Here is a 115,270-nt window from a genome sequence, read left to right as displayed (position 1 = left end):
GGTCGGTTCAGCTGCATTGATCACGGTCGTATCCAGTTCGTGTGATACTGGAGGCTGTTCAATCACCGCATCAGGAGACGAAGGAGGCACAACTGCAGGAACAATACTCGCATTTTCGAGCGGCTTACCCCCCGGCCCGACCAAAGTCCTGTGTTCTTGCTCCTCTTGAAGATCAAATATTTCTTCTCCAGCTTGGATGACAAGATAAGCATCCTTCGCCTGCAGCACAGTAGATTTACACTTTTCAGCATAAGCATTTGCGGTCGCTACCTTCTTCTTCAGGTCGCCCACCTCATGCCTTAGCCCAACCGCCTCATTAACAGCTGATGTCTTCTCCAACGACAGTGTTACCAGTTTGGTCTTCAAAGAATCCAGTTCTTTCTTCTCAGACTGCTGCACCTCTCGCAGAGTCGAGAACTCGTCCCTCAGCGACTCGACCTCCGTCTTCTCCAGTTCAGTGAACTGAGCGGCCATCTTCAGCTTCTGGTATCCAGCAATCAGCTGTGATAACTCGCACAGGATATCACGTTAACATCAAACAACAGCATATAACACAATAAAGTAGACAAGTAATAGCATAAAAGTTACTCACCATGCACATCGCCTTATCCATCCCCCTCATATTTGACTCCAGCTCCATCGCATCCGGGTCTTTCCGATCACCGTCCAGCGTCATCGCCTCCAGCAAACAAGCAGCTATGGGTGCGGACTTGTAGCTACAATCCGACCTCCTCACATAGCGCTTCTTCCCAGTCACTTCATCTACATACATCAAGTTGTGCTCCAGCTCATCTTTCCCAGCACTGGAGTGCCCCTTACCAGTCTCTTTCATACCAACCTTCCCCTTCATCTTGCCAGAAGTATCTCCAACAACCCTAGTCGGAGCGACATCCTGAGCATCCTCACCCAGAACGGTGAAGTCGGGCATCGGCCTCGTTTCGAACTATGAGCCGCCCTTCCCCCAGTTCTCCCTTCACCACCCGCCAATGCGGTCTCACCTACCCTTGCAACCTTGGAAGGTCGAGACTCTGGGTCGTTACCCTTCCTCATCGACAAGCAAGGTTCAGGGATTTCAAAGAGAGAGTCCTCCAAATCGAACCGGCGGCCCGTCCTCGACCACCTGCACTCCAGACGCACTCAAGACCCTCCGGTGGTCGCTTCACCCCAGCATGACCGCGGTTCTTATCTTCCCTAGTCACCAGATCACTCCTACGCTTTTCCATCACAGGCTTCCTTAACGTTCTCCTGCTCACCTTACCCCGCGCCCTCCTCTTTTGCACCTCCCTCTTCTCCCTAATCGTAGGTCCTCCACGTTCTTTAAAAAAATGTGTGATTTCCAGAAGCTTCGCTTGTTTCTCAGCTCGAGTCAACCTAGCGAACTTCTCAATCACTTGTCGGCTCGTCTCTTTTCTAGGGGGATATCTGCACAGACAACAAAACAGTAATATCAGTACAAGCTCAATTAACGCAAGATCAATATGCTCAAAGAGCGTACTGGTACCCACCAGTAAAGTCGCATATTTTATTTTCCACACTGAACCCTCTAGCACAATAGTTTCTAACAAGCCGAAACTGTCTTTTATCCCAAGACTCGTTGCTCACACCATCCAGAATGCTCGACAGCTTAGCTCGGGTTTGCAAGCTAAAATTAAGCGACCGAGATCGCTTTAGTGAGTAATGCTCAATAATATCAGCAACCTCGATCCGGTATTCACCACTTGCGTTCAGCAGGTCAAACACCTTGAACAACCGCCACGTGTTGCCTTTTCCACAGCGGTTCAAGAACTCACAGACCAGCTTCGAGAATGGTATCGTCATATGCGCCCTCAGCTGGCCCTCACAGACGATAACCCCATAGTTCGGTGGGGTATACCTATTGCTAAAGACTAGAGCATTCTGACTGGGCTCATGGATCTCCAGACCACTTACGGTTATCCCATATTTTTTCCTTAAATAGGGGAATGCCCTCAAAGCGTCCGTCCGTCGCCGGCCTTTAGGCGGCAGCCCGGATGCCGACCCTCCCTCGGCGACACAGAAGTGCTCGCCCCGGCACCCACACGCCAGGTCGAGCCTCATCTTCCCCACTTCCAGCCTCCTTAAGTGCTTTATCTTCATCGCCACCCTCACTCACTCCACACACCGACTCATCTTTCTCTTCTTTCTCACCATCCCAACCAAGAGAAACTTCGCGAACCTCATGAGATCACGTATCATCTGAGTCAGGCATCTCCCCTTTCGCCCTAACAATTCTAGCCACTAGTAACTAAGCAAATGTCCTAACAACTCTAGGGCAAAGATTAAGCACGAAGCAAGAAGCAGGAGTTCAACAATGGCAGAAAACTAACCTGAAGCTTGTTGCGGTACTGAATTATTTTCTACAAGGCGAAGCAGCAAAGTGATGTTTCAAAAATTGCAAGCGTAATCTTTGAACAACCGCCCCTCCAGTTTCCAAGGCATCATGATTACACCCTAGCCCTAACCGCACACGACTTCCAACAAGTTGTCCTATCTTTTCAAATCCCGAAAAAATGGGGCGACACGTTTCTCTGCAACTGCTCAGATCATCTCACGTGTCAAACATCTACGCCTACCAGCTCACAGGAGAACACAAGTCGTTCTCTTTAACTCGTCAGGTATTTCCAACTCTAACATGCTCCGCACACACTACTATTTTCTCTCAGCAAGTCGCTTCCATGACCGGCACGCCCTACTGAGAGGGGGCTGTGTAAGGGAGTGATATCCTCCTTCAGGAATATCAGGCGCGTACTCAACATGACAGAAATACCACACCGACCTGTGGAACCGTTAAGGTCACAAGCTAAGAGAACGCTTCCTCGGCCGCGGTTCACGCCAAAGCATCGCGAACCAAGCTATAATGTGACTCAGCTTATCTTCTAGAAGTAATCATGAACAGAGATGCACATGCACAACTCACTGCCACCAGCTACTGACCACTGCCGCAAGCTACTTGCCCAGACCACTAATCCCCATCATCACAGCAGACCTATAAAGACAGTTCTCGCACGCCTCCTTAATCTATACCACACATTTGTGGTGCACTTTATACGTGGTGGGCGAGGATTCACTCTCAACATCTATAAATTCCCCGCTTATGAATTACGCCAGACCTGATTCTTCTCTCCCCTCATAATCGAGAGCAAGATACGTATGCAGTTTGCTCTCAAGCCGAACTCGGTCCCAATAATAATCCATCCCAGTTCTTTTTCAACTGTGTATGTAAAGGGAAACTAAAACGCTCCTTTACAAAATTGATTCGTTCAAACTATTGGAACTGAGATCTAATTCATTCAAACTTGAGAAGGACCCAAAATCTGTAGGAATTGAACCAATGAACGAGTTGGATGAAAGATCAAGGTTTCTCATATTTTTTATCTGGTACAACCAATCAGGCAAAGACCCGTTGAGTTGATTGTTTGACAAATAAACACTCTCCAGATTATATATGATCAATGGAGATAACGAGTTTTCTGAATTTTTGATCGCTTTCCTTTCAAAGTTGTTGGTGGACAAGTCTATTATTTTTAGCTGGTTTAGATTCTTTAGTTCATCTAGAATTGGGCCGTTAGAACTGAGTTGGTTAGTGGAAAGATCGAGTACTTAAAGTGAAGTCATGTTCAATATAACCTTAGGGAGTGAACCTTCTAACCAATTGGTGCTAAGATCAAGGACGACTAGAGATGTAAGGTTTTCCGGTGTAAGTGGAATCTCAGTTAATCCGCAACCAGCCAAGCGTAACTCCAATAATGAGGGAAGTAAACTAGTCGCTCTGGAAGATTTAGATATGACAAGATTTAATCTACTCATATTAAGGTGTTGTAAAGAAAACAGATTGGTAACCCACTGCAAATTGTATAAATTCAGAGTAGGAATGAAATAAGATGATACTCAAATGAGAAAATGATTATTTAATTTACTTAATTATTCATTACAATGTGTTTCCTATTTATACAAAACTACAAAACTGTTACAATCAGTTACAAACTAAAAATGAGCTGTCATTCTATTACAAAGTTTGTTTTAGAATTCTGATATGTCCTTGCTTGACCAGTCTTTATGTTGATTTCAGTCGAGTGCTCTTCAGATGCGTTATTACCCCCCTTCAAGCTAAAAGGAGATGGAATCACAGAAAACTTGGATAATAGCATATTGAACCTCTGTGTAGATAGACCCTTGGTAAAGAGATCAGCTAGCTGATCTTTGGTGCATAAGTGTTGTAAATCCACAACCTTGTTAATGACAAGTTCCCTAATGTAATGATAATCTATTTCCACATGCTTTGTTCTAGCATGAAAAATAGGATTACTGGCTAAAGCAATTGCAGAAATATTGTCACAATGAATTAAAGGAGGATGAGATAGAGAAATATGTAAGTCCTTTAAGAGTATACAAATCCAATAAAGTTCTGCAGCAGTTTGAGCTAGAGAACGATACTCTACTTCAGTGCTTGAACGAGCTACTATGTGTTGCTTTTTTGTAGACCAAAAGAGAAGGTTGTTACCTAGAAATACACATAGTCTAGTGACTGATCTTCTGTCTATAGGACAAGCAGCCCAATTAGCATCTGTGTATGCATGTACACTGAAGTTTCCTTTGGTAAACCATACTCCATAGCTTATAGTACCCTTCAAATATCTTATAATCCTTTTGACTGCTACAAGATGTGATACTCTTAGACAATGCATGAATTGACACACCAAGTTACAATAAAAGAAATGGCAGGTCTTGTCCAAGTTAAGTATTGCAATGCACCCACTAGAGATCTATAAGCACTAGGATCTGACAAGAGTTCCCCTGAATGTGAATCTAATCTGCAACTAAATGAAATAGGTGTAGGCGCTGGCTTTGCATTAACCATGTTTGCTTTTTGCAGTAGATCATATGTGTACTTAGTCTAACATAAGAAAATCCCTCTATTACTCCTCTGAACTTCTAGGCCCAAGAAATAATGAAGAAGACCTAAGTCCTTTATTGCTAAAATTGAACTGAGTTGAGATATAACATCTGAATAGATTGCTTTTGAACTTCCTGTAATCAAGATGTCATCTACATATACCAGAATGTAGGTGACTGACTTTGAGTCTCTCTTTATAAATAAAGAGTGATAAGCTTCAAAAGTAGTAAAACCAATGGACAATAAAGCTTGAAAAAGTTCTTCATACCAAGCACGAGGTGCTTGTTTGAGGCCATAAATAGACTTTAACAGCTTACACACATAATGAGGCTTGGTAGGATCAACAAATCCTTGTGGCTGTTTCATAAATACTTGTTCCTTCAAGTGGCCATGTAAAAAGGCATTTGATACATCCAGTTGCCTTATCTCCCAATCATAATGTACAACAATAGAAAGAATTAATCTGATGGTTGTTGGCTTTGCCACAGGGCTGAAAGTTTGTAAATAATCCACTCCATATTGCTGATTGAACCTTTTGGCTACTAGTCTTGCTTTATGTTTGTCAATAGTACCATTTGCCTTTGTTTTGAGTTTAAAACCCCATTTGTTATCCACTAAATTTTGAGATGGAGATGGTGGAACAAAAATCCAAGTATTATTCTTGAGTAAAGCATTGAACTCATTGACCATTGCATCTTTCCAGTTTGAAACTTTAATAGCTTGTGAAAAGCAAGTAGGAGTTGGAGGAAGTGAAAATAAGGTTGTTTGAAGAGCATGAGGTAATGGATGTTTAAAAGTTTGAAGAGCTTTAGGTTTGAAAATGCCATGTTTGGCTCTTGTTTGCATGGTGTGTGTGTTAGAAATGGAAGGAATTTGGTCAGTGGAAGGATTGGAAGTGTCATGACTTTCAGAAGTTGAATTAGAATTATGAGAAATAGATGTATCATAATTTTCAAATGTTGATACAGAGTTATGAATGAAAAGTTGTGGCGCAAAAGTAGAATTTAAAGTAACTTGTCTTGTAATGGAAGATGGAAAACTGGAAGTAGAATGGGGATTTAAAGATTTAAAAGGAAACTCAGTTTCATTGAATATGACATGCCTTGAGATGTAATCTCTACCAGAATTAATATGAATACATCTATAACCCTTATGATTTAGAGAATAACCTATGAACACACAAGATTTAGACCTTAATTCCAACTTATTGGAAGTGTAGGGTTTTAACCAGGGGTAACAACTGCATCCAAATATTTTAAGCATAGAGTAGTTGGGTTTTCTGTGAAAAAGTTTCTCCCATGGTGAAATAAAGTTCAAGGAAGATGAAAGTAATCTGTTTATGAGATATACTGTTGTAGAGAAAAGATCAACCCAATATTTTGTAGGAATGAAGGATTGTGAAATCAGAGTTCTAGACATGTCTAAAATGTGTCTATGTTCCCTTTCCACCACTCCATTTTGTTCTGGAGTGTGAGGACAAGTGAACTGATGAGAAATACCAGAAACATACAAAAAAAAAATCAAATTTATCACTAACAAATTCCCCTCCATTGTTAGTTCTAACTATTTTGATTTTGTAGGATAAGAAGTTTTTAATAAATAATTTGAAAGATTGGAAGACATGATAGAATTGAGATTTTGGTTGTAAGGGAAAGAACCAACAGTATTTAGTGTAATCATTCACAATAGTAGCAAAAAATCTATTTTCGCTAACAGAAATAATAGGAGATGGACCCCATAAATTCATATGAAGTAACTATAATGGAATAGTAGATTTACAGGTTGACAAAGTAAAAGGAAGTTTTGTTATTTTGCCTATAGCACAATCAGTACAAAAGGACTTCTTTGAATTTAAATGAACATCAATGCATTTTTCTTGAATGAGTTTGTGTAAGATAAGAGCAGCAGGATGACCAAGTCGACCATGCCATGTAGAACTTGAGGCTTTATTTGACAAAAATGCAGTAGGAGAAGATAGGCATTAACTTGAGAAATGCAGAGGATATAATCCATTCTCAGTTTGTCCTTGAAAAAGCATCTTCCCCAATGCCATGTCCTTGACAAAAAAAACATTGGGAGTAAAAATCAAAACACAGTTGTTATCATAAACAAATTTGTGGACACTAAGCAAGTTGTGTTTGATATGAGGGACATGCAATATGTTTCTAAGATGAAATTTATGAGTAGAATTTGAAACATTGAATATAGTAGAACCAGTGTGTAAGATGGGCAAACCTTGTCCATTGCCAACTAGCACCTTATCAGATCCTTTATAATCAGTGTGAGTAGCTAGATTATTGATATTAGCAGTAAGATTATTAGAAGCTCCAGTATCAGCATACCAGCAAGAGTTATTTGGCTGCTGAGATGTTGAGGCTTGATTGGATGTATTAAAACCAGAAAATTTAGCTTCATAGTACTGTGAGTCATTACTCTAATCAGCAGAACCAATGTCATTGAAGCTAGCTAACAAAGCAAGTTTTGCAGGTGGAATCCTTCCAACATAACTGTGATTCATTCTATTGTGAAAATCTAAGGCAATATGGCCAAACTTGTTACATATTTGGCATTGTGGTCTTGAAGATCCTCCATTGTTGTATCCTAAATTCTTGTAATTAGTACCACTGTTATTAAAACTACCACCATTTCCAGAATTGTAACCTTGATAACCATTTCCAGAATTGTTATAGTCATTTCCAGAATTGGTATGACTTGAAGACTGTCCTTGATTATAACTTTGATAATTGTTTCCTCTTCCTCTATAATATCCATTTCATCTGCCATTAGGATTTCCTCTTCCACCATTTCTACCAAAACCTCTATTTGAACCATAAGCACCTCTATTTGAAATATTGAAGGCTGCAAAAGCTTGATGTATTTGTTATGTATTAAGTATTCCTTTATTTCTCTGTTTAATGGTAAGTTCCTCATTTAAAAGTAAACCATGTAATTCTTTAGGTTGAACTGGATCATTAACAGACCTTGTACGGATTGATGTAGTGAAGGAATGATAATCTGTAGGTAGCCCTCTTAAAGTGTGATAAATAAGATCACCATCACCAATAGGAGAGCCAGATGCAGCTAAATTATCAGATATCATTTTAATCTTCTACAGATATTTAGCCATAGTTGAATCACCTTTCTGAATTTCTTGTAACTGTGATTTCAACTGTATAACATGTGCTACTGAAATCTTACCCAACCTCTTTTCTAAAGTTAACCATAATTCCCTTGAAGTAGATACTCCAACAACATAAGGAATTAATTCTTCTGACAATGTTGCATTAATCCATATTAAGAGCATTTGATCGCTTCTAACCCATACTACATATTAAGGATTAACAACAGTTGAATAGATTTCATCATTATTCATAAGAAACTTGGGTGGACAAATATTAGTACCTTCAATAAAACCCATCAGATCATGTGTTTTGAGAAGTGGTAGAAAGACTTGCTTCCACATCAAGTAATTGTCACGTTTGAGCTTTAAAGGGATCATATTTGAGATGTTCAGAAAGGAGAAAGAGGTGTTCATTGGTGGAACTACCATTGGAGCGTTAAAGCTTGTGAAGTTGTAGTTCTGATTTTGATTTGTAGATTGAAGACCATTGATTGCACTAAAATCTTGATAATAACCTTGATTTTGCATAAAGAATGATTGAGGAACCTAATTTTGTTGTGAGAATTGAGCGAAAGTTGCTTGAATTGAACCAGTATCATGGAAGGCATTACTACGTTCTTGATTTGAAACATTTGGTGAAACATTTGCTGGAATAGAAGCTGCAGCATTGAAATTGTTGACTTGATTTGCCGAAAAGATAGCAGCGACATTGATTTGAAGATTAACTTGATGTTGATCATTGATTTGATCTTCACTTCGATTGATTTGAGGAGTGATTTGATTTTCAACTCCATTAATGGTTGAATTAGGGTTTAAAGAAGGTAGATTAGTTTGATTTGTTCTCGTCATTGAGAATGATCAAAGAAAGAAGATGAACTGATGAATTTGATGAGGATTGAATGAATTTTGATTGATCTCAAACTTGATTGTTGGATCGATTTGCACCATGAGATGAGAAAATGCTCTGATACCAAAGTAAGATGAATACTCAAATGAGAAAATAATTATTTAATTTACTTAATTATTTATTACAATGTGTTTCCTATTTATACAAAACTACAAAACTGTTACAATCAGTTACAAACTGAAAATGAGCTGTCATTCTATTACAGAGTTTGTTTTAGAATTCTGATGTGTCCTTGCTTGACCAGTCTTTATGTTGACTTCAGTCGAGTGCTCTTCATATGTGTTATTAGAATGTTACCAAAATTAGCGATGGGAATAGAGAGATCTAGAGAGTGTAGTGCTGACAGGTTTCCAAGTTGATGGGGAACAATTCCTCCAAACCATGCATAAGAGATCGAGGTTCAAATACTTCAATTCTTTAAATGATCCAAAAAAACATTGGGATTTCGATTCCTGAAAAGTTGTTCCAACTCAAGTCCAAGTAATTCAAGTAGCTTCAATATTTCGAATTTGGAACTCCTTGCTATTCAAGTAGTTTCAATACATATGAATTTCACTTTATTAGGCAATCTCACAAAATTTCAATCAAACTTCTATTATTAAACAATAAAATGAAGTTGAAGGGTTTTATCAAAGGTGAGTTCTTTTTTTTTAATGGAGAGCGTTATAAGAAATTTGGTTGAGTGATCAATATAATATTAATATATAATAGTTCTACATATTTACAAATATTTTTCAGAATAATTAATATAGCAACACTCGTTCGTAGATAATCTTTGAAGATTCTACATAATGAGTCATGCATAATTTAAAAAATAATTAATGGGAAATCGAGAACTGGATAATCTTCGATGATCCCTGTAACGCCCATATTTAAAATACGTATTTATTAATTAATTAATTAATTAATTTAATTATTTATTTAAAATTCGCTGGATTGGATTTGGGATATGTGGGACTGATTTATGGGACGGAGTCTATGTTGGGCTTAGGTTTCAAACCCAGGTATATATACATATTTTTTCTAGAGAATAGGGTTTTGAGATAAAAATAAAATAAAAATGGAGGCGGAGATAAAAAGCTTGATTGCTAGAGCGTTGGAGCGCGACGATTCGGACGATGAGGGATTCGTTGAGTTTTTAATACAGGTGAGTAGTTACGTTTTTCTTTTTCATCAAAACTAGAGTTTTACGTCTATGAATAAAAACCTTTACTGTCGAGTGCTTCCGATCAGTTTTTATTCTACTTATTTATGTCTGTCGATATCTTTTAGTTTTATTGAAACTGTTGAAATTCTTTACTGAACTGTTGGAACTCGGAAGAGGTCGGTAATGGCGGCGCAAGCCAAACCAACGTTTGTTCTGTATATTGTTGTGTTGGTTGATTAAGGGTGGATGTTTGGTCGATTGAGTGTTGGGTATGTTGAAGTGGTGTTTGGGTGGGTGCTGTTGCAGGTGGAAGAAGGCGTCAATGGCGTCGCCTGTCCGGACCCTTTTTGGATTTGAACCCTTGTCTTTATGATGTTTACTTTGTTGATTTGAGGTTGGTTATTGATGTTGGAATGAGGGTCGAATGGGTGCTGGCGAAGATTGGAGAAGAAACATTAATGGCGCCCAGATAAAATCGCTCAGTTTAAAATCGCCCAGTTTATGACTGGAAATGTATTATTTGAATTGTGTTATGTTTTGATTGTTGGTTGGGTGATGTTGCGGGTTAGTGGGGGCGGTCGAAGCTTGTAGAAGTCATCAATGGAGGTCGCGAATTTTAGATCTCGTTTGATGAAGAGTTTTGGATTTAATGTATTGAGGTTTTTGGTTTTGTTAAAGTTGTAGGGGTTTTTATGGGGATTAAAATCGGTGGGTTAAGAGGGGAGGACGAGTGGTGGCTGATTTGGTGGCTGGTGGAGGGAGCTGGTGGTAGGTGATGGAGAAGACGACCTGTTGGTCGATTTGGGCTTGGGCTTTGGGCCAAAGCCTTTTGGTTTTGTTAGTTGGGCCGGAACTAAATCAGTTTGGTTTGGGTCAGTTCTATTAGTTTGTTGTTGGGCCGGACCACCTTAGTTTCCTTTGGGCGGTTTAGGTTCAGTTCTGTGGGCCGAACTAATTAAAGTTTTGGGCCAGTTTAAGTTTCATTTTTGTTGGCTTGGGCCGAAACCTATTAGTATTCTTTGGGCCGGTTTCTAATTTCATGTGAGTGGTCCTTCCTTCCCCCAATTGGGTCAGGTTGAATAAATAAGTTGGTTTTAGACTTTTGGACTTGGGCCAAAACTAACTAATGTTTTCTTTGGGTCAGTTTCTAAGTTGGTTTTGGGGCCGGTTCATATAACTTAATATAGATAAAAAAAAATGAGGTCTTTAAATATTTAGATTTTTGGGCTTTGACTGTAGACTGTGGACTGTTTAATTGTGCTACGTTTTATGTTGTAAATTGTATGGACAAATCAAATGATAGAATGTTGTGGAAGCCTATATAAACTTGGTTGTCATTATCTAAGACCGATGTGACGTTGATATTTTGTATTTTTGACACGTGACAAGAGTGAAATTTTAGGAGATATAATATTCCTAAAACGCTATAAAAATGTTATGCGATACGTTTGGAGTAATTGTGACATTATATGATATGTTGAGATATATATATTAAATGCAATATTTTTTTGGAGAAATAAATGTAAACACTCAATTATTTTATCTATGAGATGCTACTATGAGGTAGTATAGTATTTGTGGATATTTTCCCACGAGATTGTGGCTTAGTTCAATAATATATTGGCACGTGAAAGAATGAAAGTTGTTATAAAATATATTGAGACATTTCTAAATATTGTGGCTTAGTGCAATAATGTATTTGGCATGCACGTGATAAAGTGAAATTATTATGAGACATGAATGTCTGACACTTGAATAAATTACGTAACGAAAATCCTAGAACCTAGCTACCACAACTCATGTAATTTGCCTTTGTGATGGGCGTATGTGATATGATTGGCCATTCTGGCATTTCAGTGAATCTGAATGGCCCTTCGGGCATAAGTAATTTGATTGGCCCTTCTAGCGTTTCAGTGAATTTGAATGGCCCTTCTGGCGTAGCCGAATAGTGGCTTGATTATTCCGTTCGCAAAATTAGAACGAGATGCGCGATATTTTATGCCGTATAATGGCAGTACTCACATAATGACAGTCGTGTGAGGGTTACCTGTTATGCGATATCCCGCTTAGGGTAACTACACACGGAGTGGTGCATTATGTGAGGGGAGGCATGTCGATATACATGTTCGGCGTTGGGTAGCAATTGTGGTAACCAGGGAAACTAGGTAAGACATAGATACGACGTGATTTTAGGGATACGCAAAGAAAGCCTTAAATAATATAATTATGGTAATATGTTGGTTAATGATATATTTTTAGATATATGATTGTATATAGTTTTGCAAAATGGTGGGTCAAAATAATTACTGGTGCAGAGACGACCCACTCTGTAATTGAGCATGAAATATGGTAAGTATAGAATATGGTTGGCTGGTTATTAGTTTAGTTAGAACCTAAGACTCCTCGGTGGAGGAACTAAATGTCCTTGTATTATTATTGGGAAGCTAAGGCGCCTCAGTGGAGGAACTACCTGCCATAATTATTGTCTTAAGGATGTTATATTATTCGTTGGAAGATATGGCGTCTCGGTGGAGGAACTAATTGCCTTCTCTATTGTGTAAATATATGTATAAGTATATGTTGTATTTTAGGGCTACTCACACCAGCATTGTTTATAATGCTGACCCAATTTGCATGTTTGCTTATCGGGTGTGTTCATTAAATGAACATAATTGATAAGTCTTGGCAGGATTAATGCTGAAGAAGGTTGGTTGCTGCTTGTGGTTTGCGTTAGCGTTGCATTCATGATATGTTTTGTTTTCCCTTAAGGTGTAATAGATTTTAGTGAAGACAATGTTGTTTTATATTTTCAGTTGTAATTATAACTAAAGAGGATTGAAAAGGAGATTTGTAACTTAATCAGATTTGTGAATTTTTGTAATAAAGAAGACTTTTTGTTTATTTGAAATTTTTATTGGTTTTTAATTATCCGCATATTTAAACTGATTTTTGGGTTTTTGGAAGTTGAGAGTGTATCACACCTCGAAAATCGAAAAGTCGGGAACAAATATTGTTTTTCCGAATTCTGTCGAAATTCGGAGTGTGACAATCCCATATAGTAAATCAAGCATAATTTACTTTTTATGTCATGTTTGCAATGACACTACAGATGGATTAGTAGAAGTTGGTATTACACACCACATTGGATAATTAAAAGGAAATCGGAAACTGGATTCAAATATATAACTGAGCTCAAAGAGTAATTAACGGGAAATCGGAAACTTTATACAAATGCAATAAATTAAACTCATAAAGTAATTAACTAGAAATCATAAACTGGGTGCAATTGTATTAAACTAACGTCAGATAATAACTAACGGGAAATTAGAAATTGGATGTAAATCCTTAAAAAATATTTAACGGGAAATCGGAAACGGTATGCAAATACATCAAACAAACCTCAGATAATAATTAATGGGAAACTAGAAACTCGATGCAAATGCATTGAACTAAACTCAAAAAATAATTAACAGAAAATCAAAAACCGAATGCAACTGCATTGAACTAACCTCATAGAATAATTTGTGGGAAATCGGAAACTAAATGCAAATGCATTGAAATAATCTCAAAGAATAATTAACGGGAAATCAGAAACCGGATATAATTGCATCGAACTAACCTCAAAGCATAAATAATCAGAAACTAGATGCAGATATATTGAACTAACCTTCAAGAGTTATTAACGGAAAATCGGAAACTGGATCCAAATGCAATGAACTAATCTCAAAGACTAATTAACTAAACATTGAAAAATGGATGAAACTGCAATGAACTAACCTAAATGAATAATTAACGGAAAATTATAAATTTGATATAACTGCATTGAACTAATCTCAAAAAATAATTAACGAGAAATCGAAAACTTGATGCAAATGCATTGAACTAACCTCAAAGAACAATTAATATAAAATCAGAAATTAGATGCAACTGCATTGACTTAACCTCAAAGAATAATTAACGGAAAACCAAAAATTGGATGCAACTGCATTAAACTAAAATTAGAGATTAACTAATGGGAAATCAAAAATTGGATGCAAATGCATTGAAATAACCTCAAAAAATAGTTAACTGAAAATTGGAAGTCGGATGTAACTGCATCGCACTGACCTCAAAATATAAATGTTCGCTTTTTTAGCCTTCTCACATGAGTAACTACGAGTAATTAGGAACCCAAAATGAAAGTGAGTTTATAAAAGAAGACTTTTACATGTATGCAAACTGTATAGAAATTGTAAACTATCGAACTAATCTAGAAAAACAATTAACGTGAAATCAGAAACTAGATGCAGATGTATTGAACTAACCTCAAAAAGTAATTAACGGGAGATTGGAACCTTGATACAAATGCAATGAACTAATCTCAAATACTAATTAACGAAACATCGAAAACTGGATGCAATTGTATTGAATTAACCTTAATGAATAACTAACGGGAAATCATAAAGTGGATACAATTACACTGAACTAACCTCAAATAATAATTAACGGAAAATTGAAAACTTGATGCAACTGCATTGAACTAACATCAAAGAATAATTAATGAGAATTTGGAAACTTGATGCAACGTGCTACATTAAACTAACCTCAAAGAATAATTAATGGAAAATCATAAACTTGATGCAAATGCATTGAACTAATAACCCTAACATGTACATATTTGTATTATATGTAGGGGGAATAAATATCTCAACAAATATAGTTTTGCATCTTAAGTAGTATTTATCATAATTCTTTTATTGTAATTGGGAATATCTTGCTATTCAAGTAGCTTCAATATTATCTTCACCACATTAGGCATTCTCACAAAACTTCTATTGTTAAACCTAACAATAAAAAAAAAAGTCGATGAGTTTTATCAAGGTTTAATGCTTCATTTTTATAGAGAGTGGTGTAAGAAATTTGAATGAGTAATTAATATAATTTTCATATCTCATAGCTATGCACAGTTGCTAATATTTTTTAGAATAATTTAATATAACGGCACCCGTTCGTAGGACACGTTCATGTGATAAATCTTTTCAAGTGAGAGTAGTGTATTCTTTTAGGATATAGAAACAATCAATTTGTTTTAGTGATTTGTACACATTAGTACGTAAACTGAGCGGCGATGATTTACCGCTAAATCACCATAAATCTAATAAAACTATTATACAAGCTAGATCGAGTTTAAGATAATTTCAAATTATAAATTAATATCCTAAACCACAAATGAATAGACTATCTCAAATTTGATCCCTTAGTTTAAATCTAATCTGTACCATATTAACGTTAACATTTTCGGTTTATTTTCAATAAAAATATATTCTGTTTCGAAAATTTGTATGAGACATTTTGTAAAACGTTTTCAACACACAAAATATTTAATATATCCGGGCATACAAAATCTAGTTAATAGACTGCAAAAGTTCTAGTATTATACGGACTTCAATTGAGAAAATTACAAGCTAGACTTGGTTCTGGGATTAAAATCCGTCATTACCATGGCCCAAAACAAATTAATCACTGAGTTTTGGGTTGAATCCATCAATCAGACCCAAGTATATTATATTAGATAACCCAAACTTAGTCGAGAACCTCTCTATTTTCTTCAACCAAAAAACAGAGTTCTATCTTAAAAAAAAAAATGATGATGACGAGCTTGGTCATAAAACAAATAATTCACAACCCCCCTTTCCTAAAATCAATAGCAATAATATTTCAAACAACATCCTTAAATTTCCGCGTCAGTGACGACGCTGCATTTCGTATTACGCCAACTCACCGTTATATTAGTTCGGGTAGAATCCGATGCATGGCCGCGTCAGATTCTGGGGATAAGAAATTTTCATCTCGATTAGCACAAGTGCAACAACTAATTCATGAAGCTGAAGAAAGATCCCTCTCTGCTGTCAATGAACCTCCTACCCCTAAAATCGCTTTAGGTAATTATTTAAGTAATTGTTTTTGGTCTTTTACAGTAATAATAAACCGAAACATCATTTCTTTTTGCAGAACATGTTTCGGTTAGTTTTGCAAGGAGTGGTGGCCCTGGTGGTCAGAATGTCAATAAAGGTACTTTGACTTTTAATTCCTCTGTTTGTTTTTTTCTTCTTAGAAAATTTGCTCACTTATTATACTTGGTGTTACAGTGAATACGAAGGTGGACATGCGGTTCAACGTTAAGAAAGCATATTGGTTAAGCGATAGAATCAGGGAGAGAATTCTGCAACTGGTTAGTTAATAGATTATTTCTAGCAAAAGTAGTTCTTTAATTTTTAATTTTAGCATGCAATCCAGGAACTCAAGAAGTTGTATAAGAAGCGAGAATCTGTTAAGTTTTTGTGATATGGCCATGATGTTATGATTGTAGATAATGTACTCTGTTTGGACACATTTTTGTATTCCACTTGAGACATGCAGACCAACCAGTTTTAGCGTCTTGCTGATACCTGTACATCCCTGAGCCTATTGGTGGTGGTGGTAGTATAACACTCGTCAGAGAATCTTATGATGCTTAGCTAGGTCCTAAATACTTTTATGTGAGAAGAGAAAAGAAATCAGGAATCACCATTTACAAGTTTTATTGGATTTGACTTTGTTTTAGCTACAAAGTAATATCTATCAATGTAGTCACAAAACTTTTAATTGATTCCTTTTTTATAAACAGGAAAAAAATAGGATCAACAAAGATGGGGAGATTGTCATATCTTCTACAAAGACAAGAACCCAGAAGTTATCTTCTATCCTCTTTTCATTTTTGTTACCCATTCTTCTTGCTGCCTAAGTATATGATCTCATTAGATTTTCTTTTTCAGGGGTAACATTGAAGATGCTCTGGGAAAACTGCAGGTAGCTCACTCGATTACCTTTAAATATATCATGTGTACTGAGAAAAAAAAACTAAGGGGACTTCCAGTCAAAATCTCAAAACGGTAAAACCAACAGGTGTTAGGATATAATATCAAAGCTTCTTGCACTATTACCAAAAATATTAGAATACTCTTTACAGTTGTGATTTTTTTTAATGGTTTAGAGTTAATTTCAGTATAATAATTAAAGGTAATGATTTAAGATGATTTTCAGCATAAATAGACCAAATAGGCAAACACTACTGGTTTTATTTCACAAATGACTTACATATGATGCCTCAATTTGGTTACTTTGTTGATATTGTGATTACACTTACATCTACTTCTTGTGATACTTTTTGTTATAACTAAACAAATGGGACAGGCAATTATAGATGCTGCTTCTTATGTTCCGCCACCACCTTCAGAAGAGCAGAAGAAAAAAATAGCTAAAATGTAAGAATCATACTTTTGTATGTTTTTGGCCTTTGGCTTTCATATTGTATTTACATCAGTGGAACCTTTCTACTATCTTAGAATAAAAGAAGAAATTGGTGTGCCTACTGTTAAGTGTTAATCAAGAAAGGAATCTCTTAAGTACTTACTGTTGGCTCTCTTCCTGCTACTGCAGGGCAGCAATTGGTGAGCAAAAGAGGCTGCAAAGCAAGAAGGCTCTTTCGCACAAGAAGGCCATTAGAAGAACCAGAGATAGTTATGACTGACCATTAAAAAAGTTTGGGCTATTGAGGTGTTTTTCTGAATACAGTTCTATATTTTGCATTTTAAACCATTTTATACCTGAGAATGGTTGTTTAGTTTGGTCTTCTTAACAAAGTTTCTTCTTTATCTCTTAGCTGGAAGTATCCCAGGAAAGTAAAATTAATCAAAGCAGCTGGGAAGACCATCTGGAAAACGTTATTTTTACTGATACAGCAGTTTTACGCAGTATGAAATTAAATACTAGACCGTTGTTATTTCCATTTAAAGGACTGTTCCTGATTAGCTCTGAACATATACCATCCGAATGCAAATATACTTCAAGGGTTCTGACTTGAGAGTCAGTGAAATAAATAGCCATACATTTCAGATATTGGGTGCAGTAGGCCAGACATTGTGGAGGTGACATCTTCAGACGCACAAATCTAAAAGCATCCAACTTCAAACACGAAGAGTGAAAGTGTGTACAATGACCTGATCTTGTGAAAGGAAGAAAAGATGGTATGGGACCTCTTATTAAACACCTCTTATGGAAGGTCAGTAGCAATGTAAACTGACCAATAAAAAGTTACTGTTAGTTTCCTAGACTATAACTGGCTATATGTGTTATAAACTTGAAGTAAAATGTTAAAGTATTCATATGAGCGGTTTGTATTTTTTTACCTTGGTAATGTTGGTTTGTATTTTTTTACCTTGGTAATGTTCTTCACTAGATAGTATTATGAATCATAGAATGTTGTCTTATCTCTTGTTAGCAGATAGGTTTCAACACAGAACAACATGGCATGGTCTTTTTTCTATGACTACGGTTCCTTGTGAGAAGAGTGCTTTCTATTTTTCACAATTACCTATGGGCTTGTCTTTGAAGATTATAAGAACTTCATATATTTCCTGATTAATGTCGTGGTAATTGTTTCTTTCCTTTCTTCGTGTTTGCATAAACACTCTTTTTCTGGCATGGTTATTTGATGATTCATTGTTGCGATCTTCCATATAAAATGACAGCGTACCTCATACATGATACATGGTCGATAAGGTGTCAAATATGATTCATTTTTCTTATAGGTTCTAGTCAGCCATAAGCAACTTAACGTACAATCTGAAACCAGCCTATTTAATATTTGACATGTATGCTTGGCCAAAAAGAGTGGATGGAGTTTTCTTTGCGTCGAAGTAGGTCGTTAATCATAATACAGGTGATACGAATCATAATCATAATCCGAATATTGTTGCCAATACGTACAAATTCATTTTTCCCTCCCTGTCAGGAGTTTAGATGGAGAGATCCGTGGCCACAGCCTGAAGACCTACTATATCTGATAGTTAAAATTTGCTCGTCTTTTTTAGATAAAAACCCAAAGCAGTCTTGCTTGCTCAATCAGGTAAATCGGTCTATATATCACCTTACAATCCAAAATTCTTTATCTTTTTTGTCACCATCAGGTGGTTTTGAAAAACCAACAACTTGATAACACAATTCACACTGCATGCATCTTAATTTCCTTGCATTTCCATGTAACCTGAAATCCTGAATATGGAAAATCTCCTAATATAGGTCTCTAACTACAAGACATTGTAATGTTAACCCTGTCCGTTTCTTAACTGATATTTGCGTCCTGTAATGTGCAGACATCATGGTTGACCCAAAAGAATTATAGAGATGAAAGGTTTTCTTATGTGTTTCTAGAATGTCTAGTATTCCACGTCTCAAATCTCAATCACTTAAAGTTAAAATTCAAGTCTGAGTATTTGCATGGAATGTCATTCTTTCTTTTCAGTTTAACTTAGCGATCAATCTCCACATAAACGCCAACCTAGCCTAAAAAACAAAAGAGTTTCCAATTAACATGCTTGGAAACGTTCATGAAACCTGATGGAAAGACCCCGGGGCTGCTAAATGTCTTAGAAGTGCTATCAGGGCTAAAGCTTAATTCCTAATCCAATTAGCTTTTAGACTTCCAAATCCCGCGTGTACTTCCTGAAAATTATTTGAGCGCAGAGATGTAAGTGAAGTTGTTTGGCACTTTGACTTGGACAAGAAACTGAAAAGTGCCATGGAAGGATAAGAATAACAGATCAGGCATCTTATAAATAAAGGACCTTGTCTAAAGAAAGTTTGGTTTATTTATCTCAAACAATTTAATATAGCGTGGGCATAAATGCTTCTATAATCAAATTTGATTCCTAACGTGGTTGATAATCATATATACAATGATTCCGATCCTAAGCTAATAAAACAGGTTCTATCAACATTTTTCTCAAAGTCAGCACAATTGTTTATGCTGTAATCTCTATTAAGGTTATTTTTTAACTGTTGCAGCTCGTATCTGTCAAAGTTTTCCTCTATTAAAAAAAATTAGGAGTCATCTTCTAAGAGACTGCAAGGAAATCTGATTGCGAGGCTAGATATTCATTTCTTTACTTCTAAGAAGTTGTTAGAAATAACTACTAATTCGCTTGAAGGCGTAGTTTGCACTCTTTTCTGGTAATCTCTATATGAAGCCAAACCAAATTAAATTTCTAAGAAGTACACCACACCCCTGGTTCAATCACTGAAAAGTGTTGTTAGATTGCACGACGAAGTTGCGTTTCTTGAGAAGGATATCTAATAAGAAAGAGCTACATTTAGTTTGGCTTTTCACTGTAAAATTATCTAATACACCGATTTAATCTGACATTATGTGGTTATTTGAAAATCGATGATCATGCAGAACATCTCATGCTACAGTGATTCTAAAGTCATTTCTCATTGAAAAATTTACAGATGATCAAAGAAAAAGGTTTCTTTACATAGAAAAAACGATACATTTAAAAACATTACCAACCACTAAATCATCTTCGATAGACATGTTCCTCGCCGGACAGCTGATCAATATGTCTAACCCATCGGCTTGTAGCTTTTCCTGGACTCAAACTACCACCACTAGTGGCCACATATGCAATCTCCAATCCCTTCCCAACAGGAAGATAAGCAGATCGCACAATGCGTGACCGACTACCCATAACGGTTCGCCATCTGAAAGTCGAATAAGTTCTTGGGCTTGAATTTTTGCAAACCAAAACTGCGCCGCGGTGGCTTAATTTAGCAATACTAAGAATCCTAGCAAAGTCCTTGAGCCTACAATCGACTACTAAAAAATCTATACCTACCAAGTCACCCATTACTTCTTCAACCTCTCCGACTATAACCTCTGGAGACATATCACAAGCATTACGCATGGCTTCCGTGTAATCCAATCTTGTTTGTTCATCAGGGACTACACACACATGTCTTCCACATGTATGACGACTCGCTACAGCTAGGCCAACGCTTGTTGTGACCGCACCACCATGGTACCACGTCTCGACGATTAACTGTGGCTTCCATCCACCAGCCATGGCTGAAATAAGCTCAGCTACACTGGATTCTTCGAAAACCTCACACTGAATAGACATCATGAAAAAGAAAAATGTTAAACACTGTCAATTTAGTTGAAATACGTCCCATTGGACTAAAAAAAAAAATTAGCTTGTAAACACCCATATTTAACATCCCTTCTTAATTCTAGTACTGACCGGTCTCCAATATTGGATATGCGTCGCATCCCCTACTACGCAAATTCTGGGGTTCTGCGGTCGACATATCCCATACTAAATGAGCCTCTTCACCGACGTACACAAACGTAAGCGCCGAGGCTCAAACTTATAAGAATACTCTCTTACCAAATAATGGTAGAAACCTACCAAAAGTTCATTGCATTAGATGTCAAAATTCTATTCTATGTATGCAATCTTGGGCTAGAATTTAAAGTACTACTTACATATTTAACGGTATCGATGTAGGCTTTGGACGCAGTTTCAGGACACCAAACCAACTTCATCTCTTCCTCTGGATTTCTTCTTCCTGTTGTTGTTTAAATTGTTGGGTTGCTTGTTTTCTTGGTCTTTAAGCTAAATGTGGTTTGGAAAGTGATTGGGTATTGATTTTATAGTGACAGAAAATGAAGGAAAGAGAGTGTACAGTTTTCTTTGAAACCGTTGACATTTGGCCACCACAATCCAACGTGTGGATTTAGCATACAAATAGATCAGACTGAAAAAATCTTATTTTGGTAAAAAATAGACTGAATATTTTGAATAACACAAAATCCACCTGGTTAGGTAATACACTAAATTTTGAGAATTTGCAAGCCAACACGGTTACCTGACTTCCCAATAATATATCCAAAATGTACATTCACATTACAATATACCAGAGATGGTACCTCAATTTCTTCTTTGTTTTTTAGGCAATTCTAAAAGCAATGACCAAAATATCATCGATATTTCTAAAATATCCTATAGGGATATATTGTGATATATCGAATAGATATATTGATACATTTTGTATCCGATATATATTAGATTTTATGATATATCAATATATATAGACCGATATATACTATATATCCGATATAGATATTGATTTTGTTAATTTTGACTAATTTTTTACCAATTTTTATTCATATATTAATGATATTTTCGATCAATGATATTTTTGATATTTTCTGATATATCAATATACAAAATAAAATTTTGACCGGTCAACAAAAAAATATATATCCACCGATATATCAATATATCCAATATATATTGATTTTTAAAGATTTTTAGGAAGTCATATCGTCCAACATCCAAATATTTGGCCTTGCCTAAAAGTAGCCTTTTTATTTGCACAACACATACATAGAGGCATATACCATAATTAGGAACGATGATCAACAGTTTTTTTTTTTTTTTTGGTTAAGATTTAATCTTTTATTAGATCGAACGTACTTTACATAATCCTAAGACATCATAAAGAACTTGCATATGTACAACCATTGGCGGCTGATGCCACCACACGCATTTGAAAGGTGGAAGGAAAGACAGTCTCGAAAGGTGTCCAGTGAAAAAGTGTACAGATTGATTGTCGTGACAAACGAAAAGTTCTTTACTTGATCCACAGCATGCGATGCCGTATGCCTGCAAAGACCATTTGCTTCCGATAAACCCAATCAAGTGCACTTCTTGGAAGTTACTCAACACTATCTTAATCGATAAATAATTCGAGCTAGTAAACCAATGACGGTGCAAGTTCTCATCCTTTAAAACCTTATATAGCAATTGAGAATCTGTTTCTACCTCCACCTTCATATATCCAAATTTCACCACAATTTGAAGTCCATATAATAGAGCTACAAATTCAGCCTCATTCTTTGGTTCGCGAAGAAAATTGGTATCGAAGCTCCCATTATAAAACGACCAGATAATCCCCGAGGGATACATCCTCCCCATGCATGTCCCGGATTCCCAATCGAAGCCCCATCGTATTGATTTAACCACGCCTTCATTGGGTGGAAACCATTTAATATAAACAAGCATTTTTCCTTATGCTTCCTCGACGGAACATGACTTCCATAACCATCGTATGTGTTTCAAAGGCTCTGGCGATGTATCGAGATGGATGTAGACGCTTACCTTGAAACCTTGAATCATTTCTCGCGATCCAATAATCCACAAAACCCCAACAAAATAGCGAAGATCAAGATTTTCCCGTTTTGCATTGTCCTTATGTATTTTAATAAACTCAGTAACTGGTCCTTAAAACTGCCAACATTCATATTCCTCTGATCCACGAGGCCACTAAAATTTGTTCCACACCAAATAGCTCTAGAAAAGGAACACTCAAAGAAAACATGAGTTTGAGATTCAGGAAAGCTGTCACACATGGTGCATTCTGGATAAACTTGAAAATGATGAGATGCCAAAATATCCGCTGTTGGGATGACACCTTGCAAGCATTGCCATAAGAAAAATCTTTGTTTGAATGAGACTTTCATCTTCCAAACCTGTTTATAAAGATTGTTATCCCGATCCAAAGTATCTGTTGCTGTAATCAACTAAATGCAACCATCATATGCAGACTTCACCGAGTATTCGCCATTATCCTCCCATTTCCAGATCAAAGTATCCTTCTCATTTGGTGTTAAAGGTATGGAAACAATTCTCTCCACATATTCTACAGGCCAAAATTCATTTAACCGCTCCCAATCCCATGTATTAGTATCCATGTCAATGAAGTCAAAAACAAAGTGAAAAGGACAATCAAGTGGTTTCGAGTAATTTCGTGCAATTCCTCGAATGTGGAATCCATTTTTCCTCCCATGCCTTAATAGAAGTACCATTCCCCACTTCGCATTTAACCAAAGATTGATAATTTTTCGTGGTGTCACGCGATCCTCTTCCACATAACTCGATGAAGTAGATTTGACTTCCGCCTTCAAGAAACCGGAGTTGTGAAAGTACCTCCTTGTTTCATTTGATGAGCCCATAATGATGTTGGATTCAGAAGATCCCATCCTTTCTTTGCTAATAAAACATAATTTTGTAACTGCAGTTCCTTGATTCCCAGCCCTCCATTATTCTTTGACATACATGCTAACTTCCACGGGAAATAATGTAGTTTCCTTGTCTCTGGTGTATGGCCCCATAAAAAAGATCTTCTGATAATCTCCATTCGATCCAGTATCTGTGCAGGTAAAATTGTACAGGACATCATATGAGTAGGCAGCGAAGATAAAACAGAATTTACCAGAGTGAGTCAGCCTGCCTTAGATAAACAATTAGCTTTCCATCCGGCCAGTTTCCTTTGAAATCTTTCCAGAATAGGACTAAACCTGTGAACTCTACCCTTCCCTGTTAAATTTGGCACTCCCAAGTACATTGGCAGGACAGAAGTAGACGGCATCATGAAACTTTTTCTCAAAAAGTAAACAAACCTTCTATGCAATTTGGGGTGATGAATTATTTGCGACTTGGTTCTATTGATAGTATGACCTGAAACTTTACAATACTCCGTTAGCAGATTGTTCAAATGATGCTGCTCTTCAAATCCACACTTACCCAGTACTAAAAGATCATCAGCATACATTAAGTGAGATACCGGCTGAGAAAATCTCCCCAACTTGCAACCATGTATAAGCCCTTCTCTATTCATTTTCAAGAAATTCAAAGACAGTAGCTCTGAACATAAAATAAAAAGGTAGGGCGAAAGGGGATCACCCTGTCTTAGTCCTCTGGATGGCTTAAAAAAACCATGTGCAACACCATTTAGTAACACAGAGTAAGAAACATTTTGAACACAAAACATTATCTTGTTAATCCAGTCCACTGGAAACTCAAACTTGGTTAGCATCACCCTCAGAAAACTCCATTCAATTTTATCATAAACTTTTACGATATCAATCTTCGAGCAAAATATTTAACTTTTCTATTCCCATGCCCTCTTATCTTATGATAAAATTCATTTGCAAGCAAAACATTGTCATGAATACTTCTCTTGGGTAAGAAGGCAGTCTGAAAAGGACCAATAATTCTTTGCAGGATAGGTCTTAGTCGATTGACAATAATCTTATAAATGATTTTGTAAATCACATTTGTCAAACTGATTGGCCGAAAATGTTCATCCTGATCTATGTAGCTAATTTGGCATGCAATGCCCAGTGGGTAGTTGCGAGTGTTTGTGGATACAATGTAGACTGGATCTATATGCAATACATGCATGCGGTCGCACATTGAGATTCTACATTGTAATCAACACTTGCAGCTGCTGTTCGTGAGCAAAAAAGGGTTTATTTTCTCTAGGTTGTGGATTACTGTTTTATGATAACTACAAAATGATCGATACATGAAAGTGTAACGTGGATAATTTTTCAGCTATTTGTGCTGCAAAACATACCTTATTCCCAAATAAGATGGTTTCAAAATTTTATTTAACCATAATTAAACTTGCCACTTGGTGCACATTTTGGTAAGGAGTAGTTCCAAAATTAAATTGAGGATTCAGAAACTGCCAAAGCACTACATCTTTTTTCGCTGTCAATGAAAATATGTGTGATTACGAGAACAGCAGAAATTGAGGGTTCCAAAGGTTCTTAGTAAGTCAAGGTTGATATGAAACTTTAGTTGTCAGAGGCATTTCCAAGGAGCTTGAGATAATTAATGTCGTGGCATATATTGGCATAAGGATTAAGGCTCTATTAATGGTGTTATTGTTTCGATATGGGAAAAAGAAGCCAAGAGTGCTGCCAGACAACATTTTTAACTTGTATTGACTGAGGGCACGAGGTCATTTGCTAAAAGACAAGTTATGGTGAGGGATAGAACCACTCCGCAATGCAGGTGACTATTTCCCCCCCTCCCTTATCACCACCACTTCAGCACTTATTCACCCTATTTTTACCAAATCGGTGAAAACCAAGGTGAAGATGTGCAATGCAGAGATGTGCAATGCAGAGATGAATAAAATATTTCGGGCAGGATGTTAGATTCCATCTGGAGGTTTTTGATTGAGACGGAATGTAACATCCCGTCTGGTTACTCAATATGAACAGACGCGAACAGGCTCCATTTTCATTTTCTTCCCAGCCTCCATTGCGATTTTCAAGCCTCCATTAATAACCTTTTATCACAAATAACCATTCCTAATGACTTCTCCACCCCCCCAATGCATCCCCACCAACCTCCCCACACGAAGAGCGTAGTATATGGTTTGGAAGTTTTAAAATTTTCAAAAAAAAGGGCAAAAAAGGTTCGTCGTCGCGAACGCAAAATATGGGCGAGGAGGACGAAATTGAACTTGGGTTCAATTTTCCACCGCGTTGTGAAATCGAGGAACACCACCATTAGCGTCAACTTCGGTCCGACACGTAGCCAATCGAGTGGCGGAGTCTCAAGTAAGTTTTAGAATTTTTTTATGTTAATTATTATTATTTATGGTAGTTTATATCAAGTTTATTGTTGTGTAATTAGTTTGAATTTGTCACATTGTTTGAAAAAAAAATTAGTTGTAATTATATCGTATTGCGTGTTGGTTGAATGTAGGAAGTACACCTATGGAAAGTGCATTGTGCACTTTCAAATGTTGTGTCGTGGTGGCGTTGTATGAAGTCAAAAACGGATCCTAATTTTATCACGGTTACCAATATTATAGCCGCCACACCATTTGGGAATTTTTTGAATTCTAATTTGGGACAAAATGATCAAGTGTTGTTGTTTGGGATAGTTGAGCGGTGGTGGCAAACTACCCACACATTTCATTTCTCATGGGGTGAGTTTGGGATTACCCCTCTTGATTTCACAATGCTCACGAGTATCCCAATTGGTTATGGAGATGTCGTTCCCTTTGATGATAGTTTAGAGGTTTTTACTACGGCGATGAGTTTCTTTGAAGGTTTTGATTTGGATATGAAAATGATGAGGAATACGGGTTTTTGAGATTATCGGCTGAGTAGTTTAAGAGAGGAGCTATAAATATGAGTTGGTTTACTTCGAGATATTTGAATATACCTAAGGAGAAGCCGAAAGACTATCATATTGGTGAGGAGTCGATCCACGAGTATGTACATGTCTTCCTCTTCTACTTTGTTGGCACGGTATTATTTGGATATACTGATAGTTATTTATGTATCGGGTGAATGGCCGCTGTCTCAGACGTAGAGAGGATGTGGGATTATGACTTACCGCTGGCTAGACCTCGCAGTTGAGATGAAAGCCGCTAAAGGCAATTTGTGCGGCTTTGTTTGGATTATACCGGTAAGTCTTATTTATTAAGTTATTGTGTCATTTCATTTATTTATCTAATTGTTAATATTGACATGTTTATGTTGATATTGATATTGTATTTATTCTATTGATTTAGTATTAGTGGTACGAACATTTTCGTGTGATGCATCCTGTGTTGAAGAGGTTGGAAGAGGATGAGACTCATGACCTGATCCCACGTATTCAAGCATGGGGTTTCATCGTAGGTAGAGGGGGATCTATCGCATAATATTCACAACACTCGTCAGCAGATTGAGCTTTTAGGAGCTATCCGCATTGAGTGGCAACCCTGGGCCGAGTCCTTCATATTTCAGACCCCTTATGCGGATATTCCAGATGTTCCCGAGAACACTGAGTACCGTAGACTATCCTATATGTGTCATAGAGCAAGGTTTCTTTCTCAACGGCAAATGATACTTGTAGGGTCAGTAATTGCATGGTACCTTGGGGACAGATGTTGGCGGCAAGTATCTGGAGAGATTGTTATACCTTACCCACCACCAATAGATATGACAGCCTCTGATATTCTTCCTGCTGCTCTTTCACACTATAGAGCAAACCTAAATGATTGGCCAGACGCATCAGCTTTCATTTTTACAGGAGACTATGACTTGTATTGGAAGAGGGTTGGTCAAGGTCTTTTGCTAGGTGCGTTATACCGGGGCACCAATTTTGAAGGGGTTACTTCTGAAACATTGAGGCCCGACATTCATTTCCCAGAAAGAGTGGAGTTGCCACAGTCACAGCCCAGGGTGTTTCATGATATTCACATGCCGCAAAGAACTCCACAGATATTTGATGAGGATGACCTTTGGCACTAGAGCATGATTACTTCTCAAGGGCAAGATATGAGCATACCTATTCCACCAGTAGATGTCGCAGTGGTAGCAGATTTGTCAATAGAGTTTGAGCAGTTAGCCGAGGTTAGTTTTGAATTTATTCATGATTTATTATTATTATTATTCACTATAACCCCTAACATGCATTTGTTTTGTTAAACAGGATGAAGTAAGGTCGGAGCTCCTTAACTACAGCTCTCTCAGTTATGTTATGCGTGCGTCCTTCATGGAGTCCTCTCGTCGCAGTTTTGAGTGCTTACAAGAAGAGCGGAATCGAACTTTGCAGTTTCAGAGACGTGTGCAAAAGTTGGAGAATGCTGCAAGTGCCACACCTCAAGCTCAACCTCAACCAGAGAGGCGACAACGACGTAGGGGGGAGAGCTCTTCGACCGAACCTTCTCATAGGGGGAGGAGGTCTCAGTAGATATTTTTTTGTAGTTTGTAATAACTGTGCGCCATTACTTGTCTTATGGCGTTTGGGATTGTTGTTTGTAACGACTATTGATTTAGCAGGTTGTTTTTTTTTTATGAGTTTTGGATATGAATATGTCATTAAACAAAGGAGGTTATGTCCAAAAAAATTCAAAAATTATAAGTTAGTTTTTTTACCGAGTTTCTGTGTTAGACTTGGGTGTTGTTTATGATTGTTGTTTGTCTTATTTATAATTTCCAAAGTATATTAGCAGGTTGTGGATATGAATATGTCAATAAAACAAATGAGGTTATGGCAAAAAAAATTCAGAAAATTATAAGTTTGTATGTTTCCAAAAATTTCACATTCGTTTAACTCATTTCACTCGTTCCAACAGTTCGTAGGTTAGGCTAGACCTCGCATTTAACTCATTTCCTATGTCTTGGTTGAAACAGAAAATTTTGATGGAATATCACTCATTTTTGCAGGTGGTTTGGTCCTAACAGGTTCTGACAGGAATAGTGTATAGTGTAGACCAAGACGGAATGTAACATCCCGTCTGATAGTTTTAGACCGAGACGGGATGTAACATCTCGTCCCGTCTCGTTCATGGTTCCTTCCCACTGCGCCTTTTACTATTCCATACATTGGATTTCTGAATGGTGGGCCATAAATTGGAATTATTGAGGATACATTTGGATAGACATTTGGATACAATGTTGCCACTTGGAGAGTGAAAAAAAAATCTGATAAAATGCGTCGTCAATTGAAGAGTGGACCAAAATCGAACTATCACATGTGACCTTATGACATATGACCTTACCTTTCATATTTCATTTTACTCTTCTTTCTTTTAGATCAAACAAACAAACAGCCATTTTCTTCCCCACAACCAAGCTAAAAATAGAAAAAATGTCAAGAGAAGAAAGAATTGCATTTAACCAAAGGTTATGGGGAGGATCTAGTAGTAATAGTTCGTCTTCTAGTTTTACCAGGTCGTCTTCTGGTACTTTCGCTGAAGATGACTACATGGAAAGAGTAAGAGATGAGCATAATGATATGATGAGGCGAAGGAGGAGGAAGATGTTGCAGTTATTATCCACTGCTGGGGCATTAATGACTCAAGCAGCCATTGAACTTGAAGATGTGGATACAGACAAACGCGGTGGATCTATGAAGGGCAGAGAGTACACGTTTAGAGATAGTGGTGATTTCAGTAAACAAAAGATAATGAGGGATTACTTCACAACACCGTGTAGGTGGCCTCCTCATAAGTTTAGATGAAGGTACAAGATGACAAGAGAGTTTTTTATGTATATGTTGAAAACTGTTGCATCATTCGACGATTACTTTAAAGACGAGGTGGATGGATTGGGTCGGCAAGCAATTTCTGGGTTACAGAAGGGACTAGCTGTAGTCGCACAATTAGCAACTGGTTGTTCTTCTGATTCAATGGATGAGTATTTACAAATTGGAGATTCCACAACAAATGTATCTATGAAGCGTTGGTGCAATGCAATAATCACAGCATTTGAGAAAGAGTACTTGAGATGACCAACTGAGGCAGACACTACTAGGATTTTAGCTGAAAATGCAGCAAGGGGTTTTCCAGGAATGCTTGGATCAATCGATTGTATGCATTGGGTGTGGAAGAATTGTCCAAGTGGATGGGCTGGAACACATGTAGGGTACAAGAAGGAACCAACTTTGGTACTTGAAGCCGTTGCAGACAAACACTGTTGGATCTGGCATTGCTTCTTCGGATTACCAGGTTCGCATAATGACATTAATGTGCTTCATCGTTATCATGTTTTTGAATCATTAGAGCAAGGTGAGGCTCCTGCTGTTGCATTTAATGTGAATGGTAATGACTACGATATGGGATATTATCTTGCTGATGGTATTTACCCAAAATGGGGGACATTTGTTCAAGCCATTCGTTTACCAAGAAATAAGCATGAAAAGATCTTTACTCAATGTCAAGAAGTTGCAAGAAAGGATGTTGAGAGGACGTTTGGAGTTTTGCAGGCACGATGGCATATTGTTAAGGCTTCTGCGCGTTGTTATAGTGTTGTTGTTCTTGGAGACATAATGAAGGCATGCATTATAATGCATAATATGATTGTTGAGAATAAACGTGAAAGTGGAGTTTGGAATTGGAAAGGTCAGAAGAAAGAAACAATACCTGATCTCTTTCAGGAAGAGGATGGTTTTCATTTTGTCTATCAGATAATTGAAGCAAGAAATAAGATCAGAAATGAAGTTACACATACTAATCTTCAAAAGGACTTAGTTGAGCATGTTTTTAATTGGACTGGCATTGAAGAAACAGCAGATCCGATACCAATTTATGATCCAAATTGGTCGGATCCAGATGAGGGAGAAGAAGGCGAAAATTAAAATGGAAATGAAAGTGTATTTCCTATGTATTCCCTATGTATTTCCTATGTATTTCTTAACGTGAACTATAAAGTTCCAAAGTATTTCCTATGTATTTCCTAACGTGAACTATTAAGTTCCAACGTATTTCCTATGTATTTCCTATGTAATTCCAATAAGTTCTTATGTGTTTAATGAGTTGTATTTTTATCTCACTGTTTTTAATTGTATTTATATGAAAATAATTATAATGGAAAGAACATACATAGTGCATTAATTAAAATCAACAGTGATATAAAAATACATAGTTCATTAATTAAAAATACATAGTGCATTAATTAAAAAGACAGTGAAATTAAAATACATAGTGCTGTAATTAAAATAAAATACTAGATATTACATACGCTTAGTTAGAGCTAGAACCACCTCTAGCCCTTGCCCATTCAGCACGTATTTCAACTTGTTGTTGCTCGATTAAAAAGTAGTATTGGGATGGAGGACACTTGTATCGGTCGCTAAAATCTTAGCTTCATATTGCATCTTTAGAAGCCATTTTTTTCCAATTGAACTTGATTTTTTTCCATTTAAATCCGATTTTTTTCTTCTCTTGCCATCACAATTCTTTGACCATATGCAAGTTCCATTTCCCTAAGTTCTAAGCATTTTTGTATTTCATTTGCATCCTGTGAAAATGTATCCTCTAAACGTGTAAAATAACCCTCCAACATACCAACTGATTTTTCTTGGTTCCTCTTGGACTTGGCTTTCTTCGATCCAAGAGGGCGCTCTATTTCTTGAGGACCCTCTATTTCTTGAGAACCCTCCAATTCAACTCCACCAACACTTGGTGAATTAGAAGTTGAATCTTCACAATTATTTTTGCGACCTTTTCCCTTTGTGGGGCGGCTTGACCTTGCCTCAAAAACGTTACTCCACTTTGGATTATCCTTGAGTATAACATAACAATGATCAAGTGAAAAAGCCGTTTTTTCTTGTAGTTGGTACGTCATTCTTGCCTCGAACAACTGAAAAATAAAATAGAAATAATTAGACTAAAATAATCACTAAAATAAGACTAAGATAATTAAACTAAGATAATAATTAGACTAAAACTAAAATGGAAATAATTAATACACTAAGATAATTAGACTAAGACGGAAATAATTAGACTAAGACTAAGATAATCAATAAATTCCAAATTGACAACGTTGTAATTACCCGGCTTTGTATTGTTGTACCACTTGCATGTCGAGCCTCCACCGCATTCACAATTGCCACGAACTTGTTCATCATTTTTTAAATATATTTCCATCTACCACTAATTGAATCGGAAGACCTATCCGACCCACGTGCTTGATTGAACTCGTTTGTTATATGATTCCAAAATCCTTTTGCATTTTGGAAAGCACCAACAATGGAGTCTTCACTAATTTTTATCCAAGCAAGACATAGAGTTGATCTTCGGACATGTTAAAGTGAGTTTTTGCTTTTGCTTGAGTGCTACCACTTGCTTGAGATGCTTGAGTTGATGCCATTTGATATTTTGTTTTTTTGAAGAACTGATTTTAAGGAAGAAGAAATATGATATATGATTGTTGGAAGTGTGAGTTGTAATGAAAGAAATGTTATATATATACCAAAGTTTTTTATTTTGACCGTTCTGACTTTCTGACCGTTGGTGAACTAGCCGTTAGGTCTCCGGACGGGATGTTTGATTCCGTCTGAAAAAAAAAAAAATATAGCGAGACGGGATGTTGAATTCCGTCTGGTGAGTTTTGTAATCCAGACGGAATCCAACATCCCGTCCGAAGTTAACAAGTCAGCCACTATCTCGGTGATGAGTTTCACCTTGAAATCAACTGGGAAAAATATTCACCAAATAATCACCTCTGCATTGCAGAGCAGTTTTTGGCCAAAGCTGGTGACTATAGTCACGAACCCCTTGAAACCCCCTGCATTGCAAATGCTCTTAGAGCATTCCCAATACAAGTCAAAATAATTCCTCCCTTATCACCTCCACGTAGGCACTTATTCACCCTCTTTTCACCAAAACGGTGAAAAGCAAGGTGAAGCTGTGCAATGCAAAGGTGAAAAAAAAAATCTCGGACGGGATGTTGGATTCCGTCTGAAGGCTTTTTGATCAAAACGGAATGTAACTTCCCGTCCGGTATTTTGTCTGAAGTTAAAAAAACCCGAAAAACAAATAAAAAAAACACGCAAGACGGAATGAAACATTCAGTCCGAAAAAAAAATCGAAAAAAACACACGAAACAGAATCCAACATCCCATCCGAAGTTAACAATAAGTACGTAACTAAAACTTCAAATACAAAATGAATTTAAATCTATTTTTTTGTAGATATGATATACTCAATATTAAGATCATTTCTACAAAATTTCAACTCATTTGGAAACCTCTAACATTGGCAAAAAAACAATTACAAAAATTCAATATTTCTGGATCGTTAGATTTATTTTTAAAAGATGACAACAATTTTTACATATGTACTTATTTTAACTGAAATTTTAAAAAACAATGTTAGATGTTAAGGTTCATGAAACATCTAAAACACAAATAAAAGTTGAGTGTTTATCGATACAACCAATTACCTTAACAAAAAAAAAAAAAAAAAAAAAAAAGTGTTTTGTTAGAAATTAAACCGATTTAGAGAGAGCACCACACTAATATAACACCAACTTAACATGTATTGAATCATTGAGAGAATGAGATAGAGAGAATTCTTATTCATTTTTTGAGGTAAAACTAAATGGGAGGAGGTTACCTTTATATACAACTAGGTAACCTCCTTTCTAAGATAAGGGATTAACATGATAAACAGTAAGATAGAGGATGATCAGGATAAACATCAAGATAGAAGGTTATCAGGATAAATACCAAGATAGAGGATTATCGATAACACATATCAATGGTGGGCATCCATATAAGCCCATGGATTTCATAACACTCCCCGGATGTCCACCATTCTTGTGGAAATTATGGTGGATGCATCTTTTGTAGCATTCTTCGGATGCTCTATAACTATCCAATGACGGTTGCCTCATTAAAACCTTGCTAAGGAAAACCCAAAGGGGAAAAAACCAAAGCTAAGGAAAAAAGAGTACAACATTACTCGTAATCATTGTGACTTGCTTAATAATGCCTCCTCGTTAAAACCTTTTACTAGGAAAACCCGAAGTGGGATAAAACCTAGATAAGGAAAAAAGAGTACAAAGCATATGTCCCGGGACACATTCTTCGTGATGCTCCCCTGCTCAATTACTCCCTCTGATAAAGACAAGTCTTAATCTGCTTCTATTACTTGCTCGACCTTAATCTGCTTCTTCTTCTTAATCTGATGAGTGTAAAAGAATTTTGGCGCAATGTGTTTTGTCCTGTTTCCTTTTATAAATCCTTCTTGAATCTGGACTATACAAGCTGCATTATCCTCATAAATAATGTTGGGAACACCTGTTATAGAAGGTAATTAACAAGAACTACGAATATGCCCAATTAATAACCTTAGCCATACACATTCATGACTAGCTTCATGAAGAGCTAAAATTTCAGAGTGGTCAGAGGAAGTTGCCACTAAAGTTTGTTTAGTGCAATGCCAACAAATAACAACATTACCACTAAGAAATACATACCTGTTTGGGAGTGACCCTTCTGAGGGTCAGATAGATAACCAAAGACTGCATAGCCAACTAGATCATAGTCATTAGTGGAACCATAAGAATAAAATAGTTTCATACCAGTTATTCCATAAAAATATCTCAATATGTGTTTGACATCATTCCAGTGTCTTTTAGTAGGCGCTTAGCTGTACTAGCTGGCTAACAAATATACAGAAAAAGAAATGTCCGGTCTAGTGCATTGTGCTAGATACATTAATGCACCAATTGCACTCAAGTATGGTACTTCAGTACCCAAAACTTCTTCATTTTCTTCTTTGGGGCGATATGGGTCTTTCTCTATATTCAGTGACCGAACGACCATTGGGGTACTTAATGGATGTGCCTTGTCCATATGAAAATATTTCAAAACATTCTCGGTGTAATTAGTCTAGTGGACTAATACACCACTAGAACTTCTCTCAATCTGCAAGCCGAGACAAAGTCTTGTTTCCCCAAGGTCTTTCATCTCAAATTCCTTCTTTAGGTATTGAGCAGTTATCTCGAGCTCTTCCGGAGTTCCAATCAAATTTATGTCATTCACATAAGTGGCTAGTATTTCAAATCCATTTAAGGATTTCTTTATGAAGACACATGGGCAAATTTCATTGTTTGCATACCCTTCCTTAGACAAATATTCACTAAGACGATTGTACCACAATCTTCCGGATTGTTTCAAACCATACAATAAATGTCTTAGTTTAATTGAAGTACGCATCCTGATTTTGCTTCAACCAAACCAAATCCTTCAGGGATTTTCATGTAAATATATTTGTCTATGTCCCCATACAAGTAGTCAGTCACTACATTCATGAGTATGATTCTTCATAATCAATCCCAGGTTTCTGCAGAAAACCTTGTGCCACAAGACGTGTCTTATATCGAGAAATTTCATTTTTCTCGTTTCGTTTTCGAACAAACACCCATTTGTAACCTACAGGGTTAACACCTTTTGGGGTTTGTACTATAGGTCCAAATACACCACGTTTATTGAAAGAGTTTAATTATGCTTGAATAGCAAATTCCAGATTGGCCAATCTTTCATTTGTCGACAAAATGTACACGTGGTTCATTTATTTTCATCATTGTCCTTTGATGTTCCAATAGCTATACCATAGCTAAATATGTCATCCATGACAAGTGCTTTCCTATCCCACAATTCACCAACATGCATGGAATATTGAGATCGATCTCTTTATTTTTCAGGTACTGTGCCTCCATGGGCAACCATATATAGGCATTTCGAATTTGGATATTTGCACATTATTTGTTTATGGAGCTCCAGCCATTACCTTGCTATTAATTGGACAAGATGGTTTCTCAGTTCTCCTCTCCTAGGAGCTTTGGATCCTATAGGTCTACCACGCTTTTAGCGTATAGTAGATTCATTTGTCGCCATGTTTGGACCCGTCCAAATGGAACATCAATTAAACGCCGGCACATTCATGGTTACTTTTACCATATCATTAAATGCTTAGGCATTTTCTTTGCAACCGCTTGCAAGTGTATCATTCTCCTTATCTCTTAATGAGACAGAGGACGGATCCAAGTTGCTTCAACGTTCCTTAGAGCAACCATTGCTCTTCTCCCCCTAACGAAGGGAATACTATCTCATTAAATTGACAATTATGTAATACAGACTGTCTAAGTGAGCTTCTGGCTTCCAACGTTAGATATAATACACAATGTCTTTCTCATTTATGGGTATAGTCGACCAGACATATATCCATAATACTTTTCTCTATTTATATATCCATACATTTCAACATAAAGCAAAATAAATTTGTAAAGATTGATACTAGTGCAAGTATATTAAGAAAAATAAAATTGGAGATTCATAATAAGGAATTTCAAAATATTAATGATAATCAAGGCCTAGACATTCCATGAAGAGAACACAATATTAACTGTAAACGTTCCATGAACTGGTAATAAAAGTATAATTAACTAAATAAATCATTCCAATTATGAAAGTTTGCTCATCAAACTTGCCCATTGCCCATTGTTAGAAATTAAACCGATTTAGAGAGAGCACCACACTAATATAACACCAACTTAACATGTATTGAATCATTGAGAGAATGAGATAGAGAGAATTCTTATTCATTTTTTGAGGTAAAACTAAATGGGAGGAGGTTACTTTTATATACAACTAGGTAACCTCCTTTCTAAGATAAGGGATTAACATGATAAACAGTAAGATAGAGGATGATCAGGATAAACATCAAGATAGAAGGTTATCAGGATAAATACCAAGATAGAGGATTATCAGGATAACACATATTAATGGTGGGCATCCATATAAGCCCATGGATTTCATAACATGTTTAGCATATATGAGATGCAAAAATTGCCAGGTTGAAAAATTAAATTCGATGTGGTTACTAGTCATTATCCCATCTTATACGTTGGTTCAATGTAGATTGACACGCCAAACTTGTGAGACTGGTTTAAGTGTTTAACAACCCACATTGCCGAGTTGCTGAGTTTGAAACATAAACGGCTTTAAGCATTTTATCTTACTTTTCAGTTATGTTTTCCAATTTTTCATGTTCTGCGTCAGTGGCACTCAGTGCCTCACTTGGTTTGGTCTTTTTTGAATTCCTTTATTTTCTAGAGCATTTATTACATCGTTTTATTGGCTCTTAAGCATGTTACAAGGTGGGTCCTGAAATATAGTTCTGATGTTAAAGAAGTTCTCAACTGAGGAGGAGTGGAGGACTACTATTAGCGTAAGGAATGTCATAAACATATTCGTGTCCAATGGGTTATCTGCTATGAGGAAACAAAAAATATCAAGTACCAAAGGTTTTTTTTTTTTTCGATAAACTGATCCATTGAGACATTGAGTATCACTTATCAGGTGTTTTTTAAAAAAAAAAAAAATTAATTCATCGAGTGCCTTAAAAACGGGGTGTGTGACTGTGTGTTGTCATCATTGTAAATTTGAAAAATAAGCATCCAAAGGTTTTTTTTTTTTTTTTTTTATAAAGTTAAGGATTGGGCAGACCCTAACCTGGATTAATTAAAATCTAGTGTACCTACAACCATTCGCATTCTCCTGAATTATTACAGCTAGTTTCTTCTCCAAAGAGCCTATATGACAAGCTATACTTATATCTTCACAAATTTTACAATAAAATATCTAGTGAAACTCATTTTGTGTGCCTTTATTGCTTACAAGATATTCAAGCAATATCATAGAGCATCTTCTGTCCCATTGACGATATTCACCGCCCTTTCTGAATTAGAATTTATCTGTAAGGAAAAGATTCCCATTCGAAAGGTTAATTGGTTAGTTTAAGTCAACTGAGCCATGTGATTAGAAAGATATTTATCATTCAATCCAAGTTAAAAGTATGTTAGTGAACGACAGTGATTAGTGATAAACTGATAATGACTGAATAAGAGTGAAAAATATTGATTTTAACTTTAAAATACCAACTTGAAATGATTTATTATAAGACTAAATGAACTGTCACTTATCAGAGAAGGAATCATCATGCTATTGATAAGCACCAAAATTAAACTTTTGTACGTGGAAAGCCTAAGTTATTGCGTAATATGATAAAATATACAAAATTAACAACGCGTGAGCTCAGCAAATTAACACAACTTGAGTTTTGAGTTTCGTTAATTAGGGTTAGATGGATTCAAAATGTATAAATTATATTTTGTTAGTTGGGTTGCAAGTTGCACACTTGCATAGTCTTATAGCCGCAGTGTCGCACTTATGATGTCGAAGTGTCGAACCAACCCCTAGGCACTAGGGCTGGCAATGTTGGCTTTAATATAATCTAAATATCTAATTATATACTGTTAATATATACCAAGTCAAAACACTTTCTCTAACTCACAGTTTAACTAGCCATGTTACGAAATGTTGTTCAATGCATTTAGAGATTCGATAACTCGATCAGGTCAAAAGAAGAACTGGGCTAATTATAATGTGCTTATGTTTAATTGTTCACTAATATATATATATATATAGTCTAGTTGTGCAACAAAACCAGGGCCTCGATTGCTCGTCTGTCTTTAACATTGACCCACCAGAAAGTCAACTTTAGCCATCGATATAGACAGTGACTTTTAGGGGTTGATCAGAAGATCACAGATAGTTTCAATTTCTCAGTCTGAGACATGTATTCTTACAGGAAGCCTTTTTTTTTTGCTAAACTTCTTCCAGAAAGCCTTGAAAATGTTTTTTTTCCAGAAAGCCTTCATAGTTGTTTTTACTTGTTATGTTGAATCTGAATATATGGCAAGTACTTCGAAGTTTGAATTGAACTCTCAATGCATGTTCTGTTTTTAGACTTCAGTCAGAATTCAGAATCCCAGTACTGTTTCTCTGAGGTCTAAACATAGATTTGTTAAGGAGTTAATTTGTCAGTATGTCTTGTGATATGTCAGTAATAATGTATAATATTCACACATTCATTTTCTTCACAAATTTAGCCCATCTTTATAGCCCTACTCCAAGTTGTATTCTTCAATAGTAGTAAGACCAACGACTTATCAGAAAAAGAAAAAGATACCCAACTTAAGTACCAACCACTAGCTATAACTTATCAAGTATCCCTTATAAAGTCAGCTGCCTGAACTCAAATGCAAGCATGATTGTGTGCACTGTGAGGCACATCCTATCAAGCAAACACGTGATGTGCACATAGTCCATATACAACAACTCCACCCGCTCAACTCCAGACATACGAATACTCGTCAAGCTGAATTACAAATACATTTGTCAAAGTATCAATTATTCGATCGACATCAAATCAGCATCGATGACTCGTCACTCGATTTCATCTCGTGATATTATCACGTGCCACTCTCATCATTCCTATTATTAGTATTGAGTCTTTACCTGCCATAATATTCAAATTAGTACCATCATTACAACCTTAGCCACACTTTCACCATCATTACACCATTAATCCTACTCTCCCTCTATACCAGCTCAAATAATAGTCTAGTGCCCAGAGTCACGACACACATGCAACTAGTGAGGGCGTATTGCTCATCCTAACATCACACATGTCCATACCACTACACGTGTCCTACCAGTTGTTTGTTTACAAACCCCTATAAAGCCAACTCTATAATACGTTGGTTTGATTCTAGTCTCACTCACACAGTGTTAGATACTTAGGCATCTTCTTACTCATGAAGAACAATCACTTCCATCAACCAAAACCATCTCCTTTCTTCATCTAAATCAGAGCTAAGTCATAAATACTTAGTATGATGTCCTGTTAATCCTCCGGGATAAAAATAGACATTTACATTTGGCGCGTGTCTATGGTAGCTAGATTTCTTAAAAATCTGATAACTCACACATTTCTCTTTTCCAGTGATCTACATCCTCCTCCACTCAAGCTTCAAAAATAGACGTTGATCTACCTCCCCCACCCACCACCGCTGAACTTGTAGCTTAACTACGATCACTCCAAGAGCAATATGATGTATTCAGAGCCACACATCCTGATCCCCCAGTTAATGGTTTTGAAGCGGAAAACCGCGGTGAACCTGCTCACATCCTAATCATCACTGAAGCTGCTACCGCAACAGCAGTACAACTAACACCTCTTCATCATCATCAAAATACATGGAAGCAAATACATGTCTCAAGCTATCCTCCAAACACTATAGAAATTCAATGACTCTCCACTCACCAAAGAAATTCAAGAAGCAATTGCACCACTGCATTTCCAACAACCAGATTTCTTGATGTACGATGGTTCCACTTGTCCTTTCAAACACATCAAATACTTTCTGCAACGCTTGACTATGTACACTCACTTGGACGGGCTGTTATGCCGTCTCTTCCCATGTACCTTCAAAGATCTACCTCCCCCACCCACCACCGCTGAACTTGTAGCTTAACTACGATCACTCCAAGAGCAATATGATGTATTCAGAGCCACACATCCTGATCCCCCAGTTAATGGTTTTGAAGCGGAAAACCGCGGTGAACCTGCTCACATCCTAATCATCACTGAAGCTGCTACCGCAACAGCAGTACAACACCTCTTCATCATCATCAAAATACATGGAAGCAAATACATGTCTCAAGCTATCCTCCAAACACTATAGAAATTCAATGACTCTCCACTCACCAAAGAAATTCAAGAAACAATTGCACCACTGCATTTCCAACAACCAGATTTCTTGATGTACGATGGTTCCACTTGTCCTTTCAAACACATCAAATACTTTCTGCAACGCTTGACTATGTACACTCACTTGGACGGGCTGTTATGCCGTCTCTTCCCATGTACCTTCAAAGGACCCGCCCTCAAATGGTTTTTTGACCTACCTACTACTTCCATCACCAATTTCTACTTTTTCAAAACCATCTTTGCGCAATAGTTATTTCACAATCGAGCCAAACAATTAACCATGGCTACCATCTTCAAGACTCATCAGTGACACTCTGAAACACTCGAGTTATACCTTCAACGCTTCCAAAAAATTGTTTTGTCACTCATCCATACTATCCCCGAGTTGGTCATCATCATTGCCTTCCGAAACGGTCTCATGCCCACTTCTAGCCTCAGTCGATCACTGTTGAGAGGCGACCCTACCACACTAGGCGACTTGTACAAAAAAGTGGACAAGTACATCAAAGAAGAAAGCGGACTCGGAGCACTTGCTGAAAGAAACAAACTAGTCGCAGCAACATTCACTCAAGATCCACCCCACGAAGGCCCCGAGAACTCGATCATGAACCTATCATCAACCACACCAAAATGTTGCACCCCAACACCCGATCTCAACCTCGTGTGTTCACACCTCTAAATCGATCCTTGTCCTAGATCTACAATTGCATCAAGAACACCAGATGGTTCAAACTTGAGATCCGACAAATTAAAGAACTCCCTGATTGTGTTTACTATAAGTTTCATGACATTCGCTCTCATCCCACCGACCGTTGTCGCAGTCTAAGAAATTATATCCAAAGACTTGATCGACCATGACAAGTTAGGTGACTTTGTTGACTATCCGCAAGACCCACTTCATCGACTCTTACTGGCAGATCGCAACCGCTCCTGTTCACTAAACAATCGTAGAAACCTTGCTCCCGTCCGTCGTCGTACTCGTTCACCAAGAAGACAACCCTCACCACCGCTAGCTCCATAACACAATCATAATCAACTTCCCGCCCCCGCAGTTAACTAGGAAGACGATAGAGTCATCCACACCATCACCCAAGCTGACGAACCCACAACAGAATATTCACATCGCGACAAGCGTCGTCAGATTAGTGATAAGAATCATTGCTTCAACCTTACCCATACCAGAGCTTCAGTCATCCCCTCCATCAAAGGCCTCAGTCCAACAATACTCTACTTCACCGATGATGATCTCAACAAAATTTACACCTCACATAATGATGCACTCGTAGTCCAGCTCAAAGGCATCCGAGTCTAAAGAATCTTAGTCTCCCCGAAAGTTCTTGCGACATCCCTTACCACAACACCTTCAAGCAACTCAGATTGCCCGACTCTGTCTTAATCCCAACAGTCGCTCCAATCTATGGCTTTAACAGACTACGCACCGATCCCAAAAGTGATGTCTTACTGCACGTCTCTATCATAGATAACACAGGTTTCGAGGTCACAATGAGAACTCATTTTAGCCTCCTAGACATCCCATCTTCCTACAATGCCATCTTAGGACGTCGCTAGATCCACAACATGAAAGCAGTTCCATCAACACTGCACCAAGTCATCCAATTCATTCCCTAGTCTAAACGACATCATGGAACTCCGCGACGACCAACTCCAAGCACAACAATGCAGTCGAATCAACAAAGCCCCTCCCAAAGAAACTCTTTACCAGACAATGTTCACTCCTCCTCCACCATCAGTCACTCTTGTTTAATCAACTCTTGAACAAGGTCAAACTTCAACACCCCCTACACCTAAGACACGCACTGATGTTCCAGGCATCTAGGTCAATATAGGCACAGAAACAAACCCGCAATATGTATTCATCGGGTGTGACCTAGGCCAACCCATCCATGAAAAACTTATAAAACTACTAAGTGATAATAAAGATCTTTTTGCTTTCTCGTATACCGATATATATGCCTGATATAGATCCTTCAGTCGCATGTCATCACCTCAATGACAACCCTAAATATTGACTCGTCACACAGCGACCCCGCACCTTGTAACTTAGATACAAAGATACAAACACAAGATCCATGACGAGATCGAACGACTAAAAAAGGTATGATTCATCATGCCCATATGGGTGGCCAATATTGTCGTTGTCCCCAAAAGGAATGGTCAGGTCCGCGTTTGTGTCAACTTCACAGACATCAATCAAAAGCATGCCCGAAAGACAATTTTCTACTATCACGCGTTGACCACCTTGTATATCAGACCTGCAAACACGCCTTACTCTCATTTATAAATGCCTATACCCGATATATAATAAGATCTCACTCCACCCATATGATCAAGAAAATACCACTTTTATCAGTGAAAAAGGATTATTCTGGTACATCGTCCTCCCCTTCAGTCTCAAAAATGTTGGAGCCACATTCCAACGATTGGTTAACACCATATTTAATGATATGATCGGTAAAACCATGGAAGTTTATGTTGATGACATGCTCGTCAAAAGCATGGAAATTGTTTATCACATTACACACCTGCAAACTGCTTTTTTTTTATCGACTTCGCAGTGCAAAAGGAAGCTCAATCCTGCCAAATGCCTTTTCAGCGTAACTTCAAGTAAAATTCTTGGATATCTTGTTTCTAAGTGCGGAATCGAAGCCAATCCTAATCAGATCCGAGCCATCGTCAATATGCCAACTCCAACCACCAAGAAGTAGATTCAAAGACTCAATGGATAGGTCGCAACCCTCAATCGGTTCATTTCCAGAGCATCCGACAAATATCGACCCATCCTTGAAATTATCAGGAAAGACTTCCCATATATATGCATGGAACGATGAATGCAATGAAACTTTCTCTAAGCTCAACTCTACTAGTAATCTCCATTCCTGTTGACAATGAAGATCTTTACCTATATCTCTCCATATCCGATTTCGCAATCAGTTCTATCCTTATCAGAAATGACCGTAGAGTCGAAAAGCAGGTTTACTTCACCAACAAGACACTACTGCCTACCGAACAGTGCTACACTCCACTCAAAAAAGCATCTTCGCTCTCCACTATGCCATTCAAAAATTCCGATCATATTTTCAAGGACGCACTATCAAAGTCATCACATAGTATCCTTTAAAACAAATCTTGAATGACAAACCCAAACCCGTTCGCATCGCCAAATGGGTTGTAAAGTTAGCAAGACATGACCTCGACTTCCTACCACGAACAACTCTCAAAGCTCAAGCAGTCACAGATTTTCTAACTGACTTCCCAGCCGAAAATCCACATTGGCATTCAGAATACGAACCTCGACCACCAAAACCCACAGAGCAAGATGTATGGTCTCTTTATGTCCACGGTATTTACAATAGCGATGGTAGCGACATCAGTGTGGCACTTAAATCCCTAGAGTGCTCCATCATCAAAAAATATGTTCGTATGGATTTCACCATTTCTAACAATGAAGCAAAATATGAAGCTCTCATTGACGGGTTACGAACCGCCAAAACTCTGCAAGTTAGCAATATCAAAGCCTACAACGACTCTCAGTTGGTGGTCAAACAACTGAACGGTGATTATCTTACAAACACCGACAACCTCACTCGCTATCTACACTTGACTAAAGATTTGGCCAAGTCCTTCAAAAATTTGAAAAATTTGGCCTTGAACATATCCCCGGGAGGACAATCGTCGTGTTGATTCCTTAGCATATTTGGCCACTCGCACCAATTTAATCCAATTCACCTCGACTCATCTATATTGACATTCGAACTACACCCACTTATCTCGATCACCATAAAACAGTTAATGCATTATCAGATCTTCTACCCAAAATGGAAGCAAATGTCCAGACATGCATGCTAGATGAAACCCATCATTGACTATCTTCAGAACAACACCTTACCTTTTGATTCACAACAAGCCAAAAAATTTCAATGCAAAGCGCGGATGTACAATCTCATCAATAATCGACAGTATCATAAATCCGTAGATGGACCGCATCTCCGTTGCCTCACACTACTTCAGTTTCAACTCATACTAGCTTAAATTCATGAAGGCGAATGCGACAACCACACAAACGGCCGATCCCTAGCCGTCAAAGCTATTTAGCGAGGATACTTCTATCTTTACATGAATAACGACGCTCACAAGTATGCTCGACAATGGGTCGAATGCCAAGCATTCTCTCATGATATCCACCAACCAACATAATTGCTGCACACTATATTCATTCCATGACCATTTCACATGTTGGGGCTTGACATAGTCAGACCACTTCACAAGCAACCCAAGACAGGCTATCGTTTCGTCCTTGTTGCACCTTCCCACTTTCTCTAACTAGAGCGTGAATATGACTGTACATGCAGTGTATGACTAATTTAATCAATACAACATATTGAGTCACTTTGATCTGAAAATAAAATGTAAATTAAAGTGTCATAGAGCAAGTACAGAAAAAGGTACACTTGCTTTGTAGCTTGTGTTGTTGATCCACCATGCTGATCATTAAAAATTGAGTTAGTTTTAGATAAAATGTGAAACTGTACGTCCTTTTAACATATTAAGTGATCAATTAAGTTATGTTTGGTAATCGATATTGCTTAAGTTTTGTCACTTGTAAGTGCTAGAATTTACAATGAATGACGATATTACAGCTTATTAAGATTTTAAGTTTTAGGATTTACAGTGAATGACGATATTGCAAGAACAAATTGCATCACATCCATATATATATATATATATTTTTTTTTCGATAATGCTTTATATATTCATAAATAAACCACTAAACCACTACAGGGGTAATCTTGTCTGTCATGATACATTGTGGTAGCTGATCTATTTGCTGCAGATGGGAGGCCCATTTTGCCAACAAATGTGCCTCACGTACTATTAGACCTCCTGTTTATCCACTTAAACTTACAAAACACAAAATTAGAGCTTAACTTAACAATATAATCTCTCAAGCTCTCATACATCCATGAACAAGACTGGCTATTTAAAGCCTTAATAACCTCTAAACAGTCCCCTTCTATGTACATTGCATTCCACCCAAAGGCAAGAGCAAGCCCTATTGCCACCTCAGCCGCAACCATCTCTGCTTCCTCTGCTAACCTGGGTTGGAACTTTCTAGTGCCTGCCCCTACCACTCTACCTTCCGAGTCCCAAGCTATTGTCCCAGCTGCTGCCTCTCCTGAAGTAACCTGAAAAGCAGCATCAAACCTTATGTTAATACAATCATTAGGAATCTCAGGGAACATAGAGTCAAAAGTAGACTCAGGGGGGTTAGAAGTCTCATTCTGAATGTTGCTTTCTGTAAAACCATTGTTACATTTGCAGGCCTCCACCTCGCTTCTTCTAAGAGTTCTCTCTCTGTTTGGTACCCTATGTTCAAACTTTGCTTCATTTCTTATTTTTCAAATGTTGTGTAGCAGGTAGCAAGCCTGAACTCCTGCCTGAGATATATGTTGGTTCTTGCTATTGCACCAACTAAAGAATTTTGTAATCCATTCTTTGGCATTATTTCTACTCTTGCTTTCTATTCTCAGACCTAAGCCTGATGAGAACCACAGAATTCTGGACCATTCACAGTAAAAAACAGATAACTATCTGTTTCCAAACATTTGTAGCACAAGGGGCAGGAGAAATCCCCTAACATCTTCCTAGAAGCCAGCCTCTCTCCCCCATTGGCAAAGCATACATATACGCTTTCCAAATGAACATCTGGAGATTGGCTGGTATTCTAGTTTTCCAAAGAAACTTCACAGTTTTTATATTAAAGCTAGAACTCTGCCCTATACTATTATCCATAGATACGTGTTTGTAGACAGATTTCACTGCATCACATCCCTATCAACCACTGTAACCAATTAATAAAGTTTCCGTGGGCACTTTTTTTTTCGAAAAACTTTCCACGGGCACTCAACATCATGTAATAGCTCCATGTCTTCTATTTGAACAACTAGAGTTTCATGTCACAAGTGTCGCTGTGTCGGTAGCCTATCAGCATCAACATACTATATCTCAGTTACCGACTACTAAAGATAAGAAACACATAATTAAGTGGGATTTTGGTTTACAGACCACTGTCTTAGTAAATTAGCATTTATTAGCAGAAGAATAAGGTTCTAACTTTTAAGCTCGACAAAAGAAAAACTTGTAAAAACTATCAATGGTCTCTCTGTCGTAACTCGTAAGTCGAAACAGGCAACATTACATACCACATGTCGCGAAACATTATAGTAAAAACGTAACCAATTTACATGGGCTTCATCATGTATATAGCAATAGCAATTACAGACCACATGTCGCCCAAAGGACATAACAAAAGGTTAATCCAGTGGTTTTGGCCCAAAAGAGATAGGGGCCCAAACTGTGATTGGGTCTTCAATCTCGTAAACTCTCTCCCATCGTGACCTCGTCCATCTCTCCGAAATTCAGTTTTCAACTGTCCCTTTTCAAATAGGAACAAGAGAAACCAACGAACAAACAACAATTGAATTAACGGAAGCTTTCCATTGTGAAAAGGGACTCGAATCCAGTAAGTTTTTGTTCTCTACTTCATTTTTTGAGTTTTTCTACTTAAGTTTTGATTATTATTATTATACTAGCTTTCGAACCCGTCCTACGAACGGGTGCCGTTATATTAAATTATTGTAAAAAATATTAGCAACTATGCATAGCTATGAGATATGAAAATTATATTAATCGGTCATTCAAATTTCTTGCACCACTCTATAAAAGGAAGCACTAAACCTTGATAAAACTCATCGACTTCTTTTTGTTGTTAGGTTTAATAATAGAAGTTTGATTGAAGTTTTGTGAGAATGCTCAATGTGATGAAGATAATATTGAAACTACTTGAATAACATGACATTTTTAATCATAATAAAAAAAATTATGATAAACACTACTTAAAATGCAAAACTATATTTGTCGAGACATTTATTCCCCCTACATATAATACAAACATGTTTTAGGGTTATTAGTTCAATACATTTGTATCAAGTTTCTGATTTTCCATTAATTATTCTTTGAGGTTAGTTCAATGTAGTACGTTGCATTTAGTTTTCAATTTCTCATTAATTATTCTTTGAGGTTAGTTTAATGCAGTTGTATCAAGTTTCCGATTTTCCGTTAATTATTATTTGAGGTTAGTTCAGTGCAATTGCATCCACTTTATAATTTTTCGTTAGTTATTCATTAAGGTTAATTCAATACAGTTGCATCCAATTTTTGATGTTTCATTAATTACTCTTTGTGATTTATTCAATACATCTGCATCCAGTTTTTGATTTCACGTTAATTGTTTTTCTAGGTTAGTTCGATAGTTTACAATTTCTAGTTATTTATGCTTTTGAGGTCAGTGCGATACAGTTACATCCAACTTCCGATTTCCAGTTCACTATTCTTTGAGGTTATTTCAATGCATTTACATCCAATTTCTGATTTTCCGTTAGTTAATCTCTAATTTTAGTTTAATGCGCAATGCATCCAAATTTATGATTTTCCGTTAATTATTCTTTGAGGTTAGTTCAATACAGGTTGTATCCAATTTTTCGATTTTATGTTAATTGTTTTTAGGTTAATTCAATGCATTTGCATCAAGTTTCGATTTTTACATTAATTATTTTTTTGAGGTTAGTTCAATGCATTTAGATCAAATTTATAATTTCACATTAATTATTCATTTAGGTTAGTTCGAACAATAGTTTCACCCCTTTTCAATGTTTTGTTAATTAGTCTTTGAGATTAGTTCATTGTAATTGCATCTAGTTTCCAATTTTTCGTTAATAATTCTTTAAGGTTAGTTCAATACATCTGCATATAGTTTCTGATTATGCTTTAAGGTTAGTTCGATGCAATTACATCATGTTTCTGATTTCCCGTTAACTATTCTTTGAGGTTATTTTAATGCATATTTGCATTTAGTTTCTGATTTCCCACCAATTATTCTATGAGGTTAGTTCAATGCAGTTGCATTCGATTTTTTATTTTCAGTTAATTATTTTTTGAATTTAGTTCAATGCATTTGCATACAGTTTTTGGTTTCTCATTAATTATTATTTGAGGTTTGTTTGATGTATTTGCATACCGTTTACGATTTTTCGTTAAATATTTTTTAAGGATTTGCATCCAATTTCTAATTTTTCGTTAGTTATTATCTAATGTTAGTTTAATGCAATTGCATCAAGTTTTCGATTTCTAGTTAATTACTTTTTGAGTTTAGTTTATTGTATTTGCATAAAGTTTTCGATTTCCCGTTAATTACTCTTTGAGTTAGTTATGTATTTGAATCCAATTTTCAATTTCCTTTTAATTATCCAATGTGGTGTGTAATATCAACTTCTACTGATCCATCTGTAGTGCCCTTGCAAACATGACATAAAAAAATAAATTATGTTTGATTTACTATGTGAGATCATCAAAGATTATCCAGTTCCCAATTTTCCATTAATTATTCTTTAAATTATGCATGACTCACTATATGGAATCTGCAAAGATTATCTACGAATGGGTGTTATTATATTAATTATTCTAAAAAATATTTGCAAATATGCATAACTATTATATATTAATATTATATTGATCACTCATCCAAATTTCTTATAACGTGAAAATCTCATTCTCTATTAAAAAAAAACTCACCTTTGATAAAACCCTTCAACTTCCTTTTGTTGTTTAATAATATAAATTTGATTGAAGTTTTGTGAGATTACCTAATAAGGCGAAGTTCATATATATTGAAGCTACTTGAATAGTAAGGAGCTACCAGTCATACGGAAAGAGATAAGATAAACACCATTTTAAATGCAAAACTATACTTATTAAGACATTCTCACAACATATAATCCAACTATGTTTTGAGGTTAGTTCAATGCATTTGCATCCAGTTTCTGACTTTCCGTTATTTATAATTTGAGGTTAGTTCAATGCAATTGAATCCAATTTTTTATTCCCGTTTTTTTTTTAGGTTAGTTCAATGCAGTTACATCTAGTTTCCGATTTCTTGTTAATTATTCTTTGCAATTAGTTCAATACATTTGCATCCAATTTCCAATTCCCTATTAATTGTTCTTTGAGGTCAGCTCAATGCATTTGCATCCAATTTCTGATTTCCCGTTAATTATTCTGTGAGATTAGTTTAATGCATTTGTATACAGTTTCCGATTTCTTGTTTATTATTTGATAAGGTTGCATTTGCATCTAGCTTTCGATTTCCCGTTAATTATTGTTTAAGGTTAGTTCAATGAATTTGCATCCAATTTCCAATTTCCCGTTAATTATTTCTTGAGGTTAGTTCAATGCATTTGCATCCAGTTTATTTTTAGAGATTAGTTCAGTGCAGTTGCATCCGGTTTCCAATTTTCCATTAATTATTCTTTAAGATTAGTTCTACGCATTTGCATCATGTTTCCAATTTATAATTAATTTTTCTTTTAGGTTAGTTCAATGCATTTGCATCCAGTTCCCGATTGCCAGACAATTATTTTTTTATATATTAGTTTGATCTATTTGCATCCAAGTTTTGATTTCCCGTTAATTATTCTTTGAGGTTAGTTTAATGCAGTTATATTCATATTCCGATTTTCTATTAATTACTTTTTAAGATTAGTTTAATGCTTGCATTTGCATCCAGTTTCCGATTTCCCGTTAAATATTATTTGAGGTTAGTTCGATGCATTTACATCTAGTTTTCGGTTCCCCATTAATTGTTCTTTGACGTTAGTTTCATTCAGTATTATATATGTTTTGAAATATTTGTCATTATTGCTTTGCCATTAATTTTTTTTTCCATTTTCTATTATATATTTTGTGATGTTATTTTTTGTATAATTTAATTTTTCACATGTAATTTGTTTTGGTTTGGTATATAATTTATTTAAGCCCAACTTCCACTTTAATCTAATCTCGTTATTCCATTTGAATTATATATATATATATATATATATATATATATATATATATATATATATATATATATATATATATATATAATTTATAAATTTAATTGAATCTGCCATAATTATTGTGATCGAATTGTGATTTTTGGAATCCTTAACTATGAATAAATGTTTAAATCCCATTGTGGATGATGCATCAAATCAAAGGGTTTTAGGAAAATTGTTTTCGTGGAAACTATTGTTTTAGCAATTTAGTTTTTTGTCTCATATTTTTTTTTTTTTAATTAGCTATATATTTTGGAAAAAGTTGGAGACTCTATGAAACTCTAGATGGGATTGTTTTTGTGAAACTCTAGATGGAATTGTTTTTTCAGAATTAGTTATAGTGTTTAGGAAAAGTTAGAAACTCTATGAAACTTGAAACTTTATATGGGATTGTTTTCTTATTTATATCCTACTTTTGGGTTAGTTAGACTTACCCCCCATTTTCACGTGTCGCCCAAGTCAACAAGTCTTGATCATTATCTCGAAAAGTCAACTATAGTGAAAAGACCAAACTACCCTTAGCCATGACTTTGAGTCATCACACCAGTCAAATTAGACACGGTCACGATCTCCAACGAAAAAATCAAAGGTCGGAATTTATCCAAAGAAAAAAAGACACCAACTACCCCGATCTTGTAATTACTCTTTTGCCACCAAACTATTTACCAAAGTTTGAACTGCGGAAACACGTGTCGCCATCCCGTGGAAAGTAATCCAACGGTCATAATAGATTACCAAAGAAATTACTTCTCAAAGTAGATAGACACGGAGTCATCCAAATGCGATTCTATCCAACGGATTGAAACTAAAGTAAAACTAGCCGCTGCCTAAAGCCATCAAATTGAAGTTCATCTTCTCCCTAAAGCCATGAAATTGAAGATGGGTGGTGGTCACGAAGTCAAACTCCAACTGCATTCCGATTTACAAGGTACTTAATATTATCTTACTGTTGCTTTCTGAAGGTAAGACATTAGACCTTTTTGGTTTATCATTATTTTGAACTTTGGGGGGCTATTACTAATTAATGTTTTAACAATGGGGTGGTATGTCTAAAATATGTTTATAATGTTTCAGATTGTTCATGCTTATTGTGTGGCCAAAAGACACATAAAAAGCGACTCAATACCCTTGGATGCATGTAATTTGTAAGAATTGCAACAACGAATGCGACTTTGCTTGAAGACAATAACAAAAAAGGTTTATCAAATGTCGAAAATGTGAATCGGCGAATGGCTAGATGATTTAATGGGAAATTCAAGTGACAAACCCAACGATCTTGGTAGTCCATTCTTAGGTTAGAAAGGCAATCGGATGCTTTGTATGTAAAGCGAGGGACCATTGGTCATATACTTGTCCTTAGAAGCGGTCTCCGTGCAAGATGTGTACTACTATTAGGGACGGAGGACTTCAACTCAACTAAGAAGCAAGGGGCAGAAGTTTCAAATGCCTAAGGTGTGATCAGTTTGAATGGTTGGAACTTGCAATTCGCGGTTATTATAAGAAGGAGAAGTCTGAACCAAAGAAGTTGGTTTTTGAAGAAGAGGCGAAGGAGTCATCATCTTCGAAGTCCAATTCCAATTTGAAATTGAATATTGAGTTAGTCATAGAAGATTTATCTGAAGTATTTAATGCAAAGATTCTTCTTAAAGGAAAGGAACAGATGAAGCAAATTTAGCATGTTAATTTGCAGGGACTTGATGTATTATTTTGTCTTGTTGTCTTGTTAGCTATTAATCAAAATTGTGGTTTGTTGACTGCTATTAATTGGTGTTAAGTTTACTATCATAAAAACATATAAGTCATTCCCTAATACAATAAGTTTAGGGTTTCCCTAAAACATAAGATAAAACATGACAGAATTAGAAATAGGGTACCCTTAGAAATATATAAGTCATTCATAATATCTTAGGTCCAAAACCAAACATTGTCCAAGTACCATCCACAAAAAAGATCAAAATAACAAAACAAGTCATTACATGCCCAAAATGTAACAGTCTTGCAGAGTTTCCAACCATCTAAAATAACAAAGGTACCCAAATCACAATAACCCTTCCTGCAGAATTCAGAGTTTCCAATCTGGCCTCACAGTTTGGAACTTCTGCCTTGATCCTGGATTTGGTGGAGGAGCTAGTGGTGGTTTGTTTTGTTTTGTGGCCTTGGCCATTTTTGGTGGTGCACCTGAACTGGTGTTTAGTTTCTCTGCTACACGTGGTGGCATGTAGGTGTCTCTGAGCCTCTTCATAAGGTCAGCAAAAGTATGCCTTTGCTCTGGAGCCAAATCAAATAAACACTAGATCAGCCAATTTACAAAACAGAGTCAATTTGATATAAATCAGTTCAACTTATCAACCCATAAACCCATATTATACTCTACCTGGAATGTATTAGCCTTATGTGGCTTCTGTGGTAATGGCACTCCACCAGCTGCCAATGTTTGTAGTTGCTTTGGTGTTGGTGGTTGAAAATTCACAGTAGAAGGCTTTGTAGTGGCCTTTGTTGGTATTGTCACAGTTGAACATGCTGCCTTGGTTTTGGCCCTAGTGTTAGGCTGTGATGATGTTGGCTGACTAACAACTGTTTCCTTGGACTTGTCCCTAGTCGGGGCTGTGATGAAGCCGCTTCCTTGGTTTTGTCCCTAGTCTTTGGGCAAATGATGAAGTCGCTTCCTTGGTTTTGTCCCTAGTGTTGGGGTCGTGATGAAGCCGCTTCCTTGGTTTTGGCCCTAGTCTTTGGCTGTGATGAAGCTGCTTCCTTGGTTTTGGCCCTAGTGTTGGGGGCGTGATGAAGCTACTTCCTTGGTTTTCTCTAGTCTTTGGTGTGGATGAAGTAGTTTCCTTGGACTTGCCCCTAGTGATGGGTCTGGATGATCTTTGGCCGACTAACAACTATTTCCTTGGACTTGTCCCTAGTGTTGGGCTGTGGATGATGGTGAAGGTGGTACTTGACTTGAACTTGCAGCTTTGGACTTGCTCCTAGTGTCTTTGAAGCGATGATGGTAAAGTTGGCACTTGATTTGAACTTGCACAAATGGACTTCCTTCTAGTGCTAGGTTGTGAAGGTGAAGCTGGTGGTTGACTTTCAGTGGCAACTTTGGACTTGCTTCTAGTCTTTGGGTACTTGACTTGGTTGTGATGAAGGAAGCTGGGTGGTGGTTGACTTTCAAAGAGCAACTTTGGACTTGCTTCTAGTGCTAGGTACTTGACTTGGTTGTGATGAAGGAGAAGCTAGTGGTGGTTGACTTGAACTTGCAACTCTGGACTTGCTTCTAGTGCTGGGTTGTGAAGGTGAAGATGGCAATGGACCATTTGATGCTTGTGAAGATTCTACATCTTTGGCCTTAGATTTACCTATTATCCCAAACAAATGAGAATTCCTGACATGTAAGTAATTCCTGACATGTCATATGTAACCACATAGTGATGAGTGTCCTTACCTTTTGGTTGTGCAGGGAGGCCTTTGCATGTCTTGGAATTATGCCCCTCTATCCTACACAACCTACACTTCCTTCTCTTCTTGTTTGGTGCTTCCTCATCTTCATCTCTCCTTCTATTCTTTCTTGGCCGCCCAATACCCCTGGTGTGTGGAGGTGGATGGTATAGCTGTTCTGGTGTCTACATGCAAACAAACACATAAATTAATAACTAAAGAACAATATTATACCTGTACAGATAAATACTTAACACACCTCCAAAACCTAAAACATATGCCAAATTCAATTCCACTAAAACCAGAAAATCCTCAAATCCAACCAAGTAATATGCACACAGAAAACCATCCAACACAAGAAACTAACCAGACAAATGTTTCATTGATGGTGCTATTCTTGTTAGCACTCAATTTACATTTCAGCTTGAATCACCAAGGTTACAGCTTACAACCATACTACTAGGCACTTTAACTTGTTAAACTACCAACCATACACAAAAATTCAACCAAAGAAACATACTCCATGATCCCCCAACTATAGCTCAACACTTGAGTTATAAGTTCTCAACACAAAACTTGTCACAAAGAAACACACTTTATGAACACTCTCATGACTTAAACTCAAAAGGGTATCTCAAAACCTTATAAAATTCTCAAAAATCACAAATTCTGGATAAATAAACAAACTTTATAAACTTCGAGCACATATATTCAAAGGTGTACTCTTAACAAGCAATTCTGACTTTCTTAACTTGTCATAATAATTGAATTGTCAGAGTTATATGCATCTCTGCTACTAAGTCATATACTTGTCTTCTCTGGTCAATTTTCAAGTTAAATTACTGCTACTAAGTTATATGCATCTCTGCTACTAGGTTTCAAGTGTCAGAGTTATATGCATCTCTGCTACTAAGTCCCTACATTATAGTCAGACTTGCAATGGCACTGAAATTTGGCAGAGTGATTTGAAACTTCTATCAATCTACTACTATAGAGTGATTTCAAACATAATTCTATCAACCAAAAAGAATACTACTAGCTATATGATCCTCATTATTGTCTGATGACCTTCTATAAGAAAATTAAATTATATTCCATAACAAAGACTTGTGTCCATCTTCTGATTGATTTGAAGAAATATATGGGGTGGTAATGAAGCTGGATACATGTGGAAAAAAAAAGACCCATTTCGGACTTTTTTTTTTTTTTTTTTAATAAATTTATTTATGAAATACAAGTGTTGGTTTGGTGTGAAGTTGGATACAAGTTTGGAATCAACACTTGCTTGTTACTTGCAAATTAATGCAACAACACAAAACAGAACAACTACAGTGTTACCTACTACAGAACAACACTACTACAGAAGAACAAATTAATGCAACAACACAGAACAAATTAATGCAAGAACACAAAATAGAACAACACTACTACAGAAGAACTACTACTACTATTACTACTGCCCATTTTCCTTCTTTGTTTTTTCTTTCATTTATTATTAGGGACCCTTATTATTATTATTGTGAAAATAAATTAGTCAGTTCAACAGCTCAACACCAGTATCAATGAAAGAGAGTTTAGGGTAACTTACAGGCTTGGGCCAGTCTCTTGGATCTTCCATTGGCTTGATGTGTCCCTTGTAAGCCATTCGATATGTAGACACCCAGAAGTAGGAACTACAATACTCTCTCCAATCAGCTCTCATTTTGTATAAAATAACTACTGCATGCACACAAACAATCCTAGAGAGTTGCCATCTCCTACAACTGCACTCTTGATCTACTATGTTCACAGTGTATCTATAATCAGACTTGACATCCCTGATATAAGACAGACTGCTATTACTTGCTTCCAAATCCCAGTTAGGAATGTCTTCTATCATCTTCTCTATTTTCTTCACAACTGCAGGAACTAACCCATTTATATCCCATTCTTTTGCCTTCTCTCTCCTCTTATACAAAAAGGACATCAACAATGTATGATACTTATCTAAGAAAGGAACAATGGGCATATCCCTCAAGTCCAAAATCCAGTTGTTAAATGATTCAGAAAAATTGTTTGTGATGTGATCACATTTTGTATAATCATCAAAGTGTGCCCTTGCCCAACTCTCCACTTTCTCTCTCATAAGCCAGGCCCTAGCTTCTGGACATTCAACTTCTAGTTGAGCCATACACCTATCAAAATCAGTTATCTTATAACATTTTGCAGCACCCCAGACTAGCAACTCCAAATGTTTTGCCTTGAAAACTTTCTTAAAGTTTTTGTACATATGCCTAAAGCAAAACCTATGGGGATTGTTAGGGAACACACTTGACACAGCTTCAATTAATCCCTTTTGTCTGTCAGACACAAATGTCAACTTGTACATATGACAATCTAATCCATTCCTTTTCATTGTTTGTAAAAAATTAGTCCAACTCTCTTTCCCCCTCGGATCTTGTGATATAGATCGCTATAGAAAACAAACCATTGTTCCCATCCAATGCTACCATGCTTAGACATTGTCCTCCATACTTACCCTTCCGGAAAACACCCATCTAATCCAATAATGGGTCTACAAGCAAAAGAGAATCCCGACAAAGAAGCGATAAAACACACACATACATCTTCAAACCGCAAGGTTTGATAATTTCTAGAACAAAAAGCAATTGACCTGGATTACTTCTCATTATCGATAAAAATGGAGTACACACAATATATAAGTAACAATAACAATATATAAGTAACAATAACAATGCATAAGTAACACACATATAGAAAACAAACAATATATAAACACGTATAACATTTAGGGTTTACGATCACATAACACAGTACTAGTTTGTAACTCTCTGCAAAATCTCCCATGAATCTGTTGCAAGCATCTAATTCTTGCACTCCATGCAGTCCGGTAAGAGATTGCCACATGCTTTATACTATGTCATCAATGATGTTTTGTGGAGTACAAGTCTAGTGATGTACCTTCATATGTTCCAACATAACGAAGGCCACCCAAACTACATCACCATTCTATTCTTGTGGTCTCAGATCGTATCAGACATCTATGTTCATTGTTAAAGGTGCTCACCTCTCATTGTAAAACCATCACTCTTCTTCTTCCTCCAAGAAGTAAACCCTCGGGGACACCCACTAGCCTCACAGATAGCTAAAATTCTGTATGACTCATTCACAACCATCCTACCCACAAATCTATTCTTAATGCGGTAATCCTTAATCTCCTGCCTCAATATTTTGATATTAGGCCACTCCATACCTCTTTCCCACTCATCTTCAACAATGTGTGGCCTAACATCATTGGCCTCGGTTCTATACACATCTACAGTCTCACCTTCATAGTTATAGTACTCTGCATAACTTGGAATCATATACTCCAATTCATCTTCGGATGATGTGTGCCTTTAATGATACTCCTCTTCGTGTTCCAATTCTTCAACATTTGGAGGTGGAGGCTTTGCTTGCTACTTTTCTCACAACAGAACTTCAATACCTTCATCATCATCTAGCTCATCTTCGGACGGGACATTGTATGTGTTGACATCAAAGGTCCCCACATTAGACCAAAACGAAGTCATCTTCATCAACAATGACACCCTTTCCTTTGACTTTTCTCCCACCCTTTCTCTTCTCTCGGTTGTCTCTCCGGACTTGGCATACTTAGTTGGTTGTCTCTTTGCTTTGTGGATGGACTTCCTTTTCCTTTCCTACCAACTTCTTCTTGCACAACTTCTTTTTACTTTTGTATTCAAAGCTTCAAATGTGGGGTCTTCAACTTCTACTTCCGCATGGCTTCATCATGTCATAAACTTTATTTTCAACATAAACATCACAAGCACCCATCCAGATTGCTAACCAACCTGTCTCCACATCTCCAATAAATCAAAGATCGGTCACTACATGAACTACTTTACCACCAACAATGTAAGCCCGGCTTGACCTCTTCCATGTTGACATCCAACAATAAATCTTTCAAGTCTGATTGCATGTCCAACATATTTAGTTTATCACCATCTACATTCATCATCCAAACTTCCTTTTTACCCGGTGAAATCTTTTTTTGACGGTGTGTTAACCTTCTACGAGGTGTCTTAAAGAAACCCCATAGTGAATCAACATGTTTCTCACTTCATCATCAGCCATGACTGTACAGAATGAAAAAGAAAATCACTGTTAAACAACTATTTTAGAAGCAAACAAGTCTAAAAGCATTAATAAATCATGAATTTCAGTTGATTACCTTCAGATCTAAGACAAAGATGATGCCTTGCAGTTGATAACACCTTCAAGTTGATGAGGCTTGCACAGTTCTACTGAATAATGTATATAACTACATCACCTTTGACAAATTCAAATGCTTACAACTTTAAACATACAGTTCTATAAAAAAAATTAAGTGTTGTTGTGATGTTCTAACAAGCACGCTCAAACACTAGATCAGTGATAACTCAAGCATGCTCAAACACTATATCAGTGATAAATCCTCACAACAATGGAGACAACAATGGAGTTTCTTCCCGCTTAAAAAAATAGACTTGGCTCTTTATACAAGGTGATTAGACGTAAAACTGCAGTTTAGTTTCGATCCGTTGGATAGAATGCACTGGATGACTCCACGTGTCTATCTACTTTGACTGAGAAGTAATTTCTTTGGTAATCTATTATGACCGTTGGATTATTTTCACAGGATGGCGACACGTGTTTCATAGTTCAAACTTTGGTAAATAGTTCGGTGGCAAAAGAGTAATTACAAGATCAGGGGTAGTTGGTGTCTTTTTCTTTGGATCAATTCTGACCTTTGATTTTTTTCATTGGAGATCGTGACACGTGTCTAATTTGACCTAGTGTGATGACTTAAAGTCATGGCTAAGGGCAGTTTGGTCTTTTCACTACAGTTGACTTTCGAGATAACAGTCAAGACTTGTTGACTTGGACGGCATGTGAAAATGGGGGGTGACCCTAATATTTTTGAAAATGGGGGGGTATCCCTAGTTGGAACTAGTAATGGCGGGTAAGTCTAACTAACCCCCTATTTTTTTATAAGTAGTAATAGAGTTAAGAAAAAACTGGAGTCCCTGCGAGTGTTCCAAAAAATAGATTGGTGAGGGTGTAACATATTCCAATTCTTTATATATATATATATATAAAGAATATATATAAAAAGAATTGGAATATGTCATAATTATTGTGGTCATAATTGTGATTTTTTGAATCCTTAACTATGAATAAATGTCTAAATCACACAGTGGATGGCGGATCAAATCGAAAGGGTTTTAGAAAAATCGTTTTCGGTGGAAATTATTGTTTTTAGCAATTTAGTTTTTTGTTTACTATTTTTTTTTTTTCTTAATTAGCTACATTGTTTAGGAAAAGTTAGAGATTTTTGAAACTCTAGATGTAATTGTTTTTTCATAATTAGATATAGTGTTTAGAAAAAGTTAGAGAGTATGTGAAACTCTATATGGGATTGTTTCTTTATTTATATCATACTTTTTTATATTTAGTAATAGAGTTTAGAAAAAACTTATCTCCTATTTTTTCTTAATTAGCCTTGACACGTGGACACTCTAGAAACGCTTCTTCAATTGAAGAGGGTAGAGCTATAATATATACTAGATTTTGGACCCGGCGCATACGCCCGGGATCTATTAAATATTGTGTGTGCTGAAAAGGCTTTACAAAATGTCTCACACAAATTTTCAAATCAGAATATATTTTTATTGAAAATAAACCGAAATACGTTAATGAACAGCAATTATGGTGGATAAGTACTTGGAAACTAAATGATCAAATTGAGATAGCCTTTTCACTTTGTGGTTTAGAATATTAATCCGTAATTTTCAAATGAAATTATCTTAAACTCGATCTAGCTTGTATAATAGTTTTATTTGATTTATGATGATTTAGCGGCAAATTTTTGAATAAGAATATATTTTTATTGAAAATAAACCGAAATCACTAAAACAGATTAATTGTTTCCATATCCTCAAAGAATACACTACTCCCACTTGAAAAGATTTATCACATGAACGTGTCCTACGAACGGTTGCCGTTATATTAAATTATTCTAAAAAATATTAGCAACTATGCATAACTATGAGATATGAAAATTATATTAATTACTCATTTAAATTTCTTGCACCACTCTCTATAAAAATGAAGCACTAAACCTTGATAAAACTCATCGACTTATTTTTATTGTTAGGCTTAATAATTGAAGTTTTGTGAGAATGCCCAATGTGGCGAAGATAATATTGAAGCTACTTGAACAGCAAGGTATTCATGATCACAATAAAATAATTATAATAAACACTACTTAAAATGCAAACTATATTTGTCGAGACATTTATTCCCCCTACATATAATACAAATATGTTTTAAAGTTATTAGTTCAATGCATTTGCATCAAGCTTCTGATTTTCCATTAATTATTCTTTGAGGTTAGTTTAATGTAGTACATTACATCCAGTTTCCAATTTCTCATTAATTATTCTTTGAGGTTAGTTTAACGCAGGTTGCATCACGCCTTCGATTTCTAATTATTATTTGAGGTTAGTTCAGTGCAATTGCATCCACTTTATGATTTCCCGTTAGTTATTCATTAAGGTTAATTTAGTACAATTGCATCTAGTTTCCGATATTTCGTTAATTAGTCTTTGAGATTAGTTCATTGCATTTGCATCAAAGTTTCAATCTCTAGTTAATTACTCTTTGAGGTTAGTTCAATACATCTGCATCCAGTTTATGATTTTCCGTTAATTGTTTTTCTAGGTTAGTTCGATAGTTTACAATTTCTATACAGTTTGCATACATGTAAGAGTCTGTTTTTATAAACTCACTTTCATTTTGGGTTCCTAATTACTCATGTGAGAAGACTAAAAAAGTGGGCATTTATGCTTTGAGGTCAGTGCGATGCAGTTACATCCGACTTTCGATTTCTAGTTAACTATTTTTTGAGGTTATTTGAATGCATTTGCATCCAATTTCTGATTTCCCGTTAGTTAATCTCTGATTTTAGTTTAATGTAGTTGCATCTAGTTTTTTGTTTTCCTTTAATTATTATTTGAGGTTAGTTCAATGCAGTTGCATCCAATTTCCGATTTTATGTTAATTGTTATTTGAGGTTAGTTCAATGCATTTGCATCAAGTTGCCGATTTCCCGTTAATTATATTTTTAGGTTAGTTCAATGCAGTTACATCAAATTTATAATTTCCCATTAATTATTCATTTAATTTAGTTCAATGCAGTTTCATCTATTTATCAATATTTCGTTAATTAGTCTTTGAGATTAGTTCATTGCATTTGGATCCAGTTTCCAATTCTCGTTAATAACTCTTTAAGGTTAGTTCAATTATATAACATCTAGTTTCTGATTATTTATGCTTTGAAGTTAGTTCGATATAATTATATCCGGTTTCTGATTTCCCGTTAACTATTCTTTGAGGTTATTTCAATATATTTGCATTTAGTTTCCGATTTCCCACCAATTATTCTATGAGGTTAGTTCAATGCAGTTGCATTCGGTTTTTGATTTTCTGTTAATTATTTTTTGAGTTAAGTTCAATGCATTTGCATCCAGTTTTCGGTTTTCCATTAATTAGTATTTGAGGTTTGTTTGATATATTTGCATACCGTTTCCGATTTTCCGTTAAATATTTTCCAATGATTTGCATCCAATTTCTAATTTCCCGTTAGTTATTCTCTGTCGTTATTTTAATGCAATTTGCATAAAGTTTCCGATTTCCCGTTAATTACTCTTTGAGCTCGGTTATGTATTTGAATCCAGGTTTCGATTTCCTTATAATTATCCAATGTGGTGTGTAATACCAACTTCTATCGATCCATCTATAGTGTCCTTGCAAACATGACATAAAAAAGTAAATTATGCTTAATTTACTATGTGGGATCATCGAAGATTATTCATTCGATTTCCGTTAATTATTATTTAAATTATGCATGACTCACTGTGTGGAATCTTCAAATATTATCTACGAACGGATATTGTTATATTAATTATTCTGAAAAATATTTGCAAATATGCAAAACTATTATATATTGATCACTCAACTAAATTTCTTATAACATGAAAACCTCACTCTCCATTAAAAAACAGTAACTCACCTTTGATAAAATCCTTCAGCTTCATTTTGTTATTTAATAATAGAAGTTTGATTGAAGTTTTGTGAGATTGCCTAATAAGGTAAAATTCATATATATTGAAGCTACTTGAATAGCAAGGAGTTCCCAATCATACGGAAAAAGATAAGATAAATACCATTTTAAATGCAAAATTATATTTATCGAGATATTCCCACAACGTATAATCCAACTATGTTTTGAGGTTAGTTCAATGCATTTACATCCAGTTTCTGATTTTCCGTTATTTATATTTCGAGGTTTGTTCAATGCAGTTGCATCCAATTTCCAATTCCCATTATTTATTTTTTGAGATCAGTTCAATGTAGTTGCATTCAGTTTTTGATTTATCGTGAATTATTCTTTTCGGTTAGTTCAATACATTTGCATCTAATTTCCAATTCCCTATTAATTGTTCTTCGAGGTCAGTTCAATGCATTTGCATCCAGGTTTGATTTCACACTATTCTACGTGATATTAGTTTAATGCATTTGCATCCAGTTTCTGATTTATAGTTTATTATTTGATAAAGTTGCATTTGCATTTGCATTTAGTTTCTGATTTCATGTTAATTATTATTTGAGGTTAGTTCAATGAATTTGCAACCAGTTTTCGATTTCTCGTTAATTATTTCTCGAGGTTTTGCATCCAATGTATTTTTTGAGATTAGTTCAGTGCAGTTGCATTCGGTTTTCGATTTCCCGTTAATTATTTTTTAAGATTAGTTCCACACATTTGCATTATGTTTCCAATTTATAATTAATTTTTATTTGAAGTTAGTTCAATGCAGTTACATCCAGTTCTCAATGCAGTTACATCCAGTTTCCGATTTTATGTTAATTTAATCTTTGAGGGTTAGCTCAATGTATTTGCATCTAGTTTCCGATTTTTCGACAATTATTTTTTTATATTAGTTTGATGTATTTGCATCCAAGTTTTGATTTTCCGTTAATTATTTTTTGAGGTTAGTTTAATGCAGTTGTATCCATATTCCGATTTTTTTTATTAATTACTTTTTAAGATTAGTTTAATGCTTGCATTTGCATCCAGTTTCCGATTTCCTGTTAAATATTATTTGAGGTTAGTTCAATACATTTACATCCAGTTTTCAGTTCCCCATTAATTGTTTTTTGACATTAGTTTCATTCAGTATTATACATATTTTAAAATATTTGTCATTATTGCTTTTCCGTTATTTTTATTTTTCATTTTCTATTATATATTTTGTGATGTTATTTTTTTGTATAATTGTTTTTAACTATGTTTTGAGGCTGTGTTAAAGATATATTTGAAATAAGTCGGTGCTTTATCATAGACACTAAAATTGTATGATTTGTAATAGGGAATTAGTTTCTACAAATCACATATTTTTTAGCAAATTTTTTTATTTGATCAAATATATATATGAATTAGAACACTAAAAGTATTTGATTCGTAATAGGAAATTACCTTCTACAAATCACCTATTTTTTAGTATTTTTTTTTATTTGATCAAATATATAAGAATTGGAAATACACTCAAACTCTCCAAATATAAGAATTAGAAATACACTCAAACTCTCCAAAGAGGTTCTATGTATGTGGGATTGTAGGTTATTGGAAAATACTATTTCATATTAGAGTGCCACATATGATAGAGAAAATACTAACTCTCATATTAGAGTGCCACATAGGAAAGAAAAAATCATCTTTTAAAGGTCTGCTTTTAGTCCGGTGGAGCGAGCTTAACATTTTGGGAGAAGGGGGGTTATCTGCAAAAACCAACTTGGTTGGTTTCTGTCTGTCTGTCCTCATCTCTTCCTTCTGTTTTTTCTCTTTGTCTCTCTCACTCTCCCTTTTCCTCTCCCTCTCCTTCTCCATCTCCACTCCTCCATCTTCCTCTCCCACTCCGCTCACCCCCACTGCTTAGCAGTATACTAGTATATAGATAGTAGATATAAGGACCACATTAAAGCCCAAATCCTATAAAGCCAGCAAGGTATGGGCTAATACAGATGAATAAAAAATATATAAGCCCAAATACATAAACTCTTTCTGTCTTTCATCAACTTTAGCTCCTGACTCGTTCTCAGTCCATTTTGCAGGCAAATCATCAAAATTGAACCACGTAGCGCTTCATTTTTCCCCTAAAGAGAAGCACGTGTCAAACACCCAATTACCCTCTTCTTTCTTCTCTTCTCTTCTCTCTGCAAAACTTTAACACAAACAAGCAAAAAACAATGCATCGTTTCAAACTTGAATCGTTAAAATTTTACAGAACCTTTCATTCTTCCACCTCAACTCTCTTCTCACAACACCTGAACGATGTTGGTTCAATGGCTACACACCTCGAAAGTCGATCAGTAATTCGGTTTCGAGGCCCGGACACAATTAAATTCCTTCAAGGTTTATTAACAAATGATATAAAACGATTTGCTGAATCAACTGGGGAGAAAAAGTCTTATTTATCGACACCCAATGTAGCTACTGTTTCAACTCCACCTATGTATGCTGCGTTACTTACTCCTCAAGGAAGGTTTTTGTATGATTTTTTTCTTTATAAACCTCCTCAGTCTAATGAGAAGCTGGATAAGTCGAATGAGTTGTTTGAGTTGCTTGCTGATGTGGATTCTCTTGTGTTGGATGAAATCTTGGATTGCTTTAAGAAGTAAGTTCTTTTTTTTTTGTTAGTGTTTCTGTGATGGGGTTTTGAGATGAAGGTGTTTGTATATGTGTCTTTGACATAGCAATGATATTTTTCATAAGTGAGTTAGGTAATTTTTTGTTTTTGTTACTCATTGCGACCAAATGAGTAATGCCAATCGATACATGTAAAATCAACTGTCCCAAGTTGACAGTAGGCATGGAATTTGAGTGAGTTTTGTGCCTAGTGTTGTTAGTATTTGATAAATAGGTTACCTGACTCATTAGGCAATTTTTTTTTTGCCCCCCATAATGCTTTACTTTTCCTTCATTCTCCATTTGTTAGTGACTTTCCAAGTGTTTACTTTAACAATTCAACAATAATCTGAATATTGCCCTGTGATTTTCCAATGCGTATTTTGGAAATATTCCATTGGCCCAGATAAGGATAGTTGAAAATATTTATTCCAGGATCAGGTGATATTATTTTCAACTAGGAATTGGGTCATTGTACAGTTGCAAAAGTTTCCATGTATTTTCAATTCTCAAATCTCTAGTTCTTCTACCATGAATGCTGGACAAGTGTAGGCATATTATGGAAGAGAGCAGAGAAAGGCGGAAACAGACTTGTCAAATTTATTCGTTACACCTGAATTTCCTACTTTTCTTGACATGCATATCTTCATCTTCCATTTGGTTCCACTAAATCAAATAATTACTAGAAGAATGAAACAAACAAATAAATTGTGTTGAAGCATATATAGACCCAAATCTTATTCATCTCTCACCTTGTTTATCATTTTTCACGCCAAATTACACATGAATATCTAATTTAAGGCTCGGATGTTTCTGCACAGCCTAATTGGAATTTCATAGCACTTAACAAGCTGGCTCATAATGAGTGACAAACATTGCTCAGTTCCACTGGGAAAAGGAAACGGGCTGACTTGTATATTAGAGTATTTTTATTTTATTTTTTCGCTTTTAGCCTTCACAACTATTTCACGAGATATAAGACATTGGGATTCACTTGGAATTATGTCTTAAAATGTCTCTTTTGATCATTTGATTTGTTTTATGCACCTAAAAACTGCTATAGTCAGCTTGTGATGCTCTTGTGTATTGCAGGGTTTATGTCCGATGTTGATTTTGTAAAAGGTAGTAATACATCTTTCTTGTACTTGTATTTGTCCTATAGATACCGGCTGAGAGCAAAAGTGGAGATTGAGAATGTAGCCAAAGAGTTCTCTTGTTGGCAACGCTTTGGTAGAGATCTTTGTAGTGACTCCAAATCAACAGAAGAGCCTGAGGCTTCATCAGTTGGCTATGGTGCCAGTGTGGATCGCGCTGCATTGTCAGCATCACAAGGAAATGGTCTTGGCTGGGAATGGTACAAGGATCCTAGATTGGATCTCCTTGGTTTCAGGGGAATTTTTCCAACCAATACAACACGTAAGCTGTGTTCTGTTGATTCTCTTGAAACTCTACATCATTCAGTAACAAGTAGCTTAGGGCATCAGGCAGATCATATGTGCTAACTATGTACTCAGTAGTTTTATTATGCATTGAGCTTTATAGATTTATTTATGTAGTTATTTATTTATTTTTATCCTTTGTAGCGCCGTTGGTTGAGGCTGACAAAGAAACTAATGAAGAGAATTATCTTCAGTGGAGAATAGAGAAAGGAATTGCTGAGGGCACAACTGAGATCCCAAAAGGTTATTTCTCTTCCCAGTATATCTCTCACTGTGTCTTGGTTTTTCTTTTTCGTTTGGGAAAAGGAAAAGAAAGCAGAAGGATAAAAAAAATGAAAAGTCCTCAAGTGAGTAGAGGGTTTGCAGAATTATAACCATCTATTGAAACAACACCTGGGGGGGGGAGACCTAGACTACGAGCCAGATTGCTAGCAAATAAATGTGACATCCATTTCAAGCTATATCGCTATTCTTTGACTAAAATGAAGTTCTGGTCTGTGTTTCCTAAATCACAAGTTAACTGTATGTACACTAAAGTATATGAGCTGACCAATTTTCTTTGGTCTGCCTGTTCTTCTTCAGGTGAAGCTAATCCACTCGAATATAATCTTGCTGGTCTGAACGCAATAAGCTTTGACAAGGGGTGTTATGTGGGTCAAGAATTGGTTGCTCGTACACACCACCGTGGTGTCATACGCAAGCGTTTGCTTCCCTTAAAATTTGTTGATGGGAATGGAAAAGGTATCGATTGACATACTGAGACCTTCCAATAACATCAGCTTCTGTTGTTATAGTATTGATTCTTTATGTTTTCTTTTCAATTGTTCTCAGAATTAGAGCAGGAGGTTGCGGCGAGGTCAGAAGTGATAGATCCGTCATCTAACAAGAAAGTTGGGACTGTAACAACTGCACTTGGGTGTCAAGGGATGGGTTTGCTGAGGTTGGAAGAAGCCTTCAAGAAATCAGGAGTATTGAGTGTCAAAGGGCAGGAAGACGTGAAAGTTGAGGCCATTCGACCAGAGTGGTGGCCTGCAGAATGGTTTCCAGAGCATCAACAACACAGTGTAGCTGCTTAGAATTGTTCTGTAGAGTACATAAAGAATTCTGAAATCTCTCCCAAGCTAACCTATGTTTTGTACCTTATGTGTTCAATAAATTGACCTGGCATGGTCCCAAATGAAGCCTGTGTATCTAATGTTATGTGGTCAGAACAGTTCATATTTCAACTTCAATCCCAGAAATGAAATTTTGCCCACATTGTCTTCGGCTATTTGCAATTCTTACAAACCAGTAACAAGTAACAACACACACACACACTTTGTTAAGAATAGCTATGGAAATCCAGCAAGGTACATGTTGTCATGTTCAACTGAAAAAGAGTTGCATCTTTCCAGATTTTAAGTTCCAAATTTCCAAGGACGACCCTTCCCTTCGTTGGCAGAATGTTAGTATTCGAGAAATCCCAATTGGTGTGAAGCAAGCCAACCTTATATTCCTGCTTGCTTTCCCTTGTATCCCACCCCCTTCTCTTATGAAGTCAAGTAGGAATAGATAGCCATTAGCTTACTTATTATGAAGCCATAAAATATTGATATTGACTGATAAATGCAGGTGGCGACTAGAAAAGCCGGTAAAACTTTTGGATGATGATATTAGAGGTCAAAGAGTTACTATCTCATTTAAAACAGACTTGCCAATCTTAAAAAAAAAAAAAATTGACTTGATAAATTGGACTAGAGTCTTACTTTCAGTCCTTTTTATGACTAACAATACTCAATTTCGATATAATTCCCGGAATGCCCCGAAATAATTGGATAATATCGGTGAAGCATACGATAAAAGTTTAGATCTCAGTAGAGAGTAGATATGTCACCTTTCTTTACTCTCCTACCAATCTCCGTCTTTTTATCGTTTTCAAATTTATTATTGATCACAGATCACTTCTCCTATTTCCCACAATTTAATTTATTTTCGGAATTTTTGGTTCCAATCTTTATTTTGTTTCTTAGAAATTAGGGTTACAGGTCCATTATTAATATGGATGCGGATATAAAAGATGAAGTCGTAGCATTAAATGAGGAGACCTACTTCCGATTCGAACGAAACAGAAATGAGTTAACAGATGAAGCACAGAGATCGTTAGAAAGAGTTCGACATCGATCTCGCGAGAGAGAAAGGAGACAAAGTATGACTGATGAACAGAGAGTATTAGAAAGGGAGCGTCGCCGAATCCGTGACGAACAGAGAAGGAAAAATTTGAGTGATGAACAAAGAGCTTTAGAAAAAGAACGACGTCGTACACGTGAGAGACAACGTAGGAATAATATGAATGACGAACAGAGAGCTGTTGAAATGGAACGTCGGAGAATACGCGAGAGGCAACATAGACAGAATATGGATGATGAACAGAGATCTAAGGACAGGGAAAGACGGCGTCAGCGAGATAAGCAACGTAGGGAAAATATGAATGAGGAACAAAGAGCTCAAGAAAGAGAAAGAAGACGCTCGTATGAACAACGGAAAAGAGGAAATGTAATGAATGAGCAAGTCGTTAGTCGGAGAAAACAAGCAACCAGTCAGAATGACGAAATAAGTGAGGCTGGACTAGGTAAAAATTTCATGTTATTATTTCTGTTTGTGTTAAGTTTATTATTTGGGCAAGTTTGATACAAGTTTCTTATGAATTATGAATCATGTTGTAGGAAACCAGAATGTGTTGTATTCCTCTGACACTACTGATGTAGATCAAATGCTTGCACTTACTAATGACAACTTACAAATAGAGGGGACGAATACAAGTGAACGTAGTTCGACAACCACTCTAGATCTTAAAGAAGGTGAAATGGTAGTATTTCATGGTATTCATACACTAGGAAACCAAAATGCGTCTTGTTCTAGGGAGGTTACCATTGGAAACCAGATTCTTCCACTCATGCAATCCAAACTGCAAGTAGAGGCGACAAATACAAGTGAACAGAGCTCGACAACTGCTATAGACCATAATGAAGGTGTTGCGGAAGTGTACAGAGGTGAGAAGTTCGTCATGATACCTTTATACATGTAATAAAAATTGTACTCGATGTGGCTTATAGCTAATCATAGTATAGCAGGTTTCACTTATAAGGGGCAGCTCTGAGATTTACAGGGCCCTGTGCATAACGTCGAAACAGGGCTCTCAACCATAAAAACAACAGGGAGTGACTCTCAAGGACAAAACTCCCGAAAACGTAACTCTCAAGGACACCTTTTTTTCTTCGTAACTCACAAAGACCGGGTAGATGAAAGGTCAAGTATACCATTGACGTGAAATAAAAAACAGATTGGGTAGATGAAATGTCGAGTATATCCCTGACGCGAAATAATTAACGGCCCGGCTCAGATGAAACGACCTGGTGTATTTAGTATGAACAATCATTGTTCATACCTCCAATTACAAACATTAGCTATGAACAATGAGTGTTCATACCTATTAGAGTTATGAACAATGATCCAATAGGTATGAACATTGATCCAGTTATGAATATGGATTGTTCATACCTATCTGGGAGTATGAAAAATCATTGTTCATACATCAAACATGAACAATCATTGTTCATGACTACTTTAAAAAAAAATTCAATTGGTAGGTATGAACATTGATTGTTCATAGTCTTTTGGTATGAACATTCAATGTTCATAGTCTTTGGGTATGAACATTCGATGTTTATAGTCCTTGGGTATGAACATTGATTTGGTATGAAATGAACATTCAATGTTCATAGTGAACATTTGATGTTCATAGTCCTTGGATATGAACATTCAATGTTCATAGTGAACATTTGATGTTCATAGTCCTTTGGGTATGAACATTCAATGTTCAAAGTCCTTGGGTATAAACATTGATTGGGTATGAACATTCAATGTTCATACATCAATATATTGTATAAGGCATATTCACCTATTTGGATATGAACAATCATTGTTCATACACCAGCAGAAGGTATGAACACTCATTGTTCATAGTAAAATGACATAAAGGGTAAAATCGAAAAATATTTATTTTAAATCCGGACCATTTGTCCTTGAGGGTTACTTTCATGGAAGGGTATAACTGGCGTTTAAAAAAATGTAAAAAGGTGGGGCCAACTTATTTTGTAAATGTGGGCTCGTGAGTTATTTTTTCCCAAAATTTGCCCTTGTGAGTTACTCACAAAAAATCGTGTTCTCTAGACTTCATTTTCCCCAAAATTGGGCCTTGGGACCAATTTCTTGTAAAAACAAAGTAACCACAATAGTGAACTTTTTTTTTGTCGACGTTATAGAAAAAGAAATTGTAAATTGATATATACATACATACCATTTTCTTTTTTAGATTGAAAGAATAAAAAAACATAGAAGAAGACGGATAGTTTATTTTTCCCCTCTTTCTTGGTTTTCTTGTAGCCGCCGATGTCTACATTAATTGATTGTAGAATTAAGTTTTAATTTGGAAACATAACTTAATTAATTAGTTAGATAAATATTTCCATTCCGATTTTAATGGAGAGAATATAGGAATTTTCTTAGTTTAGAGAATAATCGCCGTGAAAATTTCAGATTAATTAGATCTATTAGAATTTTTTTTGGAATTTTCACCTGCGTGTCAGCGCTTTATAAGTGAGTTCGGGGCCCTTAAGATTCGGGGCCCTGTGCGGTCGCACACCTTGCACATGCTCAGCGCCGCCCCTGCTTATAACTATTTTACCGAGTTATCTGGTATGGGGAACTCAACTACAGACATACTTATTAGAGATGAAATAAATCCACATCACAATTATATGGAAAATGGAAATGATGGTACAAAGATTACTTCTCTTGAACATCACTAAGTTTTCATTGTCTCATCAAATGGTTATTTGATGATAAGTGATTACTTATTAGGATATAAATTTCACAAATGTGTGAAGCATTTTATATCAATTTCATAATTAAGGAAATTACTTTTAGCAGGTGGTGAAGATAATGTTTTGAATGTCTAATTCTTCCACGGGTTTTTGCACCAAAGCTGTTTGTGATTGACCTCATCATTCTTAAATTGCGGAATCATGGATTCAATTTGCAGTGTCACGGTCCGACTGAAAAGATGGCTGGTAAGTGTTGCTAATGTCTGCTAACAGACTCTTCAATTATTTATCACCTTATAGAATACTTTTCAAACAGGGGGATTCAAGTGTTTTTCTGATAGGGCAGGACATGATGTCACCCTCGCCTGAGCTGAGGCTGTTGGGTTTTCCTACCTTCGCTACTGAAAAAACAAGCACTTCACCAATAGTCAAATTAGCCTTGGTTCTTCCGTCAGCCAATACTTTCGGCAAGATTGAAATCTTAATGCAGGGCGATTAGAATGGTACCCGAATTCATTTACGGTCAGGAGTCCGCGGGACCCCTGGTAAATTACACAAACAAGGTGTAGGAGCTCCAATACTTGAGGGTTTGCAGATGACTTGCAGCTTCTTTGAATTTGAAATCATGGAATATGATAGTGTGAAAGCTTATAAGAATGGTGTCTAGTGGAACTGACCCTTATGGTAATAGTAGGTTACACCAACTTAGTTAACACACATTTGACTTGATGTGAGGAATTTTATTTCATAACGAGATATGTTTATCAGGGCACAAAATACACATATATAGAAATCCATTTCTGACGTAGTCTATCTGAAACATACAAATATATTGCATATTTTGCATTATCGTAGGACTAGCCATGTTTAATACATGACATTGATCATTTAACTTGGCACTTTTATGAAATAGTATTTATAGTTTAATACCAGTTTCAAACTTTGGTTCAGGTTTCAGTGAAGGCACTGCTATCTCTTAGAGCTCTTTGTGCGGGATCTGGACCAGCTGCAAAGAAAGTCACTTTACTTATATCATTGGAAACAGCCACAAATGGAGCATCTTCACACTTCTTTACCAGTGTCTTCAGCTTTTCCGCCAAGTGGTCCTTCCAAGGTCAATACTGATGGTATAAGAGTAACTTGCATAATGTGTAGGAAGATGTGTAGGATCTCCCTCAGTGGACTTACGACTTGCTACCAGGCATTCGTATGGAAAGCTAATTAGGGCACTGATTATCTTTCCATACGAATGATTATCTGCACTGATTATCTGGCCTCTTATGCATGACAACGTGCTGAACAGATGAATTGGTTCAATAAAGTTCCTGACCAAAGAGAGTGAGCGTTCAACTTGTTTTTCCATTTTTATTTCTGTAATATGGTCGTTAACTTGCAGAGTTGGAGAATGCAGTATGTGAAGGTTAAAAACATCAAATTCTGCATCTGAGATTATTTGTACTACTAAGTCTCAATCCATCCGTTCAAAAACCAGTAAATTATTGAAATGCTGCTCTTGGTTTTCCTCCAAATTTGGACACTTTTGTAGGTAGAATTTGAACTAAATAGGACGCCAAGGACTCAGTAGGTGATTCCACCAACAAAACACAATCTAAGGGTAGAATTTTGGTGTTGGAAACACATTTTTAGTCCTATTTTGGCCCAAATTATACATTCGAATTAGTTTTCAAATCTGCAAGGTCAAAGCACATTTAGATCTTTCCTTAATTTCATTTTAGGTTTTGGATTTGGGCATGTTCACGGTTGGCGTTAACAAGTAGCAACTCAATCATATTGTGCACTATGTGAATAGGGGGCAATGGGGAAGGTCTTCATAAGTTGCCTTCTATTGTTTTTGAGCGAGAAGCTAAATTCTACAAATAAAGAGTCGACAAGTAGATTTTTATTGGCTCCTTAGAAACGTTGTGTGGTGTGTGGCTGGATAATACAGTTAGGACGACTTAGGACACTCATTGTATGGAGGGGTATTTTCACCGGCACTGCCTTATATATGTTTGACATTTTGTTTCCATTACAGGTGCAAGAAAGACCTGTGACACGCAATTTAATCCATAACCTTGAGCTAATTTGTTTCCATTCCCTTTTCATTATGGGAGTGTTTTCTCAAGGACCAAGTGCGGAAAGGAGTTTGGTGAAGGTATGCCAGTTTACCAAATAAATTAGTTTACAGGATTTATGTCGTACTGCATCTTTTGTAATCTTTTGAGACTGCACTAGCTTATTGCATTTATTACGACCTTTGCATCTACGTTTCTAGTTTTTTATGATCATAAAGGAAACTTGCATAAAAGTGGTACAATATACGTGCTCGCGGGTGTAGCCGTATTGAACTGAATTTAACTAGCATTTAAGCAATAGGTTTTACATGTCATGCAGGGAGTTCCATAATTTCCATTAGCTTTTACGTTTCTAAGGTTTCTGTTAACGAAATAAAATGTACAAACATGATTAATAGGAACGAAATTTTTCACAAACTACTCAGCAATCTGCATAATAATGGAGTGAAGATTAAAGACAAAAGCTCTGCAATGCAAATAAAGTGAGATTATTATTATCACCCAGAAGATCATCAGACGCATCCAACCAGACAACCAAGAGAGACATTTAAGTGGTCCATTTTATTCTTAACGAAGTTTACATCAATTTCTCTTTTAGTCGAGCTACCCTTGGTCGTTGTTGCCACAGCTAGTCTGTCTTCCATGTCCTCAACAAATTGAAAATAAGCGTACCTCCAAAGTCCTCTTCAAGAGCAGGACGCAACACACTCCAGATAACCCCAAAACAAACCCTGGTGCCATGGCAATGTACAACCCACTTATTTCTCACTACTCTCCTTCATCTTCTCTCTTTTTATTAACATAAGCTGGAGCCTGATCCTGAGATGTTTCATCTCCTAGGCATTTTTTCTCTACTGGAGGGCCACAGAGTTCATAGTTACCTTTATAAGATGAATTAGGAAAGGTTTGGAGCCGGCTGCCTGATGGGATTCGTCCTGACATCTTGTTGTACGATAAGTTCAGGTGGCTTAAGAAAGATAACAACGCTACGCTTTCTGGAATCCAGCCGGAAAGGTTGTTTAGAGAGAAATCCAGTGATTGCAATTACCTCATCTGACCAATGTTGTTTGGGATGTTTCCTATCAAGTGATTTTCGATTCAGACCAATCAAGCCAGTTAGATTCGTAAGTTCTCCTCGGATTGGACCAACAAAATTGTTACAGGAGAGATCCAAGTTGACAGCAATATGCAGTACTATTCTCATATACTCGAGTTCCCTTCCTATTATTACCTGTGTTAGTTTGTCAGTGTAAATTGAAGGTTCTGCACTGTACCCGGCCCAAAAAAAGTTAGTCTGGCCGAAAACCATGGCACTGAGATTGCCAAAACAATGCGGGATTCTTCCTGTTATATGATTATGTGCAAGGTCCATTATCTGAAGATTATACAAGTGACACAATTTCGGAGTAATACTTCCATTGAACATGTTTGATCTTGACCTCAGAATCCTCGAAGTTGATGGGTCTTCTCCCATCCATGTAGGAATGTCTCCAGAGAACTTGTTCTCAGCTAGGTCAAGAATGACTAGGATGTTATCTTATGTATGTTAGGCTTGAAGTCTGTCGGTATAGTGTCGTCGTGTTCCTCCTTTTAATGATCTAACTCTTAGGGAGGCTTGTAAAGTTTAACCTTTTGCAATAATAACAGGTGGGGGTGGGTCTGCCTTAACCCCAGCTTAATTTTTCAAAAAAAAAAAAAGAATCGACAATCTTGTACAGTTTCTCAAAGCTGAAGGAAACTCTCCATGGAAGTTGGTGTTACTCAAGTATAATGACCGTAGCATTGACAGCTGACCAGTTGAACCTGGAATAGTTCCTGATAGATTGTTGGATGCTAAATCTATATCCTCCAAGGCTCCAATGGCAAATACCATAAACATTGAGGGAGAGCTCCTGACAAATAATTTTTCGAGAGTTCGACATAGTGAAGGTTTTGCATTTTACACAGAGATATGGGGATGCTGTCATTGAAGAAGTTGTTGGAAAGAAATGGGTTAACGAAATGCCAGAGAGAATCGAAAAAACAATGCATAAGATACTGGTGCTTTTCGGGCTTGAACCAGTCATAGGGTAACATGTCTTATAATACGTGAAAGTGGTGGATTAAAAAATCTTTGAACCAACATTCCCTTGTAGTAAAATAGAGGACATGCACCCACATTGCTCCTTCATTATATGCCTCGTTTCAAGGGTGTTTGCGCTTTTGGCCCTCAAGGCTTCTGTTATGTGTGAATGCTCTAGAGTATTTGCCCGAATACTCATAAGAACCGAATCAGTTCTACATTCACGTAGGTGGATATCCATCAAGTGTACATAGCAGTTAAAATACACTATCTCATAAAAAATAATGGACTATGGATTCCATTAAAGAGTAAAATAACTCATCCTTTTTCTCATTGCTATTCAAGTTATACAAAGTATACAATAATGCTATCTAGTCATAGGGTGGGACGCCTCAAATAAAGACAATAGCATACCGAGGCGGCGAGGTGACTTGTTTTTCCCTTTGAACCTACTTCATGGGATCTCCAATCACATAGGTGGGGTTCTTTCCGATGTAAGCCTCTATCTAAGGCAAAAGTCCCATCCCCTCGATGTATCAACCACTTGTCTCCCCTGTTAAGTGGCTTTGTCGAGGATCGCCAAATTTAACTCGACTTCACATAATCTAGAGCCACAACTCCAAATTCCAAAGAAATGCTTTATAGGACCGTAGTCTCCTGCGAATAATATGCCCGCTTCCCATTATACAATTTGCTCTTTTGCCTTTGCTATTGCGGGCCCGACAAATACAATGCATAGGGAAGCGATTTTTGTACCAATAGGAAGATCCGCCAAGAGGTTTCTAAGCCACTCAAATTTCGGCCACTTGCTTTATCTAAAGCAATAAGCTCGGACTCCATGGTTGAGCGAGCTATCAAGGTCTGCTTAGAAGATTTCCAAGCGCACCTCCACCTAGGGTGAAAATATAACCACTAGTGGACTTGATATCATGAGAATCGGATATCCGGTTTGCATCACAATAACCCTATCACGGTGGAGTTTGTCTAAACCTTATGCCGTAATTCATTGTTCCTCTCAAGTACTTGGCTAATCTCTAACGACTCCAATGTTCCTCACTAGACAATGAGTGTATCTGCTTAGCCCGCTAACTGCATAAGCAATGTCGTCTAGTGCAATTCATCAAGTACATGAGACTACCAATAATTTGGGCATATCTAGATCGAAGTACACCATGTTGAGCATTTTTCCGAAGTTCACTATTTGCCTCATAAGGTGTCGACACAGGCTTACTATCATAAAAGTTAAACTTCTTCAAAAACTTATCAACATAATGCTCTTGTGAAAGTGTATAGCCATCACTGTTTCTGATGATTTTGATTCCAAGAATCACATCAGCTTCTCCCAAATCCTTCATTTCAAATTGGGAGGATAAAAACATCTTGGTGTTTCTCACAACATCAAGGCTAGTACTCATGATTAACATGTCATCCACATATAGACAGATAATCACATATGAATTCACATCAAAAGATTTGAAGTAAATACATTTATCAAAGATCATTTATGTGATATCCATTAGACATCATGACATCATCAAACTTTTCATGCCATTGTTTTGAAACTTGTTTCAACCCATATAAAGACTTAACTAACTTGCATACTTTTATGCTCATTCCCTATACTATCGTGCCTCGAGGTCGCATCATATATATTTCTTCATCAAGATCACCATTCAAAAATGCAGTTTTACATCCATTTGATGAATAAATAAATTATGAATAGCAGCTAGAGCCATAGAACTCTTATAGAAGAAATCCTAGTTACAGGAGCATAAGTATCAAAATAGTCAATGCCTTTCTTCTGGGAGAACCCCTTGACTACAAGTCTAGCCTTGTATTTCTCAATGGAACCATCTAGTTTCAATTTCTTTTTGAAGATCCACTTGTAACGTATAGGTTTCGCCCCAGGAGGTAGATCAACTATCTCCCATGTGTGATTAGCTATAATCGAATCTAGTTCTGAGTGTATAGCATCCTTCCAGAAAGGAGCATCTCGAGAACTGATTGCCTCATTATACGTCACAGATCATCATCAAGAAGAAATGTGTAAAAGTCATCACCAAAATTTGGTGGATTTCTGTCTCTTTTACTCTTCCGAATTTCTTGTTCGAAATTTCGGGATCCGCTGATTGTTGTTCACTAGAGCTACCAACCTCTCAATGCCAATTTTCAAAGGAAACAAATTCTCAAAGAAATCAAGATTTTTACTCTCTATAATAAAAATTGTTAGCATCGACAAGGTTATTATCGATTTTTACTACTAAAATCTATATGCAAAGACTATTATGAGCATAACCAATGAACATACAATCAATCAGTTCTAGGTCCCAATTTTCTCTTTTTTAGGTTCGCTCACAAGAACCTTAGCAAGACACCCCCACATTTTTAAATATGTCGTTAGGTACATGACCTTTCCATAACTCATATGGTGTCTTATTCCCTGTTTTCTTGTTGGGTATCCTATTCTCAGATATGGCAAGCAGATAGGATTGCTTCCCCCACAAGTTCGTGGAAGCTCCAACTTACAAGCATAGCATTCATCATCTCTTTAAGTGTTCTTTTTTCTTTTCGCTACTCCATTAGACTCGAGAGAGTATGGTGGAGTAGTCTCATGAATAATGCCACTCTTGTCACAAAGTCCCGGAAGGGTTAGACTCATATTCTCCACCCCTATCGGATCAAGTCTCTTAATCTTACAGCTTAAGGTTTTCAACTTCAACTTTGTACTTGAGAAACATCTCACCCGCCTCATGCTTGTGTCTAAGTAAATATACCATGGTGTACCTAGAGAAGTCATCTATGAATGTAATATAATAAAACTTCCCCCTCTAGACATGGTACTTCCGAATTCACCCAAACCGTATTTGAATAAGAGTTAGTAATTCAGTTTTATCTCTAGACACAGCTTCTCTTGTGGTTTCTTCGTGGCTTTAGTCTCAAAGACATATTTCACATTTATCATTAGAAAAATCAGAAATATTAGACAATAAACCACATGCTTTCATCCTTTTCATATCTTGAACATTCACATGTCCTAGTCTACCATGCCATATATTAAAAGAGTCAAGCAAATAAGCGTATGCATTCATTCTTATTAATAATAATGTTGTCAAGTACATTTAACATGAAAAGACCATTTGTTATTACAATAACCTTTACCAACAAAACCCTCATTCTTTGTCGAACAAACTTGTCACTCTCAAAAGTCACCTTGACGCTTGACTTTTCCCAAGGGGACAAAATCGATTCTCATTTAATCTCGGAACATGAAGAACATTACTAAGTGAAAGGGTTTTCCCCGGTTAACTTCGAAGAACCTTGCCTGTTCCTTCAACAGAAATGCACCTAGAGTCACCCATATGACCTTTTCATCTTTCACTAGTATGTAATCTCGAGAAGGCTTCAACATCACCACAGACGTGGCGGGTGGCACCGAATCTAGTACCCAGTTCCTCTTCCCAAAGGGCTATGAACACTTGTGACACGACAAAGAAAGAACAATATCATCTCCCTCAACTAGATTAGCATTGGGAGGATCATCGTCTTTTCTTGGTATGCAGACCGAAAAGCCCTATGTCGGGTTTACCACAAACATAACAATTTCCATTGCCGGTACCACTCCTTTTAAAAGAAGTGCCTTTGACCTTGAAATTCTTATTTTTGTTGGACTTCCGCTTCTTAGAGGTTTTGTTAGATTTGGCCGGGATTACCTTCAATGATATTGGCTTTAGAATGAAATTCCTTAGACAACACCTCATCCCGAAGTCTTGTTCTTTTCCTCTATGTGAATGTGAATGATCACATCCTCAAGAGTCATCGCTACGCTTTATGCTTCATACTATTTTTATAGTGTTTCCAAGACTCGGGGAGTTTCTCAATCAAACATCCAAAGAACAAAGGATTCGGTAAATTAATACCCTCGGTTTTCAAATCATTAATCGGCCGACATGAAAATCATGGATTTGAGGCGTTACATCTCTATCCCTCTCATATGGAACTTAAGAAAATTCCCGATAGCATATTTCGAAAGTACCAAGATCCTCTATTATGTATTTCTTGTTCAAACTCTCCCAAATATCATGTGCATTCTTATTTGAACAATAAATATCAAAAATCTCATTGACAAGGTACTCAAAATAGCATGACGACATACCTTATTCCTATTGAGCCAAGCGACTTGATTTCTTTCAAATCATTAGAACCCTCCATGGGTCTTTGTATCGATGAGATACTTTGCATAGTTGAGTACATCTAGTGGTCAGAACACCCTTTCTCTCCATCTCTTGAAGTGTGAACCGTTGAAGGATTCAATCTTTGACACATTAGGTAAATTCATGAGCATTCAAGTAGAGGTGCGGATCTCTCATAGACGAAGTTACTTCCATGACTCCGCATTAGTTTCTTTGATGCGGGTGTCAACAGTGTAGACATCTTGATCTTTCCTTAAGATTGTTGTATGCGATAAAAGAAAACAATAGAAGACAAGGACGAATAACATGTAATAACCAAGGCGCTGATTAGAGTCGTCGCTAAGGAAAGATTTCGCCCTTCCAATGGTGCGAAGGCAACAAATGGCGCCTTCCTCACAGATTCAATGGTTAACAAAGCCGGTCGACTTTGCACTAGAATGGACTACCCTCTGTAACGGCAATATAACTCTCTCCTCGGCCGAAGAAGAGAATAAAGAAAGCAATGAAAGACTTATCTGTTTCTCTGATTCGTGTATGGTGAGATGAAGGGATAGTATGCACAAGTTCTCATTTATTTGGTTACGTAGTAGCGGCTTTGCACCGACTTCGCCTTAGTCGATATAGAAGCAGCCAGCGAAGAACACGAAGTGATCTCTCTATGAACACAGCAGTGTTTATATAGAGTTATGATCGTATCATAGATGGAGAAGAACACCTCTCTAATTCGGTTTCACAAAACCAAGTTAAAGTAGAACTCTCAAGCTGATACAGAATCCAACTATAAGTGGAACTCCAGCCGAAACTTGTTCAAAAAGAAAAAGTTTAGGCTATTGATAATCCACTACCCACTAGACTAACAGCCCAAGCCCACCACGACTCTTCGGTCAAAAGGGGCGAAGGCGCAGGTGGTTTTGGGTGAGTCCTCCCTCCTAACACAAAAGCCTTTGTACCCTAAGGGCACGCCTTTATGCTAGAGGTTCACCTCAAATACCTCACTTGCTAGTGGTGGTTCATCAATGTGGGACTAAACAACACACAAGTATTTGAAATACACATGAAGATTCCAACAGGTCTGCCTTAACCCCAGCTTAATTTTTCAAAAAAAAAAAAGAATCGACAATCTTGTACAGTTTCTCAAAGCTGAAGGAAACTCTCCATGGAAGTTGGTGTTACTCAAGTATAATGACCGTAGCATTGACAGCTGACCAGTTGAACCTGGAATAGTTCCTGATAGATTGTTGGATGCTAAATCTATATCCTCCAAGGCTCCAATGGCAAATACCATAAACATTGAGGGAGAGCTCCTGACAAATAATTTTTCGAGAGTTCGACATAGTGAAGGTTTTGCATTTTACACAGAGATATGGGGATGCTGTCATTGAAGAAGTTGTTGGAAAGGAAGAGATTTCTCATCGAAGGAAACCTATCACCATTTCACCAATATTTTTTGGAATAGGTCCCGCAATATTGTTGTCTGAAAAATCCAACTGCACTACACTAGAAGGGAAGTGGGGCAATGGACCTGTGATATTGTTAGAACTAAATAACAACCGCACCTCAAAGTTTTTGGCTTTTATGATATTAGGTTCTGTAAATCGGATTGCCAGAGAGATCTAGAAAAGACAGTTGGGAGGAAAGGCTCCCAAACCAGTTCGGAACTGAATCTGAAATGCTTGCATTGGACATATCAAGATCTTCAAATTTAGTTTGTGCTTGACGCCACTCGGGAAATTTGAGGTCCTAAATTACATGATCCCATATGGATAGACTTGAGTTGAAAGGGAGATGTCCAACCAGATCTGATTTGTAAAGAGAGAGGGTTCATGTTCAAGTATAACACTTCTAACATAGATAGATTCGCAAAATGCACCTCCGATAGAACACCTTTCAATGAATTGCGAGGTAGATCTAACAGTCAGCTCCGAAAGCTGTCCTAGAATTTGTGCAACAGTTCCATTTAAATGATTATTGCCAATTTTAGACCTCTCAAGTTTGACAATCTTCCCAAAGACGTGGGAATGCTTCCAGACAATTGATTGCTAAAGAGAGACAGGGAGGTTAAAACCGATAATTTTTCCAAAGATGTTGGAATATGACCATTCAATCGATTCTGATGGAGAAATAATTCTCTCAACTTCGACAAACTACCAAGAGATGTGTGAATGGGGCCATTCAGTTGATTGTAGCTGAGCACTAAGTTTCTCAACATTGACAAACTACCTAGAGAAGCAGGAATTGGACCAGTTAGTTGGTTGCTATCAAGGTCTATTATGGTCAAGTTCGACAAACTTCCAAACGAGGAAGGGACTGAACCATTGAACTGGTTTACCGGAAGATGGAACTCTCTCAAGTTCGACAAGTTGTCAAGAGATTCTGGTATTTGACCTCCCAACTCATTAAAGCTGAGGTCCATTATTTTCATTCCCAACAAATTACCAAGGGATTTGGGAATAGGAGCACTGAGTTCGTTGTGACGAAGAATTAGTACTTTCAGAGCTGACAAGTTTCCAAGAACGTTGGAATCGTTCCATTAAGCTTATTGGAACTGAGATCTAATATATTCATGTGTGGGAATTTGCCAAAAGATGCTTGGAATCATACCATGAAATGAGGTAGTTGAAAGATCAAGGTCTTTTAGATTCTTTAGCTGGTACAATTAATTAGGCAAATGTCCATCGAGAATGTCTTGCGACAAACATAACGTCTCCAGATTATCTACAATGGATGGAGAAGAGGAATTCCCAAAATGTTCAATGGCCTTCTAAGTATATTGGTTAAATGACAAGTCTAGTATTTCCAAGTTGTATAGATTTCTCAGTTCATCTAGAAACAGACCATTCGAACTGAATTGATTATGGGAAGAATGAGGACTCTAAGCATCGTGATATTCTGAAGAGCAGTTGGAATCGGTCCTTGAAAATCATTGAAGCTAAGATCAAGGTTAGCAAGAGAAGTAAAATTTCCATGAGAAAGAAACATAGGCACGTTATCTAGTTTGCAATTAGATAAACGTAACTTCAACAGAGATGGAAGGGACGTAATTACTTGAGATACATATGCTGGCATAGTGGTGAGATTAAGTCCGCTCAAGTCAAGATGATCTAAAGAAACTAGATTAGAGGGATTTAGAGGTTCATCCAAAACTATCAACAATCAAATCAGGAACTTTATAAGCAAAGGAAAGCGCTCGAACACTAAGATCAAGCGCTCGAACACTAAGATCTAGTGTGCCCACGAGCTGTCAAAACAGGATCACTCACGTCACATATTCTCCTACATTCTAGAAGAATCATTACAAATATGCACGCGTAACAACTCAAAACCACGGTAAACTAACCCCGCTACTAATCCCCATAATTACTGCAAACCTACTAGCACAGTTCTCACACGACTCCACAATCTCCACCCTACATTTGTGTTGATCTTTACACGTGTTGGGTAAAGATTCACTTTCATCACCTATAAATACTTCTCATACAAACTACGCCAGACCTGATTCTTCTCTCCCCCCAGAATTGAGAGGAAGATACGTAGGCAGTTCGCTCATTAACGAACTCGGTCTTTCCCACCTTCAATCCCAATGTCTTTCTGATATCTTATGTAAGGACGGACTAAAACACTCCTTTACATTCCCAACGCCGACAAGTTCGGAGGTTCCCAAGGGAATGGGGAATAGTTCCACCAAACCAAGCACAAGAAAGGTTTAAATACCTTATTAGTTCTTGGAATGATCCAAAGAACTTTGGGATATGATCTGCATTCCTGAGAAATTATTCCAACTCGAGTCCAAGTGCATCAAATGTCTTAATTCGAGAAGTGAAGGATTCACCTCAGCCAACTTGAGAGATGCCTTCTCAAAAGTCCTGTCATAACCTGCATCATAACGATCATCGTTGTAAGGAAATGGATTTCTAAGATCAAGCTTGACGATGTGTCCAGTCGTGTTGCTGCATCCTACTCCTTTCCATCTGCAGCAGTCTTGGCCTACCCAAATAGAAAGTCTTCGAGACCACCTGTAAAATCAAGAAGTGCTTGCCTTTCATTCTCTGGACATTGCAAACTTAAACCCTGACGCACCAACTGCAGTTTTCCACGAAGAACAAGAAAACTAGTACAACCACATTGGATGTCGACATTGCAATGCAACAACCTGACTAACAAATTAACAACCAATAGTCTGTGTCTCTTAAGGGTTAACGAGTATTATCCAAAAAAAAAAAAAAAACCACGATAAATTCAATTTGATTTTTTTTGGGTGATCTTGGACACACCCATAGAAACATTCCCGTACCCCATAATTATCTTAAATTTTTGCCATACCCAATAACTAACTCAATCCAATTTCCCAAATTAATCTTATTTCCAAATAGGGGCAAAAGGACTTAAAACAATAATTAATAACATCGTCTTACCTAAACCCCGCCATTCTTCTTCGTTTCCCTGGAGGATACAAAAAAAAAATCCTTTCGAGCCTTGAAACACAGATTTGGGGAATAGTTTGCCACATCAAACCAATGTTACTGGCTTCAGTCTTCTTGTAAGCCTTTTTTTTTTTTCAGTTCATCCATATATCATCAGCTCTTTTGTATGTTACTAAAAATGACTATCTATGACTCATTCATGAGAACGATTTGAATTTGTTGATCATCATGTCACATCCCAAGATGACGATATGTCCTGATCTGCATTTCATTCATTGAGCAGGGTAACGTTTTTTTTGGTTTGTGGATTCCATTGTCCTTATTCCAAGTGCATATTAAATGTTTTTAAATTTATTCCTATAAGGAAGGATTCATCTAGTGATTCAACAGTGTAAAACGACCAAGAAATGGTTGCAACAACCTTATTATGCCTTGTTCGAGAAACCGTTCAAAAGTCCTGTCATCCTATCCTGACTTTCATGTTGGAAACGAACGAAACGAACTAGCTATCGGTAACTAGGAGCATCTCTTCATAGCTCCAACCTAACGAATGGAGCGCCCGATGGATTTCTAAGCTTGTTCTATCCCGCCAAGCAACCAAAGTCCAGTCGTGTTGATGCATCCTCATGACTTGAAGACCTTTCCATCTGCATGCAGGAGCCTTAGAATTCTAAAACAGCCTACCCAAGAAAAAGTCTTCCATGAGAACCCACCTGTAAAATTCAAGAAGTGCTTTTCTTTGTGCCTATTTTGCATTCCCTAGACATTTAAAAACTTAAACCCTTCACGGTCACCAACCTGCAGTTTTCCACGAAGAACAAGGCTTATAGCTAGTAAATAACCACCTTTCATATCCTTAATGGTCTCCGAGTCTATTTTTACAATGCAACTCTTAAAGCCACTGAAAACTAACAAATTAACAACCAATAGTCTGAACTCTCTCTTCTATCTCGCCTATCGGGTTAACAAGCCTCATTAATCCCTTGGAAAACCACGATTCAATCCAATTTGATTTTTTTTTTTTTCCATTTTGATCCAATCTGATTCCTGATCCTTAATTTTCCCAGTGGAGAAAAAACCAATCCCTAATTTTCCAGTTCATATCTAGTGGGGTAATACTTGTTAACCCACCAAATTATCTCACCAATATGGCAATATGTATTCACCCTCGTTAACCCATTGGGATGCCCAGACACCAAAACCCGAAAGGCCGAAACCGAGAAAGAAAATCGCACGAGCCCTACCCAAACAGAGAGAGCTGGATAGGCAACCTCACAGAATGAGGTGCAACCACTTCTACCAATCAAACCATCTTGATTTATGTAAATTGTATAAAAAAATTTATATACAATTCACACCTCGTAAGCCTAGACTTAAATTCTGTAACAAGCTTCCAAATAAAAGTCGACAGAAGCGACATTTTTTCTTACAGACAATATAAATCCAGACATTTTTCTGTGCCTCTCGGCTATCGCGCAACATGACAATTAAAGTTGAGGCGGTCAGCGGGAGAGAAGAAAATAATATTGAAATAAAAGATAGGCAGAAGATTATAAAGCCTAGAGTATACAATCTTCATAAACAATTCACTTAAAAACGGAGTTAGTTTCTTCCCAAGGCAATAATTCTATGGACTGCAAGAGTAACATTTGTCGGTATGATTTTACCCCTTCTTTAACTACAACGGATTTGCCCATACTACATTCAAAAATAAAGTTTCGTTCTTGACTACCTAGTTCTCATTTTTAGCCTGGGGTGGAACCAGTGGAGTTCTTCTAATTAATCCATGGAGATCCTACCCAGTACCAGAGAAGCCACTGTCACCCTATTGAGCCTGGGGTGGCACCAGTGGAGTTCTTCACTACCATTAGGAGAATCAAGATTTTGGTACCTTACTGAATTTCACTTTCAAATAGCAACATTTTCCTCCAACCCAACTGATTTAGATTTGTATGTTCTTTGTCTTGAATTTGGAATCTAACGGAAATACCATATGGATGAAGACATTGTAGCATATGACAAGATATGGAATAACCATACCTGCAGAGGTATGGTTATAAATTCCGTATTTGTGCTGAAACCGGATGAAAAATAAAATGCGCATCGACAATGGACCTGGCAGAACTTTTTACGAGTTAACTAAGGACTTAAGGAGTAACGCATTTTTCATCCACAAGTTCGTTTAATTTCAGTGGATGTAATGACTGCCGAGTGCCTGAGTAAGCAACCTGAAATATAAAGTAGAAGCAATCAGATGAAAAGGACAACAAGAAATAATTCTCTGATGCTGTTTGAGCTATAAAGTTCGCACTTTTTCCTGCTGTGGCATGGTCCAACACTTCAATATAATTGGATGTTGGAATATTTGCCAAAGGAGGGATCATGATGTGCGATCGGTCACGAGTGCTACTGCACTGCCCTGCCTGAAGTTGTAACGTCATTTTAAATTCATCTGTTAGAATGAGTGAATGACATGTCTTTTATATAAGAAAATTTAAAAGTTCATGCACCCATTCTATCCTAAGTCCCTAATACTAACTTACCAATGGTCGCCAATAATTGGCTCATACACGCACTGATACGCCCGTGTCGTCTTCTGTAGACAATGTATCAAACTATCAATTAGCTTTGAGTTGTTCGTAAGAAATGAGAATAAATAGCAGACACAATACGAACAGAAAGCCCTCATGCTGCTTTTGTGGTTCTAGTAGGGCATATGGGGCTGATAGAAACCAAAAACTGTTGGAAGTGCCTCTTGGTTTGAATTTTGAAATCGAAGTGATGGCAAAAGTCTGTTTTGAGTTAACGACCTAAAAATGTAAGGATCTTTCCAAAAGTTTGCAAAAATAAACATACTTTCAATTGTTCCCAAAAATACAACCAAGTTTCAAATGTGTTTCCACATGTGAATGCGGTCAAATTAATTAGATGGCTTGCCTAGCTGGCCATTAAATGCCAGCGGGATTGGAATGAGGAATTGCAACATCCTCCAAATTTCATTGAATTTGATTTCATTGAATTTGAGTTGAAATTTCATCAGTTTTTGTTTCTTCACAGAAAATTTCGTAGTTTGGTTTAGGAGGTGTTTGTATCCAATTTATTTATTGCCAAAAAGTGTTTATTAGTAAAAAAACATTTTTGAAAAAATAAATGTGTTTGGTTTCTATTTAAAAAAAAAAACTTTTCATCTAAAAAACATTTTTTGGTCCCAAAAACTTGTTTTATGATAATTAGGTAAAACTTGTTTTTCAATTTAAAAACTATTTTTCTGTGAAGAAAACACTTTGGGTGCTAAAGACAAATGAACTCTCCTGGATGTTTTTAGACTTTAATGATTTATGTCGCATATCTTATATAAAATATATCGGTAAAACATAGTGTGAAATCTGATTTGATAAAATAGTTTTTAAGAAAAATCACAACCAAACATATTTATTGAAAAACTGTTTTTGAGAATAAATATTTTTCATAAAAATATTTTTTAAGAAAAAATAATTTTTTGAAAAAATGAGAACCAAACACCCACTTATGTTATTTATTCTTCGGAAAAAGTTTCGTCGGTTCCTTCTTGCTTTAACACTGAGATTATATTTGGTTTGAATTAGTATCCCTTGAGAACTCGAAGGCAATCAACTTTTTTTAATAATTGGAGAAGAAATTCACTGGTAGTGAGAATTGAAGAGCTTGATTTCGATTCAATTGGTGATGATCTTCATTACTTCCACTCTTCTAATCATCAAATTCACATAAACAAACACAAAATTCAAAAGCTTATGGAGTTGAGAAAGATTGATTAAAGTTGGATGTGGATGTTGAGGTTGAACTGTTGAAGAGAGAAGAGATTGATAGGAAGATTGGTTGTTGTAGTTGAAGCAATAGAACCACCATTGCCAGTTTGCCACTGACACCAAAACTAGAACCAATTTCTCTTCCTTTTTTTCGTGGATTAAGGCCTAGTTTGAACAAAATAACAAAACCTGTTTCGTTTTTCAGCCTTGATTGATCGAAAAATATGAAGAGAATGCATAATTAGGTCAAATATGAAATGCCCATTTTGATTATTGACCTCCATTGTTGTTGTTGTTTAGATTATGAAACTGAAATTTGAGTCAAAATTTTGAGGTGGATGGATGTCCACGTTGGCACAAAAAAATTGGGGTGATTTTAACAGTCTAGTATACAGGCTGTCCATTTAATTTGACGGCATTCATATGTGGAAACACATTTGAAACTGGTTGTATTTTTTGGGAACAATTGAAAGTGCATTTCATTTTTGCGAATTTTTGGCAAAGTTCCTTGTATTTTTAGGCCGTTAACTCATTCTATTTTTAATAAGGCTGCACGTTTCAACCTAGAATCACTTCAAAACTCATCCATTGTAAAAAAAAAAATCATGGATAGCATGTTTCCACAATATTCACCTTATTATCTTGCACAATGTGCAAGGACAAGAATTTCAGCTTCCCAGTTAATGGTATATATGTAATATTGTCAACAAAGAAAATTTGAAATATTAGAGGAAACTGAAATATATAACACAAATACAAATTACTTTATATTCTCTTAAGCAAAACGGACATGTTATATAGTGTCTTGAGCAATTTATATAGTGTCTTGCATAACTTATATATTGTCGTCCGTTAAACAAATTAATAAGCGTAAATTAAAAAGTTGTTCAAAACATTATATAAGTTGGTCAATACACTATATAAACTATCCACGAACATCTCCGTTTATAACTTTATATAGTGTCTTGAGCAGTTTATATAGTTTTTGTACATCTTATATATTATCGTCTATTAAACAAGTTAAGGGCATCTCCAATGGGGGGTATAAAATTACATCTCCACCTTGGCTCCATGTAGGTGTCATTAGGATTTTACATTTCTAATTGTATACTATTGTATAGTCTATAAATATACATATTCTATACTCTCCAATGAAAAAGTGTAAAAAAATTAGATTTTAAATTTGGACGTCACTTAAAGTGACGTCCGAGTTAAAAAATTATTTTATAATTAGAAATGGACGTTACTTAAAGTGACATCCAATTTTTTTTTTACTCAGACGTCTGTTCGAGTGTCTCCCGGACTTTTTATTAGCTGATAGCGAGAGGGGGAATTCCCCACCATCTCTATCAACTAATACTCTATTACCTACAGTATAACACCCCATTGGAAAGAGTATTTTTACATTTAAGGGTGTGTTTGTTATGATGGAAACACTATGGAAAGGAAAGGAAAATAAGAGTGGTCCACCTTTTCCATAGTTTTTAAAGCGTTTGTTTACCTGGAAAGAAAATGGGTTTTCCATATAGAAACAAATGGAAAAGGTTTTGTCTTTAAAGCTAACCCGCCGAAAATTTTTGTGAAAGAAAGGAAAGGAAAGGAAATAGATAGATAGAGACTTACTACTAATACACCCCACCCAACAATACAATTATTCATTTTTCATAAACTTTGCAAAACAAACACGATTATTTCCTTTTTTTTTCCCCAAATTTACCAAACACATACCATTTAAAATTATTTCATTTTCATTCCATTTCCATAAATGACCACCCATTTTATTTCCTTTCATTTCCATGAGTTAAAATTTAACAAACACACCCTTAGAGTGTACAATTTCCATTCTACACGGTTTACACCCCTATTGGAGATATTCTAATAAGTGTAAATTAAAAAGTTATTGGGGACACTATATAAACTGCCCACAAACATGTCCCTTTAAGAGAAAACACACATATCCTCGGACTTCTTGCACTAAGTTAATCTCGATCCGAACCAAACCGAATTGTAATCTCGATCCGAACCGTAATTGTAAGATCTATGTTAATCTCATGTCAGTTTAGCTGTCTCCCAAGTCCCAACATAATTAATCCAAACACCTCAATACAATCTATGTCTTCTGCTTTAATTTGTCATTTGCTTTATCCAATACTTTTCATCTCTTTTATTCGAAGTACTATTCGTGTGACGTTGGCATTGTAAAGGAACCTTACGGAGAATTCCCAAGAATTTGGTACAACCTCTTTACCTGCCTCCTGACTTACTCAAAAGTCAAAAGCCACATTGCCTTTGCAGGATGGCATATTTCATCTGGACGTACTCCCAGTCTCCCACACATGTATACATTAGGCCTCTGGCATGCCCGTGAGTGACTGACTGTCTTTTAGCCCAGAGATCACGATATAAAAAACAAAATCATTTTCTCTCCTCTGTTTGTTATCAAGAACAAAAATTCTAATTTAGGTGGAAAAGAGATTACATTGTTACATGCCAGAATGCCACACAATTTCAAGAAGGATGTATGGTAAATTCGTATACCCTAAAAGTAGTCACAGGTATTTTGTATAAGTTCACCTTTTGAACCCGTTAGAGAGTTTTAAGAGAGATCCAAACTGTATATTATTCTCAAATTACTGTAAATCGTCAAAGTAGGGTGTGTTTGATTTGGAAATTATGGATTAGATTCTTATTGTGTGGAATTTTTACTAGTTGCAATCGTGTGGGAAAGTTTTTGTAAGTAACCGCTGAGGGAAAACGTTCCCACTAAAATTCACCAACTAATACAATTTTGGTCTATTTTTACACTGAGTTCAGCATGGGAATACAAGGGAATAATTCCCACAACTTGAGCACAAACTTATGTGAGGGGTATCAATTGCTATCATCTCCAAAGAAAGAATGAAGTTGCTGTGTGATGCCTATCCTGTCTTATGCACAGATGCACTATGAAGTTTGAACTGCCTTTCGCCACCCGTGTAATACAGAAATTTCTGTAATTTATGTTTGACATAAATTAGCCATTAATCAATGAATCATTCCAGTTCTCAACTAGGTTCAGTGGATGGAACCAACCATACAAACCCCATCTTGAATGATACTGGATTTGGTGATACAGCTAAACATCAATTGATACAACTGTAGCTGGAATCTCCTCCCAATACCCCCACTCCTCAGCTGCATGATACAGAGAACTAAAGTACACAATCCCTACGCATACAAAACATCAGTCCTTACAAGAGGACATCAGCACAGGCAAAATTACATTTCAGGAATACAACATGAGTAAGTTGTTAGTAAGTGATAATCGCTTTCAAAAGGTTCGCAGAAGTTAAACACACCAATTCCACGAATATTAAGAACTGCTAGAACAGTTACCCAATTCCTGAATGACCATCTCCATTGTAGGCCTCTGATTCGGATATTCGTGAGTACAAATTAATGCAACTTTTGTTAAATTTGCAGCCTCTGATTCTGAAAACTTTCCCCTGAGATTGGCATCAACAAAGTCCTCAAGTTTGCATGATTCAGCACCGAGTCGCATTAAATTGGTGATCCTTCGCTTCCCTGAAAGGATTTGGAAAATGATCATCCCAAATGCATAGACATCACTCTTTTCTGTGAATCGTCCAGTAGTTGTGTACTCTGGGGCAAGGTATCCCATAGCAGCACTAGCTTTGAGTGTCGAGAAGACAATATCATCAGCCAAGAGTTTCTGCAAACCCGAATCAGAGAGCAACGGAGTGAAACGCTGATCAATTAGAACCTTTTCAGCTGATATGTTTTGATGAACTAAAGATGGCTTGTTCACTTTGTTGCTATGTAAATATTCAATACCTGCATAAGAATGACCACAAAAATACAATTCATTCAAACAAAGTTTTTCACATTTGCACATTCCAGTAAAATTAGCCAGTGGAACACAAAACTGCGTAGGAAAGACATAAAGAAAGCTCACCTTTAGCAATGCCATTGATTATAGAAACTCTTGTCGACCATTCAAGAACTTGGCCACTCCCATCCTTCACATCGAGATACTGCGACAAATTTCCATTGGGTATGAAAGTGTAAATGAGGAAGCACTCACCCCTCCCTCTTGAACAGCAAAAACCTCTTAGCCCAACAAGGTTTTCATGCCTCAAGGAAGTTAGTATGTTCAAACCTTTTAAAAACTCAGCTTCCTCAGACTTGCAACTTGTCTTATTAATGCTTTTGATAGCAACAACAGATCCATCTCTTAAAATCCCTTTGTAAATTGCCGAAAAGTTGCTCTTACCCAACAAATTGACATCCGAAAAGTATTGTGATGCAGACTCTACCTCTTCCAAATTAAACCTAAAGCTCTGCAAAACCTCCTGGGAGAACCCATTACCACCACGACCATCAGCTAGCGGATCCCACCCATTGGAGTACTCGAGATTGATCAGCGGAGAGACACTTTTTCGGTAAACCTCTTTGACCTGATCAGTGCTAAGTCTACTGTCTGAAGTATCAAATGCACTACCAATTTTCTGTTTGCGGCGTCGGTACCAAGAGAAAGTAAGAAGTCCAATAACCGAGAAAGCTACAACAACAGCAATAACTCCAACAACAAGACCAACATGTGGGCTTTTAGAAGGATTGGGACAATGGGTCTGGTTGCAATGATTCCCCACATTTGCAGACTCAGGGATATCTTTGGTTAGACCATTTGCTTCAAGACCGCCGGTGCCAGAGGCAAAGGGCTGATTGGGGATTCGCTGATCAGAAGCAATACATGCTCTCAAAGTAGAGAATCCTACTCCACACAATTCTGAGTTGTTTCCAAACTGAAACCCCTCATTCAATCTCTTTAGAGCTACATAAGATAAAACAAAGAAAATTAAACCATATTCTTCTTTTGATAAATAATAGAACAAAAGAAGGCACAAAATATATAAATAAGTTAAATCACAAGTTCATCAACTATTCAACTTGCATTACCTGGAGGAACATTGCCTGAGAGGGTATTGTTCCTAACATCTAGAACTTGCAGACGAGGAACATCAGCTAGTTTTACAGGAATAGGACCAAATAAATTATTATAGCTCAAATCCAGCCTCATTAAACTCCCCAAAAGACCTAAACTCGCAGGAATAGCACCCGTTAAGTGATTGCACTGCAGCGCAAGTACAGTAAGCTTCTTCAAAGATCCCAGCTGTCTTGGTATGCTTCCAGTCAATTGGTTGTAGCAAAGCTGCAGAACTACAACATTAAGGAAACAAAGGTAAGTTACATGCTTGAATGATGAAAACCCAAACAAACAGAACACAAAGAAGCAAGTATTATGATTTAATTAAGCAGTTCTAGAGAGAATGGAACACCCTTTAGTACTACAATCTTATTGTATACTTATGCTGCCAATATCAAAGGAACCCAGGTGAAAAACATGAGGACTACCATTAGGCCCTAAAAACTCTTTTAAGGAAAAAAGAATCAAAGTTAATGCAAGATTAAAGCTTTTTCACTTTTCTTAACAGCAATATTGCTCACAAGAACAATAAACCAAGACTACAATCCTCATCCTGTGAAGCTAACAATGTCTTAACCAAGAACCAAGCTTCAAACTCTCTCTAGAAAAAAAAAATGCATAAAAGAAACAGCCTTCACACAACAATGGGGATCTAAAAAGCTGACAAGCTCTATCTTTCCTCAAAACATCAAACAAACTAATTATATATGCCAACAGAAGAAAACTCTAAGAAAGTGAAAAGAAGCCAAAACAAGTGCAAAGATCAAAACTTTGACTGCTAACCTTGAAGACTAGCCATGTTTCCAATTTCTTGAGGAATACTTCCAGAGAGATAATTAACATTAAGATAAAGATCAGACAGCTCAGTAAGATTAGAAATCTCTTTGGGTATTTCTCCAGTCAAAGAGTTATAATGCAAGTAAAGACCAGATAAGCATTTAAGTCCAGCAACAGCAGAAGGAACTTTTCCATATAAACCTTTCCCTTGTAATGAAATATTAGCTACTTTCCCATGTTCATTACATGCTACACCTTCAAATGAACCTCTACATGGATCACCATCACTTGTCCATGATGATAGAAACCTGTTTTCTGGATCTAATGCTTCTTTCATTTCCATTAATGCTCTTAACTCAGCAGTTCCACTAACATGTTGAAAACATGATATTGCAATGAAGCTTATAAGTAATATGAGAAAAATGAACGTACTCATTTTTGGTTTTGAGTTAAAACACAGAAAAGATCTATTCTTGTTCTCTGCTCTTATTAGTTTCTATGTGTTGAACGAAGAGTAGAGACAGTGAGAACTGAGATAGAGAGAAGGGACTTATTTGTTTTTCAAAGAATATTATTATTTTAGAGTTCCCTTACTTACTTTATTGTGCGGAAAATGTAGCTTTGAAGGACCAGTGTACACTGTCTCATATGAAAATTTGTAGGACCACTGTGGCCCAGTAATTAAGAGAGATATTAGATAATATCCCACCGTTGATATAGTTGTTATGTGGGCCATGATGATGGGAACTAGGATAGTAGATCTTCATGCTTGTGTAGCATAGTGGTCCAACACTCTAAAGTAAAGATTTTTCACCATTTTCTCACTACTGTGGAATTTCAGAATTTGAGTAAAGTTAAGGGCAATAAATAGAAAGGGCATGGGATCTGTTCAGGTCTCTCAGTTGTTGGACATTGTGATAAATATGGCAAATGAATCTCTGAGATGAAAGTGATTTCTCAATAAATGAAGCTATAAATGAATGTGATCTTTTCCATAAATGAAATTTTACTTTGATTTTTTTTTTTATGGTAATTTTACTTTGATATGAAACCGTATGCCATTTGAATTTGATTGTTGATTTCGTGTTATATAAAATTCCACTGGCCAATATCCATAGGACATTAGGACCATAGCTTGGCTTTGCCGTTGACATTCAAATAGTTGATTGGAAAATATTTATTTACTTATACAAAAATTGTTTATGTTTTCAATATCATTAGCTAGTCCCGAGAGCCATCCAGTCATCTACGAGAGTACTATGGTGAGTTGGTCCCTACAGATGAATTTATCGCTTAATGATTGATTAAATTTTTTATTTTTTTTAAGGTTGCGTTTACTGACTACTGTTTAGCATTCAAAGAACAAATCGGGCTAAGGGGCCTATAACCACTCTAATTTATTTCAACATCACTGACAAATGTAGGGAGTCCAGTGGCATTTTCACTATAGGTTTGTGCCTGATTTCGCTATCGAAAGCATAGACTCGTCATAGCACCAAAAATTCGAATTCGAATTGCTTTTGCTTTTGGAATAATTACTTTTGGTGAGCAGCTGTTTGTACCTTTTTTAACTCCTTTTTCAGTTTTCCATCTGTGTTTCATTCCGGTCTCCTGACATGAAAGACCCCCCACTCGGTCTCTAGCCCATGTTCACCTTTAGAGCAAGTCCAATAGAACCATATAGCACCCCAAATACCAAAAATGTCATTTCTAATAGAGTGCTAGAAGAGTCTTAATTTTGGTTGGGTTTTGGCTAATGTGATGAACACAGTTAAATTTGTGGCATTATCTAGCAATTGTCATAATAAGTTATCGAGATATACTGCCATCAGTTGGTAATTTGGGTATAAAATGTTGTTGCAACTTAATAGATAGACGACAGAGTTTTTGTCATCCGTCTCCCGATACTACAAATTGTTAAAAAGTGTCCATTAGAATGGTTTTTTGAATTTGGCATGCTAAATTTGGATGGACATGTTTAAAAAGGCCAAAACATCCTATGTGACACATTTTAGCACCTCTATATAGCACCCCTCTATCAGACTTGCTCTTCCTTTTTGAGGCTATTACAATCATGCCAAACTCTATTGACGTTCGAAGTTGGAAACTCCGTCTCTCCGAACTGCACAAAGATTGAAGCTTCTTTAATTAATGCCCAAAGCCCCAAACATATACACCTATATTTTTCTCACAAAACCCGACAGTTTATTCGAAACCCGCTGCCTCCCGAATTCACCATTTTCTTCTTAGAAGTATTGACATGTTTATAAGTTCTTCCTTCAAACGTTTGAAGTGGTCCTAAATTTTCGTGTTTGAGCATGGCTTTGTCAAACAATGATTATGGGAAACTCAATACAAACCGCCCTGTCCAGAGAGATATCATAAGTTCATAACCACATCTGTCAAAGAGGAACTATGAAATTGCACTAAGAGCATTTGCAATTGGTGATAAAAAGGGTCCACTAGAATGGTTTATCAATTTGGCATGCTAAAAGTGAATGGACATGTTTTTAAAGGCCATAAACATTCTATGTGATAGTTTTCCGAAGTTCCTCTAAAGCACCCTCTATCAACTTGCCTTCCTTTTTGAGGCTTTATACAATCATTGTTAACTCTATTGACGTTCGGGATGTTGGATTCCGTCCGTCTCTCGAACTTTTAAAAAATTGGGTTTTTTTCTTTAATTAATGCCCAAAAGATTCATATACACCTATATTTTTCTCACAAAACCCGATTTTTTTCGAAACCCGCTGCCTCCCGATGTTTCTTTCCGTCCCTTCAAACGTTTGATGGTTTTTCAATTTTTATGTCCGCAACGGAATCCAACATCCCGTCCGGTATATTTTTTATCACCTTTCAAACAATGATTATAGAGGGGGAAAAATACAAACCGCCCTGTCAGTGATAGAGGGGGTCAAAACTATCACCTGCATTGCTGTGAAAATATGAAATTGCACTAAACCATGTTATTTTAGCTAGCACTTGATTAATCGGTTCGACGTTTCACTGTTTCTTAATGTTCTATTTCGAAACATGTTTCATAACCAGTTCACCGTGAACATGAACATATGATTGTCTAAAGAGCAAGCTACGTGTTCTGATTCTTACCCTGGATGGTCATTAGCTCAACGGCAAAACTGTGTTTTGACTTATTTGGCTTTTGACTTTAAGATTTAATTTGATTATACAGAGAAAAATAGTACTGGAAGTCAAGATTAGATCACCAAATTAGTTCCAAACAAAATGGGCAGTTCCTCACTTCCTCCACGTCTTATATGTTGGGTTTTGGAGCCGCAGGTTTGTACTTAGCAAAGTTATCTTTTTTCAGAATAATGTAAGAGCATCTCTATATAGTGGTAGTATTCCTTGTATGTTTGAGGCTAAAATTTGAACCAAGTATTTGCAAAATTTGATCAATTCTAGGTGGAAACAAATAACAGTCTCAAATTTGGAATCGCGCAACATTACCATTGTTGCCCCAAGTTGGAAAAAAAAAACCCAAACGACATTTCCACTGTCACACCAAACGCCAAATTGAAAAAAAAAAAACTCACGCGACATTGGCAATGGCGCGTGACATTTCCACTGTCGTGCCACATCCGCGCATCCATAGATGCGACTAGATAGGTGATACCTCCACATTTGCTTCCATCTAAAGATGATTTTTCACGAAATTTCAAATCGTGGAGGCAAATATGCATGTGATACTTCCATCTAGAGATGCTCTAAAGCTATAAATAATGTATCCTCTCAAATTTGGAAACAAATAATCAAATATATAAAACTATGATTATATTGCCAACATTTTTTTGGTGTGACCGTGTGATAGTGTCAAATAAAACAATAGATAATGGTCCACATGGAAAAGGCTAAAAAAAGTTTTCATAATCTCCATCCAATTGGCTAAGAGATGTATACAGTTATAGACTTTATATGGTGTTATGGACTACAAGAAAAGAAAATATAATTAGGGTATTCACCTACCATGAGACCATGAGAGAAATTATTGAATTCAATCATATTCATGAGTCATGAGTCATGAGTCATGACTGGAATTTGAATTCGAAGTGAATAAAGTCATAACTCTTGAATCCCGACCTCCGCTAGTATAGGTAACCGTAAATGACGGTACAGATTTTCAAAATATTGGCATGTACGCTTGTCATTGTTGGGCTGTTGGCTAAGTATCACATCTACCTTGTAGTCTTGTAGACCCATGTTCCCGTAACCGTGTTCCATAGGGCTTTTCAGTGTCTGCTCTCTTCTCATGCACACAGCCAAAGGGAGTTTCAGATGCCTCACTATAAGAACAGCTATTTGAGTGAGACAAAATCACAGAAAAATCTTAAATTTGGAATCTCTGGGGTTGTGCACAAAGCCACAAACTACCTTGGTTAAACAAAATATAAAATGTTAGTAAGACCCATCTCTATATTCACTTTTCATCAACCAATAAAGTTAGTTGCCTAGTTCTGACATATATCATAAAAAGCATATATCATCTATGCTTTTTCTATTGCAAGTGCTAAACTTTCTACTTTTCTAGGCATGTGTTAAAACGTTGAATAGAATTTTCTCAGTTTCCCTATCCTTTATGAAACAGATTCTACTTTGTTTTTTTTTTCGATAGGAGAAACAGATTCTTGTTACTGGTGCTTGTTTCAGTAATTATTTATCACCCTTTCAAACATACGAAGCTAAGTTTTGAAACAGTTCTTTAACTTCTTTTACACTGTCACGAGGTTGTGAGTCATGCAGTTGGTGCTTTTCAGTGTCCATCTTGTGTGCAATAATTTGAAAATGTGGGATCCCATGTACAATGGAATTAGGTTCTCAGCCATAGGCCCAACTTTGACAAAGTAAAGACACAAGAGACGTAAGAGAACACAAATAAGGTGGTAGGACTGTAGGAGTTTTGTTCTTGTTCCAATATTCCTTCGAATTGAAACTGTTGCATCCTTTTCTGAAAAGGCCAAACAGTTATCCTTTTTAGTAGGCTACCTATTCTTACGCACAATGAACGTAGATCGTAGAAAAATATGTAATTCGATTAAAATGAAGAAGTTGTAAATGTTTAATGTTTGTAAAAACCAAAGATCAACTTCTCCCGTCTTAAATACACATCCTGGGATGTCTTTCTTGATTTCTTCATCTAATCGTACAGATCGATCTGCATTTAAATGAAACTCCTCTTTGAGCATCTTATATTCTTATTAGACATACCCTACTAGAGAAAGTCTATGTAAATTGTAAAGGCAGTGGGCACTAAGATCTGCATGATTCCCTAAGATAAGTGATCATCATCTTTAATTATGGGCCACGTTCATAAAGGAAAACCGAACTTGGTTTATGGCACCCCCTCTCCTTTTTCATGAATGTCGCATTTTTTGCTTTGCACAGACTTCAAATCACTGTTGTAGCTAGCTAAGTGAGATGAAAAATGCTTCCTGTAAAGTTAACTTTCACTTGGCTTTCCATACTGATGCTTTAATGCGACCTTTTCATATTCAATCGATCTTCTAGTTCAAGCCGATGGGTTGATTTTATTGATTCAGAGATCCTACCACAAAATTTTGTATCAGAGTAAAGCCAACCCCACTGGACACTGGAACTAGGTATATTCATAGTTCAAGATTTCGTAATCTTTTGAATTCCGATAAATCCAAAAACTGGAATTCTGGCCCTTGTTCCGTTATATTTCGAAAGTATATTTTGAAATTCATGTTTTTTCGATTCTTAATATGGAATTCCAAATTTCTCAAAAACCGAAATATTGAGCGGAATTCTAAGAATTCCGTCGAAATCACGAACTATGGGTATACTTAATCTATATCGAACCTTGTAGAATTTAAACTTTGATTCAAACACACAAATTATATAAATTCAACCATTTATATGAAACTTCATAATTAAACAAAAAAACTTACTACTTCATCGGGTATTTTAGATAAGAGTTGTACAACTGCATTAAACTAATCTCAAAAAATAATTAATTAGAAATTCAGAAGATTCAAATGCATTGAACTACCTTTGAAGAATAATTAAGTAAAAATATGAAAATGGATGCAAATGTATTGAACTAATCTCAAAACATATTTATATTATATATAGACTCAACAAGTATAGTTTGCATTTAAAATATATGAAGTTCATCACATCTCTTTTCGTATGATTGAGAATGTCTTGCTATTCAAGTAGCTTCAATATAATATTTGCCTCATTGGGTATTCTTATAGACTTTCAATCAAACTTTAATTATTAACCAACAAAAATATGTTGAATGGTTTTATCAAAGTTGGATTATTTCTTTTTATGGAGAGTGAGTGATCAATATAATATTTATATCTCATAGTTTTTTATAGTTGCTAATATTTTCAAAACTAATTTAATATAACGACACTCATTCGTAAGACGGATTCGAAAGCTAGTTCCTCCTAAGTTACTAATTATAAATTTATAATACCTACTCAATTATAATATCACTTGCATTGCCAATATCAATTTTGTTTCCTAATATATAGCAATTCATAATTGCTAATCACATCACTTTCTAATTAATTAATCTCCAACTCTAATTTAACCAAATTGGTTAAATTCTCAAACTAGTCATTCAAATAGCCTCCCTTAATTTGAGATCTAGCAACGAGTACTAAATCTCAATTTAATAATTCTAACCGTCTCCCTAAAATGGAGATTTTGAAATGCGGTCATTCCCAAGAACGTCTTCAGCTTAATAAATTTTTAGACTTTCAGTGACTCCAAGATGATATATGCTATTTGACATCATAGTTGATGAAATTTCATTGTAGCATTAACATTGTACTTACACTTGACATTCATATGTTTACTCATCCCATGAACTATAAAACATTATTGTATTGTTCTCGTTTAGACTTGTACTGCTTTAATTTTGGCTTGTACCATTTTTTATTTTGTTTGTGAACACTTTGAACCAATCTGGATCGTGATGAGTTCTCTTCTTCTACACTTTACTTTTTCCATGAAATATTGAACTCTTCTTATACGTATTTTATAAAGTTTGGTTTGGATTTTCTATTATCTTGTTTGCATACTCTTAGTACCATTAAAAATTTCCCCTTTTCAATCTAGCTTGTATTTTTTTCAGTTTTGTTGTGTCTTTTGTACTAATTTGACTCTCAAACAATTCTCTCAATTATTTCCCAGCTTGTAATAATGTTTCTTATATAGTTTTTATACATATATAATTTTCAAACTATTCACCGTCCTCTTTTGCTTGCATTTTTCCTTCTGCACCTGTTTGAAATGAATTATAACCTCCATCGTCTTAGTTTTCTTATCTCAATGAATTTTATCATCCATATCTACGACCAAATTTTATTCTTCCTCATATACTTCATGTTCATCATCATCAAAATCAAGACTAATAATCACTTCTTATGAGTCTCACACTTCCGTGTTTTCCCCCAATTTCTTTTCCATCAGTAACAAAATCAATATTGACGATTGACTCTTCTAAATCAAAAGATTATATATTTTTTTCAATTTCTGTTTCTGAAACCAACTCTTCTTCTTCATACTTGTAACACCGAACTTTAATTTAGATTTGTCAATCATTTTATTTTCACCAATACTATCAAAACAATTATGTAAAGTCTCTCATGCATCTTTTGAAGTTTGAGCGGAAGCAACTTTCTTATAATCTAAAACACTCAGTCCCTTATGTATACAACACAATAACAGGCTATTTACAACGGCAAAAATCCGTTGCTAATAATTTTCGCAATGCTTTTTAAGCGTTGCAAATATGGCGTGGATAAAGTGTTGGAAATATTTGCAACATTTAATAACCGTTGGAAATTTCTATTTGCAACGTTTATTAACCGTTGCAAAGAGAAATGTCCAACACTTACTAATCGTTGTAGTAATAATTTGTAACGCTTTTTAAATATTACCAACGTTTTTAACCGTTGCAATGTTGTAACTTATTTAAAAAATAATAATTTAAAAGTCGTTTGTAACTGTTATAAACTGTTGCTTATGTGTTCCCTGATAAAAAAAAAAATTAATTTCTCAAATTTTGTAGCGAGACCCACAAAACCTACAAAAAAATGAATGGCATTCACAATTTTGTCACTGAATACCCATAAAAATGAAAAATTAAATAACTTACAAAGAATTGAATTTCAATAACATTTGAAATAGCAAGAAAGAACATAAATCAAAGTGAGGCTTTACCGGTCTTTCATTCCAATAAAGTAGGGTAGATTTACATGCCATGACATTGCAAATGGTCAAGACAGAAATCTGTATTCTCCTGCTTATACTTCCTTTAAGAAGAGCTTTTGTCTAACAAGTTGTCCTCGGATCTGAACAGTAGGCGGCCTAGCATTGTTCAACCCTAGTTGACTTGCCATTCTAAAAGCAATCAGAATCATAAATATACAGAGACGCATATTGTTACAAACAAATTTATGTGGCTATAACAGTATTATTTATCATTGAGGAAGCACATGATCGACTTAAACACTTACTACCACACTTACTAGAACTGCAATGTGATTTATTTACATTGAATTAGTACTCTACTATAAATACAAATAACCACAATGATCTGAGGAAAACGAATGACAGAAGAAACTTAAATACAGAGTGGGCTGGAGATCACCTCAAGCATGTTCTGGATAAAAAATGAATTTACTGAAATGCACCTGTCAATTTTAACAACATCAGGGTCTGACAAAGATTAATGTGGTTCTATATAATCCTATTCTGTTGCAGACCAGCAGTAAAGAACATGATGCGTTCATAATAGCTTATAGCTTATAATGCTTTGTAACTGTGTTATCTGCATGATTCGAGATAGAAATCACACTTGTTTGAAAGATCTCAAGTCCTTCAAGTTTTAACAAGTTCTCACAGTTTGTGTGTGTGCTTAAGACATAATATACACTCCATACTCAAAGTTTAGCGTGATACTAATTGTGACTTGAGAAAACCACATACCGTCTAAGTTGTTGACACTTGAAAGGATAATGAGAAATGATAGACTGCACAAGCACAAGCACAAGCACAAGAAATGAAAACTTAACAAAATAAGAATCAAAAGTGAAAGGTTATTCTAAGCAATTAAACAAATGAATATAAAACTCGTTAACTCTACAAATGGATACCTTGTGAGCAGGAGGAAGGTTTCTATAAGACCTTTCATATCTTTTAACATCTTCTTCTGCAGCGTCTGAATAACTGGACAAACAATGCATATTGAGAAAGAATAATACAAACATGCATCTATACACGAACTCGCAGAGTCACATTTCAATTTGCAATGGCCAAAAACACATGAAAAGATTAATTAATTGAGCTATTCTCGAAGGCTTTAAAATACTTTAGAAACAAAAACACCACTTCTACAATCAAGATGTGTATATCATGCTTTATAATGAACACTATATATGTAACGCTCCAAAATCAAATAAAAATCTCGAGACATTAATAAGACTACGTTCAATATTAATAATTTAAAATCAACGATAAACTATCATTTTTTTTTCTACAAAAAATTCGGCAGAATTTCCTTTGTATATTCAACATATCATATACTTAAAACCTGTTATAACCTGAAAACCAAAATAACCTAATATTCATATATCAACCCTTCCAAGTTATATATAAATCTACATAATTTGAAAACCAAAACATATCTACCGCTAACTGATTTCTTATCTAAATCGGCATTTCACACTTGAAACGATTCATGGATATCAATCTCCAAGGTTGTTAAAGGCTTAAAGCTACAATAATTCCAAGTTTCAAATAATAAGTATTAATGTCATATTGATCGCAGTCTAAATAAACTGGGGAAAGTGTTGATATTTATAGTGTCTAAAGACTCGTATAATAATATAATTTTTTAGGGCTGCTCAACTCAGTGCCAATTGGTTTTCAATTGGATGCTCCTAATATTTAATATGTTATCAGAGCTGCAGGCTATTCCTCTAGCCCAAAGGGCTCATGTACTCATGTCAATATGTCACCCATTAGAACTTGTCCACGTGTTAGGCTCAAAATACGCTAAATGTTAGGGGACATGCACCGCTGAACACTCTTTTGAGACGACGAGTTTAGACTTTCATTCTTCGAGAGAACATAGAATAAAAAATTATTAACCTAAATTGTTCTAAATATAAGATGTAAAACAAATTAGAGAAATAAAAAAGTATACTAGGATTGAAGTAAAAGTGTCCACCACAACGACCAAGCAATGCATGTGCACGCACGCCTAAGTACTTAAAATAAAAATAGGGAATTGAGGCATATAAATATACAAACAAGCTTCGCCACTGCCACTTATGCCCATAAACACTAATATACAAACACACGGATAAACACAACTTGAAAAATTCCAATGAAGTGAAACTTACTGTGGTTGGTGGGGCTTAAAAGGCAAGTCAGGAACATAGTATGGGTCCAACCTAGCATTGTAGTCATTAGGCCTACAAATCACCAATTGCGCACCTTGTTTATATGAAAGGCATTAGACTGATCAAGTATCTGAGAACAATGCGGAAAGTGCAAGATTTATAGTGTCTAAAAAGCCTTGCATAATAATATAAATTTCCTAGGGCTTCTCAACTCATTGCTAATTAGTTTTCAATTGGAAGCTCCTAAGATTTAATATGATATCAAAGAAGGCTATTCCTCTGGCCCAAAAGGCTCAAGTACTCCATGTCACCCATTTAAAACTTGTCCACGCGTTAGGCTCAAAATACGCTAAACGTGAAGAGGCAGTTGAAATTTATAATTCCATATTGAGTGCTCAATTGACTAAAGCCTCGCATAATAGTAAAAAAAATCCTGGGACTGCTACATTCAATGCCAATTGGTTGGGTTGGATCCTCCTCAAATTTAATAGAAAGCTTCTACTTAAAGCAATTCGAAAGTTGAAACAATTCATAATCTCTAAGGCTGTTAAAGCTACCACAATTCCATCACTAAAAAAGACGAAATGAAAGGCAAGCATAATACAATACAATGAGAAAAATAACTAATTAATATTGTGCAAACGATAATGCACACAAGATCAAAATTGCACCTCTAAATATATAGTCCCTAGTTTCATTGCTTGACTTGCTTCTTCCACAGAAAAAAATTCCACAATAGTATAACTCTCCTCTTGATTAACGTGGACATCAAATACAACACCTACAAACACTGATGCAACAACGACAAGTGAACTTGTATAATGAGAAACCAAAATAATATGAGTACATATTTAAATATTTAAAGTGAGAACCAACCTGAATTGAAAGAGCCTTTTACTTTACAATTAAACAACTCAACAATTGCCTGTTTGAAGTGATACACCAGTTAGACATACGAAGTAACACATTAGGCAAATACCAACAATATATACATATAAATACAATGCCAATATGCGAACCAATAATGCATATGGTATCTTTGACATTTTGGAAGAAAACTCAACATTCAGTTGATATAGGGAAATAATAAAATTAACTAGAAGCAGGAAAACAAAAAACTATGAGCAAATAATAGAAGCAACAAAAGAGAATACAAAGGCATTCCAAAAGAGAAGAAATGGCGAAAAAAAGGAGAACTCTCAACTCTCTCTCTCTCTCTCTCTCCAAGAGTAAGAAAATAGAAAGGGCAATATCCACATTGGAGAGATGTGCTATTAACTACATTGACTTGTTAATTTTGCAAACTAATTAAGATAGATTGTTGTGCTTTCCTATAAAGTCGCACAATATCCCACCTATAAAAAGCTGAAATAAGCAACGCCTACAAGAAATGTGAGACAAGCTCCACTGATCCCAGACAGTAGAGTGTTAAGCACATACCTGACTAGACTTGCCTAAGCAATAGCCATTACCATTCTCTCTTTTTTTTCGATCAATTGCCCAGACAATCAGTCAAGTTATATATGTGGAAGGCTTGCCTAAGTGTAAGGTTGAAAACTTCTGCCAACAATCTATTCAGTTTTGACCAGGAAAATTTGCATCAGTTCTAACGCTTGTCTCTATGGACTTGCATATTCTATTTATTTATAAATATCTCTAGGACTTGTAATGGAAATTAACTAGTATTTTCAATGAAGTCGTTATATTTTTCTTGCGAAGGAGTTTGTTCTCGATGATACAACTCGTGTCCCTTTGGTGACTTTCCATAGGGTGGTGGAGTCCTTGTTTTTTCTCGAGTTTGTGCACCGTGCTTGTCTTTGCTGCTCTTTTACCACTCAGTTGGTGCCAATTTAACAAATGACTAGAGACATAGGGGAGTTGACGGATGCACTACCTAAAACCTAGGGACAAAAGGTCATCTAGGGCCGATTTTTTATATCACTTATGCATCTAGAGAAATAATGATTTGTCAGTTTAAGATAAATAGCTTCTAAAGAAATATATTGTACTCTTAAGATTTATAATACTTCGAAATAAAATTGTTTTTAAGATTTTGATTGGCATCTCTGTTTTTAATACAACGGGTAAATGTTTATTATGTTAATGGACATTGTCTTCATACGAGGAAAGAACAGGTCTGACGATGCAGTAACTTAAATAAATAGCATAACAACACCTTTTTGCTTGTCTCTGAAGGAAGGCCACCAACATATAATTGACATGCATGCCTAGAAGCCTACACAGGAAAGATGGAAACAAATACACAATTAGGAGTTAGGACTTCTGACATGATTTGCATCAGCACCAATGCAAAAGCCCCAAATTCACATTAACAGTGACACCACCAAGAAAAACTTCAACAATGTATAACAATAAAACCAAATCTTTCTGAGCATAAGCACCTGTGACATCACATGAATCCTTGACATTGCCTGTTCAACTGCAGCAAGAAGCAACACAAATGGACCATAAAAGTTAAAACACCTTTTTATTAAACATCACAAACATTGCACAAGCGTTGTGTGTGATACACAATTGTATATATGAAAAGGAGAATATAAACTTTTATGAAAAGAATATTTTACAAGCATAGTATTATACATGTACCATTTTAGTATATTATAGTCAGTTATATAGGACCAGGAGTATGGATTTAAAGAACAAGGGACCATGGAATCAAAGCTAGAAATAAAACAGTACACGTAAATGTGAAAGCTGAATAAAGGTGTAGACTTTAGAGCTACACGTGTGGAGTTCAGTATGATAAGAGCATTAAATGTGCAGCCCACCAATTCTAGCTCCAAATGCCCAATTGTGAATTACACTTGCAAGTTACAGAAATATTACAACATGGTTTAAAGGGCAAGACTGCTGTTATCAGGACAAAGCATAAAACTCAAAAGTATCAACCATAAGCACAACAACTTTTAGTTAAAAAATACAAAATTTGATAAGTATATAAAGTATAAACTTAACTCCACTTCCTTCTTTCATTTATATAGAATTTTAAAGAAATAATGTTGCTCAGTTTTGTCCACTGACTTCGAATATTTAGAGAAAAATAATCACACTCCAAGAGAAACAATTGTCCTTGGGATATCACCACCAATAACAAACATCAAAACCAAAATATTTTTCCAGTAATGTATCTACTTATCCACCATTTCCTGCCCAACCACCACAGGGGAGTTACATATGTAAATTTTCTATCTCACAAAAAAATCGAAATTGACAATATTATGAACCTGATTTCTTCTACTTCTCTACTCTGTTTGCTTTTGTTAAGTGGCAGTGGGGATTCGTTTCTTTACAATTTTGTGCTACCAAAGTGTGAATTTAGTCCACAAGTGATACACTTGCGGTTACTTCGAAATATTATTTTTCGTTACACATCAATTAGTTCTTGATTCATATTGATACATACACAACACCGTGTCACTAAAATTTCATGTACTTGTTTCTTCCATCAATCTTTGTGTTCTTCCGTGTTAAAATATCAATACAAGATATTTGTTTACAATAATATATATGTTAATCAGAGAAAGAAACTTCGTCCACTCACAATTTGGTATTTACACGTTTTCATAAAATTTTCATTTCCGATTCAATCCAAAAAAGGGAAAACAAAAATGAACAAAATCTACTATATTCAAGTCCTAACATGCTGAGAGAATGGAAAAGAAGGAACAACCATTGGAGACGCGAGGACAGTTTAACAAAAAAAAAAGACAACAACAGCAACAACAACAAATGTTCACGCATAAGTAAATAAATATGGCATGAATACGCGAATCTATCCATCACATATAGGCTTTAATTAACAGCACACAACCGGCGAGGTGAAGTAAGACCTGAAAGATCGGATGGAAGGATATATGGACAGGTAAATCCCTTGTGGATTATAAGGTATTCTTTTAAGAGGGGATTCCTTATTCGATATATGGACAGGGGATCCCTTGGGACTACTCAAGAATTTCATATATAACTTATGTCATGTCGTAATTGATTAATTTGTATCTTGAAAAAGGAATTCAGATAATCTGCATCACAGATCTAACTGGAAGGAAGAACGAATCCATGAAATATTGGCTGGCCCTTATCTATATATAATCAGTCTGAAAGATCCATAATACCTCACAAACGAAAATAGGCAACAAGACTCTCAAGTAACGTCAACAAGCAAGATGACATTTTGCAAAAAAAGAGTAATATACTTGACACAGTATTTGATAGGGAAAAGCAAACCCGAAAATGTTCATCCCAGTAATGAAGTAGAAAAATGGTTGAAAAGGTGAAGAAAAAAAGATAGCAAGGAAATAGAGTAGTAGAGCACAAACCTTTAAGAACAGAGTCAGGAGAAGCTGAAGAGTGCTGTCGTGACTGTTTGTAGAAAGTGTAGAAAAATGGACACATTAAAATTGGCAATACTTAGAAACTGGGAACTAAGTGCTCCACTGGTCTGTGTTAGTCGTCTCAGCTCTCAAAATATATACAGTTAGTATCAAAGGGGTTGCTCGTAGTGCAATCAAGATGAGAGAATGAGAAAGCACGTTTAACTTTCTAATAGTTTGGTTTATTATATACACTCTATAGATGCCATCATGCATATTTCATGGGGTATTATCGTTCTTTTGGACAATAACTAGCAAGCTAAGGTGCTTACAAGGTAAAGCAGCCGTTAAGTTCATATGAAGGACATCTCGGAAGGGGTGATGATCGATCCAGTGGACATGGGCATGGAAGCTACCATATGGTTTTTCCTGGATGTGAAATACTGCACAATTAACATTGATACCGCCACTTCCTTTAACATCAAAAGAATGCAAAACAGTAAGATGGTTAGAAATTGAGAGAAAGGCGATATACATACCTCAACCGATAAAGCCATATTAAAGTAAAACCAAATTAAGAACGTTGGTCTCTTAATAACAAAACCTAAGATTAGGAAGAGAGTAGTAGCGGCTGTGAGAGAGAAAGAGTAGTTTTCTATTTCGACATACGAGCGCCGATTTCTTTTTTGTTTCCTGTTTCTGAAATTTCAAAGTTGTTTTGGTTTTTGGATTTCTAACACTTATCAGACGGTTTTAAGCGTTAGAAATTAATTCATGAAATTCATGCGAATTTAAGCAACACTTAACAACATTTCCAACGCTTAAAAAGCGTAGGCGACTTACCAACGGTAAAAAACTGTTGCAAAGCAAAACAGGTATGTGTGTAGTGAATACTATACCAATATCTTATATATTGTTTTCTTTTAGTGTATTTTTTTCTTTTTCGGTCATTAATGTTTCTTCTTCAAGTTTTTCAATTATTTGATCAACAACTTCTCATACATTCAGATATTTAAACACAATCTCTATCTGAAAACTCCAATGACCAAAATTCATAATCTCTTTCCACTTTGAAACCATCCATATATCAACTTCTATATTAGATCTTTAAAACCTAAAGCTCTGATACCATATGTTGAATCTAAATTTTTATTCAAAAACACAAAAATGAATAACACTACATAGAAAACAGACTTAAACTAAATAAATTTTATTATAAATTTAACCACTTATATTAAACTTCATAATTAAAAAAACTTATCACTTCATATCGATGCATCTCTTTTCTACAATGCACCTCTTTTATTATTGTCTCATTTCTTATACTAAAGTTTAGGCACTCACACACACAGACACACTGTGTGTGTGTGCTAAGCCCTAGATCAAGTCTCGATATAGAGAAATAACTAGATTTTGGACCCGGGCATACGCCCGGGATCTATTAAATATTTTGTTTGCTAAAAATGCTTTACAAAATGTCTCACACAAATTTTCGAATCAGAATATATTTTTATTGATAATAAACCGAAATACGTTAATAAGCAAATGATTATGATGCATAAGTACTTGGAAACTAAGAGATCAAATTGAGATTGCCTCTTCACTTTGTGGTTTAAGATATTAATCCATAATTTTCAAATATAATTATCTTAAACTCGATTTAGCTTGTATAATAGTTTTCTTAGATTTATGGTGATTTAGAGGCAAATTTTCGAATCAGAATATATTTTTATTGAAAATAAAAACCAAAAATAACGTTAATGAGCAGCGATTATGGTGTATAAGTACTTGGAAACTAAGAGATCAAATTGAGATAGCCTCTTCACTTTGTTGTTTAGGATATTAATCTGTAATTTTCAAATGGAATTATCTTAAACTCGATCTAGCTTGTATAATAGTTTTATTATATTTATGATGATTCATCGGTAAATCATCACCGCTCAGCATACGTACTAATGTGTACAAATCACTAAAACAAATTGATTGTCTCCATATCCTCAGATAATACACTACTCCCACTTGAAAAATTTATCACATGAACGTCCTACAAACGCGGTTGTCGTTATATTAAATTATTTAAAAAAATATTAGCAACTATGCATAGCTATGAGATATGAAAATTATATTAATTACTCATTTAAATTTCTTGCACCACTCTCTATAAAAAGGAATCATCAAACCTTGATAAAACTTATCGACTTATTTTTATTGTTAGGTTTAACAATAGAAGTTTGATTGAAGTTTTGTGAGAATATCCAATGTGGCGAAGATAATATTGAAGCTACTTGAATAGCAAGGCATTCCCAATCATAATAAAAGGATTATGACAAACACTACTTAAAATGCAAAACTATATTTGTGGAGACATTTATTCCCCCTACATATAATACAAATATGTTTTAGGGTTATTAGTTCAATGCATTTGCATCAAGTTTCTGATTTTCCATTAATAATTCTTTGAGGTTAGTTTAATGTAGTACGTTGCATCCAGTTTCCAAATTCTCATTAATTATTCATTGAGGTTAGTTCAATGCAGTTGCATCAAGTTTCTAATTTCTCGTTCATTATTATTTGAGGTTAGTTCAGTGCAATTGCATCCACTTAATGATTTCCCGTTAGTTATTCATTAAGATTAATTCAATACAGTTACATCCAGTTTTTCATGTTTCATTAATTAGTATTTGAGATTAGTTCATTACATTTGCATCCAGGTTCCAATCTCCCGTTAATTACTCTTTGAGGTTAGTTCAATACATCTGCATTCAATTTTTAATTTTCCGTTAATTGTTTTTCTAGGTTAGTTCGATAGTTTACAATTTCTATACAAATTGCATATATGTAAGAGTCTATTTTTATAAACTCACTTTTGTTTTGGGTTCCTAATTACTTGTAATTACTCGTGTGAGAATGCTAAAAAAGCGGACATTTATGCTTTGAGGTCAGTGTGATACAGTTACATCCGACTTCCAATTTTCAGTTAACTATTTTTTGAGATTATTTCAATGTATTTGCATCAAATTTCTGATTTCCCGTTAGTTAATCTCTGATTTTAGTTTAATGAAGTTGCATCCAGTTTTTGGTTTTCCATTAATTATTCTTTGAGGTTAGTTCAATGTAATTGCATCCAATTTATGATTTTATGTTAATTGTTTTTTGAGGTTAGTTCAATGTATTTGCATCAAGCTTTCGATTTTTCATTAATTATTTTTTAAGGTTAGTTCAATGCAATTACATCAAATTTATAATTTCCCGTTAATTATTCATTTAGGTTAGTTCAGTGTAGTTTCATCCACTTTTCCATGTTTGGCTAATTAGTCTCTTTGAGATTAGTTCATTGCATATGATCCAGTTTCTGATTTCTCGTTAATAACTCTTTAAGATTAGTTCAATACATCTGCATCTTGTTTATGATTATTTATGCTTTGAGGTTAATTCGTTGCAACTATATATGGTTTTTTATTTCCCGTTAATTATTCTTTGAGATTATTTCAATGCATTTATATTTAATTTCCGATTTTCCATCAATTATTCTATGAGGTTAGTTCAATGCAGTTGTATCGGTTTTTTTTATTTTATGTCAATTATTTTTTGAGTTTAGTTCAATGCATTTGCACCCAGTTTTTGGTTTCCCATTAATTATTATCTGAGGTTTGTTTGATGTATTTGCATATTGTTTCCTATTTCTCGTTAAATATTTTTCAAAGATTTGCATCCAATTTCTAATTTCGTGTTAGTTATTATCTGACATTAGTTTAATACAATTGCACCCGGTTAGTTTTCAATTTCTAGTTAATTACTTTTTGAGTTTAGTTTATTGCATTTGCATAAAGTTTCCGATTTCCCGTTAAATACTCTTTAAGCTCAGTTATGTATTTGAATCCAATTTCCAATTTCCTTTTAATTATCCATTGTGGTGTGTAATATCAACGTCTACTGATCCATCTGTAGTGTCCTTGCAAACATGACATAAAAAGTAAATTATGATTGATTTACTATAAGTGGGATCATCGAAGATTATCCAGTTCCTGATTTCCCATTAATTATTTTTTAAATTATGCATGACTCACTATGTGGAATCTTCAAAGATTATCTACAAACGGGTGTTGTTATATTAATTATTCTGAAAAAATATTTGCAAATATGCATAACTATTATATATTAATATTATATTAATCACTCAACCAAATTTCTTATAACGTGAAAACCTCACTCTCCATTAGAAAAAAAGAACTTACCTTTGATAAAACCATTCAACTTCATTTTGTTGTTTAATAATAGAAGTTTGATTGAAGTTTTGTGAGATTGCCTAATAATGTGAAGTTCATATATATATTGAAGCTACTTGAATAGCAATGAGTTCCCAATCATACGTAAAGAGATAAGATAAACATCATTTTAAATGCAAAACTATATTTATCGAGATATACCCACAACATATAACCCAACTATGTTTCGAGATTAGTTTAATGCATTTGCATCCAGTTTCTGATTTTTCGTTATTTATATTTTGAGGTTAGTTCAATGCAGTTGCATCCAATTTCCAATTCCCGTTATTTTTTTTAGATCAGTTCAATGTAGTTGTATCCAGTTTCTGATTTCTCGTTAATTATTCTTTTCGATTAGTTTAATACATTTGCATCCAATTTCCAATTTCCTGTTAATTGTTCTTTGAGGTCGGGTTCATGCATTTGCATCCAGTTTCTGATTTCCTTAATTATTATGTGAGATTAGTTTAATGTATTTGCATCCAGTTTCCGATTTCTCGTTTATTATTTGATAAAGTTGCATTTGCATCTAGTTTCCGATTTCCCATTAATTATTGTTTGAGATTAGTTCAATGAATTTGCATCCAATTTTCGATTTCCCGTTAATTATTTCTTGAGGTTAGTTTAATACATTTGCATCCATTTTATGTTGTGATATTAGTTCAGTACAATTGCATCCGGTTTTCAATTTCTAGTTAATTATTTTTTAAGATTAGTTCCACGCATTTGCATCGTGTTTCCAATTTATAATTAATTTTTCTTTGAGGTTAGTTCAATGAATTTTAAGCGTCCAGCTTCGATTTCCGTTAATTATTTCTTGGGGTTAGTTCAATACATTTGCATCCATTTTATTTTTTGAGATTAGTTCAAGGCAGTTGCATCCGGTTTTCGATCTCCGTTAATTATTTTTAAGATTAGTTCCACGATTTGCATCGTGTTTCAAATTTATAATTAATTTTTCTTTGAGGTTAGCTCAATGCATTTGCATCCAGTTTTCTGATTTTCCGACAATTATTTTTTTTGTGTTAGTTTGGTGTATTTGCATCCAAGTTTAGATTTTCCATTAATTATTATTTGAGGTTAGTTTAATGCAATTGTATCCATATTCTAATTTTCTATTAATTACTTTTTAAGATTAGTTTAATGCTTGCATTTGCATCCAAATTTATGATTTCCGTTAAATATTATTTGAGGTTAGTTCGATGTATTTGCATCCAGTTTTCTGTTCCCTATTAATTGTTTTTTTTTGACGTTAGTTTCATTCCAAGATATATATTTTTAAAATATTTGTCATTATTACTTTGTCGTTTTTTTTTTTTCATTTTCTATTATATATTTTGCAAGGTTATTTTTGTGTAATTGTTTTTAACTATGTTTTGAGGCCGTGTTAAGGATATATTCAAATAAGTCGGTGTTTTATTATAGACACTAAAATTGTATGATTTGTAATAGGGAATTAGTTTCTACAAATCACCTATTTTTAGCAATTTTCAATTTCTCGTTAATTATTTTTAAGATTAGTTCCACGCATTTGCATCGTGTTTCCAATTTATAATTAATTTTTCTTTGAGGTTAGTTCAATGAATTTAAGGCCCAGTTTCGATTTTCCGTTAATTATTTCTTGAGGTTAGTTCAATACATTTGCATCCATTTTATTTTTTGAGATTAGTTCAGTGCAGTTGCATCCAGTTTTCGATCTCCCGTTAATTATTTTTTAAGATTAGTTCCACGCATTTGCATCGTGTTTCAAATTTATAATTAATTTTTCTTTGAGGTTAGCTCAATGCATTTGCATCCAATTTCTGATTTTCCGACAATTATTTTTTTTATGTTAGTTTGGTGTATTTGCATCCAAGTTTAGATTTTCCATTAATTATTATTTGAGGTTAGTTTAATGCAATTGTATCCATATTCTAATTTTCTATTAATTACTTTTTAAGATTAGTTTAATGCTTGCATTTGCATCCAAATTTATGATTTCCGTTAAATATTATTTGAGGTTAGTTCGATGTATTTGCATCCAGTTTTCAGTTCCCTATTAATTGTTTTTTGACGTTAGTTTCATTCAGTATTATATATTTTTTAAAATATTTGTCATTATTACTTTGCCGTTATTTTTTTTTTTCATTTTCTATTATATATTTTGCAAGGTTATTTTTTGTGTAATTGTTTTTAACTATGTTTTGAGGCCGTGTTAAGGATATATTCGAAATAAGTCGGTGTTTTATTATAGACACTAAAATTGTATGATTTGTAATAGGGAATTAGTTTCTACAAATCACCTATTTTTTAGCAATTTTCAATTTCTCGTTAATTATTTTTTAAGATTAGTTCCACGCATTTGCATCGTGTTTCCAATTTATAATTAATTTTTCTTTGAGGTTAGTTCAATGAATTTTAAGTCCCAGTTCGATTTCCGTTAATTATTTCTTGAGGTTAGTTCAATACATTTGCATCCATTTTATTTTTTGAGATTAGTTCAAGTTGCTTGCATCCGGTTTTCAATCTCCCCAAGTTAATTATTTTTAAGATTAGTTCCACGATTTGCATCGTGTTTCAAATTTATAATTAATTTTTCTTTGAGGCTAGCTCAATGCATTTGCATCCAGTTTGATTTTCCCCACAATTATTTTTTATGTTAGTTTGGTGTATTTGCATCCAAGTTTAGATTTTCCATTAATTATTATTTGAGGTTAGTTTAATGCAATTGTATCCATATTCTAATTTTCTATTAATTACTTTTTAAGATTAGTTTAATGCTTGTATTTGCATCCAGTTTATGATTTCCCGTTAAATATTATTTGAGGTTAGTTCGATGTATTTGCATCCAGTTTTCAGTTCCCTATTAATT

General features: G+C 35.8%; 9 protein-coding genes across 22 annotated transcripts; 3 read left to right on the top strand and 6 right to left on the bottom strand.

Moving 5' to 3' along the window:
- The first annotated feature begins 15,572 nt into the window (after nucleotides 1–15,572).
- On the top strand, nucleotides 15,573–18,293 carry LOC147513246 (Class I peptide chain release factor). The gene is made up of 8 exons (XM_086596259.1): nucleotides 15,573–16,008; nucleotides 16,079–16,138; nucleotides 16,216–16,298; nucleotides 16,734–16,798; nucleotides 16,882–16,915; nucleotides 17,300–17,370; nucleotides 17,546–17,662; nucleotides 17,769–18,293. The coding sequence occupies exons 1-7, from the start codon at nucleotides 15,711–15,713 to the stop codon at nucleotides 17,634–17,636; spliced, it is 702 nt and encodes a 233-aa protein (XP_086452385.1). The 5' UTR covers nucleotides 15,573–15,710; the 3' UTR covers nucleotides 17,637–17,662; nucleotides 17,769–18,293.
- Nucleotides 18,294–20,359: 2,066 nt separating this feature from the next.
- LOC147513245 (uncharacterized) lies at nucleotides 20,360–21,661 on the bottom strand. The gene is made up of 2 exons (XM_086596260.1): nucleotides 21,432–21,661; nucleotides 20,360–21,054 (listed from the first exon to the last, which is right to left on the bottom strand). The coding sequence occupies exons 1-2, from the start codon at nucleotides 21,489–21,491 to the stop codon at nucleotides 20,464–20,466; spliced, it is 651 nt and encodes a 216-aa protein (XP_086452386.1). The 5' UTR covers nucleotides 21,492–21,661; the 3' UTR covers nucleotides 20,360–20,463.
- A 2,571-nt stretch (nucleotides 21,662–24,232) lies between these two features.
- Nucleotides 24,233–24,628, bottom strand: LOC147513244 (uncharacterized). The gene has a single exon (XM_086598881.1). It carries the CDS (start codon nucleotides 24,626–24,628, stop codon nucleotides 24,233–24,235), a length of 396 nt encoding a protein of 131 aa, XP_086455007.1.
- Nucleotides 24,629–47,052: 22,424 nt separating this feature from the next.
- Nucleotides 47,053–67,511, top strand: LOC147513242 (Glycine cleavage T-protein family). Of its 2 annotated transcripts, none has more exons than XM_086596257.1 (6): nucleotides 47,053–47,195; nucleotides 64,246–64,808; nucleotides 65,982–66,235; nucleotides 66,403–66,501; nucleotides 66,841–66,999; nucleotides 67,090–67,511. In XM_086596257.1, the coding sequence occupies exons 2-6, from the start codon at nucleotides 64,381–64,383 to the stop codon at nucleotides 67,332–67,334; spliced, it is 1,185 nt and encodes a 394-aa protein (XP_086452383.1). In that variant the 5' UTR covers nucleotides 47,053–47,195; nucleotides 64,246–64,380; the 3' UTR covers nucleotides 67,335–67,511. The 2 variants fall into 2 exon arrangements, with proteins under 2 accessions (XP_086452383.1, XP_086452382.1); XM_086596256.1 differs by having other exon boundaries at nucleotides 47,071–47,195; nucleotides 64,234–64,808.
- LOC147513243 (uncharacterized) lies at nucleotides 55,565–56,425 on the bottom strand. The gene has a single exon (XM_086598880.1). It carries the CDS (start codon nucleotides 56,423–56,425, stop codon nucleotides 55,565–55,567), a length of 861 nt encoding a protein of 286 aa, XP_086455006.1.
- Nucleotides 67,512–68,093: 582 nt separating the features above from the next.
- Nucleotides 68,094–72,649, top strand: LOC147513241 (uncharacterized). Of its 5 annotated transcripts, none has more exons than XR_015215331.1 (5): nucleotides 68,096–68,866; nucleotides 68,961–69,287; nucleotides 71,227–71,366; nucleotides 71,437–71,665; nucleotides 72,072–72,649. XR_015215331.1 is itself a non-coding variant. In XM_086596258.1 (3 exons), the coding sequence occupies exons 1-3, from the start codon at nucleotides 68,296–68,298 to the stop codon at nucleotides 72,098–72,100; spliced, it is 927 nt and encodes a 308-aa protein (XP_086452384.1). In that variant the 5' UTR covers nucleotides 68,094–68,295; the 3' UTR covers nucleotides 72,101–72,649. The 5 variants fall into 5 exon arrangements, 1 of the variants encoding a protein (XP_086452384.1); XR_015215328.1 differs by having other exon boundaries at nucleotides 71,437–71,804; XR_015215329.1 differs by having other exon boundaries at nucleotides 71,421–71,804.
- A 1,386-nt stretch (nucleotides 72,650–74,035) lies between these two features.
- Nucleotides 74,036–81,860, bottom strand: LOC147513240 (uncharacterized). The gene is made up of 2 exons (XM_086598879.1): nucleotides 81,431–81,860; nucleotides 74,036–74,719 (listed from the first exon to the last, which is right to left on the bottom strand). The coding sequence occupies exons 1-2, from the start codon at nucleotides 81,858–81,860 to the stop codon at nucleotides 74,091–74,093; spliced, it is 1,059 nt and encodes a 352-aa protein (XP_086455005.1). The 3' UTR covers nucleotides 74,036–74,090.
- Nucleotides 81,861–90,643: 8,783 nt separating this feature from the next.
- Nucleotides 90,644–94,070, bottom strand: LOC147513239 (protein CLAVATA3 INSENSITIVE RECEPTOR KINASE 4-like). Its single transcript, XM_086596254.1, has 4 exons — nucleotides 93,427–94,070; nucleotides 92,616–92,876; nucleotides 91,612–92,490; nucleotides 90,644–91,490 (listed from the first exon to the last, which is right to left on the bottom strand). Exons 1-4 carry the CDS (start codon nucleotides 93,854–93,856, stop codon nucleotides 91,009–91,011), a joined length of 2,052 nt encoding a protein of 683 aa, XP_086452380.1. The 5' UTR covers nucleotides 93,857–94,070; the 3' UTR covers nucleotides 90,644–91,008.
- Nucleotides 94,071–101,527: 7,457 nt separating this feature from the next.
- On the bottom strand, nucleotides 101,528–108,831 carry LOC147513238 (splicing factor U2af large subunit B-like). Of its 9 annotated transcripts, none has more exons than XR_015215319.1 (10): nucleotides 108,694–108,831; nucleotides 108,487–108,583; nucleotides 106,226–106,263; nucleotides 106,000–106,059; nucleotides 104,700–104,748; nucleotides 104,495–104,613; nucleotides 103,824–103,917; nucleotides 102,573–102,645; nucleotides 102,406–102,449; nucleotides 101,528–102,110 (listed from the first exon to the last, which is right to left on the bottom strand). XR_015215319.1 is itself a non-coding variant. In XM_086596252.1 (8 exons), the coding sequence occupies exons 1-7, from the start codon at nucleotides 108,709–108,711 to the stop codon at nucleotides 102,616–102,618; spliced, it is 411 nt and encodes a 136-aa protein (XP_086452378.1). In that variant the 5' UTR covers nucleotides 108,712–108,831; the 3' UTR covers nucleotides 101,528–102,110; nucleotides 102,573–102,615. The 9 variants fall into 9 exon arrangements, 1 of the variants encoding a protein (XP_086452378.1); XR_015215322.1 differs by having other exon boundaries at nucleotides 103,824–103,895; XR_015215316.1 differs by lacking the exon at nucleotides 103,824–103,917 and having other exon boundaries at nucleotides 101,528–101,808; nucleotides 102,068–102,110.
- Nucleotides 108,832–115,270: the final 6,439 nt, after the last annotated feature.

The sequence above is a fragment of the Coptis chinensis genome, chromosome 3, assembly GCF_015680905.1.
Source record: "Coptis chinensis isolate HL-2020 chromosome 3, ASM1568090v1, whole genome shotgun sequence".
Lineage (NCBI taxonomy): Eukaryota > Viridiplantae > Streptophyta > Magnoliopsida > Ranunculales > Ranunculaceae > Coptis > Coptis chinensis.
The sequence above is the reverse complement of the archived record's forward strand: the minus strand, read 5'-3'. Positions and strand labels throughout refer to the sequence as shown.

Coding starts and splice junctions, on each gene's coding strand:
- LOC147513244 (XM_086598881.1), bottom strand. CDS start 24,628: ATGAATAGAGAAGGGCTTATACATGGTTGCAAGTTGGGGAGATTTTCT.
- LOC147513238 (XM_086596252.1), bottom strand. Junction 106,060..106,225: donor GGATTCATGTGATGTCACAG/GTGCTTATGCTC, acceptor TTTCCTGTGTAG/GCTTCTAGGCATGCATGTCA. Junction 104,614..104,699: donor AAAAGGCTCTTTCAATTCAG/GTTGGTTCTCAC, acceptor TTGTTGCATCAG/TGTTTGTAGGTGTTGTATTT.
- LOC147513241 (XM_086596258.1), top strand. CDS start 68,296: ATGGATGCGGATATAAAAGATGAAGTCGTAGCATTAAATGAGGAGACC. Junction 68,867..68,960: donor AATAAGTGAGGCTGGACTAG/GTAAAAATTTCA, acceptor ATCATGTTGTAG/GAAACCAGAATGTGTTGTAT. Junction 69,288..72,071: donor TGTTGCGGAAGTGTACAGAG/GTGAGAAGTTCG, acceptor ACTTTGGTTCAG/GTTTCAGTGAAGGCACTGCT.
- LOC147513246 (XM_086596259.1), top strand. CDS start 15,711: ATGATGATGACGAGCTTGGTCATAAAACAAATAATTCACAACCCCCCT. Junction 16,139..16,215: donor TGGTCAGAATGTCAATAAAG/GTACTTTGACTT, acceptor TTGGTGTTACAG/TGAATACGAAGGTGGACATG. Junction 16,299..16,733: donor GGGAGAGAATTCTGCAACTG/GTTAGTTAATAG, acceptor TTTTATAAACAG/GAAAAAAATAGGATCAACAA.
- LOC147513243 (XM_086598880.1), bottom strand. CDS start 56,425: ATGAAAAGGAATGGATTAGATTGTCATATGTACAAGTTGACATTTGTG.
- LOC147513242 (XM_086596257.1), top strand. CDS start 64,381: ATGCATCGTTTCAAACTTGAATCGTTAAAATTTTACAGAACCTTTCAT. Junction 64,809..65,981: donor ATCTTGGATTGCTTTAAGAA/GTAAGTTCTTTT, acceptor TTTGTCCTATAG/ATACCGGCTGAGAGCAAAAG. Junction 66,502..66,840: donor CACAACTGAGATCCCAAAAG/GTTATTTCTCTT, acceptor GTTCTTCTTCAG/GTGAAGCTAATCCACTCGAA.
- LOC147513240 (XM_086598879.1), bottom strand. CDS start 81,860: ATGGACCTCAGCTTTAATGAGTTGGGAGGTCAAATACCAGAATCTCTT. Junction 74,720..81,430: donor AAGATTGTCAAACTTGAGAG/GTCTAAAATTGG, acceptor ATAACATCCTAG/TCATTCTTGACCTAGCTGAG.
- LOC147513245 (XM_086596260.1), bottom strand. CDS start 21,491: ATGAAGTTGGTTTGGTGTCCTGAAACTGCGTCCAAAGCCTACATCGAT. Junction 21,055..21,431: donor ACATCGATACCGTTAAATAT/GTAAGTAGTACT, acceptor ATGTCTATTCAG/TGTGAGGTTTTCGAAGAATC.
- LOC147513239 (XM_086596254.1), bottom strand. CDS start 93,856: ATGAGTACGTTCATTTTTCTCATATTACTTATAAGCTTCATTGCAATA. Junction 92,877..93,426: donor AAACATGGCTAGTCTTCAAG/GTTAGCAGTCAA, acceptor TTAATGTTGTAG/TTCTGCAGCTTTGCTACAAC. Junction 92,491..92,615: donor CTCAGGCAATGTTCCTCCAG/GTAATGCAAGTT, acceptor TATCTTATGTAG/CTCTAAAGAGATTGAATGAG.